Source organism: Myotis yumanensis, unplaced genomic scaffold (assembly GCF_028538775.1).
Source record: "Myotis yumanensis isolate MYYU_CA2020_CCGP unplaced genomic scaffold, mMyoYum1.0.hap1 SCAF_5, whole genome shotgun sequence".
NCBI lineage: Eukaryota > Metazoa > Chordata > Mammalia > Chiroptera > Vespertilionidae > Myotis > Myotis yumanensis.
In genome coordinates, this window is record NW_027223756.1 from 86,137,927 (window position 1) to 86,259,730 (window position 121,804).

Consider the following 121,804-nt stretch of genomic DNA (forward strand, 5'->3'; position numbering starts at 1 on the left):
TCTAGAAAACAGATAAAAGCAACATAACAATCAAATTCAATGTCAATCTACCAGTAAGTGGTATTCTGATTCAAATATACAGCTATAAAAATATTTTGGAAGCAATTGAAATAATTTAAATATGTATCAATTATTAAAATTAAAGTTATTAAATTGCTAATATTCTTTGGTGTTTGTAATAATAGTATTCTAGTTATGAGGAGAATATTCTTTAGATTCTTCAATATTTACCAGATATTGGTAAATATTGAAGAATGAAGTGTCATGATATCTGCCACTATCAAAGGTTTTAGCAAGAAAATGTATATGTATGTATATACATTAAGACTTCCAATGTGACACTATATAATTGTTGACTCTAAAGGGTATATGAGTGTTTCTTGTACCATTCCAAATTCAATTTAAAAATTGTAAATAAAGGTATCATAAAAGTAAATATATTAGTTATTATTAATATAAATTCCTAGGTGTGCAGAAAATGTCTTTTCCTCTGCACAAAAGTAATTTTGTAAATAGATATCTTATAAAACTATAAATTTGCATGGCTATATGGTAATGGATTTAAAATCCAAAAATGATAAAACAATATTATTAAAATATTAGGAGAAAATTGAGAGTCTGAACTTCTCTGCCTAGCAAACAAAAAATGGAAATGAGTATTGTTCCCAACCTAACAATAAAAAAACTCCATGTAAACTACAAAGTCATTCATTGTCTTGAACCCATAAGACAATTGAGGTAAAGGGCAACAAAGTAACCTAAAATCTAAGGAAAGACAGGATCATCCAAGGAGAGAGCATCAGGAGAACTGGTTTATTTATGGCAGAGCACAAAGGAAGTGATTTGGATGCAAAACGAATAGTTAAAAATAATTCACCTAAATATTTAATGAATTGCTAAGGGCCAAGTGTGAGTAATCATGATAGTAAAGAATCTCTGAGGGAGTGGCAGGAATGTGGAGAGACCCTCTCTGAGATGCAGCTTCACGGGAAAGGTCTACAGCTGACAGTGAAGCAAATGATGAAAACCCTCTGTCAAAACAGCCCCACCATAAGCACAAGATAACAAGGCAGCACTAGAATATAATGAAGCCCAGATGCAATGACTACCACTAGATAGCTCTCTCAAAAATATTCTAGTAAAAATACAGGTGTGCCTATTGCCAATAACTAATAATATAAACCTCAGTGTCCACTGTTCTACACACATTGTCCAGTATTCAACCAAAAATTATGAAATACATCAGCAAAAACAGTCCATGAAGTGTTCAACACAAACAGACTGAGGGCTAAACTAACAGACACAGAATTTTAATAATTATGAATAATATGCTAAAGGCTCTAAAGTAGTAGTTATCACCTGGGGGACATTTTGTCCTAGGGAACATTTGGCAATTTCTGGAGACATCTTTAATTTCACAGCTGGAGGGGTACCTACTGTAGTAAGTGCAGGCAAGAGATTCTGCTCAGCATTGTACAATGTACAGGACAGCCCCAGCCACAAAAAAAGTATCCAGCCCTCCAAATGTCAATAATGCTGAGGTTGAGAAGTTCTGTTCTAAACTCCCTTATATTATACAGATGCTAAAAACAGATGTCTACCTTTTCACTATTAAAAACTAGAAAATGTCTACAAAAACATATAAGGTGTAAAAAGAATAACTTTTAACAGGAAATGTCATGTTCTCTTCTGTTACCCCAAAGTTGAGAAACCCCATTCTCCTGGAAAAGGGGCAATATGTATAAACATATGGGAAATTTCAAAAGAAAATAGAGGCCACAATTTAATATTTCATTAACAACATACCTTTAATCAAAATCCAAAGGCATAGAAAAAACTAACAAGCTTTACTACTTAAAGTTTCTGGATGATAAAGATCACCATTAATAAAGCCTGAAGACTATATAAAATATTTTAATGTTAATAAGAGATCAATCCATAATTTAAAGTAATTTTTAAATTGCAATAATGCTATAAATGTATTAGAAAATTATAGGTCATTAACAGAAAAAGAAAAATGCTAAGACATAGTAATCAAGAATACTGAAATTAATACAAGAAGCTAATATTTCAGAAATTAGAAAAATATAGAGTTGGATAACATTCAACACTGGTTAGACCAGAGTGAAATGGATATTCTCATTAAGTACTAGGATAAATTAATATACACACTTACTTTATTCAGCAATTTGTTACTAGCTATGAAAGTTTAAGATGCACATATCCTAGGGCCCACAAATCCCACTTCTTTTAGTCTACCTTAGAGAAATGCTCTCATATTCATAGGAAGGTATTTATTAGAAGGTGTTTTAAGTAAATTTTACAAGAATGATCAATTGAAAAGTATGCAAGCAATAGAATGTACAACACCAAGGGTAAACCATAATGCAAACTATGGACTTTTGGTGAGCATCAATGTAGGTTCATCAATTGTAACAAATGCACCATACCAGTGAGTGGTGTTGATAATGAGGGAGGCTATACATGTGTGGGGGCAAGGGTAGACAGGAAAATTGGTAAACCTTCCTCTTAACATTGCTGTAAACGTAAAACTTCTCTGAAAAAAATTAGTTTTTTTAAAAATAGAGGGGTTAATTTCCAAAATATATAAAGTACTCATGCAACTCAACAAAAGGAAAATAAGTAATCTAATTAAAAAATGGGCAGAGGACCTGAATAGAAACTTCTCCAAAGAGGACATACAAATGGCCAAGTGCCATATGAAAAAATGCTCAATGTCACTAATCATCAGAGATGCAGATTAAAATGACAATAAGATACCACCTCACACCTTCCAGAATGGCTACCATCAATAAATCAACAAGTGCTGGAGAGGGTATGGAGAAAAAGGAACCCTAGTACACTGCTGGTGGCTATGCAGACTGATACAACCACTATGGAAAATAGTGTGAAGTTTCCTCAAAATGGAACTGCCATATGACCTAGTGATCCCACTTAGAGGAACACAGTTACACCTGTTTCTTGAAAGTCTCCCATCTCAAACAATTCAGTTCTTGACCAAGTTGTTCACAGAAAATAATGTCTCAGTCATCGACCAAAACTTCAGTTTTCCACCTCAGCATAACAAAAGTGTCTCTCAAGCAACAAACAAAGAAGAGAATGCATTTGCTGCTGGAGAAATGAAAGCTTAGCACCACTTTAAAAACCTAAAGAGGCCATCAAGAGTGCTGTTAAAAAAAAAAACAAGAGTGCTAATGTTGGTAAGGGTGTGAAAGTACTCACAAAACAACAATCACAGACAATTGAATAGGTAGAAAAACTGTTGTTTACTGGATAAAGGAAAAGTAACTAGACAGTGATAGATTTCAGAAGCAGAGATATATGAAAAATTCATTTGAGGCTAGTAGGGTGTGGTTTGATAAATTTAAGAAAAGAAGTGTTTATAGATTAAGCAGTACATTAAACAAGTATATGTAAGAAAGTTTAAAACAGGAAATCATTGGGGGGTCTGGAACATATTAATTCAATTTACATTATTTCTAATGGGAAAAAATGATTAGGTTTTCGAACAAATCACTTCTCAAACAGCCTTAGGTTTGAGAACCAAGTTTCCACTGGATATCCTAAGAAACATGAAACACCAATCAGAAAGAATGTATGCACCCCTATGTTCATAGCAGCACAATTTACAATAGCTAAGATCTGGAAACAGCCCAAGTGCCCATCAGTAGACGAGTGGACTAAAAAGCTGTAGTACATTTACAACATGGAATACTAGGCAGCATGGAGTAACCTGGAGAGTATTATGCTAAATGAAATAAGCCAGTCAGAGAAAGACAAGTAACACATGATCTCACTCATATGTGGAATCTAATTAACAAAATAAACTGACAAACAAAATAGATCCAGAGACATAGAAGCATAGAACAGACTGTTGAATCTCAGAGGGAAGGCAGGGGTGGGTAGGTGGGAAGAGATCAACCAAAGAACTAGTATGCATATATGCATAAACCGTGGACGCAGACAATAGGGTGGTGAAGGCCTGGGGCCGGTGTTGGGGGTGGGCTAGAAGAGGTCAATGGGGGGAAACAGGGGACATACCATATTTTATTTTCCTGTGTATATGGCCCTATTTTTTTTCTAAAATCGTTAGACTGAAAACAAGGGGTCTTATACATGGAAGTCAGCCGAAGAGGGAGCCTCGAGGTGTGTAGTTGCCCATACCTTGTTCAACAGGCTTCCTCCAATCACAAGCCTTATTTTGCTGATGTCAGCTGATGCTGTAATTAGAGGAGGAGGTGGAGAGCACGAGGTGCAATGGGGACCAAAGTGTTCTGAGCCCATAAAGATGTCAAAAAATAAAAAGATAAATACCAGTAAGCGATTGTCTTATTCTGCAAAATTCAAACTGAATGTAATCAATTATGCAAAAGAACCTGGAAACAGAGCTGCAGAGAGACAATTTGGACCTCCTCCCCCTGAGTGTATGGTCAGACAATGGAGAAAACAGGAAGAACAACTCCTTTAGATGCCAAAAAAGAAGGCCTTAAGAGGAAAACCAGCAAAATGTTTAAAATATTGATTTCTTAATTTGGGGTTGGAAAAGTGGTGGCATCTTATATATGGGGGTGTCTTATACACAGAAAAATACAGTATGTAATATGTCCAACAATAACAATTTTTTTAATTAAAAAAATGAAACATTTGCAGATACCAGAAAAAAAATATCAAAAGTTTATTTAATTGCCTCAAAATATATAAATTAAAAATTGATAGAATTACAAGATTTATTCAGCAATCCAAAATCATGGTGGGAGAGTTCAATGTAGCTCTTTTAGTACATGATAGATCAGAGACTGCTATGGACCAAATGTTTGTGTCCACCAACATTCATATGTTAATGCCTTCCCCAGTGCAATGGTAGCTGGAGATGGGACCTTTGGGAGGTGATTAGATTATGGCAGTAGACCCCTCTTGGATGGGATTAGTGCCCTTATAAAAGGGACACCAGAAAGCTCCCTCAATCCTTCTGTCATGTGAGTACAGAGGGAGAAGCTGGCCATCTGTGAACCAGGAAGCAGACGTCAAATTTGCTAGTGCCTTGATCTTAGATTTCCAGGCTCAAGAACTGTGAGAAATAAATTTCTGTTGTTTATAAGCCACCCAGCCTATAGTATTTTTGTTATAGCAGCCTGAACTGATTAAGACAGAGACCAATATTTATTATAAATGTGCAGATTTTGAAACACAAATAATAGGCTGGATCTAGTAGACATATGTAGAATACATTGATTTCAACCACCCATGAAGCACTTATAAAAACTGACCATATACTAAGTGCATCTGTTAGAAATTATATTCGACTGTAATAAGCCCATCTCTGCCTTCCCTTCCCCACCTCCCTCCTCAAAAAAGCCAATGTCATGTACTAGTAAGAAGTGCATCTAACAAGATATTCAGAAATAAATAGGGGCTGGTGCAGACACATAAAGATACCAACTGGGGAACCAGAATGTTTGTAATTTCTGGACACACTCTCTTTAGCCCGTGGCTTTAATCCTCACGGTCACAGATGGCTCCTCTAGCACTGGACACCATGTCTGCTTGTGCAAAAGGCAAGTAGAGGGAGCCAGCTAAATGAAACCACTCCATTCCAATCTCTTTCCCAGGAGTCACACCCAGCGACTTCTCATACTGACCAGAACTGGGCGATGTGGCCTCCAACTACAAGGACTTGGAGATGGAGGTTTTTTAATAGTGCACATTACCAATGTGAACAAAAAAACTTAGGTTCTGTTGTAAAGAAGAAAGGGTAGTTTTGGTAGGCAACTAGTAGGATGTGCCATACTAGACCAAAAAGAAATCTCAACAAAAACCCAAAGACCACACACTCTGCTCAGTGTAATTAAATTAGAAACCAACAACAGAAAGGCAACTAAGAAACAACCAGATATATGCAGCAACTTTCCAGAATGACAGAAATGTTCTATATCTTGAATGGGGTGTTGGTTACACATATATATACATCTGTCCAACTCATCTAACTCATAATATTTATGCATTCCACTATAAATAATTATACCTCTACAAAAATATAACCATGCAGTTATTTAAAAATCTAATTACAAGTAAGTAATGTGTCAAAGATTTAATAATGGAAACTAAAACAATATTTAGAATCAAACATTAAATTAGACATCAAAACATGTTATGAAGCTAAACAAGTACTATAAGAGATTATTATAGGCCCAAATGTTTATATTTTTAAAAATTGGAAGTTAATTAGCAATAGGCCTACCAAATGTATGAGACACTGATAAAGGCAGGCTGCCATTCCTAACGTTTTCTCTCCTGGTATGAATCCTTTTATGCACAGTAAGTGAAGAGCTGTGCCTGAACGCTTTCTCGCACTGATTACATTCATAGGGTTTTCCCGTAGTGTGTGTTCTCACGTGTACAATAAGGTGTGAAGACTGACCAAAGGCTCGCCCGCATTCCTGACAGGCATAGGGCTTCTTGCCGGTGTGGGTCCTTGCATGTTTCCTGAGGGATGAGGGCTCACTAAAGGCTCGCCCACACTCCTGGCACGCGTAGGGCTTCTCTCCAGTGTGGGTTCGCATGTGGCTCTTGAGGGTTGAGAGACGACTCAACACCTGACCACAAGTAGTACACTCATAAAGTTTCTCCCCCGTGTGGATCCTCTTGTGAACGTTCAGATGGGTGCTCGTCCGGAAGGGCTTTCCACACTGGTTACACTCATACGGTTTCTCTCTGGTATGAGTTCGCAGATGAGTCTTCAGTGACGAATGTTCCCTGAAAGCTTTCCCACACTGACTGCATTCAAAGGGCTTCTCTCCAGTGTGAGTTCTCATGTGGCTCCTCAGAGAAGATGGCTGATTAAAAGCTTTCCCACAGTCCTTACATTCATAGGGCTTCTCACCCGTGTGGTTTCTCTGGTGCAAAATCAGGTTAAAGTTCCTTGTGAAGGTTTTCCCACACTGACTACATTCAAAAGGTTTCTCACCTGTGTGTGTCCTCATGTGGCGTCGCAGATTCGAGGAGTACTTGAAGGCGTGCCTACATTCCTGACATTCAAAGTACTTCTCTGAGGTATGGGTCTTCTCGTGCCTGATAAGGTCAGAGCTATATCTGAAGGACTTTTCACATTTGTTACATGCGTAGGTTTTATCTCCACTATGCCCACTATGGGTCTTCTCGTGCACTATTAGGTGAGTGGTCTGGAAGGATTTCCCACTCTCTGGGCATTCATAAGGGTTGCCTCCAGCATAAATTCTCTCACATTGAAAAAGCTGTTTGATACTTTTAAAGGGTTCCCCAAGTTCATTATACTTATAGAGTTTTTCTCCAGGCAGGGGTTGCTCCTGTCAATTGAGGAAAATGTGAAGACGAAATATTTCATTATAATCATCGACCTTCTCCCCCAAGTAAATTGTGTGTAGAATCAAGAACATTTCTATAGCTGAAGCTTTTACCATTTTCATGTGTCTGTACTATTTCGTACTCTAAGTTCTATCAAGTGGATGCAATGCCACAAAGAGTTATCATTTTCATTACTTGCATGGGGCTTCTTAGATATAGACTTTTTCTGAATTGTTTAAGACTACACTATGTCTGTGTCCCATTTAGGAACATGGTGAGTTGTGGGAATTCTATAAAGATGCGTCTTAATCTACATTTCAAGTTTTCTCCCACTTCATCATGACATTCACAGACTCTCTACCAAGAAAATGCTTTCTCTCGCATGAGCATCCCTTGCCTTAAATCTCTCTCTAGCCACATGTGCTGTTTTTCTAACCAGCAGCAACTCCAGACTTCCTATTATAGAGGACCAAGAATAACTGTTGTGTACCTTACCCTTTCTATGCCAATGGATGCAATCTTCGCAAAAGTATCTTGGTTAAGAATTGACTCTTGGGGTTGAGGTTGAGGTTCTGAAATGAATTAAAGGTGAGGGGGAGAAATTAAATGTTCAGAGAAGGAAACTAGGATCAAGATGACCAAAAAAGTAAGCTAGGACAAGTAGATTATTTTTTAAATACTGATCTTAAATATGGGATGAAAGGGTGAAAAGGAGAATATACCAGAGAGCAAAGGAAAATTTTAAAGCATTTGGCTATGTGAGGAGTCAAGAAATCACAGAGACAAAGGATAGAAATAGTAGATAATTTACTAAGGAAGTATTCTGTGATATTGAGAGAAAGTATTAACAATCTACAGGAGGGAGGAACTGGATGAAATACGCACATGAAAATGCTAAATGTGAAGGGAAGGAGGGATAAATTGTTCTATGAAACCAGAGTAATGTATTTGAGATAAAAAGAGAAAGGAAAAAAGGTGAAACTCACTAAGGGAGCTCAACCAATAGCCTTCTCTGTCAAAGGCAATGAAAGTATGTCCCTTACTGACACTTTCCAAATTGAGCATTCATCTTACCAATCAGAGCTAGCGCTCCCCTGATATGCCTGGCACTCACCTGTTCGGACTCCTGGGAACATCCCTCTATCAGTGATCCACAGCTCTTCTCTTTGCTCCAAATAGGAAAAGGTGCTGAGTTTGCATAGTTGATCTCCTGCTCGTGGGGAAAGACACATGGTGTGGGCAGACTACTCCTGCCATGAAACCAGGGCTGATATTCTGAAGTCATTAGGAGCGCTGGAGATGGGAGCAGTGAAATGCGCATGCCTAAATGTTGATGGGCACAGCAGAGCTCTTTCACTAAGGAACAAGCTCCTTCACTGGGACCCCAAGGACACTGGGACATTCCAGTCCCCAAAACCTAGGGCCTATGACTGTTAGTGATCATATGTGTATTTGAGAAGCCCAGAAACAGCAGATAGATATTCATTTCCATGGCGAGGCCACTAGACTATCTATATATATAAAAGCCTAAGCAACCGTCCAACCGTCCGGTAGCTATGATGCGCACTGACCACCAGGGGGCAGACACTCAACACAGGAGCAGAAACCACAGGCATGGAAACATGGGACAGACTAATAAATCTCAGAGGGAAGGGGGGTGGGGGGAAGAGATGAACCGAAGATCTTATATGCATATTAGAGGCCCAAAGCACGGATTCGTGCACTGGTGGGGTCCCTCAGCCTGGCCTTGTCTGGCTTTTCATCTCTCAGTTTCCAAATCAGCACAGTTCCAGGAACCCCGATACTTGCTGCATGAGTGTATGGATGAAGTGATGAGAGCAATCTTACCCACAGAGGCCAGGTTCCTGTAGTTCTCTAGCATCACGTCTCTATACAGGCTTCTCTGGGCAGAGTCTAGAAACATCCATTCTTCTGGGGTGAAGAGCACAGTCACATCTGCAAAGGTGACTGGTTCCTAAAATGCACACCCATTCAGGCTCAGTCAGGGGCCACTTCTGCCAACACTTAAGAGGATGGTGGGGAGTTGGCAAGCCTGGGAACAGAGACACTGTGTGGAGGATTTTCAGATGGGGCTCTGAGGTACCTCAGAATCTGCCCTTTGGCTTAGGCCTCAAAACTAAAATTCTCTTTCTACTCTTTCCTTCCTGAGGGATAGCACCCAGAGGTGTAGTGCCAAAGGACCTCAACTTTATGACAGGACTTAGCTATTGGCAATTAGCTAGGAAGCTCTTGCAGTTTTATTCCCCTTCAGTCCCAGGGTCCAGCAGACCTAAGCATGTGGCAGGCAAGAAAAAGGCAAGAGAGAAATATTTGCTCCAGGGGACCATGACGGTTAGGAGACAAGGACAGCTCACATCCTGGCTTTATTTTCCCTCCTGATGCTCAGCAGAACATGGCACTTAACAACCTGGGGAAGGTCTGACTGAGGGGGCATGTTCGTTGCCAGGGCTGTCCTCCACCCACTGAGAGGAGCCCCATTCCTAGATGCCTGGAGGCCAGCCCTGTGGGGTCTAAAAGCTCCAGGTAATGAGAAGGGGACAGGGGGCAAAGCAAGAAAGAAGAGCAAGAAACACTTCTTACTTACCTGTACACAGGTAGACAGCATGCCAGGAACCACAGCTTCTTTCTCCACGCTTTCCTCCTGTAGCCACACAGGCTCTTGAGCAAGCAGAGCTAGAGGAGAAGGGGAGAGCTGTGAAGCCCAGTGAACACACTCCCAGGACCAAGGGCTGCCCACCCTGATTGTTAGTGATCATATGTGTACACACACCCATGCACACACTCATAGGGCCATGCACAGTGCCCACACTCCCAGCCTCCTCCTCAGTTTTTTGTATAAGCACCTCCTCCATCTCCCCATGATGCAGACCGTCCTCTCCTCATCTCCCTCAGTACTCTCTGCCTCAGCTGGCAACCTGCCCCTCTACTTGGCCAACTCTACTTGACAATGCTGACTCAGATCTGAATTCCAGACCAGACACCCAACCATCGGCTCCAATCTCTCCACTTACCTATCTGGGGGAACAAGAATGGAGTATCCAGAATGAGCTAGAAAGCAAGGCTGTCGCCCCAGCAGGCAGCTCTAAGGAGCTGATTATTTTCAGGCCTTGATCTTGCCCTGCTGGGCTGTGATCTTGCTTGGGACCCGTGACCCCTTTTTCTCTCCTGTTGGGAATGGAAATGCCTGTCCTAAGCAGGCCCCACCATTGTATTCTGGAAGCAGAGATCTCCTTTCTGATTTCACAGGTTCACAGATAAAGAGAAGTTTGCCCCAGGCTGGATCACACCCTAAGCCTCACCCATATCTGATTTTGATGATTTACATCAGGGGTCCTCAAACTTTTTAAACAGGGGGCCAGTTCACTGTCCCTCAGACCGCTGGAGGGCCGGACTATAGTTTAAAAAAAAAAAACTATGAACAAATTCCTATGCACACTGTACATATCTTATTTTGAAGTAAAAAAACAAACGGGAACAAATACAGTATTTGTATTTGCATGTGCCCGTGGGCCGTAGTTTGAGGACCCCTGATTTACATGATAAAATTTGGGCCTTTTTTCAGTTGATAAGATTTAGATGAAATTTTAGACTGCTGGAATGAGTAAAAATTGGAGGAACGCTGGGACCACAGTTGCATGTGGGGACGGCACCAATTTGTGGGAGCCAGAGGGCAGACTGTTATGGGTTGGATTGTGTTCCCAAATAAAAGAGGAAGTTCTAACTCAGTGATGGCGAACCTTTTGAGCTCGGCGTGTCAGCATTTTGAAAAACCCTAACTTAACTCTGGTGCCGTGTCACATATAGAAATTTTTTGATATTTGCAACCATAGTAAAACAAAGATTTATATTTTTGATATTTACTTTATATATTTAAATGCCATTTAACAAAGAAAACTCAACCCAAAATATGAGTTTGCGTGTCATAGGTTTGCCATCACTGTTCTAATTCATGGTACCTCAGAATGTGACCTTATTTGAAAATAGGGTGTTTGCAGATGTAATTAGTTAAATGAAGTTACAGTGGAGCAGAGTGGGCCCTTAATCCAATGACTGGTGTCCTTATAAGAGGAAAAGAGACACAGAAACAGCGACAGATGAGGGGAGAAGACCCTATGACAATGCAGGCAGAGATTGGATTGATGCATCTACAAGCCAAGGAACACCAAGGATGCCAACAACCACCAGAAGCCAGGAGAGAGGCAAAGAAGAACCCTCCCCTCCAAGTTTCATAGGAAGTATCACCCTGCAGACATCTTGATTTCATACTTCTGTGCCTTTAGAACTATGATATATAAATTTGTTGTTTCATCCCCCCCCTCCCCCCTGCCCCCCCCCCCTCCCACACACACACACAAAATGCGCTCACCACTTTCTTCTCAAAGGCTATTCCTCTTCCAGTGTTCCCAATCTCAGGAAGTGACATCCCTGCCTCAGATGTGAAATCTCTCCCCTCTCTGACACTCTACAGACCCCAAAAATTAATCCCCCCAAAAATAAATCAGTAGTGACATCTCTACTTGAAGCACCCACCTCTCCCCAACTTCACCCACCCACTTCCTTTCCCCCTAACCCTGTCCTCACCATGGCTAATGCCACATCATACCTTTCTCCCTCCTGGATCCACTTAAATGTCACTCCCTCATGACTTAGATGTCACAACCCTATCCCCCGCACGGCATTTGGCACATAAATGCTCTGGATCATCTGGTAAATGAAATGTACATACTACTCATTAAATTGTCTCAATTTGACCTCCTACGTGTCTTAGAATGAATGTTCCATGCTTACCTACCGTGCAGATAAAAGTTAACACAGAAGGCTTGACGGTGCTCCTGATGGCAAAGTTGGACCTTGGCTGGGGTCTGGAAACTTGGATTTGAAGAGGGATCCCACCACCCTGCCTGATAAGAGGAGTTCACTCTGCTTAAACAGTTTCTACAGCCGAACCGGTTTGGCTCAGTGGATAGAGCGTCGGCCTGCGGACTCAAGGGTCCCGGGTTCGATTCCGGTCAAGGGCATGTACCTTGGTTGCGGGCACATCCCCAGTAGGGGCGTGCAGGAGGCAGCTGATCGATCTCTCTCATCGATGTTTCTAACTCTCTGTCCCTCTTCCTTCTTCTCTGTGAAAAATCAATAAAATATATTTTTAAAAAAACAGTTTCTACAGTGTAGTTTGTGCTGAATGCCTGCTTCCCTTCTAGGAGTCTGGAACGTAGGTATGTTCTGGGCAGAGGGTGCCTACATGCCCAGCCACTAGTGAAAACCCTGGGTGCTGAGTCTCTAATGAGCCTCCCTGGCAGACAACACTTCGCATGTGTTGTCCAGCCCACTGAGGGGAATTAAGTGCTTCCCATGTAATTCTGCTGGGAGAGGAGTCTGGAAGCTGTGCCTCGTTCCCTCCAGACTTCACCCCCATGCACCTTTTCCCTTGGCTGATTTTGCTTGGTATCCTTTCCCTGTGATAAACCATTCCACGCTTACAACTATATGCTGTGCCCTATGAGACCTTCTAGTAAGTCACCAAATCTGGGAGTGGTCTTTGGGACACTTGCCCCAACTCTAGGCCGCCACCATTCCATTCTTAACTGCCTTCATCCACCACTCACATCTTCCCTGAAGCCCATCATCCTCCCAGGTGCTGTGAGTTCTGTTAGGTGCATGGTACCACTCACTTAAATGCGCCCCTACTCTCAGTAGCCTTAGGACATGAGCCAGGGTTCTGTTCCCACGCTTCCAGGCCCTAAATGATCTGGAGCCCATTTGCTCTTGTCAGCTCATACCACTCTCCACTTCCCTCTGCCCCTTCCACAGCCTCCCATGGGCCCGCCCCTGGGCATACCAGGCCCTGAGAGGTTTTACAGAAGCTGTTCCTAGGCCTGAAATCCTCTCTCCAAACAGCACAATATCTGGCCAAACTACTTGACACAGTAATTATGATGTAATCCAGTGCCTGCAATTAAAGTGAAGATGCTGTCTGTCCTCCAGAATTTTTTCCCCTACTTCTCAGGAAATGTGCCTTTTACATAATTGCGTAGTAAACAATGTAATCTCTCCTAAAGAGAGGTCTGGCCTTTTGCCACAGCTGAGTGGGGCCTGCTCTTTTTTTTAATATATCAATTTTTTAATATCAATAATCTTAATCCTCACCTGAGGATATATTTGAGAGAGAGAGAAAAAAAAAAAGAAATAGAGAGGGGGAAAGAGAGAGACAGAAACATCAATTGGTTGCCTCCCATAGATGACCAGACTGGGGATCGAACCTGCAACTTTTTGACATACAGGACAATGCTCCAATCAACTGAGCCACTTGGCCAGGGCTATATCAATTGTTTTATGACAATAGCTCCTTTGGTTAAAGAGCATGTTTGTTGTTGACACTAGAACCTGCTCTTTCAAAACAGAAAAATCTGAAACCCAAAAAAACAAAAACCTGAGAACTGTGAAATGTCTTTCCCCTTGAACACACAGATAATGAGAGAGGTCTTTAAGTATTCTGACTGCCATCAGAGGAAATGAAGGCTGGAGATGCAAGTTCCCACAGGACAGCCAGGCCCTCTGTGATTCCACCAGGACTCACTCACCCTTGGCCACCCAGGGGTCAGGAAGGCCCAGTGCAGGCTCCAGCGTGGCAACCCCCTGAATCTGCACAGCCTCCTTCAGTCCCTGGATGGAGTGACAGGGACAGATTAGAGTCACATGGTGATGGAAGGGATCCATTCACACCTGCTCACTGACTGAACTCTCATGACTGGTCCTGATTTGGAGAACATGTGATATGAGGACATGCCCTGATTACCTGCCCAGAGTTACCCAATTCTTCAGGACAAGGCTAATCACTGTGTTAGAACTGCAACTCCAAGGATAGAGAGAAGGGGCCCCCGTGGAGGAGGCCTCCTCTGAGCAGCCTCCAGCTGTGGGGGAAACGCTGGAGCAAAGCTAGCAGTGGGTAACAGCAGGTTGAGGGGTAGGGGTAGAGGGCATGAACCCATGAAAATGAGGGGAGTTAGGAAGGAAGCCCTGTTGCGGAAGAAAGGATTTGAATGGTTCTCTACTGGTAGTTGCTCTCTTTGGAAAGGTATCTAACCTGACCTGCACTTCTAAGGGATGCTGCTGGCCTCTATGCCCAGAGTGGGACCAGTGGAAGCAGGAGTCTGTTAAAAGCAGTTCCTGGTGACTCCAGGAAGGGTGGTAGCAGGGGGGACAGGAAGGCAGTCAAAAGTAGGTTATGGCTTGGCAGAAAAGCTCGCAGGACTCGGTGGTGGATGGGAAGTAAATGCACAAGTCTCTGAGGGCAGGTGATGGGCAGGGGCTGGTGGGAGGCCCCTTCTTCTCGGGGAAGTGTCCCTTTCTGATACTCTCAATCATCAGGCTGGACACTCCTAACCCAGCCCTTACATCACCGGACCTGCTCATTCCTATAGGTTTCCTGATGTTTGTGAGGGTGGAAAGATTGGGAGGAAGAAAGGCTGGACCAAAAAAGGCAAGTTCAGAGTGCTAATCCTGCCATCTGCCACCTTCGAGGTTTGCCTTCCATGCAGAAATGCTAGGGCCTGTTCAGTTCTCACTAGGAGCTAAGCCAGGGCCTCCAGTATGTTCAGGTTTTCAACAGAGGGCCCTAGATGCTTCTTCCCCTCTGGCCTCCTCATTTACAAAAATCCTAAACCCTGGCCTTACGGGCGGAGGCCCCTGCAGCAAACCCCCTCCCAAACTTACTGTGTATCCAGAAGGCCAAGGTGACTCCCAGAGAGGTGGCCGGTCCTCTGGAAGTGAAAGTATCTCCCTCTCTCCCATCATGGGCCGGATCTGCATCCTCAAATCAAGCCCTGGCCCCTAAGAAAAGAAGTGGAGAATGCTGATCAGGACAAAGGTAGCTGAGGTTTTTCTTGGCCTCAGAGACCCTTGGTTTAGGAACAGTGAAGTCAGAAATTGGGAGACATGGGTCTGGCAGTTTCAGACCTGATGACTCTTTTACTCCACTGAAGGCACCAGCCACCACCAAGGGTCTCCAAGGGCAGATCACGACAGACCTGACCCCTTCTGGTTTCGGGGGGCCCTGGCTGGAGGTGAGGCCACCAGCCCTCAGAGGCACTACAGGATGTTTGATCACAGAAAGGTTGGAAGCCCTCAGTTCTGAGTATGAACCATGGTCTATGTTTTCTTAGATTCTGTGTTTGTATATTTGGCATCCACCAATCATAGGGCCAAATTACCGGCCAGCTGTTTACGTCTCCCATGCCACCCAGAACCACCTCCCTAGCCACTTCTCATACAAGCCAATACTCCCCCGTCCTAAATCACCCAGACCAGGTGCCAGACAACCAGGTCCCCCAGAATTATTCAAACTCGCCAATCCTGTTTATCCTGCCCTGTGGAAACCCCAATAAAGGCTCTGACCTACACTCTTCCCTCTCTCCCTTCTGCCTCTTGAGATGGTGGTCTAAGGAGTTAGGCCTGGATTCAACTCCCAGCTCCAAATCCAACTCGACCACCTGTGGCTGATGTGTCTCAGAGATGAACTGCTCAACTTCTCTACATGTGCCTGGAAGTAGATCTTCTCTGCCCACTCAGAACATTCTGTGACTGCCTATTTCCTGGGGCTCAGATGCAGCAGGAGACCCCTCCTCTCCCACACTCAGTGCTCACTACTGATCGGGACTGGAGTTCTGTGGAAGGTGCTGGAGCCCCATGCTGAGAGGAAAGAGCCACAGAAACCAGAGAGGACCTGCCCATTGTGGCATCCTTCCTCCTCCCACAGTCCACCTGCCAGTCAAAACATGGAGACGGTGAGGGCCTGGAGATGCCTTCAGCAGCACCCATCTGTTCATTCCTACATTCAGCAAACATCGAGAGCTCCAGGAATGCTCTGTAAGGGGTTACTGCACCGATCCTGGCAGATGAGGCCCCTGCAATCCAGCAGCTCCAATAACACATCTGCAGATCTCAAGTTCTCAAAAAGCACGTGCCCTTTTCCAAGCAGCTATTGGAAGACATCCTCTACCTAAACAAGAATGTAAGACAAGGACATCGAGGACCTGGGGAGGAGGGGGTCTCAGCTGCCCTGGGGTCTGTTGCAAGCTGTGCAGGGTAAGGATTTTGGCTGCCCCGCAGCCCATACCAGGCTATGCAGGATGAGGCTCCCCATGCCTAGGGCACAGGAACAGGACAGAGGTCTCTACAACCCAGGCCACGCCACCCCTTCCCCTGGGCCAGCATCTATGATGCACAGAGGTCAACACCATCCATAACAGAGGGAAAGGTGTGCAGACTGAGGGAACCCAGAGGCCTCACTGACTCTGGGACAAGTAGGCCCAGTCCAGGATTGAAGCTGGGCTTTGTGTGTCCCTCTACCTAAACCCTAACCCTCAAAATTCCCAACAATGGGAACCCACATTTCGGAAGCTGCTGCAGTTTGAGAAAGCAGGAACTCAGAGCCAAAGTGGGGATGGAGGGGCTCCATGTGTATCTTCTCGTACACTGTAATGTACAAGCTGGTTCTGAAGGTTCTTCTCCACTTTGAAAAGGGCTTCTTTGCAGTCTGGGGTCTCAACTTGTCTCCGAAGCAGGGAGGGATCCCTGACAACTTTCCCACGCTCTTTATAATCAGTGTGGTCCTCTCTCCTGTGAGTTCTCTTGTTCATGCCCAGGTATGGTTCCTCCAGAAGCCTTTCACACCACAGTTAAATCCTCAGATGTCTTCTCTCCAGGCAAAGTTTGCTCCTGACAAGGGGTGGATGATGATGAAAAGCTCTCCAGCATCTGTGCCGCACCCAGGGATGCTCCCAACAGAGGTACGTCTTCAGCATTTGAAGAGGTGCACCTTGTTTACACAGGTTGAGTTCTTCGAAGACACTGCAGGCTCCACCACCAGGCTCTCTCACATTTATAACTGTCCTGAGGCTGCCCTAACAGACACCATGTCTCTCATGACTGCTGCAGATAAATCACATTTCATACAATCGATGTCTGACTCACACCAATGGGAATGCTTACTTGGAGGAACTGTCTATGAAGAAAGAGTCTTGAGCAACAAAGGTGGAGTTCACCCACATTAATGAGTCATGGACTGTGTGAACAGTCATAGTCACAGTGTCCTCTCCAACACTGGGGGGGATGCTCCTGAGGAAGTGTCCTGGCTCAAATGTCTCCCTGGCCCTGGGGTGCATTTCCAACCGACGTATCATCAACTTCTCCAATGAGAGGGAATAAAGGATCACCTGCCGTGAATCTTACCGTTTGCAAATCATGAGATGAATTTTCCTCCAAAATATCCTGCATAGGAGTAGACTCTTTGGCTTTAGATTGAGATTCCCAATCTAAAATGAATTGTAAACAAAACAAAAAAAGGACACTTTGTTCAGAAAGAAATGGTGGTATGAAATTGACACAGGAAAAAAAATGTGTTTTTAATATTGACCCTAAACTTGGGGAGGTACTGAAAGGAAAGAAGGCATCAGTGAGCAAAGCGAGTAGAGCTGTGTATGGAATTTGGAAGCGACAGGAACAAGGAGGAAATGAGAGGCTATTTTTCCGAGCAAAAGATTCCATGGAGAATGAGACTGACGTTGCCAGAAAGAATGTTATCAGACAAACAAGTAAGAAGCAATTAGACAACACATATAGAAATGTTTAACTTAAAGAGGAATTGGATAATCATTGTGGGTAAAGATGTAGAGAAATCAAAACCTTCATCCACCACTGGTGGGAACAGAGACTGGTACACCTGTTTTTAGACAACAGTTTGGTAGTTCCTCAAAAAGTTAAACATAGGGTTACCATATGCCCAGCAGCTTCATTCCTAAGGATATACTCAAGAAAACTAAAAGCATGTCCACATGAAATCTTGTACATGAATGTTCACAACAACATATTCACATTGCCAAAAAGTATAATGTTCATCAATAACTGATTGGGTAAACAAAATGTGGTCCATCCATACAATGGAAAGAATGATGCATGCTACAACATGGATGAATCTCAAAAATGTTATACTGAGTGAAATATGACATAACAAAGGTCACATGTTACATGATTATTTATATGAAATGTCCAGAACAGGCAAATCCATATAAATAGGAAGCAAATCAATGGTTGCCAAGGGCTGGAGGGAGATGAGTGGGGAGTGACTGATAACAGGCATAGGTTTCATTTCGAGATGATGGAAATATTCTGGAGTTCAGTAGTGGTGATAACACAACTTTGTAAATATACTAAAAAAAACACTGAATTGCGCGGTTTAAAAGGTTGCATCTTGTGGTTTGTGAACATCGCAAATTTTCTTAAAAAACAAAAAAAAGGAACATATCTTTTTCTGAAACCAAAGAGCTAAAATGTGAAAACAGAAAAAAGCTCACGCAACTTACTTGAAAAACCTCATACCAAATAGCCTATTTCCCCTAAAAATAGAGGACCTTTAAAATGCTCTAAGACTGATACTTTCCAGGCACCAACCCATAATAGGGTTGGTCACAAGATCTCTGGGTCCCCTGGTACTGACCCACACCCACGACACAAAGAATGCCTCGGTCTGCTGCCCTCAGCTCTTCTCTTGGTCCCACCTGGGCAGGATTTTCAAAAGATTCCCAGGTGGTTCTAATGTGCAGCCAAGGTTGAGAATCACTGCCCTAGAGGAACTCAGCGGCCAGCTCTAAATGAGCCCCACTCTGCAGTCAGACTCCAGAAGTAGGCAGAGCCCCTCCTCCAAAGCCACTTCCCACCAGAGGTCATGCACTGAAGGAGGTCGCCAGGTCCCCTGGAGCAGGGCAGAAGACACTCCACACATTCCTTCCCTTTTCTTCCTTAGCTGATGGTGAGGAGAGAGGGGACAGAGCTCAGGACTCCTAATTATCTACTCCCACCAACCCAAATCCCCAACCCCTCACCGTGACACCAGTCCCGGGTTTAAGGTCTCAGTAGGCATCCTCCCTGCAATTTAAGGAGACCGAGTATAAGAAGAGTGAGGGTGGAAGCAGAACACCAAACAGGGGTTTGACTCAGGTAATCCCATTTTTGTGGGCCACCATCAGGGTGACCAAATGAAAAACCCAATAAGCAACATATTGAGCCCCACGCCACCTTTCAGACCATGGCAGATGACCATTTCTACTATTGCCTCTCCCCTAATAAAAGGATCATTTTTTCTCTTATATTCCCTCAAAATACCTCTAACAACCTCCATTGCCCTTATCCAGTTGTGATTTTTATATTTATTTGTTTAGGTGATATTGACTCCCTCTCTCCAACCATGACATAAACTAAGTATAGGACTATGTCCACTTTTTTCAGGACCCCAAATCCCACCACCAGCACAGCATTTGATGCATACTAAGTACTCTATATACTAAGGGTTGGCAAACTTTTTCTTTACCATAAAAGGCCAGACAGTAAGTATCTTAGGACTTATGGGCAATATGGTCTCTATAGCAACTATTTTAACTACAGTTGCAGCACAAAAACAGCCATAAAAAAAAACCACATTTTTAAAAATGCGCTCCAATAAAACTATTTATAGGAACCAGCATTGGGTCAGTTTGGGCCCAGAGGCCAAAGTTTGCCAACACCTGCTTTATATCACCAAACTCAATTCTACCTCTCGCATGTGTTTCAAACACGGCATCTTCCCCAATTCCACAGGCATCCTCATGACCCAACTACCATCATCTAAGTCCTGAACTTATCCAAGTTCCTATATACCAACTCCACCTATCCCAAACTCCATGCTCCATCCAGCAACTGCTGTTCTGTCTATATCGCAAATAAAATCATGTCACTCCCCTGCTTAAAATTCTGATTCAGGGGCTTCCCAATCATTGGCCTTAGAACAAGATCCAAAGTTTATAATGACCTTCAGGGCCATGCCTTCCTCTCCAACCTGGCTCATCCACTCCACATTTTGTTTCCTCTACTTTGGCTTTCCCATTCTTTTCTGGATCCTGGAACCCACTAGGCTTTGTACTGCCTGAGGGACTGTGCATCTGGAAATGCTCTCTCAAATCTCCTCCCCATTCCTACTTCACAGTCCGATCCCTTGTCTAACTACATACAACTCATCTTTTAGGTTCAAACATTTGTCCCTTTTAAAATGTTTTTCCTGACCACCTCCTCAAGTTCTCCTGTTCCATGTTTCCATATTGCCCTTGTCATGATGAATTTAAAATCTGTCTTCCCAACTAGAATAAAACCTCCACAGAGACAAGCACTATATCTATTTTGGTGGCATTGTTTTCCCCTGTTCAGGGCCCAGTCCATCCAGGGCATTCCCAACAAAGTGTGCCAAACCATCAACACTCCCAAGGACAATTCAGCATAGTTGGCCTAAAGCGGCACATGCCTGCACACACAGGCACACACAAAAATATAACACCACAAAAATGACTTAATAGTATAATGCCTGTTCAGGCAACAAATACATATCAACAATTGACTCTAAAAATCAAAATAAACGAACAAGAAATATAATGAACAAAATAAACTGGTGAATAAAATAGAATCAGAGGCATGGAAGCATAGAACAGACTGATGAACCTGGGGGGGGGCGGGGAGACAGGAAGAGATTAACCAAAGATCTTACCTATGGACACAGACAGCACGGTGGTGAAGGCCTGGGGTGAGGTGGAAACCAGGTGGAGGGGAGCTATGGGGGAAGAAAGGGAGACATCAGTAATACTCTCAACAATAAAGTTTTTTTTTAAATGCCTGTTCATATAATACAATCCACAAGAGACTTCAGATGTCTTTAAGTAATGTTGATTCTTTCTAAAAAGACAAGGTGAGACATGTATTCTTTCTGAAAACAAACATCTCACTCATAAAATTGAAATCTGATGTTTAGTTTTCCTCCAGAATTATTTTTTTCCTCATTTCTGAGTAGAGTGAACTTTAACCCTATTATTTAAAATAAAAATTTAAAAGAAGACATCCCATTTATGGCCAACTCAATTTCAATTCCCATTACTAACAAAACTATGTCATCTTTTTCCTGGAGTCCCATGTTTTGAAGCTTGTGGTACTTAACAGGCTTGGGGTAATTGAGAACTGAATCGCTTACTTTTCCTTGATAAGATTTGTGACATCACTGAGAAATAGCTTTTCTTAAGACACCCTCACCTTGCAGTGGAAAAAAAAAAAAAAAACTGACATTCACAGAGTCACAAATTAAAAGCCCAGCCGGTGCGGCTAGTGGTTGAGCATCGACCCATGAACTAGGAGGTCAGGGTTCGATTCCCCGTCAGGGCACATGTCCAGGTTGCGGGCTCCATCCCCAGTGTGGGGTGTGCAGGAGGCAGCCCATCGATGATTCTCTCTCATCAATGATGTTTCTATCTCTCTCTCCCCCTCTCCCATCCTCTCTGAAATCAATAAAAATACATTTTAAAAATAAAAGAAAGAAAAGAAGGAAGAGATATGAAAGGAAAAGGCAACAAAAGCTACAGTTAACAGGTCCTAAATTTAGGAACTGCAAATCGCCAGTCACAAAAAAAAATAAATAAAAAATAAAAAAATCGTCATCTAGTTCATCGCTTGATAGAAGATGCATTCCATTTTTAAAAATTTACTTGAAAAGTCATTCAAACCAATTTGTACATGTAGACTTAGACCGAACTTTCCCATTGCCGAGCTGGATAGTACTATGAAATGTCACATTAAATAAAATGGGAATTGTTTATGCACAGTTATCTTGCATAAGGACGACAGGGTAGGGCCCTATAAACCCGGGGAGCCCGGTGAACTGGGGCTGGCCGGTGTCACCATTCCTGAGCTGCAGGACCTGCACTGTACTTCACGATTTCCCTTTTGGTAGATGGATGAGTCCCGTCTGCCGGAAGGGGGTTACCTGGGGACGAGGTACCCGGCCGGTGAAGTTGGGGACGCGGCTGCGAGTCCGAACTGTACTCAATCCATCCCGGCCCCGAGGCAACCACGGGGGGGAAGCACCTCAGCCAGGGCAGCTGTCCCAGGCCGCCCGGCCCCTCGGGGCCCTCCCCGCCCTTCCGAGCGGCCAGACCGCACCCGCAAAAACCGGAAGACACACGCCCCACCGCAGCACGCCGCGAGGTCCCTGCAGGGCAGCTAGACGCCGCCGCCGCCGCCGCCGCCGCTGCCGCTGCCCCAGCGCACTTCCGCTTCCGGTCTTGGGGCCCCGGGAGCGGAAGTAGCCGGGGCTTTGGTTCTCAGGTCCAGAGAAGGTTCAGACAAGTGCTGGGCGGTTGACTTACAGGTCCAACCTCGGAGGAGAGGAGAAATTCTAATTTAATTGCCTGAGGGGGTGAGATAAGGCTATGGGGTTGGGTCAGAAGGACCGGAGAGTGGAGTTGGGGGAATGGACAGGGTTGGGGACAGAGTTTACGTCCAATGGGCGGGGGTTGGGGCGGGACCTGGGCTTGATGGGCGGGGCCTCGCTGGCGCGGTGAATGCTCATTGTTTAACTTTTCCTCTTCCCTTCTCTGGCCTCTACCTTACTCCTTTGGCTTAATCCAACCCCCTACAAAAATATATCCTAGGTAAGATTTACTTTTCAGTCTTAATAATTTTTCTTAAAAATAGCATCAAATATAGTCATGAGCTGCATAAAGATATTTCAGTCAACTAATAACTTCGTATACCATGGTGGTTCCTTAAGATTTTAATGAAGCTGAAAAATTCCTATCCCTTGTGACTTACAAGCTGACTTCATGTTTTGTCGCAATGCAATCCTCAAATACTATTTTATATTACAACTAGAGGGCTGATGCACGAAAATTTGTGCAAGAGTAGGCCTTCTTCCCCCCTCCGCCTCCACCCCCCCCTCCGCCTCCACCCCCCCTCCGCCAGCACCGGCTTCCCTCTGGCACCCAGGACCCAGGCTGCTTCCCTCCAACCACGGGCAGGTACCCGAGACCCAGGCCCCATTTTCGTCCAGAAGGACATCCAGAATGATGCCTGGAAGGACAACCGGTCTAATTAGCATATTACCCTTTTATTATTATTGATACACCCCTAAGAACTCCCTTAAACACCCAGCCTTTGAAACCCCTGAAAATGAAAGTCCCAGTGCCCATGCCATTCCCTTCCCCCTGCTCCTCTCCTTCCCCCACAGGTACATGTCCCCTAACCTCTAAGGGACCTCATGAGACTTGCAACCGAGGAAGCAGTGGGCAGCGGCATCTCATCCCGGGCTAACCTCCTGAACTTGTCTTCAAGGCCCCTTTTCTTTGATTTCCCAATGAGCCAAAGTAGCCCAGCCTCAGTTCTCCTGTTGCTCTTGTATGACCTTCCTTATTTCACGGTCCTAGAATGTTTTTGCTGCAGTCAATAAATTCCTCCTTGCTTTTCTACACTTTGTCTCTTGATTGAAATATTTCCCTCAAGAACACAAGAACCAAAGTCCATTTGACCCAGCAATCCCACTTCTGGGAATATATCCTAAGAAACTCAAAACACTAATTCAAAAGAATATATGCACTCTTATATTCATTGCAGCATTATTTACAATAGCCAAGATCTAGAAACACCCCAAGTACCCATCAGTAGATGAGTGGATAAAAAAAGCAGTGGTACATTTACACAGTGGAATACTACTTGGCCATAAAAAAGATGGAAATCTTACTTTTTGCCACAGCATGGATGGGTCTAGAGAACATTAAGTTAAGTAAAGTAAGTAAGCCAGAAAAAGATAAATACCATAATCTCACTTATATGTGGAATCTAATAAATAAATTAATGAAAAAAATAGAAACAGAAGCATGGAACAGACTGACAGCTGTTAGAGGGCAGAGTGGGGGATACTGGATGAAAGAATGTGAAGGGATTAAGCAAAAAAACATATATACATAACACAAAGACACAAACAACAATATGGTGATAGCCAGAAGAAAAGGAGGGTGAGAGGTAGGTGGAGGTGGGCAAAGGGAGAAAATGTATATAGAGAGCAGCTTTGCTTGGGGCTGTGGGTGCAAGAGACACTGTGCAGATGATGTTTTATTGAATTGTACACTTGAAACCTTATGGTTTTGTGAACCAAAGTCACTCAATAAATTCAATTTTAAAAAAAGAAAAGTGTAGAAAGACATAGAAAATAAACAAATAAAAAGCAGATCCATGTGCCCTGGCTGGGTGGCTCAGTTGGTTGGAGCATTGTCCCATACGCCAAAAGGCTACGGGTTAGATTCCCAGACAGGGCACATACCTAGGTTGTGTGTTTGATCCCTGGTTGGGGCGCATATGGGAAGCAACTTATCGATGTTTCTCACATCAATGTTTCTCTCTCCCTTTCTCCCTCTCCCTTTGTCTCTCTCTAGAATCAATAAAAACATATCCTTCGGTGGAAATTTTAAAAATAAAAAGCAGAACTGTGGGTCTGATGGTGAAAGAAGAGAAGTTCACTTTTCCGAGAACAATTTCCCAAGTCAGTGCATAGAAAATAAACATAAAAAACAGAACCATGGTCTGATGGTGGAAAATGAGAAGTTCACTTTTCTGACAACAATTTCCTTAGTCATTTCTCATGAGTTCACCTTGACACAGGGAAAGTGGTTGGCTTAAAGCACAGTACAGAGCTTTCAGAGTTGGCTGGCGAGGATTACCTGCATGCAGGAATGAGAGGGCTATCACTTCTTCAAGGTATGTGTAACCTTGACCATGACTGTATCTTAACCTACCCCCTTTCAGGAGCTACTCAGTTTAACAATTAACTGTCTTTTCCTTCTTCTCTTTTCTCTGTTTTGCTTTGAACACTCTCCTTTTCTCTTAAATTATGGTTTCTTACTTCACCACCCTATTTAAACTATGCTCCCAAATATCCCTAAAATTTTTCTTATGGTCTAATCCAGTGAGTTGTTCACCTTCTTCTATACAGGTTTTGGTTTTAAATTGATATCCTCTCCTTCCTGACAACTTCTTTGACCTAGTACTGCCCTAACTCGTTCTTTGCCTCTCTTGCTATTCTTTCTCCCCCAACCCTTTTCCTTTTCCTGTACCAAGACTGTTATTAATAACAACCAATATTTTTGAACACTCACCCTGCACCTTATATGTATTAACCCATTTAATCCTCTCAACAGGCCCTTGAGGCAGATACTATTAGTATCCCCATCATACAGATGAGAAAAGAGGTTATGTTGCTTGTCAAAAGTCACACACTTTATAAATGGCAGAGCCAGGGTTCTACCCAAGCCACCTGGCTCCAGATCTTTGCTATAACACTCTTTCCACAGGATTCTGCTTGGGGTCTTCATCTCTTTGTCTATTCCCTCTCCCTGAAGAAATTCCACAATCCTGTGGCTTCAACCACAACTTCTTTGTAGATAGGTCCCCAACTCTGAAATCCAGTCCATCCTTTGGGCTCCAGGTCAAAGAACTGTCAACAGCCACAAAATCAATCATAGTTTACATTTATCAAGCACCTGCTTTAGCCTGGCATCAAGCTAAAATGTTTTCCACTCATTATGACACAGCATCTTCACATTACAGATGTGAAGTAGCATTATGGAAAGGTTATAGAGTTGCTTAAAACCTCACTGTTATTTTTTTGCAGAGGGAGAGACACATCATAAATTCTATCAAAATAGTATAGACTACTTGAAAGCAAATGCCATGTTCCCTCCCATGACATCTATAATAATAAAAGCGTAATATGCTAATTAAGCCAGACATCCTTCCAGATGACCTTTTGTACGAAGCTGAGTGCTGGAGGGAAGCCAGTGCCAGCAGCAGGGGGAAAGAAGGCCTACTCTTGCACGAATTTTGTGCATTGGGCCTCTAGTCTCACATAGAAGAGATGTCCATTATATATCTGTGGAATTAAATTTAAGTGAGAGAGTATGCTATTTAAATGCAAGAACCCCAAGCAAGATATTTCCTGCTTTGGGGGCAACTGGAGGCAGAGTCCTAGACACTTCAGAGATGAATTATTTGTGACTTTTGGTTATCCATGAACTCTCTGCCCTCACCACTGGAGGTAACAGGTAGTGGAATAAAATGAGCATCAGGTCAAGAATTAGAAAAGGATTCTCATGCAAATAAAATGATAATAGAGGCAGCCAGGATTTTTTCCCTTTTTTTTTTCTTTTTTTTTTGTTAAGGCAGCTAGCATTTATGAAGGATTTCTTCCAGACTTTATGTATTTCCTCCTTTATGTTATTGTCCCAATGCCAGGAAATGACAATACCCAAGTTTGCCCAGCTGGTGTCTGAGCAAACTGAAACTGAGGACTAAAGAGTCCGTGGATGATTTCGAAAGTCTCTTAGAGCTCTGGCATTCCGGCATGCTGATGACTTTCCAGAAACTCTGATTTAAGATGCATGCACATATTACTGAGAGCGGTGGTGCTGGTGGGGCAGAAAGAAAACCCTAACGACTAGCCTCGAGGTAATGTGACAGGGCCCAGACTGCCTGAGTTTTAGGAAACTGGGAGACACTTTGCAGCCATATGTTTTACTACTTGGCTCTGGCCATGATTATTGACAAATGGGGTGGAAATGTTTCAATATGAACCACCAGCGTAGCTCTTTTAGTGTGCACTGGCTGAAATTTAGCTCTGGTGACTAGTAACCTTACTTGCAACTTTAATTACCCCCTAAGAAAGTGGGTCCTGCTGATGAGTAGATAAAGAAAACTTAGTATATTCATACAATTAAATAACATTCAGCCTTTAAAAAGAAGGAAGTCCTGCCATTTGTGACAATATGAGTGAACCTTGCAGACATTATGCTACGTGAAATAAGCCAGACACTGAAGAAAAAATACTGCATGATTCTACTTATAGGAAGTATCTAAAGTAGTCAGACTCATAGAAGCAGAAAATAAAAGGTTTGTTTCCAGACGCTAGAGGGATGGGTTAAATGAGGAGTTGTTTTTCCATGGTTATAAAGTTTTTGTTATACAAGATGAATAAGGTATAGAAATCCACTGTAAAACATAGTACCTAGAGTTAACAATGCAGTGTTGTGCACTTCAAAATATGTTAAAAGGGTAGATTTCATGGTGAGTATTCTTACCAAAGAAAAATACAAAAGAACACAAGGAAATTTTTGGAGATGATGGATATGTTTTAGTACCTTGATTGTAGTGATGGTATCATGGGTATATAGTGTATGTATATGTCCATATTCATGAAGATGAAGACATTAAATGTGTGTGATTTTTGTATATCAGTTATACATTGATAAAGGTTTTAAAAAGTGGTTCCCAGTAATGGAAGGGTTTGTGGGTGATGGGTGTAGATGAGGGTGGACTAGCTTGGTGGACATGAGATAAACTTTGATTCCTGTGCAGCCTGACCAAGGTTGACATGTTGAGAGGAAGCCCAAACTACCCCAGGCCCTGAGACTACATGAAGAGAGAGTAATGCCCAAATGGTTTCCAGCCCCTCCAGCCCCAGCCACTATGTAACTGCAACAATTTAAGAAACCCTGAGTCAGAATCACCCAGTTAGGCTCTTCCCGAATCTCTGGCCCACCGGTATCATAATAAAATGAAGGTGGTTATTTTAAGCTGCTACATTTTGTGATGGTTTTTTTTTTTTTTTACAGTAATAGATAACTGATACATGGTCCTTGGAGAATTTCCTGAGATTTTTCTCAACAGTTTCATGTCTCTCTCTTTTCCCTGTTCCAGGACTCTACATTCTGCTGAGTTTGTCAGGAGTCATGATTCAGAAGGCCAACTGTGAGTGCAAAAAGCCTGCCCCTTCCATCATCAGAGACCAGGGAGGGGGTAGACTAAGAATGAACTGGGGACACCCACATCCTCTGACAATCTAGAAAAAAGAGGCTTGTTCGGGGAACAGAGCATGAGCAGGCTTGCTCCTGTGTTGTTTCTTTTTTAATTGATCATTTTATCAAATTTGGATATATTTTAATTTTTATTTTCATGTTACTTTTATTAGTCTATTTGTTTGCTTTTAGTACCCACAATGTATCCAATGTGGAGACAGAACAATGAATAAAAAGAAGTCTCTTGAAGTAAACACTCAAGTGGGGAGAAACAGCATGATGGTCACCATTTCATTCTGATTATAAGCACATCAACACAAAATGAACAAGATCATTTCAGGTTAGCTTTAAATCCTTGGAGATCTCACTAGATTATGGTTCAGAAGGTCTAGGGTGGGGTCTGAGATTCTGCATTTTTATCCAGGAGATGCATTCTGAGTAGCCAAGCTCTACATAGTGGGACCCCATCATATTCAGCACGATGTATTAATTCACTCCTCACAATAACCCATTTTACAAATGAGGAAATTGAGGCACAGAGAGTTTAAGATACTTGTGCAAAAACACACAGCTATTAAGTAGTGAAGCCAGAATTGAACCCAGGGTCCCAAGTCTTAACTAACTCATTCTCCTTTTATAAATTCTGCAATGATCTTGAGAATGACACAGTTATGATTAATTGAAATGTTTCTGTTAACATTAATTTGTTTAATGCCAACCCCAGTCCTACATCATGCACAGTCTCTACAACTTGGGTTTGGTGTTTCTAATTTTTTTTTTAATTTATTTTTTAGGTATAGTTAACATACAACATATTAGTTACAGGTGTACAACTTAATCATTAGACATTTATGAAATCTTGCCATTTGCCGTAATCTGGATAGATCTAGAGGGTATATGCTAAGTGAAATAATTCAGATGGAGAAAGGCAAATGTCATATGATCTCACTTGTATGTGGAATCTATAAAACAAAGTGAACAAACAAAAGAGAAACAAATTCTTAGATATAGAGATGGTTGCCATATAGAAGAGGGCTGGGGAGTGAGGAGAATAGGTGAAAAAGGAAAAGGGATTAAGAAGTACAAATTGCCAGTTATAAAAAGTCATAGGGAGTGCGACTCTGGAGCCAAGGTATCTACTTGATATCTCGCTGCCTCTGCTCATACTGAAAACATGGAAACATGGAGGCCTCAACCTCAGCCATGGCTCCAAAGTCAAAGGTCAGCACTGATGGCAGTCAGCACCTAATGATGTGACTGACCCAAGGACATTTCTCTTGGATTTGGCCACAGACTTATAGATCTTCTACACTGTATACAGGAACAGACCCCAAACTCCATGAAGACAAACATTCCTCTGTTCAGGATGTTGCCCTATGTCTCTTCATCTGGCAGTCACACTGTACAACAGCTCATGACATGTTCAGGGTTGAGCTTCACAGTCAGCCAGCCTGAGAGAAAATCCCGTCCATGAACAGAACAACAGCAATCAAGACCGGATTACAACAGGAGAGCCCAAATAACCCACAAAAGGGACACTCCTAGAGCATCCAGCCCAGGAGTTCAAGGTGACTACACCACTGGGTCCCACAGGACATTTACTACAAAAGGCCACCCCATGAAAACTGAGAGTCAAACAGTTCTATCTAGTACATAGAAACAAACACAAAGAGACAACTAAAATGGGGAGACAAAAAAGGGGTTGAATCTTCAGAAAAAGAGATAAATTAAATGGAGGTAAGCAAATTATCAGACATAGAGTTCAGAGTAATGCTTATAAGGATGCTCAAGGAACTACAAAGAACTTAATGGGAACTACAAGGAACTTAGAGGAAACTACATCAGCATGAAAAGGGCATGGAAATCATAAATAAGAACTAGTCTGAAATGAAGAATACTATACTGACATCAAGAATACACTGGAAAGAATTAAAAGTAGGCTGGATGAAGCAGAGAATCGAATCAGTGATTTGTGAAACAACGTAGGAAAAAACACTCAATTAGAGCAACTAAAAGGAAAAACACTTAAAAAGCATGAGGATAGTTTAAGGGGACTTTGACACAACATGAATCAGAACAACATCTGAATTATAGGGGTCCCAAAGGGAGAAGAAAGTGAGCAAGGGATAGAGAACCCATTTGAAGAAATAATGACAGAAAACTTCCCTAACCTGGTGAAGAAAAAGTTCAGGAAGTACAGAGAGTCCCAATCAAGATGAACTCAAAAAGCCCTGGCCAGTTTAGTTAAGCGATTAGAAAGTCAGCCCTAGGGCTGAAAAGTCCCAGGTTCAATTCCCATCAAGAGCAGCATACTTTGGTTGCAGGTTCGAATCTGGGCCCAAATATTCCTCCTGGGTGCGTCCAGGAGGAAACCAATCAAAGTGTCTCTCACATTAATGTTTCTCTCTCCATCTCTCCTCCTCCCTTCCACTCTTTCTAAAAAGTAGTGGAAAAAATATTCTTGTTTGAGGATTAACAACAACAAAAAAAGAGACCCAAGACACATTATAATTAAAAAGGCAAATGTAGCCGAAACTGGTTTGGCTCAGTGGATAGAGCGTCAGCCTGCGGACTGAGGGGTCCCAGGTTCGATTCCGGTCAGAGGTGTGTACCTGGGTTGCGGGCACATCCCCAGTGGGAGATGTGCAGGAGGCGGCTGATCGATGTTTCTCTCCCATCGATGTTTCTGGCTCTCTATCTCTCTCCCTTCCTCTCTGTAAAAAATCAATAAAATATATTTTTTTAAAAAAATAAATAAATAAAAAATAAAAAGGCAAATGTTCCTAGAAGAAACCATAGGCAACGAAATCTCAGACATCTCTTGTAGTAATATGTTTGCTGATACATCTCCTAGGGCAGTGGTCAGCAAACTCATTAGTCAACAGAGCCAAATATCAACAGTACAATAATTGAAATTTCTTTTGAGAGCCAAATTTTTTAAACTTAAACTATATAGGTAGGTACATTGTTATTAACTTAATTAGGGTACTCCTAAAGCTTAGGGAAAGCCACACTGAAGGGGCCAAAGAGCCACATGTGGCTCGCGAGCCGCAGTTTGCCGACCACGGTCCTAGGGCAAAGGAAACTAAGGAGAAAATAAACAAATGGGACTACATCAAAATAAAAAGCTTCTTCACAGCAAAAGAAACCATCAACAAAATGAAAACGTAGCCCAGTGTATGAGAGAACATATTTGGTAATGATACATCTAATAAAGGGTTAATATCCAAAATATATAAGGAACTCATACAACTTAACAAAAGAAAAACAAACAATCCAATTAAAAAAAATGAGCACAGGATCTAAATAGACACTTCTCCAAAGTGAACATACAGATAGCCAAAAGACATATGAAAAAAATGCTCAAAGTCACTGATCATCAGAGAGATGCAAATTAAAACAACAATGAGGTATCACCTCACACCTATCAGAATGACTGCCATCAACAAATCAACAAATGGCAAGTGTTGTTGAGGATGTGGAGAAAAAAGAACCCTAGAACATTGCTGGTAGGAATGCTGACTGATGCAGCTACTATGGAAAACAGTGTGGAGTTTCCTCAAAAAATTAAAAATGGAACTGCCATTTGACCCAGTAATCCCACTTCTAAGAACACTAGAGGCCCCGTGCACAAAATTTGTGCATGGGTGGGGGGTTGTCCCTCAGCCCGGCCTGCGTCCTCTCTTAATCCAGGACCCCTCAGATGGGGTCCCTAGGCCTGACCAGCGATCAGGGCCTACCGGGGCTTTCCTTCCCCCGGCTGCCGGCAGCTGACCCCACCTCCACCACTGCTACTGCTTGCCATCTGTGTGGCAGTGCCCCTCCTCTCCCCCACCACACCACCAGTTGCCTCCCTCTGCAGGCAACAGGCAACAGGCATGGGGTGTGATCGCTTAGCTGGCCTGGCTATTGTAAATAACACTGCTATGAACATGGTTGGTGTTTCTGGATTCTTAGGATATCTATAATAATAAAAGCATAATATGCAAATCAACCAAACAGCAGAACTGCCTGGATGACCATGCTATGACATGCACTGGCGCCAGACCAGCCAAGGAGGGTGCGATGCGATTGGTTGGGGAGGGCCCCACCATCGCCCCACAATAGCCTCACAGAAGGAAGCCCCGGGCATCCTCTGTGCAGTGATCGATTGCAGAGCCCCATGATTGATTGCCCCAAAGAGGGAGGCCCAGGCTACCTGACCAGGGATGCTGAGATGATCACCTCTGCAGGGCAATTGCTGGCCGGCCCTGCACACCTGCCACAGTGTCACTGGCCAATGGCCTGGGCCTCCCTCTGTGGCTGCTGGCCAGGTGGCTGGGGCCTGCCTCTGCTGGGCAATCAATCGTGGAACCCTGCGATCAATTGCCCAGCAGAGGGAGGCCCCACCTACCCAGCCGGGGCTCCACAATCAATCACTGCACAAGAGAGGCTTTGCCTACCTGCTGCAGCACCTCTGGTCAGGTAGCCTGGGCCTCCCTCTTTGGGGCAATCAATCATGGGGCCCCTAACTGCCCCCCTACCAGCCCGGTTGCCCCCAACTGCCCCCCGTACAGGTCTGTTCACCCCATGCAGCCTGCTGTTCAGTTGTTTGGTCATCCCTCACTAACCCCCCTACCGGCCTTGTTGCCCCACCCAGCCTGCTGTTTGGTCGTCCATCAGGTTGTTTCAGTCGTGATGGCCCCTGGCTTTTTATATATTAGGATATGCATAGTCCATGGACACAGACAATAGTTCAGTGAAGGCCTGGCATGGGGTGGGGGCTGGGTGGAAGCCAGCAAAGGGTGGTGGTTGGAAATGAGGGACATCTGTAATACTATCAACAATACAACATAAATTTTAAAATAATAATAATTTTTTAAATAAAAAAATAGTCTCAGGGATGTAAAGTACAGCATAAGGAATATAGTCAACAATATTTTAGGAACTATGTACGGTGTCAGGGGGTACTAGACTTACCAGATTGATCACTTTGTAAGGTATATAAATAGTATCTCTAATTTTTTTTTTTTTTACTGCACTGAGACCTCACAAAAGGGAAAATGTACAAGTCCGCCTTAGTCTTGAGGGGCCCTGTTCAGAAGCAAAGCCAAATAATAACTCAAGAGTTTTTAACCCAGGTGGATCTGACCTGCCTCTCTTCTCCCTGCAGGTGCCTGTCCTCCGTGCCCCCAAAATGCTGTTTGTGTCGATGGCACAAACTGTACCTGCAACTCTGGATACACCTCCCAATCTGGGAATAAATTCTTCACATACCCCTTGGAGATATGTCAAGGTAAAGGGGTAATTTTCAAATTGCCCAGAGTTGGAACTGGAAGGTAGGCAGCATAAGGGCTGTGGGGAGGTAACAGTAATGTACAATGCTGAAAACTACCACTCAACCTTCACCAAGAAACACTTTCATGAAGGTTGCAAAGTGGGAGCTCTTCCAGAACCTAGCTAGGTCTCAGTATTCTCCTCTATAACATGGGAGTGATCATGCTGACTTTATGAGGATGGTAGGGGATGGAATAAGGTAATGAATCTGACAGCACTTCGTGGATTATAAAACATCATATAAATGGTGCTTTTTAAGTTCAAAAAATAGAATATGCATGAAGTCATAGCAAAGCGAGAATAAAAGCTTGGGCAGAAATTTTTCTAATATAAGTTCCTATGGTCCCTTAAAATGCAAAATGCAGTCTCAGCTCAATAATTAAAAGGACCGATTCGCCGAAACCGGTTTGGCTCAGTGGATAGAGCGTCAGCCTGCGGACTGAAAGGTCCCAGGTTCGATTCCCGTCAAGGGCATGTACCTGAATTGCGGGCACATCCCCAGTGGGGAGTGTGCAGGAGGCAGCTGATCGATGTTTCTCTCTCATCGATGTTTCTAACTCTCTATCTCTCTCCCTTCCTCTCTGTAAAAAATCAATAAAATATATTTTTTTAAAAAAAAAAAAAAAAAAAAAGGACCGATTCTACGGGATAATGAACACTCCAGACTTGAGTTAATAGTGGCATGTTTCCCTCCCTTAGTTCAAGCGCCCTCCTGGTTGGAAGCCTGCAGTCAGTCCTCTTTTCCACTTAACACTTCTACTCTTCTTTGCCCCATCTTGCTATAGCTGGAACCCAGAAGAAAGAGGAAAAGGAAGTAGGAAAGTCTCTACTTGGCTGATGCTATTGTTGCCATTTAGACTCTATGTTCCCGAGTTAGAGCCTTTCTCTATGATAGTCTTTGTGGATTGTATGAAGATAATGCCCCTCTTACCCAGTGATTGCCCTGAAATTCCCCTGATAACAGGAAGTTCCTTTCTACACCTTCCTCATCCTGGAGGAATCTTGTGCTTCCTCTAGCTTCTTCCTGCTGAAGTCCATTTGCCACTCCAGGTGACCCTCTTGAACAGAACCTAAGCAACCCCACACCAGAAATCACTCACATCTGACCCAGCTCTAGTTCTTGGGAAATAGTCACCCACCTTTGCCCAAAAAACTTGGGATGCGCAGGTGAAGTAGATATCTCTTCTTTGCCCAATGCAAGGCAATGGCTCACCCTTTCGATTAGGAAAAAATCAGCTGGGTCCCCACAAAATACAGACAATGTATGTAATTAGCTGAGTGAACGCCTTAAAATCTCTCTCTCTTTCTCTCTCTCTTTCTCTCAATGAGATGAAGAGGAAAGAACCCACACATGTTTCTCTTCTTGGGTAGGAGTGGAGGGGCTCACAGCATAGCATCAGCTCTCTCCAAATAAATCCTCCCTCTCTTACTCATCAACTCCTGATCCTTCAAACACTTAATAGAATCTGGCCATATGATCCTTAAAAATCATATGGCCAGAATCTAGACACCTTCTCCTTTGTACATGTTGCATCTGGGCCATTTCCTCACTTAGCAATATGGCATCTACTCCAGTTGTTGACAATGCTGAAACTTCTGCTTTAATAACTGTGATTATAATAAGTTAACATCAAAGTATTATCTCACTATGTGCATTGTAGAGAATGGAAATGATATTAAAGAAAACTTAGCAAAGGCAATCACAAGTACAAAGATCTTTGGATTGAAATACCTCTAACTGGTTCCATAAAAAGAAAATGAAGTCAGTGTATCCATAGCCTGGTAAGCGATAGGGACATTGAGTTTGAAACATAGTTGGGGACCAGGCTTATAAAGCCACCATCATCTTTTAATTGGGATTTAATTCATATGCCATAAAATCCATACTTTTAAAATATATAATTTATTTGGTTTTAATATATTCCAAAATGGTGTACCATTACTACTAATTCCAGAACATTTCACCACCTAAAAAAAAAAAAAACACCAAACTCATTAGCAGTGACTCTTCATTTACCCCTCCCCCCAGCTCTTGGAAAAACACTAATCTGCTTTGTCTCCATGGATTTGCCTATTCTGGACATCTTATATAAATGGAACCACATAATATGTGGTCATTTGTGTCTGGCTTCTTCCACTCAGCATAATGTTTTCCAAATTCATCCTTGTTGCAGTATGGATCAGTAATTCATTCCTTTTTATGGCTGAATAATAGCCATTATATAAATAGATCACATTTTATTTATCTCTTCATCAATTGATAGACATTTGTGTTGTTTCCAGTTTGGGACTCTTATGAATAATGCTGCTGTGAACATCATGTGCAAGTATTTGTTTGAACATCTGTTTTCAATCCTTTGCGGGGTATATACTTAGGAGTGGAATCAATGAGTCATATGATAACTGTGCTTGACTTTTTGAGAACTTGTGAACTGTTTTCCAAAGTGGTTGTGCCATTTTACATTTCCACCAGCAATGTCTGAGAGTTCCAAGTTCCCCACATCCTTCCCAACACTTATGGCCTGTCTTTTTTATTGTAGTCTATATCGTGGGTATGAAGTGATATCACATTGTAGTTCTGATTTGCATTTCCCTAGTGACTAATGATGTTCGGCATCTTTTCATGTGCTTTCTATCTTCTTTGAAGAAATGTCTATCAGACCTGGCCAATGTGACTCAGTTGGTTGAGTGTCTTCCCATACACCAAATGGTTGCTGGTTCAATCCCCAGTGGGGGACATGTAGGAGGCAGCCAATCAAATCAATGTTTTGCTCTCACATTGATGTTTCTCTCTCTCCCTCTCCCTTTCTCTCTCTCTAAAACTCAATTTAAAAACAAACAAACAACCTTCCATTTTTAAAAAAAGAAATGTCTATCAAATTATTCACCCATTTACCCATTTTTAATTGGGTTATTTGTATTTTTTTCTTGTTGCTGAGCTGTGGTTCTTTATATATTCCAAATGCTAGTCCCTTACCAGATAGCTGATTGGCAAATTTCCTCCCATTTATGGGTTTTCTTTTCACTTTCTTGATAGTGCCCTTTGAAGCACAAAAGTTTTTTTATGAAGCCCAATGTATCTATTTTCTCTTTTGTAGCTTGCACTTTTGATGTCATATCTAAGAAACAATTGTTTCTCACAATCATTCATTTTTGTAGAATATGTTCCTTGTTGTATTATAAAATGAAGAAATCACTTTTAATTTTTAAAAATTTATTAAGGATTTTAAAGTAATGGCTAAGATTTTCTACTTTTTAATTTTTTATTAGAAGTTTCTTTGCTTGAGCATATGATTGAGTTTATTAAAATGTATATTTTCTGTTCAAGGAATGTGAGATTCTCCCAGTGCATAGGTCTCTGTCTCTTTCAGTCTTTCTCTATTTCTGTTTCTTTCTACCTCTGTGTGTGTGTGTGTCTGTCTGTCTGTCTTTGTCTCTCTGACTGTGTGTGTGTTTATTAATTTTATTTATTCATCAGTTTCTCCATATCCTTATTTATTTTTATCCACTAGATCTTTCCTCTGTTTGTGTATACTTATTGGTTGTGATATTCATTTTCACTCTATCTGTATTTATTTTTTATCTACTAGTTCTGAGAGAACTAAACTGAATATACCAGTGCAATTGTATTATGATTTGTTCTTGCTTCTTGCATTTCCACTTGTTTTTGCTTTTTGTGTTGATCTGCTATGTTGTTTGGTGGATACATAATTATGACTGAAATAAAATTTTCTGTTAAACATCAATACATAGTGTTCCACTTACCTGATTTAGAGCTTCGAACCTTAAATTCCACTGAATCTGGTATTAATATTACATGTTCTGTTTTATTTCTGTTTTAATTTTCCTAGCATCTCTTTGTATACCCCTTTATTATTAACATTCTGTTTAAGTATATTTTTATTGATTTTAGAGAGGAAGGAAAAGAGAGAGAGAGATAGAAACATCAATGATGAGAGAGAATCATTGACTGGCTACCTCCTGCACGCCTTCTACTGGGGATCAAGCCCACAACTTGGGCATGTGCCTTTGACTGGACTCGAACCCAGGACCTTTCAGTCCATAGGCCAATGCTCTATCCACTGAGCCAAACCAGCTAGGGCTTACCATTCTTTATCAGTCTTCTGAAAACAGCAAGGTTCATTGCTCACCCTTGCTTCCTCTTCCCTTCATCTTCCCCCAGGTTAAGGTTTCTGAATTTACTAATTTCACACTTGTTAATTTGTTTTTGCTTAGAGCATTTTCTTGAATGTTTTCTTCAAATTGGGTACATGGGTAATATCTCTCTCAAGTATTGCATAATCTCATTTTCTTTCACTCTAATAAGTAGATTCTATCTGTTCTTGGTAGAGAATCAGTCCTCTTATCCCAGTTATTCATTGGTGCAGTAATCACAGAAACTGTCTTCAAGCTTGCAGGGTTGCAGATCGGATTTCTAACATCACCTTGAGTCTCATTCCTTTGTGGTAACTTGTAACTTGTCTCACACTTTTTAAGGTTTTTCCCAGAAGCCCCCAGAAGCCCATTCTTACTTTTCATTGGATAGAAGTGTGTCACATGACCACCCTAGGTGAAAGGAAGGCTGAGAAATGGGAACAAGACTGCCATTTCTGGCCTGGGAAATGATGTTTTGTGCTGGTCTCAGTCTATGGATAGTAAAGCACTGAAAATGCCTGGGGGGCGCGGGGGGTGGTCCTCACCTGGACCCAGGTGGGACATGTCCCCTTTCTAAATTAATGTTACAACTGGACTGATCTTGTGGTTCTTACTATGATTGCAAGATGTCCTTCAGCAATAACCATTAGAAAATTGTGAAAAGATACAGGTTTATACATCCTGTGACTGGCGGTATGCTTATTGGAAATCCACTTTGAAGTGGATGCCTCAGCAATCAAAGCTTAAGTTAGGTTTTTGCATTTAAAAAAAAGTCAGGGTTTACACCACAAATAGAAACAATATTGCCATGTCTGGGCTCCCAAGCAAAGAATTACTATTGAGTGGGCACTATGTCATACTCTGAAACCCCAAATTTCAAGTTTTCTGAACCAGACAGGGAAATCACACATTTTCACTACCCACTTGACAATTTTAAAAAGCTGCAATAACAAAATACCACAGGCTGGGCGGCTTAAACAACAGAAATTTATTTTCTCACAATTCTGTAGGTTGGGAAGTCCATGACCAAGGTTCTGGCAGATTCAATTCCTGGTTAGGCTTATCTTCCTGACTTGTGATTTTCTGCCTTGTTATAGCTTCATATGGAATTTCCTTGATTATTGCAAGTGGTAGAATGGGGGGTGGGGGGTGGGGGGGGGCTTTCGTCTCTTATTATAAGGACACCAATTCTATCACATCAGGACCCCATTCTTTTTTTTCTGTCACCTTTTATCCCTTCTATGCTTTCTTCCACCTCCACCCATCCCCTTTCACCCCTACAATCACCACACTCTGTCCATGTCCATGAGTTCTCTCTCTTTTTTTGTTGTTGTTGCTCAATCCCTTCACCTTCCCTCCCTGACGCCACGTGTCTGCCTGCTCTTTATCTGAGTCTGTCTGTATTTTGCTTCATAGTTGTTTGTTCATTAAATTCCACACATGAGTGAAATCAGGACCCCATTCTTATGACCGCATTTAATTTCAGTTACCTCCTTGGAGGCCCCATCTACAGCCACAACGGGGCTTAGAGCTTCAACATATGAACAGAGGGGCATACAAACACTCAGTCCATAACAGTAGACATGGTCAATGTCCCACTTAGATGCCCTGGGCATTTGCCATTCCTTTACACACCAATTCTGAGACTTTCTCTGGCTACTGAAGACTACTCAGCCCACTTCGGGACAGGTGGAAAGGGGCTTAACACTCCCTGGGAGCATTCCCCCCATGGGTAAGTGATGAGATTTGGTGGATAAATAGCCTGGCGCCCTCACTCTTTGCCTGGGGTCACTCTGAAGTGTGTGCTCCACACTGCCTCCCAGAGGTACCTAGAGGAATTGGGACTCTGTTATCCCCAGTGGAAACTTGCTTGATACTCTTCTTTTTATTTTCTGCCATCCCTGTCTCATTTCACCACTTCCCCTCCAGTGTTTTCTGGGATCACCTCCCAAATAAAGTACTTGCACTTGGATCCGTGTCTCAATGCCTGCTTCTTGGAGAACTCAACCAAAGTCAATGAGGAAAACCAAGAGCAAGGACAACCATTACCTTAACTGATTGTCTTGGAAAGTCAGGACAGACTCTGGTGGAAAGAGCATAGCCTCTGGCACATGTTAGATGCACAATAAATCTTTGTCAAATGAATGACCAAATTTCTCCTTTGTGTTCCAGATATTGATGAATGTAAGCCTCCCATTAGTGTATATTGTGGACTAAATGCTGAATGCCAGAATGTTCCAGGAAGTTTCTACTGTCAGTGTGACCCTGGATATAAACTCCTCTCTGGGAATACACAGTTCAAGAATTCCAATGAGAACACTTGTCAGAGTAAGAAAATTTTTATCTTCTTGTCATCCTTCCACATTTTTCACTGAGTCTAACACCAGAAAAGATATTTTTTGTGGTGAGGACAGGACATGTTTCTATTTCCTGGAAGAAAATGGATAATGAAAAGAGGAGAGGAAAAAAGGAAAGAATGAAGTTAGAGGAATAATGGGGCTCAGAAGGCAAGTAGACTTTGGAGATGGAGATGAAAAGGTGGTAAATGAGGCAAGATTCCTTGAATTGCAAAGAAGAGAAACTCACTTGGGTTAACTTAAGCAGAAAAGATGAGTTTATGTTAAGGATGCATGGATATATCTTGGAACTCAAGGACAGGAAAAGAGCTGGACTTCTGGAATGAAAAGAAACTGGAAGCTCAACACTCTCAGGGTACCCCAGTCTCTGATTCTCTTTGGGACAGAACCTGTCCTCTCTTTCCTTGCAAATTGGATTTCTCTGCCTCCTCATCCACAGGACAGGAACAATGGCCAACAGCTGAAAATCTTACCAGTGTATTGCTCCAACCACCCAAAGAGAGGTCAATCAACTCTCTCTTGGACCCAATTGCAAAGTCTTTGGAGATATACAAATTGGCCCAGTTTGAGTGATGTTCCCACCCTCAGATCTGTCGGCTGCATCCCCATCTTCAAGAGACAACAGAGCAGAGTGGTTAAGAACCCTTTGTAAGGTGTCTAGAGCCAATTTCCAACAAAATGCCCTTGGGTACATACTAACTTTTCTCCACCCTATGTATAAAATGGGGCCAACCATCTGCATCCTCACAGGGGCTATGCTTCACTAAATGAGATAGTACCATAGAAAGCACTTAGAAGTGTTTGCTAATATTGCTAGCATTTCATCTGATTCTTTAAAAAAAAAAAAAAAGGTTTAAACACCTGCTCTGGCTAGAAAAGTCATGGAAAATTTCAAGTAGCTCTTTCATAACAAGGGTATCTTTTCTACCAATGAGAGGCACTCCTACAAGATTCAAACCCAAATTCCCATATTTCCCCAGGTCCCAAGCTAGAGTCCACGCCAAGATCTTGGAGCTGCATGAGCTCCAAATGTGAGACTAGGGCCCAAGTAGGGAAGGTGAGAGGAAAGAACACGGGATGGATAGGAAAGAGTTGCTGTGCCCTAAGTCCACTGCTAGCTCAGATGATCAATAAATATTTGTTGAATGAATGAATGAATGAGTAGGATTGCACCAAAAGTGAATGAGTCCAAGCAGACTGAGATTCTCCCTGGGTTCTGACATTAATCTGTTAAACTTGCCCTATTTTACAAGGACGAGAAATGCCTTTGCTTATTTTCCTAATTCTAAGAGCTCTTCACAGTCCTTTTATATTTACTTATTTATTTATTTATTTATTTATTTATGTATTTAGCCTGTTGGGGAAGAAGAGAGGGAGAGAAAGATGAGGGCATGCTCCTGGGAGGGACAGTGCCTTCACAGTCCTTTTATATGGACTGAGTCCACCTGGGGTTAGTTATCATGAAGGTTGGTAGGTCCAAGAAGGCACCCATGAAAAAGTATGCAACTTTCAGACAAAAGCACTTTTTTACAATGAATGTAGTTTCCAATAATAGACACATTCTGAACTCAGGGTTGTAAGTCGGAGTTCTTGCACTCTTTTTTAAATTTATGTTTTAATTACAGTTGACATGCAATATTATATTAGTCTCAGGCGTACAACATAGTGGTTAGACGTCTATGTAACTTATGAAGTGATCTCCCCAATAAGCTTCGTAGCCATCTGCTACCATACATAGTTATTACATTATTGACTATATTCCCTATGCTGTGCATCCCCGTGACTATTTTGTAACTGCCAATTTGTATTTCTTAATGCCTTCACCTTTTTCACCCTACCCTCCAACCCCCCTCCCATTTGGCAAGCATCAGTTTGTTCTCCATATCTATGAATTTGTTTGTTTTGTCTGTTCATTTATTTTGTTGTTGTTTTTCAGATTCCACATATGGTATTTGTCTTTTTATCTGACTTATTTCATCAGCATAATATCGTCTAGGTCCATCCATGTTATTGCAAATGGCAAGATTTTATTCTTTTATATAACTGAGTGATTCCAAGTTCTTGCACTCCTAAGTCAAAACCTTCAATGTTACAAGAAAGCTCTTTGCCCTTTTTAGCAAATAGACTCAGCTGAAAACCAAGGTATGGACTAGGTATAGATTTAACCTCAGTTTGATGGTAACAGATATTAAACATTTTATAGCCTTTCCTCATCTTTCTAAAGCAGATATGGGTGTCCCCACAATGTGCAATTAACCACACACAAGGCCCCATTAACAGCTGATAATCAAAAATGGACACTCCTGTGTCCGTTCTAACTCCCAGCCAGGCTGAATTTTAAAACCATACATGTAAGCAGAACCCATGGATACAGACAGAAGGGGGGTGAGGGCATGTGCTGGTGGGGGGTGGGTGAATAGCCAGGGAGAGGTCAATGGCGAGAAAAAGAGACATATGTAATACTTTAAATACTAAAGAATTTTTTAAAAACCTGAGGTATTTAATTTTCTGTTTCCTCAGCCATTTCAGTTATAATGTCCAGCCAAGACTGACTTAAAGAGTTTGGAGTTTACATTTTTCTGCTTCCTCTATGCCAGTGTAGCTCTATTAACAGCAACTTTGGCATTTAAGATCCAATACTTCTTTGTGATCAGGAGCTGTCCTGTGCATTGTAGGGTGTTGAGCAGCATCCCCGGCTTCCAAATCATCAGATTCCAGTAGCATCCCCTGTTCCAAACTGTACCCACCAAAAATGTCTCCAGCCATGATCAGTGTCCCCTGAGGGCAAAATCACCCCCAGCGGAAAAACACTGCTCTACACTGTAACAAGGAACTTGGACTCTGATCCCCCAAACAGCAAAGAAGCTTGTCAATGAACATAATTAGTTTGACTTCAGACATTCTCCATTCAAGTTATTCACCTTACCTGCCCACCTCTCCATCCTTTCACTCTCATCCCCACAGTAACTTCCCATGATGTCTTTTGCAGATATCACCTCCTCAAGCACAACCAAAGGCAATAAAGAGGTGAGTGGAAGCTGAGTCCTGGAACCTAGCCTGGTAACAAACACTTACAAAGCCAAAAATTAGCAAATGGCGATGGGTACTAGATATTACATGTGTACTACATATTATAGATCATATATTGATGCACCATATGCAACATGTAATATATTTTAATATGTAATGTATGTTAATTTTAATGTAAGCTAATTATAATGTAAGTTCATTATAATATAATATCGCTAGACAATTTATATTATGTATAATTATGAGATATACATATATTATAGTTGACCTTTGAATATGGATACTGACCTCCCCCATGCAGTTGAAAACCCCCAAAAACTCAGCTACTAATAGCCTACTGTTGACCAGAAGTCTTACTGATAACATAAATAGTTGATTAACACATATTTTATATATTACATGTATCATACACTGTATTCTTAGAATAAAATAAGCTAGAAAATGTTATTAAGAAAATCATAAGGAAGAGAAAACACATTTATGGTATTTATTGAAAAAATTCACATATAAGTAGACCCATTCAATTCAAATCATGTTGTTTGAGAGTCAACTATATACCACCATGTTTATCACTATACGTATGTCACTATATATCTCACTATAGCGATAGATAGAGTGTTTGTGTGTGCACTGCCCCGTAAAGATAGGATTTATCCCAGACCAAGAAAAACAAACTAAATAAGATTGTATTAGGGTATGCTGAGCTGCAGCAACAGAGGCCCAATTATTCAATGGCTTTTAAAAGATAGATTTTTATTACTTTAAAAGTAATTTTTATTACTTTAACACCTCTGGTGTTAACAGTCCAGAGGTGAACAGTCTAGGCTGGCGATGGGATTCTGCTCTGTGAGGCCATTAAGAGTGCCCACATTCTTTCCAACCCTTGGCATCTTGTCCTCAACTGCATGCTCAAACATGGGTTGCTGCAATGTTGCATTCATAGGGAGAGGGGAGGGGGAGTCTAGGGCACATTGTCTGGAGGGCAGAGTGAAGGGAGAGAGTGGAGGGGGGGGATGCATCTATAAGATCACTCTATGATATGCTAATAAGGATGTGATCATATCTTACAGACATGTCTTTCTCTAATTTTTCAATAACTGTTGACATACAGTATTATATTAGTTTCAGGTGTACAACATAGTGATTAGACATTTATGTAACTTATGAAGTACTCATCCTGATAAGCCTAGTACCCATCTGACACCATACATAGTTAGTACAACACTAGAGACCCAATGCACAAAATTCATGCACAGGGGTGTAGGGGGTCCCTCAGCCCGGCCTGCACCCTCTCCAATTAGGGACCCCTTGGGGGATGTCTGACTGCTAGTTTAGGCCTGATCTCGATGGTATCCACGGGTGGTATTTCTCCCTGAATGCTCTGGATACCTCCTATGGATGGCAGTCGGACATCCCTCTCGAAATCAGGGACCGCTGGCTCCTAACCACTCTGCCTGCCTGCCTGATCGCCCCTAACCACCTCTGCCTTGGCTCCCGCCACCGTGGCTTTGTCCAGAAGGACGTATGGAAGGCTGTCTGGAAGATGTCTGGTCTAATTAGCATATTACCCTTTTATTAGTATAGACTAGAGGCCCGGTGCACAAAAATTTGTGCACTCAGGGGAGGGGGGTCCCCCAGCCTGGCCTGTGCCCTCTCCCAGTCTGGGACCCCTCGGGAGATAACGACCTGCTGGCTTAGGCCTGCTTCCGGGTGGCAGAGGGCAGACCCAATCCCTAGGTGCAGCCCCTGGTCAGGCTCAGAGCAAGGCCGATTGGGGAGTTGGGGCGCTGCCCCGTCATGCACAGAGCAGGGCGGATCGGGAGGTTGCAATGCCACCCTCAGTCACGCTCAGGGTAGGGCCGATTGGGGGGTTGGGGCACCGCCCCCTGTCACACTCAAGGCAGGGTCGATGGGGAGGTTGCGGCACCACCCCCTGTCACGCACAGAGCAGGGCCAATCAGGGGTGTTGGGGCTCTGTACCCTGTCACGCACAGAGCAGGGCCGATCAGGGGGTTAAGGAGCTACCCCCTCCCCTGTCACTCACAGAGTAGGGCCGATAGGGGAGTTGGGGCACTGCCCCCTGTCACACACAGAGCAGGGCGGATCAGGGGGTTGGGGCGCTGCACCCTGTCACACTCAGGGCAGGGCCAATGGGGAGGTTATGGCTCTACCCTGTCACACACAGAGCAAGGCCCGTGGAGGCGGGTTGGGGCGCCACCCTCTATCACCCACAGAGCAGGGCCGATCAGGGGGTTGGGGCGCCGCCACTGTCACACTCGGGCCAGGGCCAATGGAGAGGTTATGGCTCTACCCTGTCACACACAGAGCAGGGCCGATCAGGGGGTTGGTGCGCTGCACCCTGTCAAACACAGAGCCGCAGGGCAATCAGGGGATTGGGGAGCTCCCCCCTATCAGACACAGAGCAGGGCAGATAGGGAGGTTGTGGCCCCGCCCCCTGTTACACACAGAGCCACAGGGCGATCAGGGGATTGGGAAGCTCCCCCCTGTCACACACAGAGCCACAGGGTGATCAGGGGGTTTGGGAGCTGCCCCCTGTCACGCTGATCCTGGTGCCGGGAGCCTCGCTGCTCCGCTGATCCCGGTGCCGGGAGGCATATTACCCTTTTACTATATAGGATAGAGGCCTGGTGCTTGAGTAGGGGCTGGCTGGTTTGCCCTGAAGGGTGTCCTGGATGAGGGTGGGGGTCCCCACTGGGGTGCCTGGCCAGTCTGGGTGAGGGGCTGAGGGCTGTTTTCCGGAAGCAAGTGACTGAAGCTTCCAAGCGCTCCTTGTTTTTTGTTTTTTTTATTCTGGGCCAGCTTTAGCTCTGAGGCCTCGCCTCTGAAAACATCGATACAACGTTGCTAAAGCCCGGCTGAATGAAAGCCGGTTTCTGGGGTTTTGTTTAGCTTCTTATTTGCAACATAGTACATAGTTGCTTAGAGTTGCAGCTGAGAGGCTGGCAAGTGAGGCGGGGAACGTTGGAGACCGCAGTCACTAAAGCAAGCAAACCTCCCTGCTCGCTTCAGTGCATGGCTGCCGGCCGCCATCTTGGCTGACAGTTAATTTGCATATACTCACTGATTAGCCAATGAAAAGGGTAACGGTCGTACGCTAATTACCATGTTTCTCTTTTATTAGTGTAGATTATTGACTATATTCCCTCTGCTGTACATTACATCCCTGTGACTATTTCTATAACTGGCAATTTGCACATCTTAATTCCTTCCCCTTTTTCACCCATTCCCCAACCTCCCTCCCATCTGTCAACCATCAAAATGTTCTCTGTATCTATGAGTTTGTTTCTGTTTTGATTGTTTGTTTATTTTATTTTTTATTAAACTTTTAAATGATTTGAGAGAGAGAGATTTGTTGTTCCACTTATTTATGCATTCATTGGTTCATCTTGTATGTGCCCTGACCAAGGATCAAACCTGTAACCTTGACATACTGGGATGATGCTCTAACCAACTGAGCTACCTGGCCAGGGCTATTTTATTCGTTAAATTCCACACATAAGTGAAATCATATAATGTTCGTTTTTCTCTGCCTAGCTTATTTAACTTATAATAATATGTTGTGGGTTCATCCATGCTGTCGCAAATGGGAAGATTCCATTCTTTATATGGCTGAGTTATATTCCATTGTATATATGTACTACATCTTCTTTACCTAATCATCTATTGATGGGTATTTGTGTTGCTTTCACATCTTGGCTATTGAAAATAATGCTGTAATGAACATAGGGGTACATATGTCTTTTCAAATTAGTGTTTGGGATTTTATCAGATAAATGCCCAGAAGTGGAATTGCTGGGTCATATGGTAGTTTATTTTTAATTTTTTGATAAATCTCCATACTGTAGTCCATAGTGGCTGCACCAATTTACAATCCTACCAACAGTGCATTAGGGTTCCCTTTTTTTAGAGACATGTCTTTTTTTTTTTTCTTCATTGATTTTAGGGAGAGAGAGAGAGGGAAACATCAATGTGCAAGAGAAACATCCATTGGCTGCCTCCCATATGCACCCTGATCAGGAATCAAACCCACAAATTGGGCATATGCCCTGACCGGGAATCAAACCTACCACCTTTCGGTGTACGAGACGACACTCCAACCAACTGAGTCACACCAGCCAGGGCTTAGAGACATATATTAAAGTGACAACCCAGAAATTGCACATATGTCCAAACCTAACTGCAAGGGAGGTTGGAACAATATGGCCTGTAGCCGGGCAGCATGACCCAGGTGAAATTTGTGGGATTCATTCAGTTACTAAAAGGAAGAAGGGAAAATGGATACTGTAAGATAGCTAAAAAAGAGAGAGATACCAAGAAAGTACCTATTAGGTAGTAATCATTTAGTGTCTGTAAATCAACTCTGAATTTTAATATCTTGGTTAAATAATTCATGTCTCTGAGAATGTCTAGTTGAGTAGAATAGGCTCATTCCTTCTTCTGCCCTCACCCTGCCCTACTGAAGAGGAATGTTCATGCCTTGCCCTCCCAATCTCCAGGCCTCTAGGTACATGCTATCCTCTCTACCTGAAATTTCTTTTCCCAGTTCATAACCTGGCTGGCTTTTTGTCACTCTTCTTTGCCCAAGACTCCATTCAGGTATCACATACTTCTGGAGGGCCTCCCTAAACAACCTCCATCTGAGTTAATATCCCCTTCCCCATGTGTTTATGGTGGGAGACTGTGGCAGGAGAGGCTCCCACCACCACCGCTGTACTGGCAGCCATCAACCTGGCTTATGGCTGAGCAGAGCTCCTCCCATGTGAGAGCGCCCTGACCACCAGAGGGCAGCTCCTGCATTGAGCGTCTGCCCCCTGGTGGTCAGTGTGTGTCATAGTGACCAGTCATTCCCAGTCTTTCTGCTGTTAGGGTCAGTTTGCATATTACCCTTTTATTATATAGGATAAAGGCCTAGAGCATGGGTGGGGGCCGGCTGGTTTGCCCTGAAGGGTGTCCCGGATCAGGGTGGGGGTCCCGCTGGGGTGCCTGGACAGCCTGGGTGAGGGGCTGATGGCTGTTTTCAGGCTGGTCAAGCCCCCCCTAGTGGGGACCCTCACCCCATGGAGGGTTGGCCAGCCTGGGTAAGGGGTTGATGGCTGTTTTCAGGCTGGCCACACCCCCTTTAGGGTGGGGGGTCCACACTGTGGTGCCTGGCCAGACTGGGTGAGGGGCTGAGGGCCGTTTTCAGGCTGGCCAAGCCCCCGGGTGACAGAAGCTCCCAGCTTCTCCTTTTTTCCTTTTTTTTTGTATTCTGGGATTTATTTACATTCTATAATTGAAACTTTGTAGCCTTGAGAGGAGCTCAAAGCCAGCCAGGGTGGGCGGAAGGGAAGCCTCCTGCTCGCTCCAGCTCCATGGCCACGGCCGGCTGAAAGCAGGTATCTGGGGTTTATTTATCTTCTATAATTGAAACTTTGTTGCTTTGAGTGGAGCTCAGAGCCTGCCGCGGCAAGTGGGAAGCTTGGCTTCCTCCATCATTGGGGCAACCAAGCCTCCTGCTTGCTCCAGCTCTGTGGCTGCTGGCCACCATCTTGGTTGGTTTAATTTGCATATAGTCGCTCTGATTGGCTGGCGGGCATGGCTTAAGGCATAGCAAATGTATGGTCAATTTGCATGTTTGTCTTTTATTAGTGTAGATAATATTCGAGTCTGGGACATTCTTTGTTGTGGGGGTTTTCCCATACATTAGAGGATGTGGAGCAGTATCTCTGGCCTCCACCCGCTGGATATCAGGAGCATCCCTCAGTGTTGACATCCATAAATATCTCCAGATTTTACCAAATGGCCCCAGGGCAAGCATGTGAAACTCAAAGGCTAACACAGGCCAAATAAACAAGGTTTAAGTTTATGTGGGCCACATAAAAGCAAAAGCTTCAATTTTCATAGAAACGTGGGTTTCTTTCAATAGAGACATGCTGAATACAAAGGGCTGAAAGAAATGAGTAATCTTTAACATAAAATAATAAAACATTTAATAAAAATTAATATTTTTTCTTGAACATTAACTTACCAGACACTGAATAACTGCACAAATTAATAAGCATAATGCAAATAAACCTATTTATCTTGCTCTCCAAAAGCGAAATATTTCCTGCTGTATAAAGTATATCTCTCTTTACTGCGTCCAGCGCGGCTAGAGAGCGGACAGGAGTCCTGAGTAGGGGCGACGGGGGATTGAGAAAATGAAAGAGACAGACACAAAGACAGTAGAGAAAGCTGGGACTGGGTGGGACAGCTGGCCCTCTGATGGAGAGACAGTGACCCAGAGCCGGTGCAGCGCAGTTATTATATACAGTATAATACCAAGAAGTTTTACTAGATTTTAAAACAAAGGAAATTATGTGAAATCATGATTAAAGATCAAGCTATAGTCATGGGTAAAGATCAAGCTGTAATTTTTCATTCTTGTGGTTTCTTTGTAATAGTCATTCCTGGCTAAGCCCGGATAATTGAGTCCGTTCCTTGGGCCTGGCTGAGCTTAGATAATGAAACCCACCCCCTGGCACCTGAGCTAAGGGTCAGGCTGACAACGTACCTGCCTCTGGCATGGTGCGTTTCCAGGATGTGGCTCTGCCAACACCACTGGACTCAGCTGACAATAATTAAAGAATGTTCAATGTGCCTTCCCAGGCACTCTCTACACTGTTGCGCACACCAAACAAGTCAGTATAAGACTAATGACATGGCAATCAGATGCTAAAATATTAGCCGCTGGTATTAGTGTAGAGAAATGGTGTGCCTGCGCATAAGGCACGTAAGGGTAATGAATGCAACACAATTATAGTACTTGGTCATTAGTGTGGTAGTTTGTTATTACTAATTATGTATAACAGGATATTGTAAAAATTAAGTAACAAAATTTTTATTAAAACATTTCTAACAAACTGTTATATTGGCTGGGCCACAAAAATATTCATTGTGGGTCGCAAGTTTGACATGCTTGCCCCAAGGGCTCAAAATTGCCCAAGTTGAGAACCTGGTCTATTTCGAGCAAACACATCACTTCCCTATTGGTAAAAGAGGTTCGTGATAATTAACCCTTGTCCTGTATTTACCAGGCACAGACATGTAGTATCTTCTAACTCATTTAATTTTGCCAAAAACTCCATAGGGTCCTATTACTGTCCCCATCCTAAAGTGGGGAAACTGAGGCACAGAGCAATTGAGTGACTTTCCCAAGGTCACACAGCCAGTGAATGGTGGAGTCAGGATTTTAACTGGGTCCTCTGGTTCCAGAACTTGCTTTCTCATGCTTTCTACTGTCCCTTGGGGTTGTGGGGACCTATCAGAGTGGATTATTATTGTTATTGTTTTTTATATATTTAAAGCTACAACGAGTTGTTGAAAATTTTGAGTCACTTCTCACCAACACGACTCTGTGGGAATCAGGAAAGGAGAGAGAAGTTGCATCCAAGGCCACATCTATTCTCCAGACTATGGAATCCAATGTTCTAGAAACTGCCTTGAATGCCCCAGACCAAGAAATCCAGAAACTTCAAAACAATACTGTGGGTAAGGAGACAATAAGACCTGATGCTCAGAGTCGGGTGGGGGGTTTCTGGTTACTAGTTGGGGTCTGTATTAAGCAGTTAGAAAATAAATAAATACATTGCATGAGCCAATTTATATAAAATGCTGTAAATTTGCAAACTAATCTATAGTGACAGGGAGGGGAGAGTGGAGGGATGAAAAGGAGGCATGAGAAAATTTGGGGAAACTTGTGGGTCGTGGAGATGCTCACTACCTTGATTGTGGTGGTGGTTTTACAGGTGTATACACCAATAAAACTAATCAAATTGTACACTCTAATGTACAACCAATTACACCTCCATAGAACTGCTAAAAAAAAAAAAAAAAAAAAAAAAAAGATTCTCAGTGGTTTCCAATCCTGGGTCTGGGATTTGGGCTTAATAAGTATTTTTTAAATCTTGTGCCTACATAACCTAATAACACATGTAGAAGGAACATCTTATGAGATATTTTTTAAATGAAAATCCTTTTATTGCACTTGTCACACATATTACACAACCATGTGACATGACATGTTAATTAGCTTGACTATGGTTGTCATTTCACTAGGTATATATGTGTAAAATTATCATACTGTAAACCTTAAATATATACAATTTTTCTTTTTAAAAATAAAATACCACAGCAAAACCAAGTATTAAATTTTTAATTAGGAAAATACATAAACAAAACTAATTTAGACCAACCAAATCTGCCCATATCCCAGTCTTCCAATCCTATAGCTAGTTAGGTACATGTGTGATGAGGAGGACACATATCTGTTGTGTATGCTATCTTTTACATACAGTTCCACAAAACCTGTTTTTTTCACTCATTATCTCATTAACATCTTTCCATGAAAACTGCAGACAGCATCATTACCTACATTGTTGTCTTCAGTGACTTATAGAGTTGCATTGTATGAGTGTGCCATAATTTATTTTCCTATTCTGGGAAATGTGGGGTTTTGCCAAACAATCCTGTGATAAAGACCACTAAAAATTTATCTCTTTGTATTTTTTGATATTTTCTTAGGATGAATTCATAAAGGAGGAGTTGTTAGGTCAAGGGGAGAAAACACTTTAGACTTTTGATATATATCACTATATGGACCTCCAGAAATATTTGTTGTGTTTTATTCAGCTCAGGGATATCAAAGGATTGGTGTATGCCTAACGAACCATTTTTGTTTTACCAACTTAGCTGATAAAATACTTTATGCTCTATAAAAATAATAATAATGAAAATACATTTAAATGGTAAAAGAAAATCTAGTACCTAACCATCTTGGGAAACTGAAATCTGGACACTTTCATTATCAATTGAACCATTTTCCAAATTACAAGTAATTCTCATCTCTCCTGATTTGGCCAGGTTCTAATTGTTTAATCAGGTAACCAGTGCCCTCACCTCAGTGAGCTTCAGTCTCTTCATCTGTAAAATGTGATTATAATAATGCATATAATGCTGAGACCAGATGCTGCTTATTTGGGAGATTTCAGGAAAGTCTAAAGCATGAGCCAAGACAGGCCATTTGTATGGAAAAGCCACTGGAAACACCTTGGGTGGGCCCACAAGTGATGAGGCAAGGTCTCAGGGAATCACCAGGGCAGGGTGAACAGTGATAGCCAGATTTATGAAGACTCAGATATGGTACCTGCCTGCTGGCTCTGTGAGGAGAGGGCTCAAAAAAGGAGCCATGGCCTCTGCCAACACTTCTGTCTGGGAGAACGCTGCCCCTCCAGCTCACCCGGATGCCAGACACTTCAGTTCCTCTTTGTATGTCCCTGGTGCCTTTCAAGCTGCTGCCCCAGTTCTGGAGCTCAGAATGAGTGAGTCTGAGTAAGTCCATGCACAGGTCCTTTAAGAGGAACTGCCTGGGACTCCAGAAGCCCTTGGTCTTACTCAGGCACAATCCCTGCTGATTTTTACAACCAGAAGTTATGGAAACTTCTCTTCACAGCACTGGATCCCTGAAATGAGGAGCCTGTTTTGGGGTTCTCAGGGGTGACCTCTGCAACTGAGATACCCCTCCTGATTTTTATCCACCACACGTGGGTGTGGGACCAGCCCATTCCACATCTCTACCCCTCCTACCAGCCCCTCAATGTGGCTTATTCCTTAAATCCTTAGTTATAGGAGTTCTGTTTAGCTACATTTCAGGTGGTTCTGAATGATAATTGTCAGTAGTTTAATAGTGCTTTTGATGTGATTGTGGGAGGATTCGAGTACCGCATTTACCTACACCCCCATCATAACCTTAAGCCTTGGAGAGGACCCCTAATTCTGAACCTCAGTTTCCTCATCTAAATAATGGTCCTTCATGGGGTTATATGATGCTGTCATAAGATGACAATGTATCAGGCTCTTAGCCCAGTGCCTGGCATCCCCTACACCAGTGATGGCAAACCTATGACACACGAACTCATATTTTTGGTTGATTTTTCTTTGTTAAATGGCATTTAAATATATAAAATAAATATCAAAAATATAAGTCTTTGTTTTACTACGGTTGCAAATATCAAAAAATTTCTATATGTGACACGGCACCAGAGTTGAGTTTGGGTTTTTCAAAATTGCTGACACGCTGAGCTCAAAAGGTTCGCCATCACTGCCCTGCACATTCAGTAAATGTGGCCTGTTTTTGTTGCTGTGCACATTTTTTAAAACTTATAATAACAGTAAGCTTGCCTGGCACTTTTCTTACCAGCTGTTGAAACTCGAGTTGTTACAGACAATTGCTCCAAGGAAAGAAACATCTTCAGCTTGAACGCCCAAATGAACTCACTGGACATCCATTGCAATGACATCATCCAAGGAAACCTACAAGGTACATGTGGTGGCTGCATTCAGAATCCCTAAGACACACACACAGCAATATCTCTGTGTGAGTCATAAGGAAACATTCCCCAATAAGTTCCTACTTAATGGGTTCGTTACCCTAAAATTGTGTCAGTTGAGTCTTATCCTAAAAAAAAGACATCTTCCCTAAGTGGAAGCTTTTTATTCTTCTGCATGGAATAGACTTCTTTGTAATTTGGGGGCTATTTCATCCACGTCTCAGTTTGGGTTTACCCAGAAGCAGTTTCTAAAAGAATTGTAAGGGGTTCCAGCGTAAGAAGTTTATTTAGGAGGTGATCCAAGGAAGCAGCAGTAAGTGTATTAGTCAGAGTTCTCTAGAGAAACCAATCGAATGTGTGTGAAGAGAGACAGAGACAGATCTCAAGGAATTGCCTCATGTTACTGTGGAGGCTGGCAAGTCTAAAATATAGCCAGGGAAGAGCTGATGTTGTAGCTCAAGTCGAAACAGTCTGAACACTCTGGTGTCGGGTGAATTTCCCGCCAAAATATAAGCTGGCGCGGGCAATTATTTAGGTTTCCCGCGCAAAATCAGAGTTAGTTTAAAATGCCTATATCTTTTGAAGTATGGGTTCGATTGAAATGGGTATGAAACGGTTCGCATACGCAGGTAGGTATCTTTGAAACAAATATTTGGTAATACGCAGTTACAATCGGCCCGAATTTACACGTTTCCCGCACTCCACCGCAAATCTATATGAACCGAGTTAAGACGGCTCCCGCCGAGTACGCGCAATTCACGCGAGCCGACTTAACTCGTTTCCCGCAACCCAAGTGTGAAGACAAATCCCTCTTCCTCAGGGGAGGTCAGTCTTTTCCTTAAAACCTTCAACTGATTGGATGAGGCCCACCCATAAGATGGAGGATAATCTGCTTTACTCAAGCCTAACTATTTAAGCTTTAATCTCAAGATCCATTCATGCTGTCACAAATAGCAGTATTTCAACTCTTCTTATGGCTGAGTAGTATTCCATTGTATACATGTATCACATCTTCTTTATCCATGGATGGACCTTAAAAATATTATGCTAAGCAAAACAAGTCAGTCAGAAAAAGGAAAGAGCCATATAATTTCACTCATATGTGGGATATAAAACTGAAACTCACAGACACAGACAACAGTACCATGGTTACTAGAGGGAAAGGGGGTGGGGGACAGTAAAAGGTAAAGGGGGCCAAATATATGGTGACAGAAGATGATTTGACTTTGGGTGGTGGGCACACATTGCAATATATAGATCATGTATCATAGAAATGTACACTTGAAACCTATATAATCTTATTAACCAATGTCACCTCAATAAATATAATTTTAAAATAAAATAACTATAAGAATACTATCAGAATTCAAGCAAAAGCAAAAATGTTTAAAGGATGCAGATAGATAGATAGATAGATAGATAGATAGATAGATATTAATCTCATCTAAAAAATACCTTCACAGCAACATCCAGACTGATGTTTGACCAAATATCTGTGTACCATGAACTTGCCACGTTAACATAAAATTAACTACCCAAGTTGTGGAGAGAGGAAGTGAGGGGAGAAAAGGCAGCCAATACAGGGATTGTTATGTTAGTGAACAGGTTCCTGCTGGTGGTAACTGGAGCTCAATCCCACTGAGTTATTCCACTAAAGGAGAAGGAGTTGGGCCATTTATCTAACTGAGCTGATTCATCACTGGTTGAGGACCCCCCTGGGGAGTTCATTTCCAGACCCTTCCATTCTGCCCTGAGTGCAGACCAAACACATTCTCTCACGGAAAGCTCCCAGGCAGAGTCTCAGCTGCCTGAGTAAAATCCATCAGCATATAAAGAAACCAAGAGTGCCAAGGGAATAAAGTCAGGGTGCCTATAGCATCTGCATACAAAGGAGTAGATTGTTACTATTAATTGTCCCAGTGTTACCAGACTCTGACTTTTTTGGGGGGGAGGGATGAAGGGCAGTTAGAAATGAATTTAGCTTTATTTGATTCACATTATCTAGTCACTTTTTTAACTTTTTTTTCAACTACAGTTAACATTCAGGATTATATTAGTTTTAGGTGTACAGCATAGTGGTTAGACTTTTACATAACTTACAAAGTGATCCCCCTGGTAAGTCTAGTATTCACCTGACCATACCTAGTTATTATAACATTATTGACTGCATTTCTTATGCTGGACTTTACATCCCTGTGACTAGTTTGTAACTGCCAAGACACTCTGATTTTTTTTCCAAGAGAAACCCAAAATTGAGTTGTTGGCATGAAAACCTTTAATTTTTCAATTTTGCAAGAATACTTAGCTAAAACTGCTATAGCAAGATAAATGGGGTCTTGAAATCCAATTATGTAAATATGGATACAGTTGTCTGTACTGTCCATCAAAATTCCCAAAGTAAAACATAGACAACAAACCGCATTCTGATCTGAGACAATCGCATGAGATGATCAGTTCCTATCACTTTCCTCCCTCAAGAAGATAAGTTCTTGAATCTGCCTCTATTTGTGAATGGACCAGGCAGAGGAGGGTAGCCAACCTCCAATCACATAATTTCACACTTGCATTGTCATGGGATTCCTCTGCAATTCACAATTTGTAGAGAGCGCAAGACCTCACACAGTACGGCTACCAAATCACATCTTCAGCCCAGTTTGCTCCTTGGTCACACCCTGGGGTACTGGGGCTTAGGATTTCAACATGTAGATTCACGAGGACACAGCTCAGCCCAGAACAGCTGTCTATGCTGATGGCTTAAATAAATTATACGCATCACAGTGGGATTCCATGTGCTTTGAGGAGTACCTGGCATAGATGTGCCCAGCAGTAGACTATTTATCATCCCCTAATGGGCCCTGTGGTCTCATCTCCAAGCATTTGCATTGGCTATTTCCCTGCCAGGAATGACAACCATCACTTTGTTGGGTGAAGTTTGACTCTTCTTTTAATACAGCTCAACTTTCACCTCCCAGGACTGCCCACTTCCATCACAGCACCAGAGTCAGGCCATCCCCTCCCCAGCATGAACCTACCTTATCTTGGCATCTACCGTGCTGTGTTGTATCTGTTGATTGGCACGGCCCTGTCTCCTTCATTGTACTGGGGTCCCTTTCAGGGCCGGAACCATTAATTCTTCCTCTATAGGCACTGTATCTGGCAAACAATAACAAAAGCTTGTCAAATTAAATCCACTGTTAGGCTGAAGCCTTAACATTACTAATGAGAGAAAAGAACCCATTGATGGATGTGTGACAAACTCATAAGGGACATTTCTCTGTCCCTCAGGTTCTGCTTGGATTCCCAGCCTCAGCACTATTGACATATGGGGCCAGGTTATTCTCTGGGGTGGGGCCCATAGTGTTGTGAGCACTATATCCTTGGCCTTGGCCCACTGGATGCCAATAGCAACCCCCGAGTTGTGACAACCAAATATGCCTCCAGACAGTGCCCTGTGTTCACTGAGGGGGGCAGAATCACCCTCAATTGAGAACTGCTGGTCTACAATAATCTTGTAATTTATCTTCAGTGACAATTTTAAAATTGGAAGGGGGTACTATTCAATTACACCAGGACACCAGGTGTGAACTGGGACTTTGTAGGTAATTATAGATGTAACACACCCTTCCTCCCATAAAACATATCACTGAATAAACCCACAAGGCCATGGAGAGCAACCTTGGAAACCTCTACAGCCACTCTCCTTCCTGCTTGTGATTTGCTCTTATGCCAGAATATTGCAGATGAAAAATAAGCAATTTCTAAGCATAAAAACAGGCGAGTATATCACCTGCCTATGTTTTCTCACCACCTACTAGTGTTTCATTCTGACAACAGAAGTTGACTTTAACTTCAAGAAACAAGTGGCTCTCCTACTTCTGATCCCTTGAGTGAGGCCAGAGAAATCTGATTAGAAAAACTGGGTTTTGGCGTTTCGCGCAATGCAGCCGCGCGGAGGCCAGAGCGGACGCCGAATCCAGTTACCCCCCACCCCCCAAAACCTTCCCTTGGCAAAAGAATACCAATGATAGCAATTGAAAAACAAGAAACTAAGTAGCAGACTGATGGCCTTGGTACACTTGAGTTAGCTTTAGCAGAAGAGATATGGAGGAGCCATAGAACATTAAGGATGAATTCAGGAAGACCCGAGACCATGGAGAACTTGCCTGCTCTCTACACTATTTTCCAAGGAGAGGTCTGGTCCATCGAACTCACATGTCATCCTGTCGTGTGGATAAGCCCTCTGCGATAGTAGATGTTGGAGACAAAGTATGGGTGAAGCTTATTGGCTGAGAGATGAAAAATGATAGGATAAAAGTATCTCTCTCCATGAAAGTTGTCAATCAAAGGACTGGGAAGGACCTTGACCCCAACAACGCTATCATTGAGCAAGAAGAGAGGTGGATACGGTCCTTCCATGATTACACTGGGCAGAAAATCACCCTTGAGGCTGTCCTGAACACTGCCTGCAGGAAGTGTGGCTGTAAAGGCCACTTTGCAAAGGATTGTTTCATGCAACCAGGTGGGACCAAATACTCTCTGATACCTGATGAGGATGAGAAGGTAGAGGCAAAGGCAGCAGATTTTGATAAGCCTGACCCTACGAAGAATTCTAGGAAAAGAAAAGGAAAAGAAACATAGAGACAGGAAGTCATCTGACTCTGACAGCTCAGACTCAGAGTGATACAGGCAAGAGGGCAAGGCACACATCAAAGGAGAAGAATGAGAAGGAGGAGAAGAAGAAGCAGAAGCACAAGGAGTGAGAGTGCAGAGTAGAGGGGGTGGCTGAGAGAAGAGAGACCCAGGAGCCTTGTGCCTTGCAGCCCTGGCTCCTAAAAAAGACTCAGTAGTGAGAATATGGCCTCCCACCCCATGACTCTCCCACTGGGAGACGGCTTCCTCCCATGCTGCAGGGAGCCAGATGTCGAAAGCATCTGCCTGAGTTGTTTCCTTGTCACTCCCTGGTCCATTTGCAAGTGACCCCTGCAGCTCAGCCCTCCATTCACCCAACTTCCTTCATTCAGCAGGAGGTCCTTTTACCCTCTCCAGGTGTCACTGCCAGAGCATGATTCCTATAGGAGTCCAGGCTAGAGTCAGTTACTGCTGTGGGAGTATGGCTGTAGTTGAGGTGTGACTGGCCCCCCCCTGTTGGTTCACCCTGGGCTGATTGGTGGGTGATTTCTGCTGCATTCAACACAGGGCCATGGGGGGAGCCTGGCCGTCTGAGGGAGAACATTGGAACTGGTGCTCACTCTTTCCATCCCCCCTTAACATGATTCTGCTATGCTCGAAGTGTCAGCCAGAAACCATTGTTGTGACTGAGCTTGTGTGTGACATTTTGCCAGACCACCAAACCAGACAGCTTGAGCTAAAATCATTGCTTTACTTTGTTTAATATGTTAAACTTCCTGAAACTTCTTAGTGCTATTATACCTCTTCCTAGGTAACTTACAGATGGAGAAGTCACTGAGTCTACAAGTTGACAGAAACACATTTCATATGTAACTTTAGGCTGTGGAGAAAGGTCTGCTGAGGTTCAGAGCCAGATGCACTAGCAGGTCACAGCCTCATCACAAATAAGCCCACCCTTTTGTAATCAGATGACCTCTTCCCTCTGAGCTGATTGGAGAACCAGTGAGAATCTACAACTGGGAGTAATGGTCTGGGCATTGTTGGGAGATCAGCAGTCCTCTTGGCCAGTGGGCATTTATTCCCACCAAAATGGCACAAGCCTGGATCCGTTGTCCTGAGCCTACATTCCGGATAGAGACCACAGCATTGCAGAGAAGGGCAACTGTCCAGACCCAAGGGCATTCAGTGCAGGTGGCCCAAGGAGACAGTCCAGCAGCCAAGCTTAGGTAAGCCCTGCCACTAATTAGTCCAGTTGGGACTAGCTCATTTGGCCATGGGGAGGAAGTAAAGGCAAGGTGTAGGTACAGCTGTTCTATTATTGTATGTGTGAACTCTGGCAGAGCTCACGTACCACTGTCCCAGAGACTATCCATTTCCATGTCATCCAGGGCTTCTTCCTGAGTGACCTTCAGGCAGGCGTTTCTGCCCACTTTCAGACACAGGGAAACATCATGGCGTTGTCACCAAAGGTAAGAAGGCAACTGGGTGGCATTGGGTCTGCTTTATTGACCTTAGAGCATTCTTTGGATGCAGTTAGACAAACACAGTGGGAACTGGAACTGTATCCAGGATAGTGCACCTGAACCCAGAAGAATTTCGCCCCCACGGTGGATTTATACAAAAGTGCCAGAGGAAAAGACGAGGCAATCTGGTGCTGAGCCAGGGGTAGCCAGTTGGCTGCGGAGCCGTCAGTGAAGAAGTGGGCTGGTCATGCCGCCTTCTCGTATGTGCGCGTACTCACTGCATTGCCGTGGGTGAGGGTCTGGAAGGAAAGAGAGAGTCCAATTGGAGCAGGGGTGAGGGAACAAACATAGAAGCACTCCATCTGACTTGCCTACTATATGCCCAGCACTTGACATACATTTTTTCTAATACTTACACCAGGTCTCTTAAGTTACACATGGATTTGGGAAAATGAGTTTTGAGAGGAAGTTGGTCAAGATCTAGAGGGTTTCTCTTTCCCTTGCACCATTCTTCTCCCTTCAGCCTAATGCCCAAGATGGCGCCTAGCATGTTGTGTCTACACAATAGCTGAATGCAAATATTCAGAGACTCTCAGGGAAGGACTGTGCTAGGCCACCAATCTCCTTTTCTTCCCTAACTTGGGTAATCCCAGGGCCAGAGTCCTAAGCCACCACCATCCAGCCTGGCGTAAAGCTGATTGCCCAGGGAGTATTTGGTCCTGCATATTACATCTCTGCCAGAGGTAGGCACCTATTCTTAACTCTGCAAGGACCCTGCTCTGTGTGAGTGCAGGAATGCACTGACCCACGAAGATCTGCCATGAAGTGCAGAGTGAAATCTGAGGCCCCATGGAATTAGGACATAGAGGCCAAGGCTGGCTGCTATCTCTGTCCCCAGGTCTGAGGGTGTTCATTCAAGTCTACATTCTCCAAGTGAGACCCCCAGATTTGTCCCTGAACAGTCAGATCTGCCAGCCTGGCTGTCACTTCCTGCCCAGTCCGTATTCAGGTACTTGCAGCAGGCCAGGCATGAAAAGCACTGAGAGAAGGTGGGGCTGGAATGAGGTGTGCAGTCAGTCAGTGCCCCACAGGTCACCAGCCTGTTATTGCCCAAAGGCTTTACATGTGGCAGCACGGTCCCAGGGAGGAGAGGGAATGCTGTGATGGAAGGTGGGAGCCTTTCCTGGGGACTTGGGGTCAGATCTGGCCCTGCTTTCTATCTCTGGGGCGAGGCAAGGCAGCAACACATGAAACTAAGGCCGTGGAGCGTCTGCTGTCTCCCTCCCATATCAGTGACTATTTGTGCTCTACGTCCATGGTCTTAGTCAGACTTCCCAACAGCCCTCCAGGGTTGGTGTTGCTATTGTTGCAGTTGGACTTGAAGGTGACTTGTCCAAAGCCATAACAGCCTGTAAATGGAGATTTGACCCTAGGCCAGAGATGTGACTCCAAAGCACTACACAGAAAATTCCCACCCACTATCACCCCAGCATGTTCTCCACCATCCATTGTCCCGGCTTCCAGTGCTGCCAGGGGGGGAGACCTTGACTTTTTATGACATGCTTGGCCGAAGGGGCAGCAGTAGTAACCAACTGGGAAAGGCCCCAAAGTTGTCCATCTTACCAGGATGAGTTTGCCATCCACGAGCTCCCGCGCAAGTGTTGTTTCTTGCCCTTTCCATTTCTGCACATGGACAAGTTTGCCTCCATCCAGCGTCACGGTGGACTGTGGAAACAGGGTAGAGGACTGAGCTGTAATCTGAGTCAGGATTGAAGGACAGCATGGAGTCTGGTCCCGGGGCCACAGAGGACTTAACCTAACCTCTGGCCTAACTAATGACGGTGCTAGGCCCAGAGCTCAGGCCGCCCACCTGCAGTCAGCCCTACTGGATATCCAGCTCACCTCCAGCCTCTGCTCCAGTACTGCCTGGCTGGGAAGGGGCCTTTCGTGTTGGACAAGTAGAGAGGCAGGCAGTGTGGCGGAGCCAGACAGCCTGGCTCTGAAAAGCGCCATCAGTTTCTGACGGGCATTTGTCCTGTATTCTAGGTGATGCCACAGCCCCAGTGTCCCTAAGACAGGGTCATGTACCAGACCATATCCCTGGGAGAGACTGGCAAGGAGAGTCCTCAGACTCCAGCCTAGTGATCACATATAAGACCCTTGGGATTGGGGGGTATTAGAAAGTTAGGCCCCTGCTCTGTATTCCCACCTCTGTTCTTGGTCCACATCATGTGGCCCCATCAGCTGATAAGTGGGCAGCAACTGCCAGGGCATGGACTGGGTGCCCCTGTAGTGTCCCACAGCCCTGGCCAAATGCCCACTTAGTCTTCCGGGTACTACCAGCCTGCATCAGCTGGTTCTCACTTGGCAGCTCTCCCATTCTCTCCTCTAGGAATTTGGGGAGGTCTAGGCCAGGCTAACGGACCCTGACTGAGCAGAGTTCAGTAGAAGAATCTGAGAAGGTTGTGTACATATGTGGGGGGGTGGGGGGGTGCAGGTGATACATCCTCACTCCTAGCTTTTAGTTTTTGCCCACTCAAATTATTTTTAGCCAGGCATCCCAGGGAACTACTGTTGTCTTTAGTTGGGGTTCTTGCCCTTCAAGGTGGGCTTTAGTCCAAGGAAGTACAGGCATGTGGTAGGCGCAGCCACTTCCCAGATAGGCTGCACCTTTGGGCACCATCCCAATTCTGCTGTCAGTATCCCCTGCAATTCTGGGCTGAGCTCCATCTTCCTCTACAGGGAAGAGACCAGATCCTTCCCTGGGCAGCTGTGAGGAAGGGAAACGGCTGAGGGCTGAATGTCAGTCTGTATAGGTATAAGGCCCTTAGTCCTGTCTCCAATGCCTAGCCCAGGGGAGGCCTGAGGCAAGCTGCCCAGAAAGAGCCACTGCAGCCCTACCTGGTTTTGCTCAGTGGATAGAGCGTCAGTCTGTAGACTGAAAGGTCCGGGTTGATTCAGGTCAAGGGCACATGCCTCAGTTGTGGGCTTGATCCCCAATAGGGGGCGTGCAGGAGGCAGCCAATCAATGATTCTCATTGATGTTTCTATCGCTCCCTCTCCCTTCCTCTCTGAAATCAATAATATATAAAAAGAAAAGAGCCACTGCAGGGCTACAGCCCTGAGGATGTGGACTAAGGCCTGGTCAGAAGATGCTACAAACACATACAGGACAATGCCCTGTCCGCATCATAGCTTGTCCTGCCTGTGGACTGGCAGCGTGGGAACTACTTCCTCAGGGTCACTGGCCAAGCCCTAGAGGTGGGAGTTGGGAAGAGGAAGCATCGAGTAGGTCTCCCTCCTTATCCCCAGCTTCCTCCCTTGCTGCTGGAGGCCAGGACCCTGACTTCTGGGCATCATTCCTAACTCCCCCATCTGGGAAGAGGAAAGGAACCCAGAGTGACTGCATGTCATTCACAAGGTCACCCAGCTGGAGAGGGAGTGGACACTGAGGTCAGAACTGGCTCTGCTGCCCACTCCCAGAGGCAGCTGGTGGATGCTTCCCAAAAAGAGGAAAACGCAAACAGGACTCATGCACTTAGCACTCAACATTCCAGCGCTGTAGAGGCTTTAAGGCTGTCTATTTCAATCCCCCACTGCAATAACAGCCTCCAAGGCTACCGGCTCATTCCCCTTCAGGGTCTCAGGGTCACACATTCCCCATGACCCTCCTTGACTCACCTTGACCTTCCTGTCATCAGCCGTTGTCTCGTCAAACTCCACTCCCAGCTTGAAGCTGATCTCTGTGTTCTTGAAGGTGCTTTGTGTTTTCAGGGTGATCATGTCCCCATTTATTTCGAAGATTGTGGTAGGCTTGATGATATTGGCCACCTGCCTGGTAGCAAATCCCACACCTGAGAGCAGAGGAAAGGTTATGAGTATAAGCCGGTGGAGAGAGGCGGGGCTGGATCTGGGAAAGAGGGAAGAAGAGGATGAGAACCTCCCAGGACTTTGTATGGTCTTTTTTTAAAAATTAGTCTTATGTGGTGAAGAGACACTATTGATCTCATTAGACAGATCAGAACTTAAGGCATTATGCAGCAAGTTGGTGGCAGAGCTGAGATTAGAATAAGGTATCAAGTGCTTTCTGGGTGGTTAGAACTGCATATGTGTTCTCAGTCCTGCAGTCTTCCTGAAGGGTTGATTTATAGTCTCCCAATTCACAGATGCAAACACAGAGAAGCCCAGGGTCGCACATCTGAACTCTGGCAGAGCTCACGTACCTGCTCACCTCCCAGAGCAGCTTTCAAGCCATAGGCTAGGGAAGAAATGTGGACTTTTCCTTCCAAGGCCTTGGGATAAAAGTGTTCCACCTTTGGGAGTTTCTACCTTGAGGTGCTTTTGTCCCCCATATATGGCAACAAGACATTTTCAAAGTCTCTTATCCCAGATTAAGGAAGTAGGCAAAGGGTTTGTCTGTCTCATTGTACAGGTTTAGGAAAGGCCTAAAGTGGTAGTGCAGTCAGGACTTGGATCCAGGTCTCCTGGCTCCTGGCCTAAGGCCCGATGGAGACCCCCTCCTGACCTAAGCATAGCTTCCCTGGGTCTGGCTGGGCAGAGCCCAAAAGTGTCCTGCAAGAGAGTGCGGAACAAAGAGCCCATAGGCAAAGTCTAAGGTGTGACCCTGTGAACTGTCCTTTAGAGTCCCCAAAGGTGCCTGGCTACATAGAGCTTGTTGGCAGCTAGGAACTTATCCCATGCCCTCCCTGGGTTATTGTGCTATAAATGCTCAAACAGCCCTGAATGGAGGGTTTTGTTATTTATTTGACTTGATCCAGATTTGATCTAGGCTCCAAAACTGTTTGCTATTCCTGGGCCATTCTGCCTCCTGCGATGTGTGTCTGTGATCACTGGTACTACCTTTGCCCTCTGAGAACCCTTGGTCTCAAACAATGGGCACAGGCTACCTCTGTAGCTACCTGCAGCTGGCCCACCCAGCCTGGTGGGTGAGGGACTTTGGCCTCACCCCCTGCTGTCAGTGAGTCAGGTGAGCTGGGCCTTCTGCACAGGGGAGTTCTGTTTGCCTAAGACCTACCTGGAAGGGATCCTCTGGAGAGGGAAGGAAGAACTAAACCAGGAGAAACTGAGAATAAAACTGGGCTGACAATTCGGGGGACTTGGGAAGAGGTTGGCTCTACTTATAAATGAAGCTGAAGCTATTTACTGAGAGCTGGGGGGCTTTTCTCCCCCATGGGTCTCAGCCTTTCTACCAGTGTAACAAGAAAAGCAGTCCCCGAGCCCAAGCTGGGGCAAAATAAGGGAGCAGTGGTGGGAAGGATGTTGCCACCCCTTTCAGGGACCAGTTGGAATCTGCTGTGGGAGCCTTGGAAGGAGGAACAAACCCTGGGCATCCCAACTTCCCCAACAGCTCAGGAGTCAGTGGGCATAGTGCCCGACATAGGTAGGCCTCAAGAGCCAAGTGTGGTCCCTATTTCAGGAAAAGGTTAGGAACAGAGGTGAGAGGTGCCTGGAATAGACCTTCTCCCTTTTGGGTATCTGCTGAAATCCAGCCCGCCTTCCCTGGGAGGAAGGCTTGGAACATAGCTTGACCATGATCAACATTCCAGTTTTCCCTGCCCCAGCCTGGAGATAGAGCTAGGATAACCTCATAGCTGGAGATTTCAGGAAGGGCTGAGGTCAATCATTAGATAAGCACTTCCAGCCACTCCCGCAACCACAGAGCCCGTATGGGAACTGATCGGTATGGGAACCTATCGGGGTTGCAGATCCATAAATCTAGGTTTCCTGTACTGTGGAATTTTTATGACAAGTTTCTACTTTCTCTGGGTCTCAGTTTCCCTATCTGTTGAACTAAGCAAGGTTATGAGAATCTCCAAGGACTTCACCTATAAGATTCTTTGAATTTTTACCCTTCTTCACCCCAACACCACACCTGTCTAGAGCAAAGACCACTCCCCTCATCACCCTTCCTCCCCCATGGTTAACAGGTCTTGGCCTTGTTGCACCCTGGAAGTCCAATGGCTTTCTCTCCTGGACCCCTCCCCACTGCGTGTCACTGATGCGGGGGGCCTCTTGCCCCATCTCACCACTAGGCTCAGACCCCGATTAAATTAGCCTGGTTACACCCCCTGCAGGCAAGGTCAGAGCCTGGCTGGTGAGAAAGGTCATCCTCCTAGCCCAACATGGAGAAGCAGGGGTTGTTGCTAACTGGGTTCCTAGCTCACCTCCCATATCCCACTGCTGGGGTTACCCACTCTTCCATCTCCCTCCCCCCGGGAATCCCCTGCTTCTGTATGCCCTAGTACACTCCCTGCGGGCTCCATTCCCTTCCTGTGTTCACCGTTTCCAATTCCTAAACCGCCCGTGCTCCTGTTCTTTTTTTTTTTTTTTTTTTTTTTTTTTTTTTTTTTAATTTTTTTTTTTTTAATTAAATCTTTATTGTTCAGATTATTACATTTGTTCCTCTTTTTTCCCCCCATAACTCCCCTCCTTCCAGCTCCCACCCCACCCTCCACCCTCACTCCCCACCCACTGTGTTCATCCATAGGTGCATGATTTTTGTCCAGTCACTTCCCGCATCTCCCACACCCCTTTTCCCCCCAAGAATAGTCAGTCTATTCCCTTTCTATGTCCCTGATTCTATTATAATCACCAGTTCATTCTGTACATCAGGTTATTTATTCACTTGATTCTTAGATTCATTTGTTGATAGATGCATGTTTGTTGTTCATAATTTGTATCTTTACCTTTTTCTTCTTCTTCCTCTTCTTAAAGGATACCTTTCAGCATTTCATATAATACTGGTTTGGCGGTGATGAACTCCTTTAGCTTTTCCTTATCTGTGAAGCTCTTTATCTGACCTTCAATTCTGAATGATAGCTTTGCTGGATAAAGTAATCTTGGTTGTAGGTTCTTGGTATTCAGCACTTTGAATATTTCTTGCCATTCCCTTCTGGCCTGCAAAGTTTCTGTTGAGAAATCAGCTGACAGTCGTATGGGTATTCCCTTGTAGGTAATTGAGCCTCTTTCTCTTGCTGCTTTTAAGATTTTCTCTTTGTCTTTTGCTCTTGGCATTTTAATGATGATGTGTCTTGGTGTGGTCCTCTTTGGATTCCTTTTGTTTGGGGTTCTCTGCGCTTCTTGGACCTGTAAGTCCATTTCTTTCTCCAGATGGGGGAAGTTTTCTGCCATTATTTCTTGAAATAGGTTTTCAATATCTTGCTGTCTCTCATCTTCTGGCACTCCAATAATTCTGATATTAGACCGCTTAAAGCTGTCCCAGAGGCTCCTTACACTATCTTCACACTTTCGGTTTCTTTTTTCATTTTGCTTTTCCAATTGGGTGTTTTTTGTCGAATCTGTTGTTTGATTATTGTGCTCCTCTGGTCTGCTATTGGGTATAATATTCTTTATTTCAGTCCGTGTATGCTTACTTTCTAATTTCTTTATCGTAGCATCGAGGGTCTCATTAGTTTTCGTGAGGTTCTGCACAAATTTATGGCAAGCCCTCAAAATTGCGATTCTTAGCTCCATATCCTCCATTTCTGTCATGTTTTTTTGTCTCCGCATCTTTTATGCTTTCTTGGTGCACCCCCTTGTGGTCTCTGTGCACAGTCTTGTTCTAGCCAAGCCTTAATTGTTGTAGTTAACACTAGAGGGGTTTGACCACCAGGCCGACTGGCTGCAGGAAACAGCTGTGTGGAAAACGTCTGCCTTCTGGGGAGGCGCTAATCCAGCCTTTGCCTGAGGCGATCGGCAAATGGCTGTGCGCAGGCTTTGGGCGGGGCGGGATCAACAGGGCGGGCGGATGGGAGCAGTTATGGCCACGCTCAGTCCCGTTCCCAGAGGCTCTGCTTCTCAGAACCCCGGCAGCCGCTGCAAACTTCGGAGAGAAAGCTGCCCTCAGGTTCCAACTGATGCCGGATAATCCCGCTTCTCCCGTTTGAGTCTGGGTCCCTAGAGACTCGCCCGGATCTGGAGCCCAGAGTCTGAGACTCACTCCCGACAGAAAACGACAACCGCGCCCTCAGCCACCAGCCCGCTTTGCGCGCGCACCTCGGTACCTTTGTATTTTCCACACTGCGCCGCCTCTGAGCCTCGATTTGCTGTTCTCTTTCCTTCTAGTTGTAGAGTCTCTCTTCAGCCAGCCTTCCTGTGGTTCTGGGTGATGTCCGTTCAGTCTTTTAGTTGTATTTTTGAAATGGTTGTTTGCGGCAGCGGTCTCCGGTGTTTACCTACGCCGCCATCTTGGTCTCCTCTCCCGTGCTCCTGTTCTTTTCCTCCCCTAGTTTTTAGCCAAATCCTCCAGAACATATACCCCTCTTCCCGAAAAGCACCTCTCAAACCCACACATCACAGGCACTTCTGCTTCTGTGAGCCTCCCCACGTGGGAATCTGCCAGGTTCAGACCAGGAAAGCCCGTCCCCACAGGCCCTAACCCAGGTTGCCGCCTTTTCCGGGTCCCCTTACACCCCAATCTTGACCAGGAGGGATGCAGCAGGCTTGCAGGGTACCAGCGAGGGCGGGAGCGCTGCGCCGGCTGAGCACGCGGCCATACCCTCCCCAGCCCAGCATCCCCAGCCCGGCTCACCGATGGACTTCATGTAGTCATCGAAGTTCTTGCTGTCCACCAGCTTACAGGTGCCTGCGAAGGCGTCCGCCGTGGTGAGGATGGGCTAGGCTGTTAGCGAAGAAGCTACAGAGCAGAAGTGGAAGGACTCTGGGACCACGACTCGCAGCCCGCGCTGCGGCTTTAAATAAGCCCCGTGTCACTTGATGAGGCGTGGCCCGCCCCCACCCTCATCCCGCTCCTGAGATAGGAATCCCGGGCTGGCGCTCGCCCTCCGGGGGCTGGCCGCCCATCCCCCAGCGCCCCGGGGCGAAGTGGGCAGCGGCGGTGCCACGCTAGCCTGCCTCAGCGCCGGCGCCTGGCCGCCAAGACCCGCCGGAGCTGCGCACTGACAGCACCGGCTTTCTTCCTTCCCTGGCCGCTACATCTTCTTTGGAATCTGAGAAGGAAGCAGTGGGGGACGGGGTGCCCGCGGGCTGGGGCGCACGCCCCAGACGACATTCATCCCCATCCCTGCCTAGCGTGGAGTCCGGGCAGAGATGAGAGATTAGAGGAGCAAGGACAGGCGCCCTTGGGCTGATTCTCACGTCGGGGAAGCTCTGGCTGACTCTTCTTGGCGCAGGCATCTTGGCCACACCTTTTGCGGATGAGGAGACAGCGGGGACCTGACAAGGTCGCAGGAAAGGAAGGGTGGATTAGAGCCCTAGTGCCAGCCGGCTCTAGCTGCCTCCTGATGAAGTATGGTACCCATTTGCTTTGTTTAACAATGGACAGGTTATTTTGATTTTCTGAATTATATAAATCCTCCCATTCCATTAAATGCCTTATTGATTGCAATGTAAATATCCCATGGGTTGTGGTCATACTGGTCTTAGAAAGCACATTTTCCTTCACCTGGGAAGGACAGCAGTTGTCCCAAGGTCAGAGGGCTCTAGACCCAAAACTGTAATTTAGATAAACCCAGGTTACTCAAGGGCTCTAGACCCAAAACTGTGATTTAGATAACATGCCTAAGTTTAACCCAGGTTACCCAAGGGCTCTAGATCATGTGTTTATAACATGCTGTTTGAACTGCTTTTTGCAAACGAGATTCCTCATTCCAGACCCGAGGGCTCTAGATAATGTATTTCTGTCAATTCAGTGACCCCGGGACCCAAAACTATAATTAACATGCTTAATTCTGCTTCTGTAAACTGCTTTTTGCGAGCCAGGTTCCTCATTCCAAACCCTGGGATGTAATCAATACCTTTGTAATTTTTTGCCTATATAACCTTGGAGCTTCAACCATCTTGTTACTATGAGATTTGGGGAATGGCCCCTCATAGTCCTGGATTGCAATAAATGTGACTTTAATTCAAAAAAAAAAAAAAAAGAAAAACTGCACAGCTAGTCACTGGCAAAACTGGGATTTGAATGCAGAAACCCAGTTCTTTCCCCTAAACTCTTAAATACTCACTATATGCGGCCTCTTTGCCACATGGACTTCTCAGCAGCACAAAGAATAATGAGTTCTTATTGACATGGAAATATCTATTTATATAAAAACCCTGGGTGTAACATCACGACTGAGGCTGGATCAATCAGAAGGAAGTCAGTCCAGCATGGGTCATCTTGGAAAAGGCTGCACCCTCCCGGAACTGCCCCCCCCCGCCCGCCCTCAGGGCAGCAAGGTTTGAGGCAGGAATCTGCCCTTGGAGCCTGGCTGCAATGAGTCCTGGGTCCTCTTAGCAACAGCTGCACCCTCCCTGAGCTGTTTCCCGAAGGGGCAAAGTTTGAGTCAGGAGCTAGCCCTCGGAGCGTGGTGGCATATCTTTATAAAGTTTTAATACATTAGACTTGCAAAGGGGAGAACCAAGATGGCGGCATAGGTAAACACCGGAGACTGCCGCCACAAACAACCACTTCAAAAATACAACTAAAAGACGGAACAGACATCACCCAGAACCACAGGAAAGCTGGCTGAGGAGAGACTCTTCAACTAGAAGGAAAGAGAACAGCAAACCGAGGCTCAGAGGAGGCGCAGTGTGGAAAATACAAAGGTACCGAGGTGCGAGCGCAAAGCGGGCTGGTGGCTGCGGGCGCAGTTGTCATTTTCAGTCGGGAGGGAGTCTCAGACTCTGGGCTCCAGATCCAGGCGAGTCTCTAGGGACTCAGACTCAGATGGGAGAAGTGGGATTGTCCGGCATCAGTTGGAATCTGAGGGCAGCTTTCTCTCCGAGGTTTGCAGCGGCTACCGGGGTTCTGAGAAGCAGAGCCTCTGGGAAGGGACTGAGAGCAGCCATAACTGCTCCCTCCACCCGCCCAGTTGATCCCACCCTGCCCAAGCCCTGTGCAGAGCCATTTGCCGGATCACCTCAGGCAAAGGCTAGATTAGCACCTCCCCAGAGGACTGAACTTTTCCACACAGCTGATTCTCACAGACAGTCAGCCTGGTGGTCAAATCCCTCAGTATTAACTAAAAAAATCAAGGCTTAACTAGAACAAGACTGTGCACAAAGACCACAAGGGGGTGCACCAAGAAAGCATAAAAAATGCGGAGACAAAAAAACATGACAGAAATGGAGGATATGGAGCTAAAAAACGCAATTTTGAGGGCTTGCAATAAACTTGTGGAGAGCCTCACAAAAACTAATGAGACCCTCGATGCTACAATAAAGAAACTAGAAATTAAGCATACACGAACTGAAATAAAGAATATTATACCCAGTAGCAGACCAGAGGAGTGCAAGAATCAAGCCAAAGATTTGAAATTAGAAGAAGCAAAAAACACCCAACCGGAAAAGCAAAATGAAAAAAGAATCCGAAAATACGAAGATAGTGTAAGGAGCCCCTGGGATAGCTTCAAGCGCACTAATGTCAGAATTATTGGGGTACCAGAAGATGAGAGACAACAAGATATTGAAAACCTATTTGAAGAAATAATGGCAGAAAACTTCCCCCACCTGGTGAAAGAAATGGACTTACAGGTCCAAGAAATGCAGAGAACCCCAAACAAAAGGAATCCAAAGAGGACCACACCAAGACACATCATCATTAAAATGCCAAGAGCAAAAGACAAAGAGAGAATCCTAAAAGCAGCAAGAGAAAGAGACTCAATTACCTACAAGGGAATACCCATACGACTGTCAGCTGATTTCTCAACAGAAACTTTGCAGGCCAGAAGGGAGTGGCAAGAAATATTCAAAGGGATGAATACCAAGAACCTACAACCAAGAGTACTTTATCCAGCAAAGCTATCATTCAGAATTGAAGGTCAGATAAAGAGCTTCACAGATAAGGAAAAGCTAAAGGAGTTCATCACCACTAAACCAGTATTATATGAAATGCTGAAAGGTATCCTTTAAGAAGAGGAAGAAGAAAAAGGTAAAGATACAAATTGTGAACAACAAACATGCATCTATCAACAAGTGAATCTAAGAATCAAGTGAATAAATAATCTGATGTACAGAATGAACTGGTGATTATAATGAATCAGGGACATAGAAAGGGAATGGACAGACTATTCTTGGGGGGGGAAGGGGAATGGGAGATGCGGGAAGAGACTGGACAAAAATCGTGCACCTATGGATGAGGACAGTGGGTGAGGAGTGAGGGCGGAGGGTGGGGTGAGAACTGGGAGGAGGGGAGTTATGGCGGGGGGAGAAGAGGAACAAATGTAATCTGAACAATAAAGATTTAATTAAAAAAAAAAGTTTTAATACATTATATTAGAGGTTGTGGTAGAACTGTTTTACCCACAGCATCAACAGGAATTGCTGCAAATTTACTTCTCAATGGAAGCACTTTTCATTCCCAATATAAATTACCCATTCCACTAAATGAAACGTCAATTTCTAGACTCAATATAAACAGTGAACTTGCTAAAACTATTAAAAAGGCCCAACTTCTCTTTATTGATGAATGCACCATGGCATCCAGTCATGCTATAAAGCCATAGACAGATTACTAAGAGAAATTTGCATGTTGTATTTGGTGGGAAAGTTCTCCTTCTTGGAGGGGATTTTTGACAATGTCTCAGTATTGTACCGCATACTATGTGGTCGGCCATAGTACAAATGAGTTTAAAGTACTGCAATGTTTGGGGCTGTTTCAGAAAGTTATCTCTTACAACAAATATGAGATCAGAGGATTCTGCTTATAGTGAATGGTTAGTAAAACTTGGAGATGGCAAACTTGATAGCAGTTTTCATTTAGGAATGGATATTATTAAAATTCCCTGTGAGACCAAGATGGCGGCGTAGGTAAACACCGGAGACCGCTGCCGCAAACAACCATTTCAAAAATACAACTAAAAGACTGAACGGACATCACCCAGAACCACAGGAAGGCTGGCTGAAGAGAGACTCTACAACTAGAAGGAAAGAGAACAGCAAATCGAGCTCAGAGGCGGCGCAGTGTGGAAAATACAAAGGTACCGAGGTGCGCGCGCAAAGCGGGCTGGTGGCTGAGGGCGCGGTTGTCGTTTTCTGCCGGGAGTGAGTCTCAGACTCTGGGCTCCAGATCCGGGCGAGTCTCTAGGGACCCAGACTCAAACGGGAGAAGCGGGATTATCCGGCATCAGTTGGGACCTGAGGGCAGCTTTCTCTCCGAGGTTTGCAGCGGCTGCCGGGGTTCTGAGAAGCAGAGCCTCTGGGAACGGGACTGAGCGTGGCCATAACTGCTCCCATCCGCCCGCCCTGTGGATCCCGCCCCGCCCAAAACCTGCACACAGCCATTTGCCGATCGCCTCAGGCAAAGGCTGGATTAGCGCCTCCCCAGAAGGCAGACGTTTTCCACACAGCTGATTTCCACAGCCAGCCGGCCTGGTGGTCAAACCCCTCTAGTGTTAACTACAACAATTAAGGCTTGGCTAGAACAAGACTGCGCACAGAGACCACAAGGGGGTGCACCAAGAAAGCATAAAAGATGCGGAGACAAAAAAACATGACAGAAATGGAGGATATGGAGCTAAGAATCGCAATTTTGAGGGCTTGCCATAAATTTGTGCAGAGCCTCACGAAAACTAATGAGACCCTCGATGCTACGATAAAGAAATTAGAAAGTAAGCATACACGGACTGAAATAAAGAATATTATACCCAATAGCAGACCAGAGGAGTACAATAATCAAACCAAAGATTCGACAAAAAACACCCAATTGGAAAAGCAAAATGAAAAAAGAATCCGAAAGTGTGAAGATAGTGTAAGGAGCCTCTGGGACAGCTTTAAGCGGTCTAATATCAGAGTCATTGGAGTGCCAGAAGATGAGAGACAGCAAGATATTGAAAACCTATTTCAAGAAATAATGGCAGAAAACTTCCCCCACCTGGTGAAAGAAATGGACTTACAGGTCCAAGAAGCGCAGAGAACCCCAAACAAAAGGAATCCAAAGAGGACCACACCAAGACACATCATCATTAAAATGCCAAGAGCAAAAGACAAAGAGAGAATCTTAAAAGCAGCAAGAGAAAGAGGCTCAATTACCTACAAGGGAATACCCATACGACTGTCAGCTGATTTCTCAACAGAAACTTTGCAGGCCAGAAGGGAATGGCAAGAAATATTCAAAGTGCTGAATACCAAGAACCTACAACCAAGATTACTTTATCCAGCAAAGCTATCATTCAGAATTGAAGGTCAGATAAAGAGCTTCACAGATAAGGAAAAGCTAAAGGAGTTCATCACCGCCAAACCAGTATTATATGAAATGCTGAAAGGTATCCTTTAAGAAGAGGAAGAAGAAGAAAAAGGTAAAGATACAAATTATGAACAACAAACATGCATCTATCAACAAATGAATCTAAGAATCAAGTGAATAAATAACCTGATGTACAGAATGAACTGGTGATTATAATAGAATCAGGGACATAGAAAGGGAATAGACTGACTATTCTTGGGGGAAAAAGGGGTGTGGGAGATGCGGGAAGTGACTGGACAAAAATCATGAACCTATGGATGAACACAGTGGGTGGGGAGTGAGGGTGGAGGGTGGGGTGGGAGCTGGAAGGAGGGGAGTTATGGGGGGAAAAAAGAGGAACAAATGTAATAATCTGAACAATAAAGATTTAATTTAAAAAAAAAAAAAAAAAATTCCCTGTGAAATGATTTGTAATGGATCTATTATTGAAGCAACCTTTGGAAATACTGTATCTATAGATAATATTAAAAATATATCTAAACATGCAATTCTTTGTCCAAAATATGAGCATGTTCAAAAATCAAATGAAGAGATTTTGGATATACTTGATGGAGATTTTCACACATATTTAAGTGATGATTCCATTGATTCCACAGATGATGCTAAAAAGGAAAATTTTCCAATCGAATTTCTTTTTTTGTTTGTTTGTTTGTTTTTAATTAAATCTTTATTGTTCCGATTATTACATTAGTTACTCTTTTTTCCCACCATAACTCCCCTCCACCCAGTTCCCACCCCACCCTCCGCCCTCACTCCCCATCCACTGTCCTCATCCATAGGTGCATGGTTATTGTCTAATCTCTTCACTCATCCCCACACCTCTTCCCCGTCCCCCCCCCCCCCCACAAGAATAGTCAGTCCATTCCCTTTCTATGTCTCTGATTCTATTATAATCACCAGTTCATACTGTTCATCAGATTATTTATTCACTTGATTTTTAGATTCACTTGTTGATAGATGTGTATTTGTTGTTCATAATTTGTATCTTTACCTTTTCCTTTTTCTTCCTCTTCTTAAAGGATGCCTTTCAGCATTTCATATAATACTGGTTTGGTGGTGATGAACTCCTTTAGCTTTTTCTTATCTGTGAAGCTCTTTATCTGGCCTTCACTTCTGAATGATAGCTTTTCTGGATAGAGTAGTCTTGGTTGTAGGTTCTTTATAAAGAACCTACAACCAAGAGAGTATTCATCCCTTTGAATATTTCTTGCCACTCCCTTCTGGCCTGCAAAGTTTCTGTTGAGAAATCAGCTGACAGTCATATGGGTACTCCCTTGTAGGTAACTGATTTTCTTTCTCTTGCTGCTTTTAGGATTCTCTCTTTGTCTTTTGCTCTTGGCATTTTAATTATGATGTGTCTTGGTGTGGTCCTCTTTGGATTCCTTTTGTTTGGGGTTCTATGCGCTTCCTGGACTTGGAAGTCTATTCCTTTCACCAGGTAGGGGAAGTTTTCTGTCATTATGTCTTCAAATAGGTTTTCAATATCTTGCTCTCTCTCATCTTCTGGCATCCCTATAATTCTGATGTTGATAAGCTTGAAGCTGTCCCAGAGGCTCCTTACACTATCTTCGTATTTTTGGATTCTTTTTTCATTTTGCTTTTCCGGTTGGGTGTTTTTTGCTTCTTTGCATTTCAAATCTTTGACTAGATTCTTGTGATCCTCTGGTCTGCTATTTGGAGTCTGTATAATATTCTTTATTTCAGTCAGTGTATGCTTAATTTCTAGTTGGTTCTTTATCACAACATCGAGGGTCTCATTAGATTTCTTGAGGATCTCACTACATTTATCAGCAGTCTCACCAGTCTTCTTGAAGATCTCACTACATTTATCGGCGGTCTCACCAGTCTTTTCGAGGGCCTTATTAAATTTATCAGCAGCTTCTAGACAGTTCTTTAAAGACCTTAAAAGTGTGGTTTTGAACTCTATATCCAACAGTTTGCTTTCCTCCAAGTCTGTTGTTTGTGTCCTGTTTCTTTGTCTCGGCATTTTTTATGCTTTGCTGTGTTGATAGAGTGCCTTTCTGTGCTAAGTGTCCCAATTACCTGAGGTAGACACTCTTGGTGCACCCCCTTGTGGGCTTTGTGCACAGTCTTGTTGTAGTTAAGCCTTGATTGTTGTATGTAAAGCTGGGAGGAATTGACCTCCAGGCCAATTGGCTGTGAGAATCAGCTGTGTCTGCAGTGGGAGAATTTCTGTGCTGGAGACATCCCTCTGGGGCTAGACTTGCTTCAATGGGGCTTTGGTGCTCACTGAGTCTGCCCCCTGAGTGTGTCTTTTATGGTTCCATGGAGCTGCAAACTGATGGTCCCACTCTGACCTCTGGGCTTCCTGGCTCCTGGATCTCTAGGGAGGTGTTAATCTAGCCTTTGCCTGAGGCTATCCAGCAAAAGTCTCCCTGCAGGGCTTGGGCAGGGCGGGTCCCAGGGGATCAACAGGGCAGGGTTAGCAATTATGGCTGCTCTCAGTCTTGCCCTCAGAGGCTCTGCTTCTCAGTGTCCCAGTAATAGCTGCAAGCCCCTCGGAGAGAAAGCTGCCCTAGGGTTCTGAGGGATGCCAGACAGTCCCGCTTCTCCCGTATAAGTCTGGGTCCCTAGAGACTCACCCGGATCTGGAGCTCAGAGCCCGAGACTCCCTCCCAATTGAAAACAGCAACCACGCCCTCAGCCGCCAGCCCGCTCCGCATGCACTCCGAACCTTAGTATTTTACTTCAGCACTGCGCCTCCTCTGAGTCTAGGTATGCTTTTCTCTTTCCTCCTAGTTGTAGACCTTCCACTCAGCCAGCCTTCCTGTGGTTCTGGATGATGTTCCGTCTTTTAGTTGTATTTTTGAAGTGGTTGTTCGAGGCAGCAAACTCTGGTGTTTACCTATACTGCCACCTTGGTTTCTCCTCCGATCGAATTTCTTAATAGTATTACTCCTTCGGGAATGCTGTGTCATAAATTAAAATTGAAAGTGGGTTAAATCATCATGCAATTCAGAAATCTTAATAGTACATGGGGTCTTTGTAATGGTACTAGATTTCTGATCAAAAGATTATAACCTAACATTATCAAAGCTGAAGTATTAACAGGATCTGCAGAGGGAGAGGTTCTGATTCCAAGAATTGATTTGTCCCCATCTGACTGTGGACTAAAGGGGCCACATGCTGACCTGACAAGCTCAGGAGAGGCCTGCATGGCAATTTTGCAGACTCGGAGACCTAAAGTAACCACAAAGGATGGTCTGAAATTAAACCTTAACTAAAAGCAGTTATGGTGGGCAGTTATGTCCTAAGCGGATATCTTCACTGATAAGGTCAATCTTTACCGTAACTGAGCCTATTTGTCTTTTTGTATCTATGATAACATACCCTTGAAATGTCTGGGTAATTTGTGATTTCCTTGTATCTGGAGCCCCTGGGGCACAACCAAATGTTCTGGGCACCAGGACAGATACTACAAATTCCTTCATTATAATGTTAATTGATCCTGTACCCACCTAAGTATGTGTCCATCATTTTACTTTTTATCCTATCACAGAGGTTTTTTTTATATCATGTTTTTGTCATTTTTATATCATGCCTCTGTTGTTTTTATATCCTTTTGTTACTGTTTTTTTATTAAAATACTAGAGGCCCGGTGCACGAAATTCATGCACTGGGGATGGGTGGGGGGGTCCCTTAGCTCAGCATGTACCCTCTTGCAGTCTGGGACCCCTCCCTTGTTACCTCCCACCTGCTTGCTGCTTTCTATTGCTTGGCTTGCTGCTCCTTCATGCTGCCACGAAGGCCTTGGGTCTGCTGGGTGCCGGGCCTGCGGGTTTGTGTCTCTGATAACCCCAGCAGCCCCAGCACCAAGGTGGTGGGCCTTGGGGCTGCTGGGTACAGGCCCCCCGTTGCGTGTTTGTGTCTTCTATCAGGCCCCCAGGAGCCCTAGCAACCCCAGCACCACCTAAATAACTTAAGGGAAACTTTATTTAGTCTTATTTTAAAAGCAATCTAGTTTAAAAATGAGTTGCAGGTAAGAGAGAACAAAGAACATGGTACCTAAGAGTAAGAGAGACTGACAGAGGAGAGGCTGGGCACTGGTCAGGGGCTTACATGCCAACTGTTCTACACCTGGGAAATGTTGTAAAATCGGTTTCTTTAGTTTTCTGCTTAATGGTCTTCTCCAGCACTGAGGTCAGAGGAGCCACCTTCCAGCCCGCAGGCTGCTTCTCAGAGTCGAAAATTTCGCCATAGGCCTCTGCCTAGGACAGGACCTCTGAACCCCCAGGGTGCATAAATACACAGGGCTTCCATCAGGCTCCGCTGATCCCTGGGCCAGGAGGCCTCTCAGCTCTTCTGATCCCAGGGCCAGGAGGCCTCTCGGCTCCTCTGATCCCGGGACCAGGAGGCCTTCCGGCTCTGCTGATACCCGGGCAGTGAGGCCTCTCTGCCTCTGCTCTGCGGCTTCAGGGCTGTTTGGCTTAGCTCTACCTCTTGGAGCCTGAGTATGCAGATTAACCGCCATCTTTTAGCTTCTATAATTGAAACATTGTATCTTTTGGAGCTGTTGCTTCAGGAGCTCAGAGCCCCGCATCTGCGGGCGGGAACCTTGGTTTCCTCTATCGCTGGGGCAACCAAGCATCCTGTTCTCAGCTGCCTGGCTGCCAGCCGCCATCTTGGTTGGCAGTTAATTTGCATATAGCCCTGATTAGCCAATGGGAAGGGTAGCGGTTGTACACTAATTACCATATTTCTCTTTTATTAGATAGGATTTCTGCTAATTAATTCCCTTTTAATATTACTATTTGCCCTTTCTCTATAACAAAAGTGTGAGAGATGAAAGGAAATTAGTAAAATGTATATGAAAACAATATATAAATTTATTAATAAATAAACAGTAACAAAATGCTATAACAACAACAGAGGCATCATATAAAAATGACAAAAACATGATATTAAAACAACAAAAACGTGATATAAAAACAACAGTGATGCCAACAATGACTGATAAAGTGATTAAGCTTATTCTAATATCTCCCTGTACACCACATTAAGAGTGAAAACACTTTCAGAGTGTTTGACTAATTTCCCTTGTGCTGAAGTATTTAGAACTTTAACTTGAACGTCACATGCTCTTCGAACTCGAGAGAAAGCAACATATAACTGACCATGTGAGAAAATGGGTTCAGGTAGGAATATGCCTACTCTGTCTAGAGTTTGTCCTTGTGATTTATTAATAGTCATCACAAATGCTGGCATCACGGGAAACTGTCATTGAATCAATTTAAATGGGAGGCCAGTGTCAGATGGGGTCAAATAAATTCTTGGAATCAGAACAACCTCTCCCTCTGCAGATCCTGTTAATACTTGCATTTGGGGAGGAAGAGCATGGGAGGAAGAGTGAACTTACTAGGCACACCCAAGCACAGGTGTGACCATCGTGGGAGCATGATACGTTTGGGGCAGGAGAGGGGGCGGAAGGAATGGTGGTGGCACTTTATTTTTCTCTTTCCTCAGGTCCCAGTGCAGTTGTCTTTATTTCATACTCTTCTCTTGGAAATATCATAAATGCAACTTTTTTTGTCGAGATAAATGAGGAAGATCGAATTTACCTGAACTCCCAGATAGTCAGCGCTGCTATTGGACCCAAAAGGAACACATCTCTCTCCAGGCCTGTGATTCTGAGTTTTCAGCATGTGAAGGTGGGTCAAGCCTGCTATTTGGACTTGCTTGGGTTTCACAGACATAGATGGAACAAATGCATAGACTCCCAGTCAGTGATTCTGGATCTGCGCTTCCCCAATTCTTAGCCAGGAGCTACCTGTAGCTATTAAGCATTTAAAATGTGGTGGGTCTCACTATACTGGGTGATCCTTGAAGACAGGAACTTTTTTGTTGGCATTTATCATCTAGACTATTCTAAACCTTGCTTCCCCAATCTCTCACCACACCTCACTAATGAATAATTAGTTTATAGCAGAAACTGCTTCTATTTATCAGAGTCTAGATGGAGGAAAGGGGGATAAAGGAGTAGCAGGTGAAAGGGGAAGGGATGATGAGAATTCTGTCACCTTCTTTCACTTTCCCTTCATTTGCCACTACCACTGGTCAATGATCAACTCGATGATACCTCTGGTCCCGAGTGGTACAGATTATCCTATGAGAGGAAGATAAAAGAAATGGATCATGATGATTGAATACAGAAACAAAAAGTAAGGAGAAAGGATGGGATAAGGAGGAAAGATAAGTGAGGGATGGTGAGTGCCACGTGGTCATAAGGTACCATAGCTTGCTAACTCCTGATCAGTATACACAGTAGAGGTGCCAAGAGCAAGAAAAATTGCTCTATAGAAAAAGAGAAGTAGAGTTGAGAGAGCATAGTAGAGAAGAGATTAGGATAGAGTGAAAAATTAAGAGGAACTTTAGGGAAATAATAGAGACCTTAGAAGAGATTTTTTTAAAAACTAAAGGAAGCGCAGCCAGCATGGCTCAGTGGTTGAGCATCGACCTATGAACCAGGAGGTTACGGTTCGATTCCAGGTCAGGGCATATAGGTTGTGGGCTCAATCCTCAGTAGGGGGCGTGCAGGAGGCAGCTGATCGGTGATTCTCTCTCATCATTGATGTTTTTATCACTCTCTCCCTCACCCTTCCTCTCTGAAATCAATTTAAAAAAATTTTTTAATGAAATAAAAACCAAGGAAGATAATAGTTTGCAATTTGCTTTGCAATGTTAACCATTTGCCCCACATTCCACAAAAATATTTAATTAATTAGTTAATTAAACATTTATTTAATTATTGAGTTAATTAATTAATTAAAATCAAATGTGGTGAGTGTGGATTGAGATTTCAAAGACTTAGTATTGTGAACACTTAGCATCTCTAGATTTCAAAAACTTAGAATAAACATGCAAACTATCTTCTTAATAATTTTGATATTGATTACACATGTTGACTTATATTGACATATTAAAACAAAGGGAACTGGAACAGCATCCTACAGAATTATGTCATAACCAGATGCTCTGTAGGGATGCAACACATTAGATAGGCACACCAATAAAATATTTACAATATTTTACCCTATATTTGAATTAAAATGTAAATCTATTATGTAATCAATTAAATCTATAAATAAAAAACAACTATTTTGAATATAGTGAGTTAAATGAAAGATATCATTAAAATTAATCTGACTTGTTTTTTTTCACCTTTTTTAATAGGGCTAGTAGAAAATTTCAGATTACATCCCTGCTGTTTTTCTTGGGCAGCATACTAGTGCATGAAATTATTTTAAATGCAGGTACCTCCTATATCTGTGAAATTTGAACTGAGATATAATATTCATTTCTGCATAGAAGGCTGGTATTAATGGTTAAGACTACAGAACTCAGTCAGAAAAAAAAATTTAATACATTTTTATTTATTTCAGAGAGGAAGGAAGAGAGAAAGAGAGAGAGAGAGAGAGAGAGGGAGAGAAAGAGAGAGAGAGAAACATCAATGATGAGAGAAAACCCAAGCATGTGCCCTGAACTGGGAATTGAGTGGTGACCTCCTGGTTCATAGGTTGACGCTCAACCACTTAGTCATGCCGGCTGGGACAAAAAAACACTTTTAATTAATCCATTGCCTTTTCCTATTCTCTGTCCAAACAGAGGAAGAGTAGTAGCCAGACACAGACGTAGTAAAATTTGTTTGCTCCTTTCCCTTTCAGTTCTGTTAAGAAAATAAGAATTGAAGAAAACCTTATGATTTGCGTTAACATGGATGGACCTTGAGGCCATTATGTCAAGTGACATAAGTCACACAGAGAAAGACAAATACCAAATTATTTCACTCATATGTGGAATCTAAAAGAGCCAAACTCGTAGAGACAGAGAACAGATTGCTGGTTGCTAAGGGTTGGGGGTGAGAGAAATAGGTGAAAGTGATCAAATGGTACAAACTTCCAGTTATGAGAAGAGTAAGTTCTGGGGGGTCGAATGTACAGCATGGTGACTCTAGTTAATAATACCATATTATATATTTGAAAGTTGCTAAGAGAGCAGGGTTTTAAAGTTCTCACCACAAAATAAAAATTGTAACTATGAGAGGTGATGGGTGTTAACTAAACTTGCTGTGGTAATCATTACATTTTACACCTTAAACTTACACAATGTTACATGTCAATTGTCTCTCCATAAAGCTGGAAAATTAATCTAATTTTAAAATAAAAATTTAAGAAAATAAGAGTTAAAGGAGAAAGACGGGGAAATGTAGGTTTTCTCTATTCGATGCTTAAGTCTAGGCATGAAATTTTTGATGAACGGCATGGGGCAGAGGGAGTGGAGCAGGAAATCTGGGAATGGGCCAGGGGGGTATCAAAGGAGATACAGGCCCCAAAGAGAAGACTGGTCTCCTTGCCGCCATGAACAGTTGATCTAAAAGCCCTTGGGACAAAGAGAGGAGACTGAGGGCTCATTTTATCCTCTACCTCCTGGTGATGTTCTTTTCTTATACTACCCCTCTCATTGCATAAGCAATCATTGTGTTGTCAGGAAAGGAACTGGTGTCAAGGGACCAGAGAAATTTTTTGTTATTGTTTTGGGGGAGTTGGAGGGGTCGGGGAGATCAGGGAAATTTGGCTTGGAGAGTATTGGGGAGAAAACTTTGTGTGAGCCTTACACTCTCTTTTTGTCTGATTCCCCTGGTAGGGGACAAAGTCATAAAACCAATGACATCTTGTAAAATTCAAACTCCCACAGAGAGAGATGACCTGGTTTTATGTTTTGTGAAATCCTGATAGAGGTGGAACTATGGGGGCTGTTGTCCTGGTGGCCATTCTCTCCACTTAAAATAGAAATCACCTGAGTCACTCTCAGCCACATTCTCATTCTTCACCCCGGCGCAGACCGACACTCTAAGAGTTGCTCCTCCTGAGCAAGAACACAGCGAGCCCATTCTATTTTCAGATGGAGCCCCTAAGCAAGAAGGTCTTCTGTGTCTTCTGGAAGAGCACTGGGGAGGACAGCCACTGGTCCAGGGACGGCTGCTTCCTGGTGCAGGTGAACAAGAGTCATACCACATGCAGATGCACTCACTTGTCCAGTTTCGCTGTCCTCATGGCCTTCACCAGTCAGGTATGATGTAAGCATTTAATTCCTCTACCTAATCCTTATTGAGCTCCTACTAGGTGGCGATGAGTGCTATAAAGAAAATGAAAACAAGCGAGAGACTGGAGTGACTGGAGAGGTGTGCCACTTTAGATAGAATGGTCAGAGGATTAAATATGAGAGCCGAAATCTGATTAAGAATTAGTAGAACTGTGGTGTGGATAAACCTTGAAAACATGATGCTGAGTGAGAGAAGCCAGACACAAAGGACCACATATTGTAGGATTCCGTGTATATGAAATGTCCAGAATAAACAAATCCATAGTGACAGAAAACAGATTTGTAGTTGCCAGGGGCTGGGGGAGGAATGAATGAGAATAACTGTTTATGGGCATGGGGTTTTATTTGGGAGGTGATGAAAATATTTTGGAATTACATAGCAGTAGTGGTTGCACAACACTGAATGTGTTAAATGCTACTGAACTGTACTCTGTAAAATGGTGACTTTTATATTATTTGGATTTTACCTCAATTTTAAAAAAGGCGGTAGGAAAGGGTCTCAGGAAGAGCATCTGAAGAAGAGATACAAGTATGGTCAAGACTCTGAAGAGAGAACAAATTTGGTGTGTTCCAGAGAGAAGTGTGGCTGGAGCAGAGTGAATGAGAGGGGTTGGAAAGGGGCAAGGTTGGAAAGATGGAAACAGGAGAAATGTGCCAGATCTTGAATGCCAAATTCAGTTTTCTTCCAAATTGCAATGGGAAGGCAATGGAGGTTTTCCATCATGGATGTTACATATTTATGTCATTAGAAGATCCCTCTGACTCTCAGGTCAAGAATGAGCACTAGTCAAGAGTAGACTCGAAAAGAGATGATGGTGGCTGGGGTTCAGGTGGTAGACGTGGTGGGAGAAGGTCAGACTGGACACATATCCTAGAGGTGGAGAACTTACTGATCACATAGGCTGGGTGACAGCATACAGGAGGTCCTGCATCTCTCTCTTTTCTCGGGGTTGGAGGTGGTACCCCAGAACAACACTTAGAATTTCTGTTCTCCCTATTACACAGGGCAGTGGGGAAGCTAACATCCTATATAATAAAAGGGTAATATGCAAATCAACGGAACGGTGAAACGACCAGTTGCTATGACACACACTGACCGCCAGGAGGCAGACGCTCAATGCAGGAGCTGTCCCCTGGTGGTCAATGTTCTCCCACAGGGGGAGCACTGCTCAGGCACAAGCCGGCTGACAGCTGGCAAGCTCAGTGGCCTGCCTCCGCCACAGCGCTAAGGATGTCCAACATCCATTAGTCAGACATCCCCTGAGGGAGGGCTCCTGGACTGCAATGAAAGGGCACAGGTCGGGCTGAGGGACCACCACTCCCCCACCCCCAAGTGCATGAATGTCATGCACCGGGCCTCTAGTATGTTTATAAACATGAAAATACTTTATTCATTCATTGTTACATTTATGAAGTTTATCTATGGGTTGAGCATAGCCTTAGTTTATTCATTTTCATTGCTGTATAATATTCCCTTGCATGACTATACTACAATGTACTTATTCACTCTACAGTTACTGAGTATCGAGGTTGTTTCCTGTCAGGAGCTATTAAAAGCAGTGCTACCTTTCTAGGATGAAGCACAGACAGTTCCATGTGGGACCCTCCATGGTGCTGAGGGTGCAACACACTCCAGATGATGGAGTCTCTGTTATGAGTGTCTGAGTGACTCTGTGGAGCAGAGCATTGTTCCATCTATATAAAGTTGGAAAATAGATATAACTAAATTATATTCTCAGGGGTTGAATACTTAAGTGGTAAAATTTACCATAAAAGGATCATGGCTACCTCTAGGGGAGAAGGTGGTTTGCAATTAGGAAGAACTTCTGGGATAATGTCAGCAGGCTAGTTCATGATCAGTGTTTATTTAATAATTATTCATCATATGATAGATTGGCTTTTGTGCTTTTTGCTTTTTGCTTTTTTAAAATTTTACCTTTATTATTCTAAGTATTATAGATGTCCCCTATTTTTCCCATTAAATTTTTCCAGCCTGCCCTCCCCCCTCACCCCATATGTGTTATATTTCACAATTTGGAAGTTTAAAAAAACAAATGATTGAAATGTCCTATGAAAGTGACATTGAAAAAAGCAAAAATCCCCGTATAATTATAAGGGATGGTGAGTATCATTTCCCCGAAGTGAGTCTGGCTAAGTCTGTATGGCTCGTCAGATCCCTGGCCCCTGTCTTCAATGAGATGAGTCCCCAAGCGCGTAAGTCAATAGGGTGTCTTCGTTTGAGGCCTCCCACTAGCAGATCCTGAGAAAAGAATTTGAGGGAAAGTAGTTTCTCTGGGAGGTGAGCCCAGAAAACATCAGTAGGTTAGGTGTGTAGAGAAGTGAGACAGAGAAGAGAAGGCAGCCAGGAAAGGATGCATCCAGGAAAAGTTACCCCCATGGACAACTGGGGCTCAGTCCTTTTGGGTACCTCTGGGAGGTATCATAGGACATGCACCTCAGGGCCTTCCCACAAAAGGTGGAACAAGCTGAGGTATTTATCTACCAATTCCCCAACTGTTATTATTTGAGAGCAGCTTCCAGGGGCATTAACACCCTTGCACTTGTGACTTGCTCTGGCATGTGCAAGCTTGCCGCTCATAGCAGGGAACATGCTATCAGGCAGTCACAGGGTTCACAGAAAGCAGACAAAGGGCAGGTACAGGTGAGTATGAAGAGGTCAGTGGCCTCTGCTACACAAGACTTCCTGTGTCTCTTTGGGTGCAGACTGAGTCTGGCAAACCCATTCACTTACTTCCATGTGAATTCTTCTGTACAACATGGAGCCGATAGTTAACAGTAGAGGGCTGTGCACTTAATAACTTGGTAAGAGGATAGATCTCTTGTGTTTTTACCACAAATTTAAAAAAGCAAGGGGGCACAAGAAATCTTTTGAAGATGATGGATATATTTATTACCTTAACCATGGGAATGAGAGCATGATATATGCCTATGTTCAAACTCATCAAAAGGTATGTACTCAATATATGCGCTATTTTGCATATTAGATATACTTCAATAAAGCTGGGGCGGGGGGAGACAGTCTTAGAGACACCTCTCACACTCTCTGTTATTAGCTTTGTGCCTGTGTTTATTTTACTTTATAATTTTTTTCTTTATTGATTAAAGTATTACATATGTGTTCTTATCCCCCCATTGCCTCCCCACCCACTCCCATTCATGCCCTCACCCCCCTGGTGTCTGTGTCCATTGGTTATACTTATATTCATGCATACAAGTCCTTTGGTTGATCTCTTCCCCTTACCCTCACCCTCCCCTACCTTCCCTCTGAGGTTTGATGGTCTGATCCAGTGGTCGACAAACTGCGGCTCGCAAGCCACATGCGGCTCTTTGGCCCCTTGAGTGTGGCTCTTCCACAAAATACCGACTTCTGCTCATGGGCCACAAAGTTTCAATCGTGCCCGCACGTGGTATTTTGTGGAAGAGCCACACTCAAGGGGCCAAAGAACCGCAAGTGGCTCTCGAGCCGCAGTTTGCCAACCACTGGTCTGATCGGTGCTTCTCTGTCTCTGGATCTGTTTTTGTTCATCAGTTTATGTTGTTCATTATATTCCACCAATGAATGAGATCATGTAATATTTATCTTTCTCTGACTGGCTTATTTCGCTTAGCATAATGCTCTCCAGTTCCATCCATGCTGTTGCAAATGGTAAGAGTTCCTTCTTTTTTACAGCAGCGTAGTATTCCATTGTGTAGATGTACCACAGTTTTTTAATCCACTCTTCTGCTGATGGGCACTTAGGCTGTTTCCAAATCTTAGCTATGGTGAATTGTGCTGCTATGAACATAGGGGTGCATATATTCTTCCTGATTGGTGTGTCTAGTTTCTTGGGATATATTCCTAGAAGTGGCATTACTGGGTCAAATGAGAGTTCCATTTTTAGTTTTTTGAGGAAACTCATAATGTGCCTGTGTTTAGACTGCCCTGTTCCAAGGGGGGAGACAACAATCCCAGAGCAGGATAGTGTGGCTGATGTCTCCTCTTTGCTGGGTCCCAGGAAAAGGATCCCGCCCTGGCTGTGATCACCTACGTGGGACTGAGTCTCTCTCTGTTGTGCCTCTTCCTGGCGGCCCTCACCTTCTTGCTGTGCAAAGCCATCCAGAACACCAGCACCTCACTCCACCTGCAGCTCTCAATCTGCCTCTTCCTGGCCCACCTGCTCTTCCTCACGGCCATCGACAGAACTGAGAACAAGGTACAGACACTGTCCCAAAGGACCCTTCCCCTCCCCAGGGGATGCTGCTTGGGCACCTTAATAAAATTGCTTTGGTTTCTGGGAGAGGTTGGAGGGATGATGCCAAGGTGGGCAGTGTTGACATTGATCACCAAGCACCTTTATTATTGATGGACTTGGTCTAATGTCAGGTGCTCTGAACTAATGCCAGTATAAAGGAGAGGCCCTCAGTTCACAGACCACCCTAAGTATCCCACCTGGTGACTCTAACTCCTCCCCCAGGTGCTGTGCGCCATCATCGCGGGTGCCTTACACTATCTCTACCTGGCCTCCTTCACCTGGATGCTGCTGGAGGGCCTGCACCTCTTCCTCACCGCACGCAACCTGACGGTGGTCAACTACTCCAGTGTGAGCAGATTCATGAAGTGGCTCATGTTCCCGGTTGGCTATGGAGTCCCAGCTGTAATCGTGGCCATTTCCGCAGCATCCAGGCCTCGCCTTTATGGAACACCTGAACAGTGAGCTTGACTCATACCCTGGGCCATGGACAGTTTGGGGGGCAGCATTAATGACGGTGATTGAGATGTCCATAGCAAATGGATATCTTTTCCCTTGAGTGTAAGAGCTCTGGCCTTGCTCCAGTGAAGCAGGAAAAGATGGCAATAGGAGCTTGGAAGGTTTTGAAGGAGGCAGTTTCGTGGATAGGTACCAGCTTTATCCCTCCCATAATTTGGAGTTTTCAAGTCTCAGATTCCTCTTTAGTATTATCCCTATTTTCCCATCGTCATGACCTTGGTATGAACATTCAACACAACTGTGCTTATAAAATGTGTAATGTAGCATTAACACACAGTAGTGAGCAATCAAAACCTTCATTGCCATCAGCTGGCATTGTCAGAAGATATTGGAAACGTTCTCTGTTAGGAAAAGTGTCACTTCATGGTCATTTCATGTGCTTTCTCTGATCTCTCTGTGTCCCTTTCCCCATTATTCCCAGCTGCTGGCTCCATCTGAAACAAGGATTCATCTGGGGTTTCCTTGGCCCCGTCTGTGTCATTATCTGCGTGAGTATGTGGCTCCAGGGGTCCTGACCAAAGGAAGCACCAGAAGTACTGGGTGCAAGATAGTACATGGGACGTGCATTTTCTCTATTGTATGGTTTCACTTTTCCACCTGCTACCAATTCAGTCCTGTGTGCAAAGAAAGTAGGAGTTGTGTGCAATTTATTAAGGACGCCGTGCATTATTTTAACTTGCATTCCTGGTCTGCGTCATTCCTGCAGGTGAATTTAGTATTTTTTCTCTTGGTCCTTTGGCTTTTGAAAAAGAAATTCTCCTCCCTCAACAGTGAAGTGTCAACCATCCAGAATACAAGGTAAGATGGAGCACATGGTACTTCTGATGCTCTCTTCCTCTCCTTACCCCCTTCTTGTCCCTCCTACATATCTACACACACATACACCCCACAACCAGGCTCCAGGGACTAGCAAGGCTGCTGTCATCTCCCAATATCCATATTAGATAGAGTACAGGCTAAGCTACTGAGACAAAAAGACACCCCATCAAAAAGAGTGAAATAGAAGTTTATGTTACTCTCATGTCACAGTCCAGAGGCGAGCAGTCCAGAGTTGGTGGGGAAGCTCTGCTCCACAAAGTGATGCAGAGACTCAGGTCCTTCCTATTTTGTTTCTCCACCATTCCGTAAGATGTTGTCTTTGTCAGTTTCCCATCCGTAGGAAGTGGCATGGCCCACATTTGCTCATATTTTATTGGCTAGACCTTAGTGACATGGTGACAACTAGCTTCAGGGGAGGCTGGGAATACATAGTCTCTAACTTGGTAGCCATGTGTCCTTGAAAAAACTCAAAGAGGGGAGGGATCTAACCCTAAAAGGAAGAGGAAGAGAATGGACAAAAATAGCAGTTTCTGCCACACAACACAAGATGCACACAGGAGTACTCTTTTTATAAAAAAAAAAAAACTTAAGTTTGTGAATCCATCAGTTACTGAAGGCTTGGATTCTATAGAAACTCTGAAAGTTGTGCTTCTGAAGGGTGCCCTAACAAAACTGGGTTCACGCCACTGGTAGAGACCGATTTGGCTAATTATAGCAATCTTAAATATATATCTAAAGAGTTTTGTCTCACACAGATTGTCAAACTGCAGCGGGAAGGCCGGGGAGGGTTGGGGGGCAGGAGGGAGGGGGGTAAGAGATCAACTGAAGGACTTGTATGCATGCATATGAGCATAACCAATGGACATAAGACACTGGGGGGTAGGGGAAGCCAGGGGATTGTCAAGGGCGGGGGGAAAAAAAGGACACATATGTAATACCCTTTGTAATACTTTAAGCAATAAAAAATAAAATAAAAATTTAAAAAACAAAAAATAAATAAATAAATAAATAAATAAACAGCTGGTGAGACAAACCAAAAAAAAAAGTTTTGTGTAATGGGTTTAGAAAGGATTTAGATTAAAATATTTTTTGTATAATACTATTTCAAAAAATTGGGGGCTATGAGCTTTTTTTAATTGGCAGCATCCATTTCACTTGGAACACATAATTTGTTGTTTTTATGTTAATCACAAAAATATATATTTTTTCAAAATATATAAAGTGAAATGGTTAACTCCCTCTTTTCTTACTACTTCCACTTCCCAAGAAAGCTGGAATTAACAAACTTTATAACAGATATGATATAATATGTGTGATATTTTCCCCAGACCTTTTTCTGTGGATTTCTATAGAACAGACAGGCACACATACAATAGCCAACACACTCCGCAAATCGTTCCTCAACCAGCTTTTCTCACATAAAACATTATGGTTTAAATTAGGGATAAATATGTATACTGCATATGTAGGTATATAGTGACCTTACATCTCAGTTTGCCTGGGACAGTCCTAGTTTATGCCTGTTGATCCTATGTAATTATTAATAATGCCCTTTTTAATCTCAAAAGTCTCCCTGTTTGAATAACAAATTATGTGGCCCTCCATCTATAGAAGAGAAAGAAATAAAGAGACCCTAGATTTAGAATGCTTTATGCATATGTGGTACTGATTTTGTTCTATATATTATCCTAAATACATAGGTTAAAGTCTCATTTAATCTTTACAGCAGCCCTGTGAAACAGGACTATTAGAAAGATGGGGGAACCCGAGTTATAGAAAGGTAAAGTAATTTGCCCAACGTCACACCATGCTACCTTGGGTTTAAACCAAAGCAGTCTAGCTCCAGAGTCCTCACCATTAACAACTACTCTATAAGGGTGTCCATGTCCATTACCAGCTTGTGTACATGTTCGTTTATACTCCCCTCAGGATGCTGACACTGAAAGCAGCAGCCCTGGTCCTCATCCTTGGCTGCACGTGGTGTCTGGGCATCTTGCAGGTGGGCCCAGCTGAGCGGGTCATGGGCTACCTCTTCACCATCATCAATAGCCTTCAGGGTGTCTTCATTTTCCTGGTCTACTGCCTCCTCAGCCAGCAGGTAAACATTTACCTTTCTGCCTCTCGCCTTGTCACGTCCATTTGCATATTCCCTCCTTATTGGCTGTGGGCTCTGCCATCTTTATTGTGAAGTGATGGTTAATTTACATATTACTCTTTTATTAGATAGGATGTTGTTATGCATTTGTTTATGTGTGGGTATAGGTGTACATGGCAAAGTACAATGGTTCTCAAACAACTCCCCAGGGGGAATATTTAGCAATATCTAGGGACATCTTTGATTGTCACACCCAGGGAAGGTGCTACTGGCATCTATTGGGTAGAGGCCAAAGATGTTATTAAACATCCTACAGTGCATAGGATGACCTCCACCACAAAGGATGATCCAACCCAAGATGTCAATAGTGCCAAGGCTGGAAGCCTTGGTGTAGCACATACTCTTCATGGCCCCCTCATATCCCTTTGCCATTCATCTCTATGTGCCTTGGGTTGCTTATTGAAAACACCTGTGACTCTATGCCTATGAGCTTCTTACTGCCCACAGGACATGCCTGGCCCGTGCACAGGACAAGCTGGTGGATAAATGTCCCAGATCCCTTGTCCCTGAGGTGGGATGACACTGAAGTGTTTCCTATGCTAACTCCCAGAGCTCCCAATGGGACTGAACCCCAGTTGTCCACAGTGGAAAGGATTGGATACCTTTTATTTAATTTATTTTTATTGATTTCAGAGAGGAAGGGAGAGGAAGAGAGAGATAGAAACATCAATGATGAGAAACATCAAAGCTGAGGACAAACATCATTGATTGGCTGCCTCCTGCAAGATGGACTTAACCCGCAACCCAGGCATGTGCCCTTGACCAGAATCGAACCTGGGACCCTTCAGTCCACAGGCCGACACTCTGTCCACTGAGCCAAACCAACTAGGGCAGGATTGTGTACTTTTTACTGACTGCCTTCCCAGCCCTATCTCACTTCCTCACTGATTTACTAGTGTTTTCCTGAGAACACCTCTCAAATGAACTCTTTACACTTGAACCCTGCCTTGGGGTCTGCTTCAAGAGACCCCAAACAAGACACATGGAAGAATATCACCAAAACATTAGTTGTCTTTCACTAGATTAAGGAGTTATGTATGGCTTCTATTTTCTTCCTCTGCATAGCATATTTTGTATGTTTCCACAACAAAGATGTATTCCATAATGAAAAGTATTATTATGGCAAAATATATATAACATAAAATGTATCATTTTAACCATGCCTAAGTGTACAGGTCAGTGGCATTAAGTACATTCACATTGTGTGCAACCATTACGACCCATCCCTCTCTAGAACTTCTTTATCATCCCAAAATGAAACCCCATACCCATTAACAGTAACAACTCATTCTCCCCTGCCTAGCCCCTGGCAACCACCATTCTACTTTCTGTGTCAACTAGTTTGAATGTTATAAGAATCTCATATATGTGGAATCATAGTGTATTGGTCCTTTTGTGATTGGCTTATTTTACTCAGCATAGTATCTTCAGGGTTCATCCACGTTGTAGCATGTGTTCAAATTTTATTTGTTTTTAAGGCTAAGTAACATTTTATTGTGTGGATAAACCACATTTTGTAGGAAAAGATTTTTTTTCGTAATGTCACTTTCCTCTTCCCGACTCTGCCTTTTCTCTTCTCCAATATTAACAAAAACCATCCTGGTATTTCTTGTTCCAGGTTCGAAAGTGGTTTGGAAGCATCATGAAACCTAAATCTGAATCTGAGACTTATACACTTTCCAGCAGATTTGGCCCTGACTCAAAACACAGTGCGGTAAGAAGATTTATGACTTATTCTGTTTCACCCCTTGACACTCCAAACTTCCTCTCCTTGTTTTAATATGAGCTCCCCTTCCTGGAAGGTATGGGGAAGAGGTACTTTTTCTGATGACCTGGTTAGCATTCCTTATTCTCACTATATTGTTTCTAGTGACCCTGCTCACTAACAGTGCTTAAGCTGGCTTTGGTATCTATTATTTTTTTAAATATATTTTTATTGATTTCAGAGAGAAAGGGAGAGAGAGAGAGAGAGAGAGAGAGAGAGAGAGAGAGAGAAACATCAATGATGAGAGAGAATCATAGATTGCCTGCCTCCTGCACGCCCCACACTAGGGCGCCTGAAACCTGAGCATGTGCCCTGATCTGGAATCAAACCAGTGGCCTCCTGGTTCATATGTTGATGCTCAACCACTGAGCCACACTCGCTGGGCTCATCTGAGATTTTTTAGAAGTCCTCCAACTATAAACTAAGGCCGCACCTGTCCGAGGATTCTAAAATACTAGGAGATCATGCCATCCTTGCCTACTGGATGGAGCTCTCTGGCTTTAACCCACTTCTACTCTTCTTCTCTGCTTTCTTGTTGTTTGTCTTTTTGTTTTGTTTTATCCTTATCTCTACCTTTAATCTAAACATCTTTTGTGGTGGGAATATCTTTTCAGGACAAGTGAAGAGAAAATATTAAAAGTAGAACTTTCAACTTCACATGGAAAGTCATATCCATGGATCTGGTTGGCATTATGAAGAATGAAGCTGAGGACAAAAGGAATCATTATACACAACATCCCTAGAGAAGAAATGTTTAACCTGTACTTCCCGAAGTGTTTGTTCTGCATAATGGGCTCTCGATAAATGAGTGTTGAATTGGATTTCTCTTATTCAACCAATTCTCGTCCCTGGTTATCCAAATCATGACTGTTGCAAATACTTTTTGTAAATGGGGAGGTCCCTTTCATGGCCTTGTCTCAAGTTAAACTTGTTCTTTAAACTCATCCACTCCATCAGCTTTGCCTTCTTTCTTATCCAGGCTAGATTTCATGATCAACCAGATCAAATGATTCTCTCTCATACTTTCAGCACCTTTGCCTTCTCATTCCACACCTACCAGGGAAGACCCCAATCCAGGAGTGATCCAAAGATGGCAGGCACTGTGCATTGTCTATTCAGCAGCCATCACCACGTCATATGTTCCTTATTAACAGAAGCTTGACTGTTTTAAGATTTGAGACAGCAATGTGCCTGAACACAGGGGATCAGTTGGGATTGGTTTGAGCTGAATGATAATCAGTTAAAGGGAGATTACTTCCCTCCCTAATGAACATTTGACAATGTCTGAAAAACATTTTTTGTTTTTATGACTGGGGCAAAGTGGGGTGCTACTGGCATCTAAGTGGTGGAGGCCAGAAGTACTGCAAAACACCCTACAGACAGACCACACACACAGAGCAAAGAATTATTCCTCTCCAGATGTCAGTAGGGCTGAGGTGGAGGAGCCCTGGTCCTAACTAACCATGGTGACGGTATTCCTATTTGCTAAAGATTGTTTCAGGATGTGCATTTGTACCAATTGTGGCCAATGAGATATAAAAAACACCCACTGGAACCCTTTCTGGGTTGGCTCAGTGGATAGAGCATTGGCCTGCGAACTGAAGGGTCCTGAGTTCGATTCCAGTCAAGGGCACATGCCTGGGTTGCAGTCTCCATCCCCAGTAGGGGGTGTGCAGGAGGCAGCCAATCAATGATTCTCTCTCATTATTGATGTTTCTATCTCTCTCTCCCTCTCCTTTACTCTCTGAAGTCAACAAAAATACATTTTTTTAAAAAGCAAAAATAAAAACAAAAAACACCTACTGGAAAACACTCTTACTCCTTGATAAAATAAAATTTTAAAAAGACAAATTTAAGGAGAGCCTGACCATCACCTCCTATTTTTGGCTACTTTAATAATATGATGCTTGCAGAAAACAGTGGAAAGATGGGAATAATCTGAGCTATGACATTGTTGAGTTGCTGAGCCAACCCTTTTTCCTATATAAGACAAAATCCTTTTGTTAAGCCACTTTGGGCCAGAGAATCTGACTTGCAGCCCAAATCAGCCTTCTTTATGAACCAACCATGTTTCTTCTCCACTCTCCAACAAAGCAGTGAGATCCCAGGGCCACTCAGTTTGGATCCATTACAAATGTGTACTTTCTGATCTAAAAAAGACCCTCTGTGCTACCTGACACTTGCTTTTCCTATCCCTAGTCAACTTTCCCACACAGGGAGTTTCTGTTTTCACTTCCTTTCTCAATTCACATCACTTTTTTCCTTTACATAAGGTGTAAAACCTTGTCTTCTACTTAACAGAGATAATAAACATCAGCTGATGGAAAGTCTCTCAATGTTCTGGCATCTCTTACAAATATGCCCACATCCATACCCGTCCTTGCCTCATCGATGCCCATTGTTTTCCCCTCCATTCTTCCACAACAGCAAAGGGATCCCTCATCTTATTTAAAGCTAACCCGTCCCTCTGTGCTTTAGAGCTCAGCCCCTCCTGTCTCTTGAGCAGACAAAGTTTCCACAAAGAGCAAACTCTGAGACAAGGATTTGAGTGCAAGTAGTTTATTTCAGAGGTGATCCCAGGAAACACCAGCAGGGGTGTAAAGAAGTGAGTCAGGAAGGAAAAGGCAGCCAGTACAAGATGAGTTCAAGGATGTGTTATTGAGTGGACTATTGCTGTAGGAGATGGGAGCTTAATACCAGCAGGGACCGCTGGGCAGTCCGTGGGATGCTTATCTCAGAGACATCTCACCTGAGGGGTGAGGGAGCTGGGGTATATGCCCACTAAGGCTTTGGTAAGGTGTGTTCTGGTAAGTATTTTCCACCTGGCACTTCTCACCTGCCATGTGCCAAACCAGGTAGACTCTGGTGGCAGCTGCTGGCCATTAGAAGTCACTGAAAGCCTAAGAATCAAGGCTATAGCCCTAACCGGTTTGGCTCAGTGGATAGAGTGTTGGCCTGTGGACTGAACGGTCCCAGGTTCAATTCCGGTCAAGGGCATGTACCTTGGTTTTGGGCACATCCCCAGTAGGGGGTGTGCAGGAGGAAGCTGGTTGATGTTTCTCTCTCATCAATGTTTCTAACTCTCTATGCCTCGCCCTTCTTCTCTGTAAAAAAATCAATAAAATATTTTTTTTAAAAGAATCAAGGCTATAAGTGGGGTATGATAGCATCTGCTCCACACAAGATTTCATTCTTTTTTTCTTTTTAAAAATATTTTTTATTAACTCAGAGAGGAAGGGAGAGGGAAAAAGAGATAGAAACATCAATGATAAGAGAGAATCATTGATCAGCTGCCTCCTGCGCACACCCTACTGGGGATCAAGCCCACAACCCTGACCTATGCCCTGACCCAGACTCAAACCATGACTTCCTGGTTCATGGGGTCGATGCTCAACCACTGAGCCACACCCATCAGGCAAGATTTCTTTCTTGACCAAAGAGAAGCTCTAAGAATTTCAGCAAGAGTTCATGAATCATCTAAATTTCAATGTGTTATGTTCATAAGCTTTTTTCCTTCTCCATCTCTAAGTAATGATAACTCCATCTTTTCTATTGTGTAAACTGAAAACCTGAGGGTCATCCTTTACTCTTCTCTTTCTCTCACACCCCATATTCAATCCATCAAACAAATTAGCTATAGCTTAAAAATAGAACTAGAATCCTTCCTACCTTCAAAATTAGCTCTTCGGTCCCCATCATCTATCACCTGCATTATGGTAATAGCCCCAAGAGAGCCACAGATTATTGTCATCAGACCTAGAAGTCAACTCTTGGTCTCTTATCTTAGCCCAGGATGTCTGTTCCTCCAAACTATGCTGTTCCTTTCCCATAACTGCCAGCTGAAACGAGAGCTACAAGGTCAGGGTCCTCAGAAATAACTCAAATGTACAGACAGTCCCTCAGAAAGCAGCAGAGGTGCTACAGAAAGAGATCAACCACTGGAGGCACAGACTGAGTCCAAATACCAGTCTGCCACTTACCCACTAAACGTCAATGGACAAGCCATGACACCCCTCTGTGCTCAGTATTTCTAGCTATAAAATGGGGTTGGTCATTATTGCAACCTCACAGAGTCATCATAAAGATTAAATAAAAGCTCTGCATCTATCTAGCAAACAATACATGCTTGATAACCCATGTAGTAAAGGGACCTTCTTTCAGATTCATCTCTGTATCTGAAATTAGATAATCATGAGAGATGGGGAAGTGAAATAGGTTTTGGCCAACTCCATCTTGAACCCCCTAGCATGACTTGGAGACCTAACCACAGAGCCCTGCTTCTCCATTTCTCAACCCACATATTGGGGGAAACTGAAGTTTCCTCTTCTGAGATTCGAGAATTTCCTCTGACCCCAGATAAACAGTCTATTAGACCAATGGTCCCTTCGGTGAAGGGCTTGGACCAGGATGTTCCACTCTGCAATCTCTGGGCTGTATGGGGGCTGGTTTCAGTACTGGTGAGGTGGGGACAGGTGTAAAGGTAGGGAAGGAAAACAAGTATAGAAGGAACAGAAAATGAAGTGAATGCCAACCTCCCCCACTGCCCACCCACCCTGCTCAGAGCCTCCTTTCCGAATCACCAGATCTCAGTCAAAATAAGAACAATTCTATTAGTCATGGGCATTTGTAAATCAATAAATTAATTGACTTGGAGAATATCTACTCACCCCTGGATACAATTCAGAGATTGTCCAAATGAATTGCCATGTTGAGTTGTGCTCAGTTGGGGATAGTACCAGATTTCTAGGGGATGTTTTTGATTGTCACAATGACTGGGGGAGGTACCTCTGGCATTTAGTGTTAAAGGCTTAATTCTGCAGCCAAAAAAGTTCATATGTTGGAGTCCTAACCCCCAGTACCTCAGAATGTCACTGTATTTGGAGATAATGGTCTTTAAAGAGGTGATTAAGGGAAAATGAAGTCATTAAGGTGAGCCCTAATCCGATATGACTGGTATCCTTATTAAGAGATTAGGACACAGCCCTACACAAAGGGAAGACTATGTGAACACACAGAGAGAAGACAGCCATCTATAAGCCAAGGAAACAACTCTTACCAAAAACCAACCACGCCAACATCTTGATTTTGCATTTCCATTCTCCAGAACTATGAGCCAATATATTTTTGTTGTTTAAACCTGTGGTACTTTATTGTGGCAGCCCCAGAAAATTAACACAGTAGACAAGGACCACACAATGAACTGGCATTTTGAGACGCTCTAACATTGCAAGAGCTAATAGCCCCAGAATGTCCACTTGCCAGCAAAGTGAAATATTTCATCAAAAACCTTTACAAACTACAAATAGTTCAAAGGCACATGTGGGTAGGTATCTCCATTGCTGTCCTGAGGATCTAACAAAGTCATGGCCTGGCTTGGCCACACTGAGTGGGGAGTCTTGCCTTTCAGCTAGTCAGCAGTTCCATGGGCCAAATCTTAGCAGAGGTCTGAATCCACCACCTAACTTGGTCAAACCTCACCTGGGACATTGAGAAAGTTTCTTGTCAAGAAGAATCTTGCCCCAACTGCTTGCCAGTAGTTTATCCACATCTTATAGGCAGTGAGGGAGCCCAGCCCCAGTGCATCATGGTTCAGAGGACTGAAGGTACTTTCAACTCTAGTCAATCAATGTCAGGCCCAGAGCCCCAAGGGCAAGCATCACTTCCAAAGTGCCATGATCAAGGACTTGGTGGGTTTCCTCCAAACCCCAGAATTGGGAGACCATCACTCCAGCTCACCATCAACTGTGAACTGAATGTGTGTGACCCCAAAAAAAATCATATGTTGAAACCCAATCCCCAATTTGATGGCATTCAGAGTTGGGCCTTTGGGAGGGGATTAGGCCATGAGGGTAGAGCCCTCTGAATGTGATTAAAGCTCTTATAAAAGAAACCCCAGAGAATTCCCTTGTCCATTCTAGAGCAAGAAGGCAGCATCAATGAACCAGGAAACAGGCCTTCCTTCACCAAACACTGAATCTCCCTGCACCTTGATCTTGGACTTCCAAGCTTTGAGCATTTTGAAAAATAAATTTATGTTGTTTATAAGCCATCTAGTCTATGGTATTTTGTTATAGTAGCCTGAACACACTCAGATTCCATCCAATTGATCAAGCCCCCAAGTCCTCACCCTAGAAATTGTCTGATTTACACCCCAGGGAACTTGCTACATCCAAGCTGCTGGTTCTGTCTTGGGCGCATCCAAATCAGTTCCTAGAGAGGCAGGAAGGGCAGGAACTTCTCATCTCCAAGAGTCAAGGGGTGCTCGGATGAGACCCCACCCAGTCTCATCCCTGGGGTTCAACAGGAGCATTTCCGCTCACAAATCCAATACGTAGCTTTGTTGCAAGAGAGGTCATTCCAGGTGCCTTGTTTGGTCAGGCTGACACAGTCCTCATCATCCATGTTGTTAGGTTCCTCTGGTTCCCAGAAGCTGGAGAAAAGAAAAATTGGGTGTGGGAGGGATGAATAGGTGGAGCACAGGGTATTTTTCAGGACAGTGGCACTACTAGTCTACATGATATTGACATTATGCATTTGTCAAAACCCATACAACACTTGAAGTGAACCCAAATGTAAAGTATGGACTTTAGTTAATAATAATGTGTCCATATCGGTTCATCAATTTTAACAAATGTACAACACTAATGCAAGATGTTAATAATAATAGAAACTGTGTGTGCGAGAGTAAATAAATATAGCAAATTTCTGTACCTTCAGCCCAATTTTTCTGTAAATTAAAAAATAATTAAGCCCTGGCCAGTTTTGCTCAATGGCTAGAGTGTCAGCCCTCAGACCAAAGGGACCTGGATTCAATTCACAGGCAAGGGCACATACCTCGGTTGCAGGTTCCCCAGCCCCGTAGGGGCACGTGTGGGAGGCAACCAATTGATGTGTCTCTCTCACTTCAATGTTTCTCTCCTCCCCTCCTCCCTCCTTTCCACTCTCTCTATATACAAATAAATGGAAAAAATATCCTCAGTGAGCATTTTTTTAAAAGAAAAGAAAAAATAATTAAATCTATTGATTTTTAAAAATATATTGGGGAGAAAGGACTTCGGGGTACAAGGCTCTTTATTCTATCTGAATCACTTCTTCAGCCTTTCAGAATTACCTAAAGATGCTGCATCATCCCCTTCACTCCAACTTGCTTGTCCTAGCTCAACCCCACCTCCCTGTTCACCAGGCCAATCTCTTCCTTCTTGAATCTGTTTCCAAGCATCTGGTCAGTATCTGCCTCCTTTTCCAAAGAACACTTCCTTTCCACCCTAATTCTCCCAACCTTCCAGGTATTGTAATGTCTTAGGTCACAGCAGATCTTTATTTGGTGATTCAGGTGCACAGGACTTGTTAAAGGACACTCAGGAGAGAGGGAGTGAGAGAAGCAGGATGGGGTAGGGGAGAGAGGTGAGCAAGGATGTGAGTTCAGCTGAATCTAGCCTGTCTGGTCCCACAGGGAGCTCTGGAAAGTGAATAGCATCACAGAGTTAACCCAACTTGAGACAAGGTGTCCAGCCTTCTCTTAGCCAGTCATTGGCTGTGGACTGACCCCAGTGGGAATAGGTGAGCAGGCTTCCATTCAGCTGAGGACAACTATCTGAAGGAAGCATAACTGTGACCCTTTAGCTACCAATGCCCCCTGACGGCATACAGGAATCTAAGCTGGGCACCCACATTGCCATGTCGTGCCATGCCATCTCTATTTACAGAGCTGTGACTCCTTCCAAGAATCTTTAATAAAAAATAAGACCCCCAGCCCAGCCGGCAAAGCTCACTGATTGAGCGTTGACCCATGCATCAATAGGTCAGGGCACAAGCCCAGGTTTCAAGCTCAGTTCCCAGTAGGGGGCATGCAGGAGGCAACTAATTGATGTTTCTATCTCCCTCTCCCTTCCTCTCTCTAAAAATCAATAAAAACTTATTTTAAAAAATGAAATCCCCAGACAAAACACTAATATATATATAATATATAAAGAGCTCCTAGAAATCAATAGGAAAATGAAAAAATCCCAACATTAAAAAAACACACAAAAGATATGAATAGATCATTCACAGAAATGTTAATACATGTGGCTATTGAACATATGTGTTCTGTCATTATAAGAGAAATGCAAACTAATACTACATTAGGATTCCATATTTCACCTGTAATAAAACCAACAAAATTTCAAAAGTTTGATGAACATGTGGGTCAAAAAACTATAGTCAAACTGCTGAGAGAATAAATTGGTATAATCAGTATGGGGGACAATTTGCTAATATTTATTTAAAATACAAATACATACACTCTTTAGAAAGTAAAGTCTAGTGGCTAAGAGTATAGGCTTTGGAGCCAGGTTGGTTGGCACTGCCACCTGCCTGCTGTATAACCTTGGGTAAGTTGCTTAACCTTTCTGTGCCTCAGTTTCCTCATCTTTAAAATGAAGATGGTAATACGACTTTCCTTACAAAGATTAAATAAATGGGTTAGTATCTGTAGAGTGTAAAAAGAATGAGATCCTAGCCCTGGCCAGTTTGGCTCAGTGGCTGGAGCGTCAGCCTGAGGACTCAAGGGTCCCGGGTTCAATTCTGGTCAAGGGCATGTGCCTTGGTTGCGGGCACATCCCCAGTGGGGCGTGTGCAGGAGGCAGCTGATCGATGTTCCTCTCTCATCGATGTTTCTAACTCTCTATGCCTCTCCCTTCCTTTCTGTAAAAGATCAATAAAATATATTTTTTTTAAAAAGAATGAGATCCTGCTAATCCTCTTCCTCTTGTCCTATAGCCACTCCATTGCCCCCTCCCCCCCACCCCCGCACCCACCCACCCAACCATCAGTCTGGGGACTGGATATATTTGAGCAGTTGTGTTAAAAGGTGGAGATTATTGCAATGGAGGAAAATTAAAGAGGTACAAGGACCAGAGCCCCTATCAGAATAAAAGCACCCTGTGCCAACCCTATCCTATCCAGCCTGGGATTCTAGAGAATCTGCTGGCTTGGACTGCACAAGAGCCCACAATGAGCAGAGAGCCCAAGAACCCTAGATACTTGCCTCAAAGTGACAGGCGACCCATCCAGCCACTTCCAGTCCCCTTCGTGTTCCCTGTCACTCAGTCCCAGCCAGTGCACCCGTGGAGAGCCGTGAGCCTTGACCACAAAGTTCTGCGAGTACAAATTCCATTCAGCCATCAATTCTTCTACACAACCCTCAGGATAAGGATCTTCCCTCCCTCCTTTAGGGCTTTTAAATGCCAACCCCAAAGCCCCTCCCAGACCCCATGGATCCAGAGCAAGATCAACACCTTCCTCCTACTTGAGCATGAGGGGTGGGAATAATTATGTTACTTTCTCACATGACCAGTGAACTGCTCTGAGTCTGCTTCCTCATCTGTAAAATGGAATAATAGTAGCTACTGCCTCATAGGGTTGTGGGAATTAAATGAGTTAATAGCATAAAGTGCCCAAAACCGTGTCTGATACACAGTCAGTACTGTGATATCTTCACATTTAGTATTATAACATACTAGAGGCCCAGTGCACGAAATTCATGCAAGAGTAGGCCTTCCTTCCCCCAGCTGCCAGCACTGGCTTCCCTCTGGCACCCTGGAGCCAGGCTTCCCTCCAGCTGCCAACAGGCACCCTGGACCTGGGCTTCCCTTGCAGCCCTGGTTTCATCCAGAAGGTCGTCCGGAAGGATGTCCAGTCTAATTAGCACATTATGCCTTTATTATTATAGATAATAATAATAATAATAAAAAGAACTCAAAGGGGGAAAGAAAGGAGACGAATGGGGCTTCTTGCCTTCTTGTATTTCAAAAGCCCAAGCCTTTGGGAGAAAAGAAAGGATTTGGGCCAAAGACAAAAGATTAGGAAGAAAATATCATGATCAAAAACAACTTCTCAGAGAAAACCAAGATGGCGGCATAGGTAAACACCGGAGATTGCTGCCTCACACAACCACTTCAAAAATACAACTAAAAGACATAACGGACATCATCCAAAACCACAGGAAGGCTGGCTGAGTGGAATTTCTACAACTAGAAGGAAAGAGAAAAGCATACCGAGACTCAGAGGAGGTGTGGTGCTGAAGTAAATACAAAGGTGCGGAGGTGCATGTGGAGAGGGCTGGAGGCTCAGGACACGATTGTCTTTTTCAATCGGGAGGGAGTCTCAGGCTCTGAGCTCCAGTTCCGGGCGAGTCTTTGGGGACCCAGACTCACACGGGAGAAATGGGACTGTCTGGCATCAGTCGGAACTCGAGGGCAGCTTTCTCTTGGAGGCACTCTCGGTGATTGCCAGGACCTCTGAAGGCAGGACTGAGAGCAGCCATACTGCTGGCTCACTGGGCCCACCCTGTTGATCCCTTGGAACCCTGCCCCGCCCAAGCAGTGCATGGAGGCTTTTGCATATGAAAGGCCCAGCCCTTTGTAATCTGAAAATAACTTAAGAATCTGCAGCTGCCCCAAGGCCCCAGGGCAACTTGCATTGCTTTACAGCTGGCTTCTGCTGGGTAGCCTTAGGCAAAGGCTAGATTAGCACCTCCTTAGATCCGAGAGCCAGTGCACCCAGTGGTCAGAGTGGGACCATCCAATTACAACTACTGAGATCTATAAGGGACACACTCAGGGGGCAGACTCAATGAGCACCATAGCCCCACTGAAGCAATTCTTGCCCCATAAGGGTGTCTTCAGCACGGAAGTTCTCCCACCATAGACACAGCTGATTCTCACAGCCAATTGGCCTGGAGGTCAAATCCTCCCAGCTTTACATACAACAATCAAGGCTTAACTACAACAAGACTGTGCACAAAGCCCACAAGGAGGTGCACCAAGAGTGTCTACCTCAGGTAATTGGGACACTTAGCACAGAAAGCCACTCTATCGACACAGCAAAGCACAAAAATGCCGAGACAAAGAAACAGGACACAAATGACAGAATTGGAGGAAAGCAAACTGCTGGATATAGAGTTCAAAACCACAGTTTTAAGGTCTCTCAAGAACTGTCTAGAAGCTGCCGATAAATTTAGTAAGGCCCTCGAAAAGACTGGTGAGACTACCGATAAATGTAGTGAGATCCTCAAGAAATCTAGTGAGACCCTCGATGTTGTGATAAAGGACCAACTAGAAATTAAGCATACACTGACTGAAATAAAGAATATTATACAGCCGAAACCAGTTTGGCTCAGTGGATAGAGCGTTGGCCTATGGACTGAAAGGTCCCAGGTTCGATTCCGGTCAAGGGCATGTACCTGGGTTGCAGGCACATCCCCAGTGGGGGATGTGCAGGAGGCAGCTGATCGATGTTTCTAACTCTCTATCTCTCTCCCTTCCTCTCTGTAAAAAATCAATAAAACATATTTTTTTAAAAAAAAGAGTATTATACAGACTCCCAACAGCAGATCAGAGGAGCACAAGAATCAAGTCAAAGATTTGAAATATGAAGAAGCAAAAAACACCCAACCAGAAAAGCAAAATGAAAAAAGAATCCAAAAATACGAAGATAGTGTAAGGAGCCTCTGGGGCAACTTCAAGCGTACCAACATCCGAATTATAGGGGTGCCAGAAGATGAGAGAGAGCAAGATATTGAAAACCTATTTGAAGACATAATGACAGAAAACTTCCCCTACCTGGTGAAAGAAATAGACTTACAAGTCCAGGAAGCGCAGAGAATCCCAAACAAAAGGAATCCAAAGAGGACCACACCAAGACACATCATAATTAAAATGCCAAGAGCAAAAGACAAAGAGAGAATCTTAAAAGCAGCAAGAGAAAGAAAGTCAGTTACCTACAAGGGAATACCCATACGACTGTCAGTTGATTTCTCAACAGAAACTCTGCAGGCCAGAAGGGAGTGGCAAGAAATATTCAAAGGGATGAATGCCAAGAACCTACAACCAAGATTACTTTATCCAGCAAAACTATCATTCAGAAGTGAAGGTCAGATAAAGAGCTTCACAGATAAGGAAAAGCTAAAGGAGTTCATCACCACCAAACCAGTATTATATGAAATGCTGAAAGGTATCCTTTAAGAAGAGGAAGAAGAAGAAAAAGGTAAAGATACAAATTATGAACAACAAATACACATCTATCAACAAGTGAATCTAAAAATCAAGTGAATAAATAATCTGATGAACAGTATGAACTGGTGATTGTAATAGAATCAGGGACATAGAAAGGGAATGGACTGATTATTCTTGGGGGGAAAGGGTGTGGGTGGTGCGGGAAGAGATTGGACAATAATCGTGCACCTATGGATGAGGACAGTGGGTGGGGAGTGAGGGCGGAGGGTGGGGTGGGAACTGGGTGGAGGGGAGTTATGGTGGGAAAAAAGAGGAACCAATGTAATAATCTGAACAATAAAGATTTAATTTAAAAAAAAAAAAAACTTCTCTCAGGCTAGCCAGTTTGACTTAGTGGATAGAGCATTGGCCTGAGGACTGAAGGGTCCTGGGTTCGATTCCAGTCTAGGCCATGTACCTTGGTTGCAGGCTCAATTGGGGTGCATACTTGAGGCAGCCAATCATTGTTCACATCAATGTTTCTCTCCCTCTCTCTCTCTTCCTCTCTCTCTCCCCCTCCCTTCTACTCTCTCTAAAATCAATGGAAAAATATCCTCGAATGAGGATTTAAAAAAAAACCTCCTCTCATGGCAAACTGATCTATAGTGAGAGAAACCAGATCAGTAGTTGCCTGGGTGGGTGTGGGGAAATGAGTGGAAAGTCACTGAGGGAACTCACTGAGGCGGTGAAAATGCTCTAAATCCTGACTGGGTGGACAGTTACATGGGTGTATGCATATGTCAAAACAGAATGTACATTTAGGATCTGTGTGTTTTACTATATGCAACCCCTTCTCACTCACCCAATCTTATTACAGTACTACGGTTCCCTAAAAGTTGGAGAGGAGAGAATACAAAGGGAAAATAGTTGTAAATATATAGGCATGGTGGGTGCCAGAGAGAGGGACTCTACATTCATCCCCTGGGAGTCTGCAGTAAAGGCCGAAACTTGGGTTTGGAGACTCTAAAAAGTGGAGGGCACCTGGACCCTTGTCCCTAGGTAAAGCGCCAGAGAGGTGTCAGAAAACCAGAAGGACAAAAGGGTTGCTTGGCCTATCAGAATAGAACAGTGCCGCCCTGGCCAGTCTGGCTCAGTTGGTTGAGCGTCGTCCCAAGCACAGAGAGGTCATTTGTTCAATTACTGGTCAGGGCACAAGCCCAGGTTGTGGGCTTGATTCCCAGGAGGCAGTGATCAGTGTTTCTCCCTCTCCCTCTCCCTTCCTCTTTCTCTAAAAATCAATTTAAAAATCTTTTTAAAAATAAAATAAAATGCTGACCTTCACCATGGATTTTTCTTTTGGCATCAATTGTGTTTGGGATACAGTCTGGAGAATAGGACGTGTTGTTGCCTAAGAGCTAGGAAACTGAGACTTTCGAGAATAAGTAAACACAACCAGGATTTGAACTCAGGCCGAGCACACCCTCTTAACCTCTGCATGATATCATGTCAGTAAAAGCTTGCTATTAAAAGTTTCAAAAAGAGGACATATGTGATACTTTCAACAATAAAGTTTTTTTTAAATACATAAATAAAAGTTTCAGTGGCTCCAAAGCAATTCCAATTTCTTTCCATCCAGACCAGGGAAGGGTGTGTAAGTCTGGGAGAGGAGCAGGCTGGCCCTGCTGGTTCTCGGGGGCTTGAAGGGGTAGCTCACCTGCTCATCAATGCTACTGATGATGACCAAGTGAGAGTAATTCTCTTGGCAGAACTTTCGGGCTTCATCCCATGACTTGGTGTTGCGGGAGAAGTAGTAACACTTGCCCTGAAAAGGGAGCCAGCCCTCAGGGCAGGTGACCCTGGCACAGTCTGGAAACAGGATAGACTGCAATGAGAATCGTTCCCATGGATTGGTGCGATACACCAGCTCTGCCATGGCCCCATCTCAGGACAGTTCCCCAAGTCCCACTCACCTAATAAGCCCCGGAGTTCCATCAGAGACTGGTTGGTGTTAGCTCTTACTCGGTCAATGTCCTTCTTCAGGCCAGCAAGCCCCGCCATGCCAGTCACTGTCAGCAAGGAGGAACTGGAAGGTTAGAGACCCAAACCCCCATCTACCCACTCACCCACCCCTGACTGCAGACACGGCAGAGAGCACACAAGCTGTGCTCCCCACTGCACCCACATTCTTGTGGGTGGTTGTACAATTCAAAACCAACATGCTCAGTGCCTAGGAGGAGTCCTAGAGTGGCTCAGAGGAGGGGTTAATTTCTGGAGCTTGGGGAAGATGGGGATGGTGGGTTTCCTGGAAGAGGTGAGTTTTGAAGGAAGACACTAATTCAGGGAGGGGGTGGGCACAGCAGGCACCTTGGAAGCAAAGATAGAGAGGCAAGTAGGTCAGGGAAGGCGGGTGCAGTAGGACTCAAGGAAAACTCGTAGGAGCTTGAGCTCACAGTAGGATGAAGGCCAATGTCCTGTCCATTGAGTGTCAAGTCAAGGGTTTCATATTGGATTCTGGGCAGTAAGAAGCCATTGATGGTTCTTGAGTGGAAGAGTGGCTTGCTCTGAGGTGTGGGATGAGGGAGTGTGGAATGCAGCAATTTGCAGACTTCAGCAATCATAGTGAAGACCATGCAAGCCCAGAAAATTCTTCTACAACTAGTGTGTGTATTTCCACTGCTCCCACACAAACTTGCCCTCTTCCAACACTCCCCAGGTTCATCAGTAGATGGTCCTTCAGTTAGACAAGCCAGAAATATAAGATATATATATAGCTATAGAAAGATAAAGAGATAGGGATAGGGATAGAGATATATGACACATGTTATCCTTGACACCCTTCCCTCTCTCTCACTATCATTCCCAATCCATCCCCAGATCTGGTTCATTTTATCTCCTAAACCTTTCTACTTCACACAGTTCTCTCTATCCCCACAGCCACAACCCTCATCCAAGCCATTGTCAACTCTCACCTTCCAAATACACCATCCTCCTCCCTTGTACTTAAACAGTGTTACCTCCTACCACAGAGCCTTTGCACATGCCTGAGACTCTCAACCCCTCACCTGGTTAATTCCCTCTCTCCTTTCACTCAACTGCAATACCAATCCCTAGGGAAGCCTTGTACGATCCTCCCAAAGATAAGGTCAAGACCCTTTGTTAGACTTTTTCATAGAATCAACTTCCTCTTCCTTTAGACTATTCATCAAAGTTTGAAATTTTATGCTCATCTAGATGATAATTTGGTAAATGGCTGTTTATGCCTGTACTAGACAACAGAAACAAAATGTGAGCCACACGGGTAATTTTAAATTTTGTGAGAGCCACATTTTTAAACTCAAAAGAAACAGATAAAATTATTTTCAATGCTATTCTTATTTATCCCAATCTATCCAAAATATTATCATTTCAATATGTAATCAACATTAAAGGTTATTATTATTAAGATATTTTACTTTTTTGTAGCAAGGCTTTGAAATTGGTGCGTGTTTTAGACTTACAGCACATCGTGGTTCAGAATGAGCACATTTCAAGTGCTCGGCAGTCACAGTGACTCAGGACCACCATGTTGGGCAGGAGAGGTCTAGACACACACACACACACTCACACACACACACACACTCCACCAGGACAGGGACGGGGACTATGTCTAATGAGTTCACCATCCTACCCACCCAACCCCTACCCTGGTACCTGGGGAAGTCCCTGGCAAAGATGGGGCTGGGGATTGGTCGTGGAGCTGGAGTTGAGGATCATGTTGATGTTCAATATGCATGGCAGGAAGGGATGATTGAAAACACTCACCATTTGCTTGCCACGCCATCTGCTGAACGGTTAACATCTTCAGTTCTTCCACCACCGCCTGGTCTATGAGAAGAAGTCCAGCTTGAGCCCAAGTCCACCTGTACCCCACCCCCAATCTCTCCACGTGCCCCTTTCTCACCCTACTCACACTTAATCAGAGTTACAGCCAGACCAGTGCAGCCCAGGAAGAGTGACACCACCACCAGAAGACACAAGAAAACCAGCCATCTCTCCTCTTGGAAGCACCCAGGACCCCCAGATTTCTGACTGATCCAGGGCACTGGGGTTGCTGGGGGTGAGAATGAGGACTGAGAGACCGATACTGGTGCTTGAGAGTGTGCGGAAAGGATCCTTAAACCTTTCTCCAAAAGCAAGGGGACAGAGATCTATGGTTATGACTATATCACCAGATGGGGCCAGCAAGAGAGTGTTAGGGAGACCAAACCCTGAGGAAACGCAGAGCATTTATGGAACACTTATTGGGTGCCAAGCATCCTGTTACGGCCTTATTACCTTACTGGATCCTCACCCGTATGACATAGACATATTCTTCCCATTTTGTACATGAGTAGACTGAGAGGTCATGCATGACTTGGACCCCTCTCTGCCCTTAACCCCTATGATGCATTGTCTTCTGCTCTCCAGCAGCTCCTTCCCACGCTGCTCTCCATTCAGGGAAGCCTGTGGACCTTGCATCTGGGGCAGACAATGTTTCCTGTACCTTATATGCAAGCAGGAGGTAGACCCCAAAGAGTACCCAGCAGACACCCTGAGCCCCTGGGGGTCTAGTATAGACTCAGGGAGAAGTATCTTCTGAGAGAAAACATTTCTGTGCCCTACAGTCTCACTCCAGAACTATAGGTCTGACTCAAATACTTTGGCCATGTGAGAAGAAAAACAGGAGAACATATGGAGAACTGACTTACTGACTTGGGGTGGCTGGAATGGAGGAACCTCGAGAGCAATTCCTGGGAAAAGGGGGAAGAGAGTTTTATTCAGAAGTTGCTGACTCTGTCTTCCAAGATCAACAAGCCTTTACTCCCTCTGATTTGCTTTCCTATCAGAACTGGGGAACTGGAGGAAGGACTTCCACATACCCCCTCTCAGACTTCTTGAAGGGTCTTCCCATGGCTCACCCAGTTGAGATGTGCGGGTGACAGGGATGAGGTCCAGGCCTGGAGGGAATCAGAAAGATATTGATCATGTAGAGCAGATCGTCAGCCAGGTGAACACAAAGGTGCAGCCCTAGATTCTCACCTGTGGTTTTCAGGGGCCTTCTGGAAAGTGGAGGAGTTTCTGCTTGTATTCCTGAGGAGGAAGGAAATATTGCTCAAGGCCAGAACAGTGTAAAGCCAGCACTGGGTCTCCTGTACCCCAAGCCCCAGCTCACCTGCCCTTGGAGGCCTTGGTGGAGCCACTGAAGCTGAAAAAGAGAAGTTCAGGGTTAGAGTTGACCTGTGGATGAAAATGAAATCACAGGCAGTGGTGAAAACAAGATTGAGATTGTAATGGATGGGGTTGGGCTTGAGAATAAAATTGGGGTTAGAGCCCTGGCCAGTTTGGCTCAGTGGATGGAGTATCAGCCTGCAGACTGAAGGGTACCAGGTTCGATTCTGGTCAAGGGCATGTACCTTGGTTGCGGGCACATCCCCAGTGGAGGGTGTGCAGGAGGCAGCTGATCAATGTTTCTAACTCTCTATCCCTCTCCCTTCCTGTCTGTGGAAAATCAGTAAAATATATTGTCTCCTGTCACTGACTACATAAGCCAAACACTAGTACCGTTTAAACCCACGGACTCAGATTAAAATGCTCTCTCGCCAGCAATGACTACAAGAAGATGAGTTTCTGTATCATTGGGCAGCTCTGCCCCACATAAATAATCAGCTCTGTGACCCTGATGCTCAAGCTGAAGCCACTTCTGTAGTGAGGACAGGAAGTTTGCGTCTCGGTCACACTTCCCTCATTTCAGGTTGTGGCACCCTGCTGACTTCATGCACATCGTGGATGTGGCCTCGAAGAGCCGCGTGGCTGCGTCTGCCTTGAGTGAGTGTGAGAAAGGTGGCAGCGGCCCTCAGTGCAGTGCTGAGCTGGGGTCACTAAGGCCACAAGGGAGAGACGGCAAATGCCTGTCTGGAATACTAAGGCCTGTCTTCTGCAAGTTTCCATTGGGAATGGAGCTGATCTGATGCTTCAGCTTAGGACCTCAAGCCTCACTGGACATATCCCAAGGATGATTTTAGGAACAGGAAGTCCTCGAACACCGTCTACTAGACCATGGCTCAAGAAGCCAGACTCTCAGGCACTTTAGCTGCTCCCTCTGGTACCATTTCTGGGGATTGTTACTCGAGAGAGCTCTGGCCAGAGCTGTTTTTCTCTTGGGAGGTGGGCTTTCTCTAAGTGGTGAAAAGTATAAACCTCGTATCTTTAAAAAAAAAAAAAAATTGAGGTTAGAGATAAGGACAGGATTAAGATACAATGACCAACCATCCTGGATTACCCAGGATTTTCCAAGTTTTAAAACTGAAAGTCCCACATCCCAGGAAATCTTTCATCCCTGGGCAAACTGGGACAGTTGGTCACCCTAAGTTAAAGACACAGTTAAGTTTAGGAATGGGGATGAAGTTAAGGTTGGGGTTGGCATGAGGGTTTGGATTGAGATGAGGGTTGGGTTGAAGATGGGTCAGGGATACTGATGGGCATTGGAGTAGGGCTGTGATTCAGAATGTGATTAAGATGAAGAATGGGGTCGTAGTTGTGTTGGTGGATGGGGAAGAAGTTGTACTGGGATGAACTTGGGTTTGGAAAAAGGGAAGAAGTTGAGGTTGGGTTGTAGCTGTGTTGGAGCATGGTGATAGCATTTTATTTAGAAATGGAGATGGGGGTGGAGATATAGCTGCACTTGGAGATGGGGAGGGGGCTAAATTTGGGGGGGGTGGGTTGGCCCTGAAGACGGAGATGGGATTAGCCTTAGGATTGGGTTTGAGAATCATGTTGGGACCAGGTTGGAGTTGGAGATAAGCAATCAAACAGCAGAGTGAAGTCTGGCTGGTGTGACTCAGTTGGCTGGACATTGTCCTGTACACCAAAAGTTTGCTGATTTGATTCCCGATCAGGGCATGTGCCCGGGTTGTGGGCTCTATCCCTGGTAGCGGGTATACAGGAGGCAGCCAGTTGATATTTCCCTCTCACATCAATGTTTCTCTCTCCCTCTCCCTTCTGCTCTCTCTAAAGGTCAATAAAAAATATTTTTTAAAATATTCTATCAATGGCAAATATGTTAAAAACAAAACAGCAGAGTTCAGTTTATCTCCCACCTCATCCTGAGCCCCACAGAGCCCTGAGACCTCTCAAGTTGGCCCCAGTCTAGACTCAGAAGTGGAGAATATGGAGCCTCATCCCACATGGAATGACCCCTGTTCAAGGACACCAAGGCAGCACAGTCAGCCCTCGGGGCCCTGGTGGGAGCTGACTCAGGGAAACTTCCAAAACCTCCACTTTTATACCCACTTATCAGACTCTTATTGATTCCCAAGTCTGAAGGCAAATCTGACCCTAGGTGTGAATGCTAGGAGGTTGGGGAGCCAACAGTCCACTCTCAGTTTCTCAAACACTGGCTTTCATATCTTTGGGTCTTTGCATCCACCAGTTCTCTTCTGGGCTTCTCTTCGTAACAAACTCCTACTCATCCATAAGTCCTACTCCAAAGTCCTCTCTTCTAACCCCCAATCTTCCTACCATTGCAGGCCGAGCCCTCTATTTCCCTCCTGATTTCCCCAACCTCTGGTTTATCCCTGTTCAGATCTGCTAACCTGAGGTTGTTCCCAGAACAGATTTCCCCACCAGCCTGAGATATCATCAAGTGCAGTGCAGAGGCATGAGTACTCCCACCATCAGAGGGCCCGGCATGGGCCGAATACACAGGAAGCTGATCAGGTGTCTACAGAGCCCAGCTAGTGTCCCCTGGATACCTAGCTCCCCCTCCATCCCACAAACCACACATCTCTTCACATAGCCTCTGAGAAGTCCTCTTACCTGGCTTGGGAGGAAGGGCCTTGTAGGATGGCGCCATGTTCTCGTAATCATCAGCATCATCATCATCATCATCCTCTCTGGTCCCTTACAGAGGAATGGTATGTGAACACCCAGCCCATTTCCACCTCTGTCCCTCAGGCCCAAGTTTTCAGCCCCAGGATGGAGATGCTGTAACCTGGGTCCTGACCACCCCTGGCCTTCAACCCAAGTCTGATCAGGGCTGTACCTGGAAGGTTCCGGCACCCAGAGTTAGGATACAGGATATTCATGGCTGTAGCTAACACAAGAGACTGAGAAGGTGCATTCAGAGCCTTAAGGCTCTGCCCCCTGTCCTTCCTTCTCAGGTTTCTCAGTTCCCTTTTTTAAGAGAAGTACATGCAAATCCATCTTAAAGGGAACTACCCCCAGACCACATGCACATACACATACACACACCTTTCTCCTCAGTATCAATTCATGCATAGAAGTGACAGAAACAACAGCCCTCCCTCTTGAGTTCCTTTAGAGTGCCAAGCCCCCTGGGTGGAAAAGATTGACAAGATCCTTCCTCCATGGAACTTTCCATCAAGACAGGAGAGACAATAAACCAGTAAAGAAATATAGAAATAAATGCTATCGTTTTTATTTTATGTCCCATCATGACTAAACATTTTTTTAATAAAAAATGGTAATAGGATAGGATAGGATGGGGGCCAATGTAGAGAGGTGATCAGGGAAGGTCTCCTGGAGGTTGTAACTTCTGTAACAAGATGTTAAAGTGACAGGTTGCTAAGTACTCCCACATTCCAAAGTGAAGTGCTAGGGCACTGGATCGGTTAGCTATGACTGCATTAACAAGTTACCCCAAAACTTAGTGACTTAAAACAATACTACTGCCCTAACTGGTTTGGCTCAGTGGATAGAGCGTAGGCCTGTGGACTCAAGGGTCCCAGGTTTGATTCCGGTCAAGGGTATGTGCCTTGGTTGCAGGCACATCCCAGTAGCGGGTGTGCAGGAGGCAGCTGATCGATGTTTCTCTCTCATCAATGTTTCTAACTCTCTATCCCTCTTCCTACCTCTCTGTAAAAAATCAATAAAAATATATATTTTTTTTAAAAAACAATACTACTTTTCTCATACTTCCTGTGATTCAGGAATGCGAGAGCAGCTTAGCTGGGTGGTTCTGGCTTGGGATCTCTCACTTGTTTGCAGTCAATTTGTTGGCCAGGGCTGCAATCATCTGAAGGCTCAACTGGGGCTAAAAAAGCCTCTTCCAAGATGGTGCCTTCACATGACTGCTTGAGAAGCCCACTGCTCCTCACCATGGGAGCCTCCCCAAAGGGCTGATTTGGTGTCCTCACCACATGGTGGAGGCTAAGATGGAAACCATCGTGCCTTTTATGGTCTAAACCTACAATCCCAAATTATGATCTCCACTATATCTATTTGTCAAATGGACCACCTGTGAGTCATTGTGAAGGACACTGCACAAGGGTGTGAATACCAAGATGTAAGCATCATTAGGACCATCTTTAAAGCTGGCTACTACAATCATATACACAGAACTTGCAAAGAAAGTTTTCACACTTAGTTTGACCTTGGTGGGTATTTAAAAAGGAAAAGTTGAAGAGAGAAAGCAGTCTGCCTACCGCATGGGAAAGCCAAAAGATGAGGTTTTGACTCACACCCATAACAGCATGAAGTGAAAAGATAGACAGAAAAAAAGGGCTGCAGTAGGAGTGGTTGCCTCTTTTGGTACAGCAAGGATATGGGAGTTTCCTGTGATCAAACTGAAATAACCAGCCGGAAGCTATTTGGAGAACCCTGCTCAAGAGAGCAGCCAACCTGTTTTCTCAAAAGGACCGCCATTGTCCTTTGGGCCCAAGAGCCTTAGAATTTATGGCTCCTCCCTTCTCTCTCACTCCATGGCTATGGCAAAGGGAATTTTCAAAAGCATATCACATGGCCTGCATGGTCTTATGAAATGTGACCTTGCTCCTACTTAAGGAATAGAGTCTAATTCTCTTCCCACTAAATCTGGACTGGCCTTAGTCTCTTATAACCAATAGAACGCCGTGGAAGTGACATCTGCCTTGCAGCTTCCACCTGGGTCTGTCAGAACACATGCTCCCAGAACCATGACATGAGAAAGCCTAAGCCACATGGAGGTCACAGGGAGGTGCTCCACTCAAAAGCCTCAGCTCAACCCAGGTGCCAAAGATTCTAGCCCCCAAGACATTAGAGTCACCTTCGGCCCTACTAGTCTTCCTCTCTTCTGGTCAAATGTTAGTAAGTCTGGTTGGCTCTGCCTTCACAATACATCCAGCATCTGAGCCCTTCTCACTTCTTGGTCTGAGCCACCATCATCTTTCACCTGAATTACGGTCTTAAACTCCACCTTGGTCTACCTGCTTCCCCCTTTGTCCTCAAGATAGTCAAACTAATAAAAGCAGAAAGTAGAAGCAGAGACGTGGTTTCCAGGGGCCAGATGGAGGGGGAATTGGGGAGATGTTTAACAAGGGTTACAAAGCTTCAGTTATACAAGATGAATAAGTGCTGGAGAACTGTGGTGTGAGCAATGTGACTAGTTGACAATATTGGACTGTGTACTTGAAATTTGCTAAGAGGGTAGATCTTGCGTGTTCTCACTACAAAAAAAGGAAAATGGTAGCTGTGAGGTGATGAATATGTTAGTTGGCTTGGTTGTGGTGAATATTTTATAATGCTATGCATATTGGGTCATCAGATTATGCACTTTAAATATATACAGTTTTTGAACCTCAATAAAGCTGGAAGAAAAGCAAACAACAGCTTGTCTTGATTTAAACTTTTGCTATTTTGGTCATCATGGATTTTTTTCATTTCTTTTTATTTTTTAAATATTTTATTAATATATCATTTATCTAGGCAGGGAGAAGTCTGAAATAAAGGTGTCAGCAGGGTCCTGCTCTCTCTGAAGGCTCTGGGCGAAGAACCTTCCTGACTCTTTCAGGTTCTGGGGGCTCCTGGCATCCCTTGGCTTGTGGCTGCATCACTCCAATCTTTGCCTCTGTCTTAACATGGCCTTCTCTCTGTGTGTCTCTGTGTCTCACATCTCCCTCCCTCACTTCTTATTTAATCCTCACCTGAGGATATTCTTTCCGTTGATTTACAGAGAATAAAAGGAAGGAGGGGAGAGAGAAAGAGACAGAGAGGCAGAGAGAGAGAGAGAGAAACATTGACATGAGAGAGACACATCAATTAGTTGCCTCCTGCACACACCCCAACCGTCTGGTTTGTGGATCGACACTCTAACCATTGAGCCACCCCAGTCAGGGCTCCCTCTCCTTTCTCTAAAGCTAGATGCTATACTGGTGGCCTTGAAGACACAGGAAAAGGCCATGAGACCAGGAAGGCAGCTCTCCCTTGCAAGGGAGACTCTCAGGAAGGCAAGAAAACAGACTCTCCCACTAAACTCTCTGAGGGAAGGTAAGCCCTGCTGATAACTTGGTTCAAGCCAAATGAAACAATTGGAACTTCTGACCTCCAGAGCTATAAAAGAATTAAGTTCTGTTGTCTTGACTCACTAACTTCATGATAATTTGGTATAATAACCATAGGAAACTGTTACGTACCCCAAAGGACAATACCCCAATTCCCCTTTGTAGGGGCTTTCCACTGCCAATAAAAGGAAACACAACTCAGGTTGGCTTCAACAACAAGGAAATCCCACCCAGCCCACATTCAGATTAGAGTAGCAGGCTGAGGTGCTGTAACAGATTCGGAACGAGAGTGGCTTCTCAAAACAGAATTTATATCTCAACTCACAACCTCAATGTTGGCAATCAGCAGTCTTGACGAGTGGAAAACTGTCCCCAACACAGAGGGAGGTGGGTGGCCCCAGGCCCAGCTGAGCGGGTAGGGGCTGCAGACTAGCCTCCCTTTCCAAAGAAAGCTAACCTGGGGCCAGGCTGTCCCCTGTTACACGGAATATGGGGATGGTCTCATTCTGCCGTTGAGGAATTCTGAGAAGAAAGGAAGAAAGAGCTGTTCACCCAGCAAACACCCGTGGAGCACACACGGGGAGCATATGTGTAGATCTGGAGGGTCATGGAAGAGAGAGAGGACAGAGATAAGAGTGGAGTACACCAGTCAAGAGGATCAATAGCATCTCTGCCTATCAAGGCCATAGAGGTGAGTGGCCCTGGAGCAAGGGAAGTACAGTGGATGGATTCACTGTGTGGGAGTGATGGCCACATGGCCTAGGTCCATGGAGGGCAAACTGTGGCTCGAGAGCCACATGCGGCTCTTTGGCCCCTTGAGTGTGGCTCTTCCACAAAATACCATGTGCGGGCGCACACATACAGTGCAATTGAAACTTCATGGCCCATGCGCAAAAGTCGGTATTTTGTGAAAGAGCCACACTCAAGGGGCCAAAGAGCCTCATGTGGCTCTCGAGCCGCAGTTTGCCGACCACTGGCCTAGGCCATCCCTCAGGACCTGGCTCACAGTAGACACTGAGGAACTGGCAGTGGAATCCAGTCCCATCCCCTGGGTATAACATAAGACCATGGGCCCAGCATGACCCTGGCTCTGCCCCATTCTTGCTGTGTGACCTCAGGGGAAAACAACATCTCTGAGCAACTATCTCCTGATACGTCCAAAGGGATGAGGGTTTCAGTCGTTCGTTCATCCATTCAACAGATATGTATTGACCACCTACTATGTGTTAGGCCCTGTGCTAGGTACTAGGGATCCAGTGGCGGAAAAAAAAAATCCCTTGTTGCCGAAACCGGTTTGGCTCAGTGGATAGAGCGTCGGCCTGCGGACTGAAAGGTCCCGGGTTCGATTCCGGTCAGGGGCATGTACCTGGGTTGCGGGCACATCCCCAGTGGGAGATGTGCAGGAGGAGGCTGATCGATGTTTCTCTCTCATCGATGTTTCTGGCTCTCTGTCTCTCCCCCTTCCTCTCTGTGAAAAATCAATAAAATATATTTTTTAAAAAAAATCCCTTGCAATAAAAAGGAAGATCACAAAATGGAAATCATACACAACATGTTCTCAGACCAGAACCAAATTAAACTATAAGTCACAGACTGATATCTGGAAAATCTGCAAATATTCAGAAATCAAGTCACATCCACGCATCAAAGAGGAAGTCAAAAATTACAAGTATTTTTAACTGAATGAAAACGAAAGTGTACCCTATCAGACCATGTGGGGTGCAGGTAAAACAGTGCTAAGAGGGAAAGTTGGGACATTAAATACATATGTTTAAGAAGATGATCAGGTATATTTGAAAGATGCTGGGACAATAAATTTTTTTAGTTTATTTTTTAGATAATACTCTTAGAAATATATTTTTATTTATTGATTTGAGAAAGAGAGAGAGAGAGATATCGATTTGTTGTTCCATTTAATTATGCATTCATTGGTTGCTTTTTCTATGTGCCCTGACCAGGGATCAAACCCACAACTTTGGTGTATCAGAACGATGCTCTTAACCAACTGAGCTACCAGACCAGAGCTAGAAATATCTTTTTCACATGTGCTGCTAGACACTTTTCTACATGCATCACAGAGTTGTCTATATCTCTGAACACTGTTCAGAATGCCAAGAACAAAGAACACTCATAAAAACATGACTTTCACATGTGTTGTTTTTTTAATATATATTTTTATTGATTTCAGAGAGGAAGGGAGGGGAGAGATAGAAACATCAATGATGAGAGAGAATCATTGATCAGCTGCCTCCTGCATGCCCCTGACTGGGGATCGAGCCTGCAACCCGGACGTGTGCCCTGACAGGGATTGAACCGTAGCCTCCTGGTTCATAGGTTGAAGCTCAACCACTGAGCCACGCTGGCTGGACCAGAGAATAAGTAGATCTTAAAAGTTCTCATCACAAGAAAAAAATTGTAACTATGTGTGGTGACAGTTGTGACCTAGACTTATTGGGGTGATCATTTTGTAAGATATACAAATATTGAATCGTTATGTTGTACACCTGAAACTAATATAATGTTATATGTCAATTATACCTCAATTTTAAAGGGAGAAGAAGGTGATTAGGAAAAGGCCTGGCAATTGAAATAGACCAAAGGCGGTGGGGGAAGGCCTTGGATATCTGGAGGAAGAGCATTTCAGGCTGTGCAAAGGTCCTGAGGACAACAAGCTCCTGGTGTGCTTGAGAAACAGGAAGTCTTGAATCCAATGTCCCCTTCTCGATGAGACTTTCTAAAATGTAAATTCCCAAGCCCGCCCTTCTACGTTCCACCATTATGTTTCTCCCTAAAAGTTATCACCACCTGACATGCATATATCTCACTTCTTTCTCTTGCCACTGCCTGTCTTCCCTGCCACTAGAAGCTCAACTCCACGGCCTGGCACACAGTGTCCAACGAATGTTTGTTGAATGAATGAGTGACATTCTACCCACCAAAGCACTGACTAAGGCCACTGTGCCGCCAGGCCTCTCCAGGCTCAGGCGTCCTCAGCACCAGCCAGCCACCCTCCACAAAGGCAGAGCTTCTGGACCAGCTTAGAGGCCAGCGTCCTGTTTGCCCCACGGGCAGGCAGGCGACCTCCCTCCCCCCTCCTCCCTCCCCCCTCCCCCGGGGTTTTCTGGCCAGGCCTCACTGACCTTGTTTTTCCTCCTCCCCCGGAACTGAATTACCCAAAGGTTCCGATCTCCCAGCCAGCAGACCATGCCGAGGCACAGACGCTGCCCAGTTTCCTTCTCCACCCCCGTCCACTTGGGGCCTCTGAGGCTGTTCTGCTCACAAAATGCCAGAGCAGCCCCGCCTGGGGCAGGCCAGGAGAGCGAGGGAGGGGGAAGGAGGTGCAGAGAAGCTGTGGGCAGTGAACCAGGACACTTGGGGGGAGCACGGGCAGGGGACGCAGGAAGGTCTCCTTGTCAGCTGGTTGGTAGAGAAAAAAACAGGAAGGTTGTGGGCACAGGTACTAAGGCACAGGCTGCCTAATACCACCCTCACCCTAACATCATCTCCCCCAGGTCCCCAACTCTGAGCATGGATGGGACAGACTGAAGCATCTAAGTCCAAGGACCTCAGGACAGAATGGGCCCCACCCGCCCCCCCACCCAGAGTCATCCCTGGCTTGGACCCCTTCAGCCTCCAGTGACATGACTGGACCCGGGAGGGAGTGCCTCTGGTTGGCCGCCTGGTTAGAGAGTGTAAAGCCCAGGACGCAAGCCGCTGTCACAAAGAACCAAGAGACGCTTCTCATGCAAAAGGCAAAGGGTTTATTTAGTTACCAACATGTTGGGGCTTACAGCTTACTCTGAACGCAGCAGAGCAGCGGCTGTCAGCCCCGATTAAGAGTTTAAGCATAGGTTATATACTCCTCTAGCAAACGGGGGGAGCAAACGGGGGAAGCAAACGGGGTCATTCTTCTGGGAATCTTGGCGCCGTTGTGAATTAATGCCTGTCTGGTTTTTTATCAAGTTGTTTTTCAGTTTACTCCCGGGCTGTGGCCATCTCCCGTAACCTCCCTGGCTGCAGCTGTCTCCCATCAAAGTTGATTGTTTCATCTCCCCCTTCTGACCTTCCTGATTGCCCTGGTGCCGTTAAATGTAACGCTCTGGTAACGCTCTGGTGTCATTTGTTCCTTGACCTCTCTGACCTGATTATATTGGCGCCTCTCATTCCCCCCTTTTTCTGTGGACGGTTTCTAATCTTAGAGACCCTCAGGCTCAGCTAAGGCTGAGTACTGTTGCTTGATGACAAGGAGTTTAATGTCCTCTACCCTCTGTTGTATGAATTCCATAATTTTATTTATGATGCAGGGTCCTATAGAGAGGATTAACAGTAGGATTATGAGCGGTCCTGCGATTGCTGACAATAGGGTTGTTAACCATGGTGATTGTGTAAACTAAGATTTAAATCAACTCTTTTGCGCCTCCCTTTCCTTTTGTCGCTCGGCTAGCCGCTGCCGAAGTTTGGTCATGGACTCCTCCACTACCCCTGTATGATTGGTATAAAAACAACACTCTTCCCTGAGGGCTGCACAGAGCCCTCCTTCCTGCATAAACAGGAGATTTAAACCTCGTCTGTTTTGTAAGACCACTTCTGAGAGTGATGTGAGGGAGACGGACTGATTCCACCGTTGCTAGGGGCTTGTATTGGGCATATTTTAACAAATGGTCTGGTGGAGGGGAAAGAAACTATTTTAGCTTTAGCAACTTCTATTGAAATAGGATTTTTCTTTTTAAAATTCCTTTATGGCTATTAAAAAGCTAAATTAAGATTAATTTATCTACTGTCCTGATGTTTGCATAAACACAACAAGAATGGTAACTGACTACCTTTGCTGGAATCTCATGGTTGAATTTTAATGTGCCCCGTAGGGCCAGGAGGCCACGCCACCCAGCTGCCATCAGGCCCGCCTGCAGTATCTGCTGAGTTAAGTGAATTCTTCACCTGTAGCAATTCCACCTGAGCCTACGCTCTAGGCTTTAAGCCTATCTCAGTAGCCCTCCTACTTGTTGCGGTCCAGAGTGTATGGGGGTTCCGCAGGAACGTAGAGGCATCCCTACTGCTCCCCTTTTATTCTTATCAATTGCCAGTGATGGTAGGGCATCGGCCTGACACTCCAGCGCCAGCCATCTTCAGGGCTTCCAAGCAGAATATCAGGCTTCCTTTGTGGCATTTTTACTGGTTTTAAGTCTTTAGAGCTTAGACAGGGCTCTTTAAAACATGATGCTCCAGTCAAAGTTTTTTGTTAATATAATCACTATTAGGAACCGGTCTTATTGAATTTATGCAAAGAAATGTATTGCCATGTTAGCATTGCCAAATTTCGGAGGAATTATATAAGAAGAAAGACATACTGATTTACTCTAAGATTTTCTGACTTTTCTTGCTAATTTCTTTTAATTGTTGGTATTAAATTTTCTTTTTATGTATAACTATGTTTTAGACTTTTCACTTTAAATAGGCTTTTTTTTTCTTTTTTTAGACTACCCCTGACATGGGCATGGTTATAAAGGCCTGCAAGCAGTACATAGGCTGCCAACTGTTAGCTGTCTCTCAACAGAGACCAAAACCTGATGGGCACTGTTCCCTGCCCAGGTGGGCACCTGCCCTCTTGGCAGCTAGGCACTCTTTACTTTTTGGGTTTACCCCATATAGTATCCTTCTAGGATAGTCAACATACATTTAAACCTGCAAGAGAATTAAAGGTCAATGTGACATATTAACACAATGAAACATAATATAGGCATCATGGCTGCTTTAGGCAGCCACATCTTCTGCTACTAAACATGTGATTCTATAAATTGTCCTTGTCTCTTTGGAGCCATGTCCATGAAGATGCAGGCATTATCTAAGTTTATTTAATGTTACCAGCATCAGGCAGGTCGAGCATGCTGTAGCTTGATGAAGTCTTTCCGGATCATGGATGGGTCCGCTGACCGGACGTGGGTGTGATGGACTCAGGTCACGACGCCGTCTATCTTGAGAGCGGTGGGGGTCGTCAGCACCACGGAGTTGGGTGTAGGGACCTTTCCATCGAGGTCCCAGGAGGTGCCTTTTGCCTGGGTGGCGCCAAGGCGCAGCCAAATGTCCTCGTGCGCCCTCTGGAGCCCTCTTAAGAAAAGAGACAATTCTTGCAGCAAGAAAGTCAGGAATAATAGGGGGTGGGGCCTGACCAGTTTCATTCTCGTCTATCTTTATAGATTTTAAAGCCCATTATCTTCCTTCATAGGCAGGGGAAAGGCCCATTAAGTCTTTGCCTTGAGGAACTGTGAGCCCCATCCTTAAATGTTCCAATCAGACTAGAATTCCAAAATCCCAACCCAGCATAGAATATCATATAG

At 44.3% G+C, this 121,804-nt stretch overlaps 4 protein-coding genes and 1 pseudogene across 24 annotated transcripts; 2 read left to right on the forward strand and 3 right to left on the reverse strand.

Moving 5' to 3' along the window:
* Positions 1 to 4,672: 4,672 nt before the first annotated feature.
* On the reverse strand, positions 4,673 to 22,217 carry ZNF333 (zinc finger protein 333). Of its 15 annotated transcripts, XM_070416137.1 has the most exons (11): positions 22,193 to 22,217; positions 20,930 to 20,992; positions 19,242 to 19,284; positions 17,593 to 17,675; positions 15,076 to 15,192; positions 13,944 to 14,025; positions 9,947 to 10,035; positions 9,190 to 9,316; positions 8,456 to 8,551; positions 7,837 to 7,913; positions 4,673 to 7,343 (listed from the first exon to the last, which is right to left on the reverse strand). In XM_070416137.1, exons 4-11 carry the CDS (start codon positions 17,635 to 17,637, stop codon positions 6,240 to 6,242), a joined length of 1,737 nt encoding a protein of 578 aa, XP_070272238.1. In that variant the 5' UTR covers positions 17,638 to 17,675; positions 19,242 to 19,284; positions 20,930 to 20,992; positions 22,193 to 22,217; the 3' UTR covers positions 4,673 to 6,239. The 15 variants fall into 15 exon arrangements, with proteins under 15 accessions (XP_070272238.1, XP_070272239.1, XP_070272240.1 ...); XM_070416138.1 differs by lacking the exons at positions 19,242 to 19,284; positions 22,193 to 22,217 and having other exon boundaries at positions 20,930 to 20,983; XM_070416139.1 differs by lacking the exons at positions 17,593 to 17,675; positions 19,242 to 19,284; positions 20,930 to 20,992; positions 22,193 to 22,217 and adding exons at positions 15,761 to 16,360; positions 16,752 to 17,584.
* Positions 22,218 to 24,846: 2,629 nt separating this feature from the next.
* Positions 24,847 to 94,517, forward strand: ADGRE3 (adhesion G protein-coupled receptor E3). The gene is made up of 16 exons (XM_070416152.1): positions 24,847 to 24,957; positions 27,952 to 28,002; positions 33,202 to 33,324; positions 39,693 to 39,848; positions 42,867 to 42,904; positions 50,254 to 50,437; positions 53,145 to 53,264; positions 79,057 to 79,241; positions 82,492 to 82,659; positions 86,709 to 86,906; positions 87,168 to 87,403; positions 87,883 to 87,949; positions 88,168 to 88,259; positions 90,210 to 90,378; positions 92,054 to 92,149; positions 92,815 to 94,517. The coding sequence occupies exons 1-16, from the start codon at positions 24,933 to 24,935 to the stop codon at positions 92,821 to 92,823; spliced, it is 1,917 nt and encodes a 638-aa protein (XP_070272253.1). The 5' UTR covers positions 24,847 to 24,932; the 3' UTR covers positions 92,824 to 94,517.
* LOC139011001 (zinc finger CCHC domain-containing protein 17 pseudogene) lies at positions 57,356 to 58,112 on the forward strand (annotated as a pseudogene).
* Positions 59,612 to 68,522, reverse strand: LOC139010068 (fatty acid-binding protein, heart-like). Its single transcript, XM_070414184.1, has 5 exons — positions 68,484 to 68,522; positions 67,918 to 68,002; positions 63,048 to 63,220; positions 60,990 to 61,091; positions 59,612 to 59,665 (listed from the first exon to the last, which is right to left on the reverse strand). The coding sequence occupies exons 1-5, from the start codon at positions 68,520 to 68,522 to the stop codon at positions 59,612 to 59,614; spliced, it is 453 nt and encodes a 150-aa protein (XP_070270285.1).
* Positions 94,518 to 97,321: 2,804 nt separating the features above from the next.
* CLEC17A (C-type lectin domain containing 17A) lies at positions 97,322 to 112,320 on the reverse strand. Of its 7 annotated transcripts, none has more exons than XM_070416156.1 (12): positions 112,235 to 112,320; positions 112,009 to 112,092; positions 109,367 to 109,399; positions 109,234 to 109,284; positions 109,113 to 109,151; positions 108,903 to 108,944; positions 108,125 to 108,265; positions 107,977 to 108,039; positions 106,146 to 106,241; positions 105,890 to 106,041; positions 101,229 to 101,338; positions 97,322 to 98,630 (listed from the first exon to the last, which is right to left on the reverse strand). In XM_070416156.1, the coding sequence occupies exons 1-12, from the start codon at positions 112,275 to 112,277 to the stop codon at positions 98,498 to 98,500; spliced, it is 987 nt and encodes a 328-aa protein (XP_070272257.1). In that variant the 5' UTR covers positions 112,278 to 112,320; the 3' UTR covers positions 97,322 to 98,497. The 7 variants fall into 7 exon arrangements, with proteins under 7 accessions (XP_070272257.1, XP_070272255.1, XP_070272256.1 ...); XM_070416154.1 differs by having other exon boundaries at positions 108,125 to 108,334; XM_070416155.1 differs by having other exon boundaries at positions 109,074 to 109,151.
* Between the last annotated feature and the right edge of the window lie 9,484 nt (positions 112,321 to 121,804).

Coding starts and splice junctions, on each gene's coding strand:
- LOC139010068 (XM_070414184.1), bottom strand. CDS start 68,522: ATGCCTGCGCCAAGAAGAGTCAGCCAGAGCTTCCCCGAC. Junction 63,221..67,917: donor TGACTACATGAAGTCCATCG/GTGAGCCGGGCT, acceptor CTCTGCTCTCAG/GTGTGGGATTTGCTACCAGG. Junction 59,666..60,989: donor TGGATGGCAAACTCATCCTG/GTAAGATGGACA, acceptor CTTTCCTTCCAG/ACCCTCACCCACGGCAATGC.
- ZNF333 (XM_070416137.1), bottom strand. CDS start 17,637: ATGCAGGATATTTTGGAGGAAAATTCATCTCATGATTTGCAAACG. Junction 9,317..9,946: donor TGCTGTCTACCTGTGTACAG/GTAAGTAAGAAG, acceptor TGTGCATTTTAG/GAACCAGTCACCTTTGCAGA. Junction 8,552..9,189: donor CAGGAACCTGGCCTCTGTGG/GTAAGATTGCTC, acceptor CCCCACGAGCAG/GAGATCAACTATGCAAACTC.
- CLEC17A (XM_070416153.1), bottom strand. CDS start 112,277: ATGAATATCCTGTATCCTAACTCTGGGTGCCGGAACCTTCCAG. Junction 109,152..109,233: donor AAGGCCCCTGAAAACCACAG/GTGAGAATCTAG, acceptor GATTCCCTCCAG/GCCTGGACCTCATCCCTGTC. Junction 101,339..105,889: donor TCAGTAGCATTGATGAGCAG/GTGAGCTACCCC, acceptor TTGTACTCGCAG/AACTTTGTGGTCAAGGCTCA.
- ADGRE3 (XM_070416152.1), top strand. CDS start 24,933: ATGAGAGGGCTATCACTTCTTCAAG. Junction 33,325..39,692: donor CCCCTTGGAGATATGTCAAG/GTAAAGGGGTAA, acceptor TTTGTGTTCCAG/ATATTGATGAATGTAAGCCT. Junction 86,907..87,167: donor TCGACAGAACTGAGAACAAG/GTACAGACACTG, acceptor CTCCTCCCCCAG/GTGCTGTGCGCCATCATCGC.